The 132,507-nt window shown below is 43.5% G+C and overlaps 3 protein-coding genes across 3 annotated transcripts in view; 1 reads left to right on the top strand and 2 right to left on the bottom strand.

The window, feature by feature from the left end:
* Positions 1–39,078: 39,078 nt before the first annotated feature.
* Positions 39,079–58,973, bottom strand: LOC133379009 (vomeronasal type-2 receptor 26-like). The gene is made up of 7 exons (XM_061613621.1): positions 58,789–58,973; positions 49,687–49,978; positions 49,285–49,581; positions 48,772–49,134; positions 42,156–42,383; positions 41,399–41,525; positions 39,079–39,989 (listed from the first exon to the last, which is right to left on the bottom strand). The coding sequence occupies exons 1-7, from the start codon at positions 58,971–58,973 to the stop codon at positions 39,079–39,081; spliced, it is 2,403 nt and encodes an 800-aa protein (XP_061469605.1).
* A 13,394-nt stretch (positions 58,974–72,367) lies between these two features.
* On the top strand, positions 72,368–116,661 carry LOC133381676 (zinc finger protein 883-like). The gene is made up of 7 exons (XM_061621047.1): positions 72,368–72,492; positions 73,836–73,970; positions 87,473–87,565; positions 88,587–88,667; positions 90,772–90,852; positions 97,626–97,772; positions 112,786–116,661. The coding sequence occupies exons 2-7, from the start codon at positions 73,937–73,939 to the stop codon at positions 113,940–113,942; spliced, it is 1,593 nt and encodes a 530-aa protein (XP_061477031.1). The 5' UTR covers positions 72,368–72,492; positions 73,836–73,936; the 3' UTR covers positions 113,943–116,661.
* A 10,301-nt stretch (positions 116,662–126,962) lies between these two features.
* LOC133379008 (vomeronasal type-2 receptor 26-like) overlaps positions 126,963–132,507 on the bottom strand; it is a 13,807-nt gene continuing 8,262 nt past the window's right edge. Inside the window, exons 3-4 of the mRNA XM_061613620.1 lie at positions 129,362–129,488; positions 126,963–127,873 (exon numbers count right to left, since the gene is read on the bottom strand). Coding sequence (XP_061469604.1) covers positions 126,963–127,873; positions 129,362–129,488 — 1,038 coding nt within the window. The remainder of the gene's footprint in view (positions 127,874–129,361; positions 129,489–132,507) is intronic.

Below are 132,507 nucleotides of genomic sequence, written 5' to 3'. Positions count from 1 at the left end.
GTTTAACTATACGCTGAGTAAAGAAGTACTTCCTTTTGTCTGTCCTGAATCTTCCAACATTCAGCTTCTTTGAATGTCCACGAGTTCTAGTATTATGAGAGAGGGAGAAGAACTTTTCTCTATCCACTTTCTCAATGCCATGCATAATTTTATACACTTCTATCATGTCTCCTCTGACCCGCCTTTTCTCTAAACTAAAAAGCCCCAAATGCTGCAACCTTTCCTCGTAAGGGAGTCGCTCCATCCCCTTGATCATTCTGGTTGCCCTCTTCTGAACCTTTTCCAACTCTATAATATCCTTTTTGAGATGAGGCGACCAGAACTGTACACAGTATTCCAAATGCGGCCGCACCATAGACTTATACAACGGCATTATGATATCGGCTGTTTTATTATCAGTACCTTTCCTAATTATCGCTAGCATGGAATTTGCCTTTTTCACAGCTGCTGCACACTGGGTTGACATTTTCATCGTGCTGTCCACTACAACCCCGAGGTCTCTCTCCTGGTCGGTCACCGCCAGTTCAGACCCCATGAGCGTATATGTGAAATTAAGATTTAACATTTCCACTCCCTCTGGTTACCTGGCAGCTGAGCGTGCTCAGTTTGTTCTACCAGTAAATTTCATTTTAAGAAAACAAAACCGGAAGTGCAATTATTTTTATTTTCACTGATACAATACAAATGAAATACAACTCTTTGTCTGAGCACTATTATACTTTTGTGCACAAGTTAGGGGGAAAAGAAACAGAAGACACCGTTTGCTGTAACATAAAAAAGGCTTGTAGAATGGGAGAGAGCAGCAGAGGTTTCGCTTCAGCCCGCAGGAAATGAAATGAAAGAAGGGGGGAGGAGGGAGTGGGCATGGAGAGGGGAACGATTGACACACCCACCTAAAAGTATCGGAGCAAAGTGTCTGCAAGTTGTAGCGAAACTGAGTGAAGACTTTTTTCCTTCCCTTTTTGGATGATCAGAGGATTGGGTTAGTACAGATTTACAGGGGGGAAACCATGTGATCGCTTCTGTTTGCCAGTAGCGTCATGTGAACCATGCGAATTGAAAGGGGATGCAAATAGCACCAGACACACAGTAAATCCCCGTGTAGATGAGCCCGAAGTGGCACTTCTACAGGCGCCTTCTGATGTTTGTTCCGCTCTTCCAATTAATCACTCTTTTAGCGTGGCAGCACCTCTTCCTCTGGAACGCCCTCCCTATTAATATCAGGCCAGGCGCCTTTGCTGTACTGTTTTCCCTGTTGTGTTCAGGCAAGCCTACTTAGACATGGACTTCCATTATGTATGCTTGTTCTTAAACTCTGTGATTTGATCTGTGTTTGTTAATTTTATTATGTCGGTTTTGTAGACAACTGTAGGTTGGTTAACCTCAAGCATGGATTGCTGCAATGCACTCTAGGTGTGGCTACCCCTGAGGCTGGTCTGGAGGTTACAGTTGGTGCAGAACATGGTAGCTACTGCCAGCATCTAACACCATGTTCAAGGTTTTGCTACTAACATATATGGGCCTATATTGCCAGGGGTGCAGTCATGCAGGGTCTGGGGGAGTCTTAAACCCTTTACTGGTTAGGGAGCAGAGCACCAGCAGGGTCCCTATGTCTCCAGCAACTACAAGCCAAACAGCATGAAAGGGGAGTATGTTAGCCATTGAGAAGAGTCTTCTAACATGCTTCCTTGTCCTTTCCTGCAGATTGGAGTCAGAGTAAATGAAGGTGACTCAAACACTGAGAAGACTCTTCTCATAAGCTAACACTCCTATTTCATGCTTATTGATTCCTAGGCATTATCAAGGATCTCATTCTCAACCCCACAGCAAAAAAAATGGGGAGGGGCATGACTGTGATTAACATGAAGGGACCCTGCACTTCTGAATTTGCCACTACACTACTGTATATTGCTCAGGACCAGGTTACTTGAGAGATGGCTGTCTTATCCCTTATATTCTCAGTAGATCATCACGGTCTGCAGGAGAGCTTCTCCTGCATGTTCCAAAGATCTCAGAAGCCCCCTCCACAGTGACAGCATCAGTTCAGAGCGCTTCATGAATCAGCTTACAGGTTGTACAGGATTCAGCATCATTGCAAGGAATGACAAGGCACAACTATACTGCACTAAGACATTGTTGCAGCGACTAGACATGCCTCCTTACCATCCTTAAGCAAGGATGGGCGGGCACCTGACTTTCATGGACTGAGTATCACTGGGGAGAGCACGAGGCAGATGAGCTCTCCTCCTCAGAGGGACAGTGAAGGCTCATTGAGATTGCCAGCGCCACAGCCTACGTGTCCGAGGTGAGGGCGGCTGGACCCCCTCCTCAACATCCTCCTGAGGAGGGGGCCTGCCCTTTAGCAGTGGTAGGGTGAGTGAGGAAGGGGTGAAGTGAAGGGGGACAGACAACCTCTTGATCGGGCAGTGCCTCCCCGGTAGAAACCGGAGCTTTAGGGGTGGAGCATCTGCGGGCTCGTCACTGGTGCCTTCCCATTGGTCCAAGTCTATCTCCTCCTCATCATCATCATTGCTCCATTGCCAACCCACGGGACTCATAACAAGGGTTGGCAATTGTGCATACTACGTGCATACCAATCAACTTCTGTGACAATAGTTAAAAGTAGTGTAGAGGAGAGCTCACTGCCAGCTCAGAGGCCACAGAACTCTTCATCTGGTCCCCTTTAATCTTGTGGCTAACTGCTACTTTGGGCTCTTTTCACAGACTTTGGGACTTAACAACCCACAACTGCTCACCATCATGACCTGAACATGACCTTCGCTGTTTCCCCTTTTTTTTGCTATGTACCTTTATTGTTTTATTATCATCTTGAACCCCTGCTCCTATACATCCTAATACTATGTATTTTATTTATGCAAAGCCCCTATATTAAATGTAGTTTACATTTTAAGTTTACATACTGCATACACCAGTCACAAATGTAAAACCTGCTATGGGTTTTCAGGTATTGCTTATATAATACCTGAACCCCTTAAAACCTTCCAAAAGGGGGTCAGGTGCTCTCATTCCTTCCCACACTCACTTCCTTGTATTATTAAGAGGGCATCTGAGTGCCAGGTTCTCCATCAGATCCCCCAAAACCAGATTCCCCCCCGTTAGAATTTCTATGTAAAACATTGCAAATACTTCAGGGCGTCCATAGCATCGTTGTGACAGTAGGTCCGAGTGAAGTTCCATATTTCTCTTGACCTTTGTTTATTGCAAATGCCAACCGAGTGCTTGACACCATAGGAAAAGAGCTAAAAAAATTTTTAGGGCGAGCTACAAAAAGCCACAGTGAGTTTGCAAGTTTCCAAATGCTATTTATTTATTTTATTTATTATTTGATTTACATCCCGCTCTTCCTCCCAGCAGAAGCCCAGGTCGGCAAACAAAAGCACCAAAAACACTTTAAAACACCATAAAAACAGACTTTAAAATACATTAAAACATCTTTAAAAGCTCTTTTTGAAAGTTTTCAAAACGTCTTCTAAAAAAAGTTTTAAAAACATTAAAAAAAGGTTTAAGAACATATTAAAAAGCAATTCCAACACAGACGCAGACTGAGATAGGTCTCAACTTAAAAGGCTTCTTGAAAGAGGAAGGTCTTCAACAGGAGCCAAAAAGATAACAGAGATGGTGCCAGTCTAATATCCAAGGGGAGGGAATTCCAAAGGGTAGGTGCCACCACACTAAAGGTCTGTTTCCTATGTTGTGCAGAATAGACCTCCTGATAAGATGGTATCTGCAGGAGGCCCTCGCCTGCAGAGCGCAGTGATCAACTGGGTATAGAAGGGGTAAGACGGTCTTTCAGGTATCCTGGTCCTGAGCTGCGTAGGGTTTTGTACGCTAAAACCAGAACCTTAAACTTGGCCCGATAGCATGGATTTCTTACAAATCTCACTGTGGGGTGAATTTTAGTACTGTACTCATGTCAATCAGGCCTCTCGAAAGCCTTCATTATAGCCCTTATATATATATTAATTAAGTTTTCATGAGCTCCAGCCAGCGCAGTCATGTTGGTCGGAGCTAAAAAGCATTGCAGTCCAAAAAGTCTGAAGGGCTCCAGGGGCAGGAAGACTGTGATAAGATAAGGAGGCTGTATGAAGGGCTGGTGTTTGTGGTTTGAAACATCATGAAATTCCTGTGGAAAGAGCCTGATGGATGAAATGCGTGGACTGTTGGGCTCACATTGAGCAGATGAAAGTTCAAATCTCTGCTTAGGAACAAGGGGGCTTACTGCCTTGGGCCATTTGCCACCCAGCCTAATGTTCCTCACATGGATGGTAGCCTGAGTTCCTTTGAGAAAGAATACGATTTACCTGTAACATATAGATTATTTTCTGTCCTAGACTTATTTTCTCTTAATTAATGGTGGGTTTACCTGTCTTTCTACCAAGTCAAGCAATAGATCTATCTCACCCTGGGTGGTCTACTATGAAAAGTCTCCCAGAGACAATTTTGCTGGCCCCACCACCTAAAATCCTTTTTCGACTGGTGAGGACACATCCTGTGTTCAAAGCAGGTCCTCTGTCAGAGAGTTGGACCTGGGTCCAAATTCGTATTCAGCCATGCAACTCATTGGGTAACGTTGGACCAGTCACACTCACTCAGGCTTATCCTATAACACAATGAAATTTTGAGGATAAAAATCATGAAGAACCTCGTGCCCCACTTTAGGTCATTGGAGGAAAAGTAAGATTAAGTGTAGACACTAAATAAATAAATATTTCCCCCCTTCTCCTCCTTATTATTATTTTATAACTTCTCCCACATCAGTATTTTTTCTGTGTCTAAAAAATCATAGTTGATTATGGATGTAAGCAATGTTGAAGCCACTCCTTTTCTCCTCCTCAGATGCAGACCACTGCACCAAATGTCCAGAAGATCAATATCCAAACAAGGGCAGAGATCAGTGTATCCCCAAGATTATCACATTCCTGGATTATGAAGAACATTTGGAGATCATCTTAGTTTCAATTTCCTTATTCTTTGCTTTAACCACAGAGATTGTGTTAGGAATCTTCACTAAATTCAAGGAAACACCCATAGTCAAAACAAACAATTGGGATCTCTCCTTCATCCTCCTCATCTCCTTCCTGCTTTCCTTTTGGTCCTCCTTCCTCTTCATTGGCCAGCCAAGAAGAGTGACCTGCCTTCTCTGACAAACAGCCTTCAGCATAATCTTCCTGGCCACAAAGCCAGGGAACAGGCTGAGGAGATGGCTGGGGAAGAGTCTGGCCAACTCCATTGTCATTTCCTGCACCAGTGTCCAAATTGTCATCTGCACCATCTGGCTGTGGATTTCTCAACCCTTCCCAGACTCCGACATGCACTCCCAGCCTGGAGAGATCATCCTGCAATGCAACGAAGGGTCTGTCACCATGTTTTATGGTGCCCTCAGTTACATGGGCTTCCTGGCTGCCGTCTGCTTCACAGTGGCTTTCCGTGCCAGGAAGTTTCCTGGGGCCTTCAATGAAGCCAAGCTGATCACCTTCAGCATGCTGGTCTTCTGCAGTGTTTGGGTCTCCTTTGTGCCCACCTACCTGAGCACGAAGGGGAAATACATAGTAGCCGTGCAGGTCTTCTCCATCTTGGCCTCCAGCGCTGGGCTTCTGGGCTGCATCTTCATTCCCAAATGCTATATTATTGTACTGAGGCCTGATCTCAATACAAAGGAGCACCTGACGACAAAAACTAAAGATGGCATCTGATTGTTGCCATATTTATTTTTGCCTATTTCCAGCAGAACAGAAATGAAATCCACATACTTGTCTTGGGAATACGGCTCCTTTTATATAAATCTGTCTTCATTCTGTACAAATCATGAATGATGAAAATGAATGCATAATTATTGCAATGGCCACAGACCCTTTGGGCTTTATGTTTGACATGTTTTGCTTCATCACAGCCTGATTCCCACTTGATCAGCCACAATATATTTGTGCTGGTAATGCTCATCCGGTGTCACCCTGAGTCGTTTTTCAGGATTATTTTCTAGCAAATATTGTTCAGTGGCAACATTGTGTTAAATCATCATTATCTTCTGTTTATTTTTATGGTAACCTTTCCACAAAATTATGCTCAAAGTAGATCACAATAATCCAAATGAAGAATAAATATAACAGATCTTAGAAACTATTAAAAATAGTATCAATGAGTAAGTAAAAGATCAATCCAATATTCAATAAAAATACAGAAAAGCTAACCTAACTTTAATAGCTTAAAATAAACTAAATGATAGTTCCAACACAAAGATAGTTCACTAGCATCCAAATGATCACCACATTCCAGATAATGTACTTGTATCCAATAATTTGGACCTGAGACTCAGTCTTCAAACACCCACGGTCCTCATCCCATCTTTCACCAGGTGCAGTGCAGACACTTCCACCCTGCTTCTCACCCAGAGGGGCCTTTTGCCCACCATTATTGTGTGCTCACCCCATATAGCAGCCAATAATTTTCTTTCTACACTCTTCCACTATGCAATATAGAATCATCCAGGCTGGGGCCACAAACAACATTTCAAGGGGTTACACCCCTATGGAGCCCCCTGTAGATGCTAAAAGTGTATCCCCTGCCCAGAGCTTGGAAGTAACTCGTTATTTTTAACGAGTTACTTGTAATTCGTTACAATTTTAAATAACGAGTGGGTAATTCCATTACATTTGGCAAGTAACGGAACGACTAGTAATTTCCCTACTTTTCAGCTGCAACTTTAACGTTTCCACGTTAGGTTGCACGTTACTTGGGGGCAGGAACAAGGGGAAGTCAGCTCCTGGCTGTGATTGGTTAACACAAGACATGTGCCTCACACTGATTGGACCTCTGCGCAGACTCTCTCTTCCCTCGTGATCTGTGTTAGGAGGCACGAGGGAAGAGGTGAATAGGCAGGGCCTGCTAGCATCTGAGAGGAAAAAATGGACGCCGGAGGAAAAAGCCAGGGCAAGGACAACGGAGGAGAAGGCAGCAGCAGAATGGCGAAGAGCTGTGGAGGTGAGTGACAATGATTTGTGTGTGTGTGTGCCCCCCGCGGCACCGTTCTGCCCCCCCACCCCCGTGGCACCGTTCTGCCCCCCCGCCCCCCCACGGCCCCCTCCATCAATCACAAGGCACTTCTGAAACTTCGGCCTTCTCTTCCTTCCCCCCCTTTTTGAACTTTCCCCCTTGTTCCCATGCATACCTGTGTGCTGTATTTATCCAGACAGAGCACTCCTGCCTTTTAAAATGCCGGCTAGCTTTTTATTATATATTTATTTCAACTCCATCTTTGTTTTTGTTGGTATTTTTGTCCTGTTTAATCACAAGACTGAATTGTATGTGGAATTGTATGTGGGACAAAAACTGTTTCAGTAATAATAATAATAATAATAATAATAATAATAATAAATCATTAGGCGTATAATAAATGCCTTAAGGCTGATTTTTTTGTTCTTGGCAGAGATGAGGTGAGAAATAGGGTCCTTGCAGCTCCTCCTCTCAGTCCCCCAGCTCTCAAACTCATGTTCTGTGAGAAAGAGAGAGATTCCCAGTCCCAGAGAGAGACAACTCCTGTAAACCCCATTCTCTCACCTCTTGTAGGAAAAAAATCCATTTATTGCAGCTGAATAACTGGGCAATGTAAAATTAAAATGTTTAACTGATTAATCCTCTCCCTTTCAATAAACTGATGAATTACATTTCAATTGATTTGCTTATCACCAAGACTTCAAATCTATGAGAATTTCCAGAATATAATAATTAAAAGGAGTGCAAGACAATGAAGAATTCAATACAGAAGCTCTAGGGCACACAGTTAAAAAAAATCAAGGCTGATCTTTGTTATTGTTTCATGCATTCCCCAGTACAGTAACACACAAAATTACTCTAAAAACAATAAACAAGTGTCTCATATTAAAACTCATTCTTACCAATAAAAATAGGCCCCACATACCATATACCATCGTTCTACTGTGTACAGTTCTGGTGACTGCAGGTATAAATGAGTCTACTGTAGAATTTACATTTCTTGTTTTGTCACATCAGAAATCCTCCAAAATATCAGAAGATAATGCTAGCAATTAACACCTGATTCTCAAGTCTGAGCACTCACTCTCCCCTCCCCTCTCTCCAAATGCTCAATTGCACAATGGATTTGCTCCTGCTTATAGAATAGATTTACATAAATCAAACACTTTCGACCACACTTGCAACCTTTATATTAGACAGTTAGGCAGGGGCAGAAGGGGGAGCTGTGCTATGGCATCTGTGTTGAGACTACTAAGACCAAGCCAACTTAGCTACAGCCTGCGCCTGGATAATGAGTTGCTTTAATTTACACTTATACATTTGCTGCGGGGGCTGCAAGTATAGTTTAACTTTGCAAAGGTTGACAAATAGGATTCAGGAAACTCTTTCATGGACCCAAGGGCTCATTCCCTCCCCTTCCCAATGTACATTCTGTTCAATGAAAGCTCAAAATACATTTAAGAGACCAGGTTTTGGGGGAGTCACTAGCACCTCCCTCCCAACATGCAGCTTGGGACACCAGGCAAGGAAAAGCATCAGAATGATATGTTTGTCCATGTGGCAGGTTGCAAGAAAAAGAAAGAGAGAGAGAGACTGACTCTGACCAAGCATATAACTTGGGAGGGATTGAACAGGTTGTATAGACCTCTTAATTGTGGTGTGCCACAGGGCTCTATCCTCTCTCCCATGCTATTTAACATCTATATGAAGCCGCTGGGGGCAATCATCAGGAGATTTGGGCTGCAGTGTCATCAATATGTGGATGACACTCAGCTCTATCTCTCGTTTAAATCTTCACCAGAGTTGGCTGTGGAGACCTTGTCCAAGTGCCTGGAATCTGTGAGTGGATGGATGGGTAGGAACAAGCTGAAGTTGAACCCTGATAAGACCGAGGTACTACTTGTGTGGGACAAGAGAAGGTTGGGCGACTTTGACCTGAAGTTCAATGGGGTGAGTCTACCCCTAAAGGACCAGGTCCGCAGCCTTGGGGTTGTGCTTGATTCCAGGCTGTCCATGGAGGCTCAAATTTCGGCAGTGAGCCGGGCAGCCTGGTACCAACTACACCTCATACAAAGGCTGCAACCCTACCTTCCTGTTCACCAGCTCCCACTAGTGGTACACGCCCTGGTCACCTCTCGTTTGGACTACTGTAATGCGCTCTACGTGGGGTTACCCTTGAAAACGGTCCAGAAATTACAACTGATACAAAATGCGGCGGCTCGACTACTTACGAATAGTCGCCGCCGAGATCACATCACACCAGTGTTGTTCGACCTACACTGGCTTCCAGTTGTTTTCCGAGCCCAATTCAAGGTGTTGGTACTGACCTTTAAATCCCTACACGGTTTCGGCCCAGTTTATCTCACGGAGCGCCTTCAACGCCACCAATTATGCCGCCTGACAAGATCGGCCACACAGGGCCTTCTCTCAATCCCGCCAACAAAAACAGCCAGATTGGCGGGTACAAGAGAGAGGGCATTCTCAGTGGCGGCCCCCACTCTTTGGAACTCCCTCCCACAAGATCTCCGGCACGCCTCTTCCCTAAATGTATTTCGGAAAGCCTTAAAGACCTGGCTCTTTCAGCAGGCCTTCAGGGTATCCGGGGAGGGTTAATTGTTATAACTGTAATGCCTCCTGCCCAGTTTTAATATTGTTGTTGCAGATGTATTGTTTTTATTGTATTACTGTATTTTATTAATTGTATTTTAACAATGTTGTAAGTCGCCTAGAGTGGCCATTGGCCAGATAGGCGACAAAGAAATTAAATTTATTATTATTATTATTATTAGATCTTCATTGAATTTTTCTAATGAGGTAATGCCCTGGCCTCCATTATTTTACTTACTCATTTTATTTCAAGTATTTTATCCTGCTCTTTAGGGAAAAAAAATCTCCCAGAGCAGCATATGAACATCATCCTTAAGACATTCCCAATCCTCAGACATGTAATTTAAAGAAATAACACAAAAGAAAATGGGGAGGAATAAGAAAAGGTTCAATTTTGCTAAGAGGGATTTTCTCATGAGCTGCTGGGTTAGGAAGGAAGTCCATTCCTCCAATGCGAAGCCTGGCATCTACTTGCCTGTAGGAAGCTGTGTGACTTCGGTTAAATCAGTGCATGGTTTTGATAACTGATCAGATTTAGTTAGATTCTTGTGTCACATTCTTCAAAAGGCAACTCAGTAGAATAGCTGGGAGAGTGTTTTACCAGGGATGAATAAGGAACACAGAAAATAGGACAGGAGTGTGGCCAGAGATATGGAAGAACTGAAGAGAACTGGAGGCATTCAAGAGGCAGCTGGACAGCCATCTGTCAGGAATGCTTTGACTTGGATTCCTGCATTGTGCAGGGGGTTAGACTTGATGGCCTTGTATGCCCCTTCCAACTCAACTATTCTATGATTCTATGATTCTAAGTTCACTTTCACAGGAGGACATTGAGGCTATAGTGTAGCTCATGGTTGAAGATGTTTATGCAAACTTATTTCCTGTATCTGCATGCAGGGATAGCCAACATGGTGCCCAAGGATGTTCTTGGGCTATAACTCCCATTGGCCTCAGCCAGCATAGCCAAAAATCAGGGATGATGGTTGATGTAGTCCACCAACATCTGGAGGGCTACATGCTGCTGAGCCCTGAAGCAAGGTCTCCTTCCCTGGTAAAGTGGAACAATTGGATTCTAGGGGAAATATAAAGCCCATCTGCAAATAATCACTTACTATGCAAAACTGATGAAAGGGGGCTGGGAAAAGCTGTATGGATGTTGCCGAACAAAATCTTTTGGAGAGATAATAATAATAATAATAATAATAAATTTAATTTCTTTGTCGCCTATCTGGCCAATGGCCACTCTAGGCGACTTACAAAATTATTAAAATACAATTAATAAAATACAGTAATACAATAAAAACAATAGATCTACAACAACAACAACAAGATGACCGCGCTGATGAGGAAGTCTCCAGACCTGAAGAAATTGAGTTCTCCAGTTTGTTCCCTAATCAGATTCAAGGGGCATTTTGCCTTCAGGTTCCCACACATTCCATGGGGCATGAGCAGCTGAAGTAGCAACAGAAGCAGCAGGGAGATCATTCTGGCTCTGCCTCCTGCGCCTGTCTTGAGAGTCTTCCTCTCTTCTCCAGAGTCAGCTAAGCAGAAGAAGCCACATGCTTGCAAGACGCAAGTAGCTTTACAAATATGGGTGGCTTCAGAGCCATTAAACTCTGGAACATCCCCCATCCCCCTTTCATCTGCTCTAAATCTTGACTCACTTTCTCTGACACAGGACAGGAGATATTCTGTGCACCAGCTGTTTTCCCCCCAAGCACAGTGTAATAAATAACCTCATTCTGCCCTTGATTCTGATATTTGTGTACTCTCTTGAAATATCTCTTGAGCTTTGGAATGAGCAAAGATAAATCACCATGATTGTGATCATTATATGGGAAAGAAAGTTCATCTCCCCTGTATCCTGGACTCTCTGAGTGACTCTAGGGGCAGGGGCAGAGCTGGAGATAAACATGTTTGTGAGAAATTGAAGATGTGGCTCCAAAGTTTGACATAAGACAACTTGTGTGCATGTGTGTACTTTGGTATGAACTTTCCTGATAAGGGCATTGATGATGCATCATCCTAAAGGCCCATCTAATCCAACATCCTGTTTGCCACAGTGGCCAATAAAACATCCCTGGAAAACTCACAGGCAGGGCATGAGGGAAACTGGTGTTATTCCCAGCAACTGGCATTCAGGGACTTGCAGCCTCTGATCCTGGCAGGTGGGTAATCCACTTTCAAAACCCTCTAAGTTGGTGGCCATCACCACATCCTGGGCCTAACAGTATCTCATTTTGACTTTACGCTCTGTGAAGAAGTGCTCGGGTTCTAGTACTATGAGAAAAACCTCCCCTCCTCACTTTCTCCACACCATGAAAAATCATATGCACCTGTACTGTGACTCTCCCTTTCTTGCTTTTCCCCCCTAAGCCAGAGTTTGCCAACCTTTTTAGGCCCATGGGCACATTTAGGTTTTTGAGCAAGTGCTGTGGGTGCCACCCCTTCTGGTCACTCCTCTCCTCCCTCTTTAAGACCTCCACCATCTCAGAGACAGAAAGAGAGAAGGTCTGTGCACACTTCCTGGTAAAACTCTGATCCAGGAAATTAGTCTGAACCTTGATAAGCACATAGAGCTGAAATAGGAAGTGGGAATGAGTGTCATTTTTGATGCTTCCTCCTTCAGCTCCAGGTACATTTCAACCACTGTCTTCACCTCATGACCCAAGTGGGCAATGTATGTATGGCCTCAGAGGATTCACAGACAGCAAAGGAAGACCTCCAGGCCAGACTTGTTCCCATGGGCACCACATTGATGACCCTTGTTCCAAGTGTAAAAGCTCCAGCCATTCAACCTTTCTTCATAAGGGATGATTATCCCCTAAATAATTTTGGAAACCCTTTTCTGCATTGTGTGGAATGGGATGGGCCCCATGCTGCCACAAATAAACAATATTAAGTAATGTTATTGTTTCCTTTCTCATCCCAAATGCATTCTCTCCTTCTCTCCCCCTTTAGAACAAAAAAATGAACTCCACATATTAAGGATGAGCTGGGTGAAGTCCTTTCTTTTGTCTGCCCTCAATCTTCCAGCATTCAGTTTCGTTGGATGTCTAGTATTATAAGATTTGCAGAGAACAAATTTGACCTTCTCCAGCCTCAGAGTGCAGATGGGAGAGAAGGGGGGAGTGGAGGCCGATCCCAGAAGACGAATGGGACACTGCCCCACCAATCTCAGGCTGCCTCCCTCACCCAACCCCCAACTGCCTCACAGCCTGTTGGGCCTCAGATTCTGCCCATCACTGGCTCTGACTGCGCCTCCTGTGGGTCTCCCTGCCTCTGGGTCCCATTGAGCACCAACCACCACTGGTGGGGATGCAGTTTCTCTTTCCCCATGTTTGTGGGGAAGTGTTGAGAGTGGGAGAGTGCTGTGTCCTCATGCCCCATAAGAACGACATGCTGGACTAGATAGGCCTTTGGTCTGGTTCACCATGCTCTTCTATGCACTCTTTCCAAATGAAGGTTTTGATGAGTCAGCCTGTAGCATACATAATATTCGTCTGGATTGTTCGATGTTCCCACATCCCCATGGCTATATTTCCCTGTACCCATGATCACTAAAATTGGGGTGGCATCACCCATGTTCATCCGTACTAAGACTCCTCCTAAACAGCTGATATGGACCCAACACAAGCCCACCAACAAAGCCTGCCGGAGCCAATTATCCCAGAACGCCTCTGCAAGAATTGGGAACAGTCATACCCATTCAAATTTTTCACAAAGGGCCCATCTACTCCCCCTCCTGTCTCACTCCCAGGGAGGGCCAACCTTCTGCCAGTTACAGACACTCACTCTGAAGGCATCTGGCGACTTGTCCTACCATTCAGTTCAATGCACAGGCTCTCACCCTTGCAGGAACTACAGATGCACCACATGCCCTCCCCACCACCAATCTCCTCTAGATTGGTTTAACAGAAAATTAAAACAACCAGAAAGGGAAGGTAATAGAAGGGGGTAGTGCCCTCGCCCTCAGGACTCCCTAAGGGGCTCCCCAAGGGACAATCCCCTTTGGAGTTGCCCCTTCGGTGGCGACCCCACTGGCAGCAGACCTGTCACCCAACGTCAGCTGGGCTTTTATGCCTCCTGACCTAGCCAGCAGCTGATGCAAGAGGCTGCAAGATTAACTGCAGCCTCTCTCTGGAGCCAGGGTCAGGCACGGGGTCCCAGTCCTTGCAGCACTTACCAGGGACTTCAGCTGTCTCGAGAGACAGCACCCCAAAGGAGCAAGCAGCAAGCACCCAGATGCTCAGATACTCACTCCCAGGGCAGGTCTTCAACAGTCCCCTAGTGCTGCAGCTGGAATGACTTCATATACTTCATATATAAAATTGGGATGGCTTCATATACTCCAATTGACTCATATTCTTAAAGACCCTGAAATCAAAAGGTATGCCACTCATCCACTTACTGGATTCGAACACACAATGTTATCATTGGGGTTTAAAGGTAAAGGTATTGTGTCTGCGTTTTATAAAATATTATTAGATTTACAAATGGGACAACTTACAGGGCTCAACTTTCAATGGGTACAGGATTTAGGTTTTGAATTAAATAATATGGAATGGAAAAATATTTGTTCATCTAAATATATTAAATCTATACCTGCTACTCATAAAGAAATTAACCTTAACGCTTGTTCTAGTATGAGCCCACTTGGTTGGCGTGGATGTTCTAATAAAGGTACATATTTTCATTCCTGCTGGACATGTCTTAAAATTGCCCCATTTTGGAATTTAGTGCATAAAGAACTTATAAATATTACAAAAGAGAATATTATGTTTACTCCGGAATTATTTCTTTTATTAGTGCTTAGAGATGAAAATGCTAAATTGAAATCTAAATGATTGATCTCTAAATTATTAAAGGCAGCTTGTCAAACGGTGGTGCAAAATTGGAAACCACTAGAAAATCTGGAAAAAATGACATCATACAGAAATATATGGGATTTGGCCTTATTAGACAAAATTACCCATAATCTACACTTTTTACAAGAGAACACTAAATCCAATTTATATACTGCTACATGGTGGTCATTTATTGAATATGCAAATAAATATGGTTTACATGAAATTCTGTCATCTACAGCTAGATCCACATGGTTCTCTTAATTTTTTGTAATTTAACTTTTGTTAATTAATTTACAAATATGGAACTATTTTATATGGTATATCCATACGTTAATTACATCTCTCTTCCAATGTATTGAAAATGATGACTTTTTTTTTTTTGGTTCAATCTATGTTATGCATATATATTCATCCTCAGTGACCTGGGCTTGGGATTGTTGTTTTTGTTCATGATGTTGTTTCATTGTTTCGTTATTGTATATTCAATAAAAATGTTTTTTTTAAGTGTGGTGTAGTGGTTAGAGTGATTGACTAAGACCTGGGAGACCAGGATTTGAATCCCCACACAGGCATGAAGGTCACTGGGTGACTTTGGGCCAGTCACTGCCTCTCAGCCCCAGAGGAAGGCAATGGTAAACCCCCTCTGAATACCGCTTACCATGAAAACCCTATTCATAGGGTCGCCATAAGTCTGGTCGACTTGAAGGCAGTTGATAAAGCTTAATCAAACATTGCATAATAAGAATTAATCAGCATAAAATCAAAATAAAAGCAGGTTAAGGCATTACGTATCTTAAAGCATAACAGATCTAAAGTCCTGATATTGAGAGTACATATAACACATTGATGCAAGCAGTAGTGAGAATCCCATAGGAGAAGACTGGCTTGATATTAAAAAGCAGGAATATTTGTTTGAATTTCCCTTTGAAAATTATAAATCTATAAAAAAATTGCTATTTTAATTGCTGCCTGTTGCAATTGTCACACAAAAGTTATTCCATTTATTTATTTATTGAATTTATATTCCGCCCTCTAAAACATAATGTGATGATACATTCTTCAATATATCTGAATACGTGAAAGAAATACAATACATTTCAGCTACAGAATAATATATTAAATCTCTTAGACATGGAAAGATTTCTGGTATGCATTTAAACATACTAACAAATTGTCATTTCATGAAAGTTTTTCAATGTTTAAAAAAACAATTGTCCATCTCAGTGGAGTCACATAACAATTTACGATGTAAGTAATTTATTGCATTTTTATCTGTGTGATTTAATTGATTCTAATTGATGGTAGTCACTGAGATTTTTTGTCTTGGAGATAAGCTAGAATTTTATGGATTTTTGGCTAGAGAGGTTGGGAATGGACTACCCAAATCTTGCATTGTAGGTGTGCTCTCATTCATAATGATGAGGCCCCCAAGAATAGACAAGGGATGCTTCATTCCCAGTGTATTAAGTTTAGTTGTGCCCCATTTGGTTGAGGGGAATTGTTAACATTAGCTCTGAATCATTTCTGGGTCCAGCTGGGTTAGAACTGGGAATATTTGCCACAATGGAGAACATAAGAACATAAGAAGAGCAGGGGCATCACTAGGGGGGTGCAGGGGGTGCAGACCGCACCAGGTGACACCATCAGAGGGGGTGACTCTCAGCTTTAATTTTAAAAAAATTAAGTTTCTAGGTGGTCCGGTTCTCGAGATATACATAAAAATGTCAGCCGCCCCCAGTGGCGTCACTAAGGGGGTGCGGGGGGTGCAGACCACACCAGGTGACACCATCAGAGGGAGGTGATTCTCAGCTTTAATTTTAAAAAAATTAAGTTTCTAGGTGGTCTGGTTCTCGAGATATACATAAAAACGTCAGCCGCCCCGTTAAATCTTTTTTAAAACTACTGTATAGCACTTCATAGCTTTAACCCCGCCCGTTCAGGATTGCAGCCAATCAGTGAAGTGCTTGTTTGACCCGTGGCAGTGTCTAGTAAACATCATTGCAAGGCCAGAAAATGGTGGTTCCCCCCCCCGTTTATCTGAAAATCTCATAAATTGGGTAAGTATATATATTTCAGTTTTTTTCCCCTCTTGTGTGCAGGAGTCAGATCCTGGGCAGTGTTTTGAAAACCTTCCCAATACTTGCTTTTGTTGGGGTAAAAGCATTGCTAATCCCATATCTCCAGAGTAAATCCCATTGAATTCAATAGGATTTACTTTTGAGTAGACATGGTTATGAATGTGCTGAAAATCAATGGGACTTTGGAGTGAATGTAAAAAAGAATTGTGTTTGTGTTGTCTTTCTGTCCCCCCCTCCTCCAGTCCTATTTTAAAGCAAGTAGGCAGGGCTTACTTAGGTATTACAGTTTTTATTATGTAGGAAACTAATACTGATTTTTTTAAAACTAATACTGATTTTTCTGCAATGACCAACTGGTTTGACAATAAACTATTATATGGGCTGTATGTATTTATACATCTGCAGTGTGTGTGTGTGCAGTCTTTCCAACAACCCTGTGAGGAAGGGTTGGAAACCAAGGCAGCTCACAACAAGAAATAAAGCCATTTAAAATCCAATAACCATAAAGCAAGAATAAACAGTTGGAAAACAGCCTAAAGAGGCATGATTCTGAATTTTGGGTTGGGTGAATGAAGTTTATTTATTTATTATTTGATTTATATCCCGCCCTTCCTCCCAGTAGGAGCCCAGGGTGGCAAACAAAAGCACTAAAAGCACTTTAAAACATCATAAAAACAGACTTTAAAATGTATTAAACCGTCTTTGAAAATATTTTTTAAAAGCTTTAAAAAAACATCTTTTTTTTAAAAAAAGAAAAGGCTTAAAAACAAATTAAAAAGCAATTCCAACACAGACTCAGACTGGGATAAGGTCTCAACTTAAAAGAACAAGTTGAAAGAACAAGTTCCTTAGCACTTGAGGCTGTAGTTCTCTGCACACTTCCCAGTTTGAGTAAGCCCCATTGAATACATTGGGACTTGCTTCTGAGTAAACAAACATCGGATTGCACTATAAATATATTTACAGATTGTGTAATTCATAAACATATTTGAGAGTCATGTTTATACAAATATTTCTTCACACTGTGTCCCAATAAGTATTTGATTTCACACTATGGTTGTAGATGATTTTTCCCTCTACATTTTAAGTGTGCCCTTCTTCCTGGGGGTGGTCGTGGTTCTCCATTGTTTTCATCCTGAGGGGAGGATAGGCTGAGAGATAGTGGGTAGCACATTTAAGGTCTCTTCACCTCCCCCCCTTTTTTATTTGTATTTATTTTATATTTGTCCAATATCTTCCCCTGGCTGTTTTTATGTATTTTAAATATTTTTAGATTAAATAAATAGGAAATCGTAATTGTGAACCTCCCTAAAAGCAATTTACCTATCCTTATGTTTTGGCAAAGTGATGGTGTGAAGGCATGCTGGTAGAACAAGATACCATGTTTGAGGCATGTTATAAGGTGTTTGAGGACTTTGTCACACATTACTTTTTGAGACCTGTAGATTCATGTTGGAAAGAACACGTGCACATATTGAATGGTGGCTTGGGTGCTGTTTTTTCAGTCTACGCTGCATGCGTGGGCAAGGTGGTACATCATCTGGCAGCTAGCTTCATAACATGAGAATGAAAAACATTTGGATCACTATTCACTTGTTTACTTTTCTCACTATTGAGACCACTTCGTATATTACTTTTTCATACACAGAAATTTAATCTTTGTATAGGAAAAAGTATTTTGTAAAATATGAAGGACAGTGGCTGCCCAGTCAGTATAACCACTGTACAAGATCTACTCAGCCACTGTAATTACCTTTTTGTTTTGAGTGCCCTTTTGTCTGGGTCTTGGTTCAGGTGTGTATCCAACTTTGATGTGCTTATGGAAGGGGTGTGCAAGTAGTGCCCCCCCAAGTGTGGAGGCTTGGGCAAACATTCTGTTATGGAAAACCAATGTCTGTGTGAAAGTACATATTTGGGAATGCCATCAGTGTAATCCTAAACACATTTAATAAATAATATTGAACTTGCACGTCACAAAATATATTACGGTCATGTCCATAAGCACCAGGAGGGTAGTCGCCCAGGGGATCTTAGTCCCTCTGCTTTTTTGGAGCAGGGTCCTTATGTCTCCAAGCATCCTACAGTCAGCATGAAAAGAGAGTGTGTTAGTCACTGAGAAGAGTCTTCTAATAGGCTTCCTTGCCTTTCCTGCTGATTGGAGCCAATCAGAGTGAAAGGAGGTGAGTCAGCCACTGAGAAGACTATTCTCAGTTGCTAACGCTCTCCACTTACATGCTGATTGGCTCCTAGAGATGTTTGTTGTGAGAGAATGCATTAACAAAGATCTCATTCTTAAAAAAGGGTGTATGTGGCTGCAACTATCATGAAGGGACTCTGCACTTCTGAATTTTCTACTAAACAACTGATAAATACCTATGTAACTTTGTGTCTGGAGACTTATTATTAAGAATCACTTTCCATAATTGTAAGGAGGTATGTCCACACGCATGCATCCGAGGCACCTAAATGAGGGGTGAGAGCAGCATAGGGACATAAGCAGGTGTCTTATTCCAGGGGTTCCCAAACTTTTCTTCTACATAGACCACTTGAAAATTGCTGAGGGTCTGAAAGTATCTGAAAATTTACTATGGGCATATGCAAGATAATTAACTCCCATTAGTGATAAGAGCAAGAATTTGGGCTGTGTGTATGATATTGTAATTTAAAAGTGTAATTTTAATTTTGCTAGTTGTTTATGTCACTACTATTGCCATTACATTCAGTGATATATGGGAATTACGATTTACGAGTAACATTAGTACAAAAAACATTACTAAGGATTCTGTATGGTCTGGTACGGGAGGAGGTCCATGGGGGTGACACCATCAGTTACCGCACCAGGTGACACCAACCCTAGTGACGCCACTGTGCCTGCTGCACCTATCTTGAGAGTCTTCCTCTCTCCTCCAGAGCCAGCTAGGCAGAAGAAGCCAAGCACTTGCAAGACCCAACCAGCAGTGCCTTTACAAATATGGGTGGCTTCAGAGCCATTAAACTCAAGCAGGCAGATCTCCTGGCCCCCTTTCACCGGCTCTGAATCTGGACTCCTCTTTCTCTGACACAGGACAGGAGATATTCTGTGCACCAACATTTTTTTCCCAGGCACAGTGGAATAAATAACTTCATTCTACCCTTGATTCTGATGTTTGTGCACTCTGCAGAAATATCTCTTGAGCTTTGGAAAGAATAAAGACTAATCACCATGATTTTGATCATTATACGGGGAAGAAAGTTCATCTCTCCGACTTCCTGGACTCTCTGAGTGACCCAAGGGGCAGGGGCAGAGTTGGAGATAAACATGTTTGTGAGAAATTGCAGATGTGGTTCCCAAGTTTGACAAGAGACAAAGTGTGTGTGTGTGAGAGAGAGAAAGAGTTTGATCTGAACTTTCCTGATAAAAGATTAAAAGAACCCATTCCAGCATGCTCAGTTGCCAAGCAACCAGAGGGAGTGGAAATGTTAAATTAGAGAGTGTGGCCATAAGGAAACTGTGTGATTGAGTCTTTCCCTCAGTGTGAATAGAAAACACCTTGTCTGCAGCTGGCATTGAGTTCTTACTATGAATGGTGCAAATAGAAAACAGGGGTAAAAACAGTTTCTTTTGTACAAAGTAATGCTTCTGTGTAGATACTTCCTGAGCAGAGTTTGCCAATCTTTTTAGGCACATGGGCATATTGGGATTTTTGAGCAAGCACTGTGGGTGCCACCCCTTCTGGTCACTCCTGTTCCCCTTCCCCAAGACCTCCACCATCTCAGAGACAGAAAGAGAGGTCTGTGCACACTCCCTGGTAAAACTCTGATCCAGGAAATTAATCTGAGCCTTGATAAGCACATAGCGCTGAAATAGGAAATGGGAAAGAGTGTCACTTTTGCAGCTTCCTCCTTCAGCTCCAGGTACATTTCAACCACTCTTTCCACCTCACGACCCAAGTGGGCAATGAGTGTGTGGCCTCAGACAATTCGCACACAGCTGAGGAAGACCTCAAGGGAAGCACTGTGTCCATGGGCACCACATGGGTGACTCCTGTTCCAAGTACAAAAGCTGCAGACATTCTTAGCTTCCTTCATAAGTGATTATTATCCCCTTGATAAGTTTGGGAACCCTTTTTTGCATTGTGTGGGACGGCATGTGCCCATGCTAACACACACACACACACACAAACACACAAATGATTCCTTGGATCCTAGTCTGGCTTCAGACCTTGCCTGATGACATTTGCTGGGAGAGAGATAATGGGAATGTGACCCTGCTCATTCTCCTTGATCTCCCAGCAGCTTCTGATACTGTTGACCATGGTATCCAAAAGTTTAGAAAATTGCAGCCCATGTGATCAGAGAGCTTATACAACTCCCATATCAGGAATTAACACAACATTTCAGCCTTATAAGCTTAGAGAAAAGGCAGCTAAGGGAGAGGGGGACATAGTAAGACATGCAAATAGTGGTTAGAAAGAATATACGCCATCTTGGTTGGCTTTAGAGAGGTAATGGGCAATGAGTGGGAGAGTGGTGTTGCCCTTAAGTCCTTTGAAGAATAACATGCTAGACTAGACAGGCCTTTTGTCTGATGCTACAGGGCTCTTTTTTTGTTTTCTTTCCAAGCGAAGATTTTGATAAGCCAACCAGTAGGGCTATTCACTAATAGGCAACAATCCTTGCGGTTTAAGAATGTACCTATAGCCCATAGCTATTCTATCAAACTTTAAAAAGCAGGGAACTTGGGCAGCTATAGTGAATGCACCAGGGGAGCAGCAGACCTGACCTCCTCTCTGAGATATTGGACTGCCCTACAAACTGTTCAAAATGCAAACAACATTTGGGTTGCTCTTTCACAGTCCAATCCACTTCCTGTGTAGCTGGGAAGAATTTGGTAACATGCGCCTCTGAGCATATTCCCTGCTTTTCAATCCGGGAGGTAAAAAATGGGATCCTGTGCAAGTTTGCTGATAATGGATTGATCATTTGCATGCTTATTGAGTTCAATGGGATTTACTCCGCTGTAATCATGCTTAGGATAGGTGAAACTGACCACAGAGGATGGGGAGGGGAGGAGGAGGAGGAGGGAGGGGAGGAAACACAGAGGGGACAACTGGGATGGGAGCAGGCAGGAGGGGGAGGGGTGCAGAAGGGCAGGTTTGTTCATTTGCATGATTATTGAATTCAGTGTGATTTACTCCTGTGCAATCATGCTTAGGATAGGTAAAACTGACTGGGAGGAGGGAGGGCTGGAGTGGACAGGGGAGGAGGAAGAAGGAAGAGGGGAGGGGAGGAGAATGGGAGAGGAAAGGGGAAGGAGGGGAAAAGCAGGTCTGATCATTTGCATGCTTATTGAGTTCAATGGGATTTACTCCTATGCAATCTGGGTTAGGATAGGAAAAACTGACCATGGGGAGGAGGGGGAGGAGGAAGGGTAAGAACCATATTGGAAGGGGGCAAAGGAAGGGGGAAGGCAGGTTTGATAATTTGTATGCTTATAGAGCTCAATGGTATTTACTTCCACGCAATCATGCTTAAGATAGGTAAAACTGACCATGAGGAGGAGGAAAGGGAGGGTGAGGAAGGGGAAGGAGGGATTGGAAGAGGATGGGGAGGGAGAGACAAAGGAAGGGGGAGGGAAGGGGCAAGAGCAAGGGGATAGGAGGAGAAGGGAGGGTGGGTTTTATCATTTGCATACTTTTTGAGTTCAATGGGACTTATTTCTGTGCAATCATGTTTGAAAATGGAAATGGACTGCCTTCAAGTCGATCCCCACCTATGGCGACCCTTTGAATACGCTTTTCATGGTAAATGGTATTCAGAGGTGATTTCACCATTGCCTTCCTCTGAGGCTGAGAGGCAGTGACTGGCCCAAGGTCACCCATCAGCTTCATGGCTGTGTGGGGATTCGAACCCTGGTCTCCCAGGTTGTAGTCCAACACTGACCTGGGGGAGGGGCAGAGAGGGGAAGAGGGGGAGGAGATTGGTTGGGTGGGCAGTGGGCAGAAGGGAAGCCCCTTCCCAACAGGAAAACAATGTGAACAGTATCATTCTTTTTCAGGCTTTCCCCCACCTTTTTATTCTACAGTAGGCACATGTAGCCTGCCATCCAAATTTAAACTAAAGCTGTCCCTGGCCACATCCACAGCAGGCCTTTATTTCACTTTGGACAGTCATGGCTTCTATCAAAGAATCGTGGGAAGTGTAGTCAGTGAAAGGTGCTGAGAGTTCCTAGGAGACGCCTTGTTCCCCTCACAGACCTTCAAGCACAGTGGCTAACTGTTCAACCAGTCTGGCTGCTTGAGCTCTCTCAATGGAACAGGAGTCTCCTCTCAGCACCCTTCACAAACTACACTTCCCAGGATTCTCTGAGGGAAGCCATGACTGTCTCAAGTGAAATCAAAGTCTGGTGTGGGCATGGCCCCCTGATTAGCCAAACCCAACAGCTGTGAGTCTGGCTTTTAGAATTCTGACAGTTGGTTCTTACTGAACATGCCCAGGGTTATCATAGGCTGCCAGCCAAAATTATTAAATCAATTCAAAATCAGCCAGGCATTTTTTTTAACTTTTAAACTGCAGAAGATGAAGGTCAGAGTATGGGGCAAGGTCAGTATCAGGATTACAAGTACTCTGTGAATATGGCTGATTTTTAATGAATTTCAGCAGATTATGAGAACTCAGAGAAAAAAGTCCAGAAGGGCTCTGGGTTTTCTCTCTCGCTTTTTACACTTTGAACTCTCTATTCTCTCTGACTGTTTTGTGTATCACCATGAAAATTGAGATTCAGATCTAGAGGAGATTGGTGGTGAGGAGGGCGTGTGGTGCATGTGTAGTTCCTGCACAGGGTGGGAGCCTGTGCATTGAACTGAATGGTAGGAGAAAGTCGCTAGATGCCTTCGGAGTGAGAGTCTGTAACTGGCAGAAGGCTGGCCCTCCCTGGGTGTGAGACAGGAGGGAGAGTAGATGGGCTCTGTGTGAAAAAGTTTGAATGAGTATGACTATTCCCAATTCTCGCAGTGGCCTTCTGGGATAATTGGCTCTGGCAGGCTTTGTTGGTGGGCTCGTGTTGGGCCCATATCAGCTGTTTAGGAGGAGTCTTAGTATGGAGGAATATGGGTGATGCCACCCCAATTTCAGTGATCATGGATAGAGGGAAATATAGCCATGGGGATGTGGTGAATTACCGCAGAAGACTAGGGCAAGGCTATCTGTGCCTTGTTCCTTGCTGCCACTCCTCTCATGGATGGGTTCCTTGTTGCTCATCTGCTGTGCCTACTGGCCTGTGTGTGTTGTTGTTTAACACCAGATCAGTACACAATAAGACCACTCTCATCCATGATTTGATTGTGGATGAGGTGCCAATTTGGTGTGCATTACTGAGACCTGGGTGGGTGAGCTGGGAGGAATTGATCTGACCCAGCTTTGCCCACCTGGATGCTATCTGTGCAACACCAGCACAGGCTGCAGGGACGGGGGGGAGGAGTTCCTGTGGTCTACAGAACTGCCATCTCTGTCCCCAGGAAACCATTCTGTCTTGGAGCTGGCTGTGAGGGCGTGCACCTGGTGTCGGGCTGAGGAGACAGTAAACTAGGGTTGCTGCTGGTGTACCATCCACACTGCTGCCCAGCAGCTTCTCTGACTGAGCTGGTGGAGGTCATCTCGGCTGTGGTGTTGAAGGAGCCCAGAATGATAGTGCTGGGTGGTTTCAATGTCCATGATGAGGCTGCCTCTAGTGTTCTGGCTTGGGACTTCATGGCCTGTATGATAACCATGGGGTTGTCTCAAGTTGTCACTGGCCCAATGCAAAGGGCAGGGCACACCCTCGACTTGGTTTTTGGTTCACATACTAAGGTGTGGAAATAGTGGTTAGAAAGAATAGCCAACATCTTGGATGGCTTTAAAGAGGGAATGGACAAATTTACTGATAAGACTTATCAGAGGCTGGCTACTAGCCATGAGAGTGCCTCTGAATCACACCAGTCACTGCAGAAGATGAGTGGGAGAGTGGTGTTCCTTTGAGAACAACATGCTGGACTACATAGAAATATGGAAAACTAAACAATGGCCCACAGACTGGAAGTGTTCAATACACATCCCAATTCCAAATAAATGGGTCCAAAGAAAGCAGATCCCAGGAAATGCAGTAATTATCGAACTATTGCCTTAATATCCCATGCAAGTAAAGTAATGCTCAAGATTATATACTAAAGGCTCTTACCATATATGGAGAGAGAAATGCCAGATGTCCAACCTGGATTTAGAAAGGGAAGAGGCACCAGAGATCATATGACAAACATATGTTGGATAATGGAACGGAGCAAGGCATTTCAGAAGAAAATCACCCTGTGCTTTATAGATTACAGCAAAGCGTTTGACTGTGTAGATCATGAAAAACGATGGGATGCTTTAAAAGAAATGGGGGTGCCACAGCATCTGATTGTCCTGATGCTCAACCTATACTCTGGACAAGAGGCTACTGTAAGGACAATGTATGGAGAAATCGATTGGTTCCCTATCGGAAAGGGTGTGAGACAGGGGTGTATTTTATCACCCTGTTTATTTAATCTGTACACAGAACATATCATACGGAAAGCAGGATTGGACCAAGATGAAGAAGGTGTGAAAATTGGAGGGAGAAATATCAGTAATTTAAGATATGCAGACAATACCATATTACTAGCAGAAATCAGTAATGATTTAAAACGAATGCTGATGAAAGTTAAAGAGGAAAGCACAAAAGCAGGACTACAGCTGAACGTCAAAAAGACTAAAGTAATGACAACAGAAGAGTTATGCAACTTTAAAGTTGACAATGAGGACACTGAACTTGTCAAGGATTATCAATATCTCGGCACAGATTAACCAAAATGGAGACAATAGTCAAGAAATCAGAAGAAGGCTAGGACTGGGGAGGGCAGCTGTGAGAGAACTAGAAAAGGTCCTCAAATGCAAAGATGCATCACTGAACACTAAAGTCAGGATAGTTCAGACCATGGCATTTCCAATCCCTATGTATGGATGTGAAAGTTGGACAGTGAAAAAAGCTGATAAGAGAAAAATCAACTAATTTGAAATGTGGTGTTGGAGGAGAGCTTTGCACATACCATGGACTGTGAAAAAGACAAATAATTGGGTGTTAGAACAAATTAAATTGTTTTAAATTTTTAAATCGTGTTTTAAATTGTTTTTGAAAGATGTGTTTTTAAATTTGTATATTTGCTTTTAATGTCTTTAATTACTGTGAACTGCCCAGTGAGCTTCGGCTACTGGGCAGTATATAAATACAATAAATAAATAAATACATAAAACCAGAAGTACCATTAGAAGCTAAAATGATGAAAGTGAGGTTACCATACTTTGGGCAGATAATAAGAAGACATGATTCAGTAGAAAAAATAATAATGCTGGGAAAAAGAGAAGGGAGTAGAAAAAGAGGAAGGCCAAACAAGAGATGGATTGATTCCTTTAAGGAAGCCACAGACTTGAACTTACAAGATCTGAACATGGTGGTTCACAACAGATGTTGCTGGAGATCGCTGATTCATAGAGTCATTGGAACATTGGGGTGAAAACAATAGAATGAAATTCAACAGGGATAAATGCAAACTTCTACACTTAGGAAAAAGAAACTAAATGCAAAGTTATAAGATGGGGGATACTTGGCTCTGCAATACAACATGTGTGAAGGATCTTGGAATTGTTGTTGATCACAAGCTGAATATGAGCCAACAGTGTGATGTGGCTGCAAAAAAGGCAAATCCTATATTAGGCTGCTTTAACAGAAGTATAGTTTCCAAATTGCGTGAAGTATTAATTCCCCTCTATTCAGCACTGGTTAAGCCCAGTTCTGGTCTCCGCACTTCAAGAAGGGTGCAAACAAACTGGAACAGGTTCAGAAGAGGGCAACAAGGATGATCAGGGGACTGGAAACAAAGCCCTATGAGGAGAGACTGAAAGAACTGGGCATGTTTTGCCTGGAGAAGAGAAGACAGAGGGGAGATATGATAGCACTCTTCAAGTACATGAAAGGCTGCCACACAGAGTAGGGCCGAGATCTCTTCTCAATCATCCCAGAGTGCAGGACATGGAATAATGGGCTCAAGTTGCAGGAAGCCAGATTTCGACTGGACATCAGGAAAATCTTCCTAACTGTTAGAGCCATACAACAATGGAACCAATTACCTAGGGAGATAGTGGGCTCTTCAACACTGGAGGTATTCAAGAGGCAGCTGGACAGCCGTCTGTTGGGAATGCTTTGATTTGGATTCCTGCATTGAGCAGGGGGTTGGACTTGATGGCCTTATAGGCCCCTTCCAACTCTACTATTCTATGATCTATGATTCTATGAAAGGTGGGGTATAAATGTTATAAATAAATAAATAAATAAAAACTACCATTAGAAGCTAAAATAATGAAACTGAGATTATCATACTTTGGACACATTATGAGAAGACATGATTCACTAGAAAAGACAATAATGTTGGGGAAAACAGAAGGGAGTAGAAAAAGAGGAAGGTCAAACAAGCGATGGATTAATTCCATAGAGGAAGCCACAGACCTGAACTTACAAGATCTGAACAGAGTGGTTCACAACATATGCTATTGGAGGTCGCTGATCCATAGGTTCGCCATAAGTTGTAGTTGACTTGAAGGCACATAACAACAACATCAAATTGATGGTAGTCACTCTGAGATTTTATGTCTTTGAAATAAGCTTGAGGTTTATGGGTTTATGGCTAGAGACATTGGGACTGGGCTAACCCAACTTTGGATTCTGGGTGTGCTGCCTGTCATAATGGTGAGGCCCTCATGAATAGACAAAGGATTGCATCATTCCCAGTATATTAAGTTTAATTGTGACCAATTTGGTTGAGGGGCATTATTAACATTAGCTCTGAATCCTCTCTGGATCCAGCTGGGTTAAACTTGGAATATTTGCCACAATGCAGAATAGACGGGTGTGTGACTATGTGTAGGAAGGAACCTACTGTACAACACCAACATTTATAGTCATTGTTCTGCTCACTTTTGCCCACCACTGGCATCTGGCTCCTTGGAGATTGTGCAGAACAGGATTCTGAAAAAGGTCAGAAAAAGGTTGCCAACCTCCACAGTAATTTGAACAGGTGCTGATGCTCAGAAGTAACTATGATGGGGAATTTTGGGACATGTTGGACTGGAAGTCCCTGAGGAAATTTAAGACACAGGCTTGAAGCAAATGTAGGCCTTTATTGGTGATGAGCATACATACAGTCAGCCTCCCTTCGAGTGGGTGGAGAACAGCCATGTGGCATTGTTCACCTAGGTTTTTATACATTCCCGGACAAGACACATATTAGCATTTCCCAATCAGGAAACTATACATAAGCATTACATAGAGGTTACACTGTCTACATTATTTTCTAGTTAATCAGGTAATATTCAGCAGTTCTCATACCAGCACATTTCTACTATGAGCAAATGCATTCCAGTACTTATCCTTCTCAGTCCTTGGAGATACTGAGATGTCCAGTACCAGTGTTCTGTTCCCCTTATCTTATCATCTTGAGCCAGGTTGTACCTAGCACATTATGCATACCAGTTACCATGAATACATTTGCATTAGAGACAGAGATGTCAGTACCAAGGAGAGAATCACTTATCTGGCCTGCTGCTTCTTTATAAAATCAAGTTCCTTATAATTTCTAAAATAATATGTTTTCCCTACATTTTGTATATAAAATTCCCCATTAACTACTCCATGCCGTGCATGTATATTCCCATACATCCAAAAAGTATTTCTTAGTACTGACTTTTACGAAGGTGCTTTGTCAGTAAAGGCCAGGCCAAGCTGACCTTTTTCCCCACGTTGCCCCATGTCAAGACCAGGAAGCCACTTCTGTGAGTTCCCACAAACATGTTTTCCTCCAGCTCTGCACCTGTGTCACACAGAGACTCTCAAATGTTGCCATCGAAATGCTTCTCCCACTTATAATTATTCTTCTTTTTGCCAAAGCTCCAGGGATTTACCCAGAGAGTGCCCGTGAGACCTGTCACCTAAACCTTAGAATGAAGGGTGAGGTGAGGTAATGTCTTGCAATGTGCCTGAAACGTTTGATGCATAAAATAGCCCTTGTGCTCCTGAGAACCTGTCTTGTCCATTCCCCAGTGTCCTGACAGACCATGAGACTGTTTGGACCCCTGAGTTCCAGCCTCTGAAGGGACACCTGTTTGGCACACCTTTTCAGCTGTTTCGGATGTGCAATGACTCTGAGTAAGCATCCTTATGTCAGCATCACCAACTTCTTCTCAATAGATCTCTTTCCCTTTTGTTTCATGGACATTTGGAAATTCCTCTTCTGATTCCCCTCATGCCTAAGCATTTTTTTAAAACGAGGCAGAATCTTCATTCTGCTTTAGCAGGTCTATCCAGCCTTTCCCTACAACCCCTGCTTCCAGGCGCTGTGGCATAAGATTCATGGCTTTTCCCACACAATCCTTCTTCCAACCTGCCCCACAACTTCAGTGGGGCAGAAGAACAGAGTACACATCCTACATCACAAATCAACAGTAATCACCCCATTTTCACCGGCTATGCCCGAGAAGGCTTCCACTCCTAACAATTAAGCTGAAAAGCACCGAAAAACTACTTAAATGTCGTTCCTATTAGGGGCGTATTTGCCGCCGCCATCATTAGAGAGAGGACTCGTGAATGCCCGCGATAATTAAGTTATGAGCCACGTGAGATCGTTCATCCAATTGTGAAGGGTGTTGGAGCAGCGTATAAAAGGCTGCTCTTTCTTTCCCGCTCTTGCCTTTTTCGCCTCACGGCATATGCGGTTGGATCGCGCTTCCCGTGGCTCCGTTGGCGTATTGAAGTGATCGTTTCTATTTACTCTAATTCTAACAGCTCGGTTTCCTCGTTTTTTCTTGCCTTACTCCTTTTATTGCTTTTCCCCGAACCCCGCCGATCATTTGGGCGGCGGGCGTTAGCCCGCGTGCCCCGCGGCTTCTTGCTGGCTGTTTAATTCCCGTTTGTTTCCCCCGTTGTGTTTTAAGTTTTAGTTTACTTCCTTGTTTTTTAGGTTAGATCTTGGGAGTTTTTTTGCAACTAAATTGTACGTCGCCTAGAGTGGCCATCAGCCAGATAGGCGGCATATAAATTAAATTATTATTATTATTATTATTAATTATTAGTTGCAGCTGGTGGATTATTTGTTCTGTGTTTAATTGAATTTATTTCTTTCCTCGTGCCTTAGCTTTCCTTATTGTTGGTAATCCCTCCTCCTTCCCCCCCTTCTCTTTCTTTTCCCTCCGCGTAATCGTAGCTTATTTGTTAGTTTGTTGGTTGTTCTTTATTTCATTGTTGAGCATTCCCTATATAAATTCATAGTTAAATTATTATAGTTCATTGTTCTGTGTTGAATTTGTTGTAGAATACTTTTAATTGTTGGCTTTAATTAATTTATTTGACTATAATTCTACCCCCCTTTTTATTTTCCCCGCCTTTGTCCTCAACCCCATACTGTACATAGCATTAATTGTAACATTGCAATAATAATAAATATATTAAAAATATATAAATAAATACTTCAATAAATACAAATTTATTAAAATAAATAAATAAATAAAAATTATAATAATAGAGTAAATATATTTCAATTGGCAATCTCATTTTTGTCATTGGTATTTTATGCGTTTTGCTTAATTTTGAGAATTTTAGCGTATCAGAATAGTGGTTGTAAGCATAAATTTTGTTAATTGTGTACTTGTTTTTTCTTGGTTTTTTCGACAATGCCGCCTAAGAAGGTGCAACAGAAGAAAGGGTTTCGGGTGGTGAAGCAGACCACGAAGCGCTCTCCGTCATTGCAGACTCAATCTTCTGATGAAGATGAGGATTTGGGGACTATTCGTGCCTTGGTGGCTAGAGTTGAGGCGTTGGAAAAGGAACGCAGGCAGCCTACAGATGTCAAAGCGGGTCCCAGTTCTGGACCTGCAGGTAAGAAATCTGCTAGGTTGGCTTCTAGGATGCCTAAATCTCGTATGCTTGCTGATTTAGTTTCTAGGATCGGTGTGCTTGAAGCTGCCACGCCCGTTGAGGAGTCTTCTGGGTATACGCCTCATGCTGGTTTGCCTGCAGTTCCGTCTACGACTCTCGCCTCGCCTGCGGCAGAGCAGCAGCAAGTTCAGCTGCCCATTCCTTCAGCATTGGCCACATTCACTCCTGGGGCTCCAGGGTTCACCATGTCGCAGGTGGTTGTTCAGGTGAGCAGCAATCACATCTTCATGATACACAAGTATATGCCTCATGTGCCCTTAACCGGGATTCCTCAGTTGCAAATTCTCATGTGCTTGGCGATCCCATGCAACCTGCTGTGTTCATGGTGGGGGTGTTGGTGCCTCAGCACCCACAGCTCCCCTGGCCGGCTGCTGCAGTGTCTCCTTGGCAGCCGTCTTCAGCTTCTTCTCTGGCGCCTGCTCATTTGCCCCTGCCTCAGGGAGTTTACCCACAGGGCGATACATCGCTTCCTCTGGGGGATCATTTGTTGTTAGGAACTAAAGAAAAAAATTGGTGCGGAGAATATATAGATTTGTTTTCTCTCCTGTTTCATGAAAACGAAACAAAGCCTAAGGAAGGTCAAGAGGGTAAGTAGCTTGACTTCCCGGAAGTGAATGCTCAGCTGGTGATTGTCTCTGAGAGATCTCTGCCTCAGAGGAAGCTTTTTTCAGTTAAAAGCCAGCCAAGAGGAAACTTTGACTGGCTTAAATGTTCTCCAAGGTATTGGAGAACCGATCAGATTTTCCACAGGACTTCGTTGAGCTGTCGGCGGCTGGAATTGATCAGGAAATCCCTGAGATAAGAAGGCATGCCGATCGGCTGAAGACGGAGTCAGGACTTCCATGCAAGCTGTACTGGAAAAAAGCGAAGCTTTTTTTTTCTTCTTAAAAACGTTCTTAACCAGCGAGCCTACTTCTGTCTAAATCTTATCATTTGGCTTAAATTACTACAATAAAAGGGATTTGTTTACGAATCAGCAATTGAGAAATCTGGGTGAGTCATACTTTTTCTATTTTAAATATAATTAAGGAAGAAAGAAAATGTAAACAATTTATATTTTTTTTACGACAAAAAGCTGGCCTGAATTTGGAGTTTTAAAGTTTAAAAACGGATGAGAGGTATTTATTATTTGATGGAAATATATTTTGGACTATTTTTCTCCTTGGACTATTTCTTTTTGGACGAATCTGCTGTTCGTATATGTTACTAATCGCTTGGTGTTGTGAACCAGAATTGTTTTGCATTCCTGGACGTAGATAAGAACTGTGCTGGCCGGACCATAATAACAGGCCTGGAATATTAACTCTTCTGTTGGTGGAGGAAAAAAAAAAAGAAATAGACTGCATCTAGGTTTTGGAACAGTGGTTAATATCAGAAATTAAAGGCTTCTTATGAGAATGATAACTAGAAAAACAGCTAAGGCTCAGGAGCGAAGAGGTTCAATTGATCCACAGGAAGGGGCTATACCCCCAGATATGTTTCAAAAAATAATGGAAGGAGTTAGTGATCTAAAACAGGAAATGAAAACTGAATTGATAAATATAAAAGACTATATTAAAACACAAGTGGATGAGATTAAAGGGACAATTGGGCAAATAAAGGAGGATGCAAAAAATACTAAAGAAAAGGTACAAATCTTGAAGAATAGAACAGATATATTAAAAGCCTCTCTTAGACTTTTTATTGAAAGATCAAAATAAAATGATGATATTGGGATTTGACGATTAACTAAGACAGCCTATGGAGAAAAGTGATTCTGTATGTATACATTAAGGGACAGGTTTGATGTATATTATATACTTATAGCTGATCTGCGACAAATCGGAAGTCAACTATTTTTTTATTTTTTTGTTGTATTGTTATGTTTTTTGACTTTGTTTTGTTTGTCTTTTAAAAAAATTGAATAAAAAAAATTATTTAAAAAAAGAGGGTAAGGAGCTTGAGGCTGCTATCAAACATAGGGTTGATCGAGTCTGGCCTAATTGGTTGAACGCCTATACTATCTACATGGGCGTTATGACTCAAGCTTATCCTACTAGGGCTTTGTCCATGATAAAATATCAGGTCATCGTACATCGTGCCTTCAGAGAATTCTCTGGCACCGCTTGGTTGCGGTATGACGAGAATTTCAGGCAAAGAGCTGTATTGGATCCCACCCTTCATTGGGATGTTGAGCATGCTGATCTTTGGCTGCGATCTATGACCCCCGCCAGACCTACTTTGGGCGATAGAGCTGATAGTGGGCATTTACTAGCACGTGCACAGACTTCCGCCTCTGGCTCCAGCCAAGGCGGGCATTGGGTTCAATCCCAGCAAGTCTGCTGGACATTTAATAGCTCTGGTAGATGCCTTAGATGTCCCTGTAGGTTCAGGCATGCCTGCACACTGTGCGGGGGCACCCACCCCAGTTCCTCATGCCAAAAGGCATGTATGGCTCGACAAGGCACAGGGGAGCATCAACAGCCCAAACGCAGTTCTGGCAACAGCGGCGGTACATCGCAAGGTCAGTAGCCCGGTCAAGCTGGCTCCTTTAGCTATGCTGTTGGAGTGTTATCCTAATAGGCAAGCCACTAGTTTTATACTTCAGGGTTTCATGGTTGATTTTCGCATCCCCTTTGAGGGTCCTAAGATTGCTACATCAGTAGTCAATTAGCCATCTCTTAGTAATTTGGCACCTGTTGTGTTGGCTAAGCTCAATAAGGAGATAATTGCCAACCGTATCTCAGGCCCCTTTCCCTATCCGCCTTTGGAAAATTTGTGGATTTCCCCGTTAGGTATCGTGCCTAAGAAGCAGGCCGGTGAATACCGGCTTATTCATAATTTATCATACCCAAAAGGCGCCTCTGTTAATGATGGCATTTCATCGTTACATGCCTCAGTTAAATATACTTCTTTTGATGAGGCAGTGAGAGTAGTTAGAAGGGCCGGGAAGGGTGCTCTAATGGCGAAATGTGATATAAAATCAGCTTTTCACCTCTTACCAGTACATCCTGATGATGTCGATTTACTTGGTTTTAAATTTCAAGGACAGTTTTACGTAGATAGGGCTATGCCAATGGGTTGTTCCGTGTCTTGTGCCGCTTTCAAAGCATTCAGCACGTTTCTTGAATGGGCAATGCAGAGGAAAGCCTCGTCCTTCTCTGCTCATTATCTTGATGATTTTTTTATTTGTAGGGCCGGCCGGCTCTTCTCATTGCCTCCATTTGATGCAATCTTTTACCTCATTAACTGAGGAACTTGGAGTCCTGTTAGCTCCTGAAAAGTCAGAGGGCCCATCTACTTCCCTTATTTTCTTAGGGATACAGCTAGACACGGTAGCTCAGTCTTCCCCTTTGCCGCTGGATAAGTTGGTTGTCTTGCGCCAACTGCTTCGATCCATTCTTGGGTTGAAAAAACTCACATTGGCTCGTTTACAGGAACTTGTGGGTCATTTAGTTTTTGCTTCCAAAGTCATTTCCCCTGGTCGTGCATTCCTCAGGCGTTTATGCGACGCCATGAAGGGTGTTCACTCTCGTTTTCATTTCATTAGGATTACAGCAGGAATGAGAGCGGATATGCACATGTGGTTTGACTTCCTGACGGATTTCAATGGCCTTTCCTTTTGGCAGGAGGAATTGTTATTGGAAGCTGAATTGCAGGTGCATTCTGATGCTGCTGGCGGCATTGGTTTCGGAGTAATATTTAGATCCCAGTGGTGCGCTGAGCAGTGGCCTGCCAGTTGGCGGGCTAACGGAATTACTTCCGATTTGACATTTTTGGAATTTTTTCCAATAGTAGTTGCAGTTTATATCTGGCCATTGGAATTTAAGAATCGCACTGTGTGCTTCTGGTGTGATAATTGGTCCACTGTTTGCGTTATTAATGCCCAAACTTCTAGGTCTCATTGTGTTATGCGCTTAGTGCGGGCCTTTGTCTTGCAATGTTTATGCTTTAATATTTTATTCCTGGCAAGGCACATTCCAGGTTTATTAAATTCTGTTGCTGATGCCCTTTCCCGCTTACAGATGGCGCGTTTTTGGGAGCTTGCACCTGGAGCGGTACTGGATCCTGTACCAATCCCACCTTTCCTGTGGAACCTTGGCAACTAGAAGTTGGGGTTGCGATTGCCGCTGCTCTTGCTCCCAGTACTCAAAATGCGTATGAGCGTTCATTCGCTAAGTTCCAGACTTTCCGCATCAGCAAGGAGTTGCCTTTGGCATGGCCTATTCCAGCGGATCATCTGTTGCAGTTTATGATATTTCTAAAAGGGCTACATAATTCTGTTTCCACTATTGCCGGTCACCTCTCGGCACTGGCCTTTATATCTAAGGCACGGGGGCTGCCGGATCATTCTGTAGATTTTAGGGTCAGAAAGGTCCTTGAGGGTTGGTCGCGTTCCGCTCCCAGGGCCGCTGACCGGAGGAGGCCAATCACGCCTGATGTTCTCCTCCAGATCCTGGCATTGTTTCGCACTTTATGCTCATCCCGGTATGAGTTGCACCTTTTCACCGCAGTAACTCTGACGATGTTTTATGGTGCTTTTCGCCCTAGCGAAGTATTGGCCCCCTCTAAGCGTGATGTGACCTATCGAGCCTTATGCTTTGGCGATTGCACATTAGGTGCTGATATAGTTAGGTTTTCCCTGCATGTCTCTAAGACGATCAAAAAGGCCGTGGCAGTATTTTGTTTTTACGCAGTTGCCGGGTCTCAGAATTGTGCCCTGTGGCTGCAATGCAGCAATTCCTGTCTCTACGGCCAGCGGGCCAGCATTATCTTTTCATACATGCTGATGGTTCTGCCCTGACTCAATTTCAATTTTGGGCTGTTGTTTGGCGGGCCTTGTTGGCCAGTGGTTGCGATGCTGGAGTCTATGGGCTGCATTCCTTCCGTATTGGAGTGACTACGGCCACGGCCCTTGTGGGCTGAGCGTTAGCGATATACAGGCGATTGGAAGATGGCGTCCTGATGGATTTAAATCTTATGTCAGGTTTTAATATTTGGATCTTGTTTTTGTTTTTCTTAGGTTTGCTAAGCCTCCCAATTCCTGTGAGGATCGTCTTGTTTGGCCATTCAATTTTGTTTTGGGCTCATCGGCGGGCATCTTCGTCAGCTCCTGGGACTCAACTGCAGCTTTCTGCCACAGCTACAGTTCATTGGGTAGCCCGCAGGGGCATGTTATGGGATGAGTTTTTGCCTTCTGCGTGCCAGATTATGTCTTCGGCTGACTGGCCACATATATTGTTGATTCATTTGGAGGAAAATGATCTTGTGCAGCGTCAGATTGTGTGGTCAGATATGTTAGTTAGAAGGGTGTGGAGGGGTGCTTTTCATCCCAATAGATTGATAGATCCAGGAAATGGGTTAATAGAAAGATCAGGGCTCTTGTCCTGTCGCTTGGTGGGGCATTTATTCCCCACGATAGGATTAGGTTCCATGCCCCACATTTGTTTCTTAGGGATGGGGTTCATCTTTCAGTGCAGGGTTGTGATTTGTTTTTGGAGGATCTTATGAGGGGTTTGGGGGGCTTGTTATCCTCATTGGGTTGAGGGGACCAAGCTTCAGCTGATCCCCTCTTGCGGCACAGAATTCGGGCAGGTGAGGTATATGGGGATTATATTTAGGCGGTTAAGGTATCCTGAAAAATGGGCACTGCCCAGGGAACCATCAGGGCTTTACATCTGGTGGGGATCTGGGTAGTGTCCTTGTGGGACTGGCTTGCGCATCATGGTGAACGCCTGTACGGCGGGGCCATGGTGTGGAGGTTGGAACCATGCACCTGGCTCCAAGAGCAAGGAGGGAGGAGTCCACCCACATCCTTGACTCTGGAGTTATGTAATTTTGAGAATTGATGCCTTTAGAAGGTGGGAGGGGAGTCCCACGTAGTTAGGTTTTGCCTCACCTGCCTGAAGTTATTATATTTGAATAATTGGCTGTCTTGCTTTGGATTTAGTATGTTATATTTAATAAATATAACATTATTCCAATCTTGTGTCATGAGTCTTCCTTGTGTGGTGGCAAAGGGTCCTCAGATTGAAAACAGTCGTCACCCCATACACAATTTAATTGCTTAGAAATCCACCTCTCAAGGGCTGAAATTTCTCTTTTTTCAAGAATTGTTTCACTCCACTCACTGGTGAACTTATGCCCTCTGCCATATCTTCTGGTGTTTTATGCAATGATTTTACTGCCATACAAATAGAATGGGTACACCTTAGGTAATGAAAAGTTTACCAATTGATCTCTTCCAGGGGTCAAGGGGAACAGCAGTTTCTTTAGGGAAAAAACTTTTTAATTGCTAACCTTTTGCTTTAACCATAACCCACCTCCCACCTTAAACATTCAAGGAGAGAGTGAGAAGATGCAGGAACATTCATGCAAGAACATTACACACCCCCAGAGCTGACTGTATGGTACTCCAGATGTCTGGACTCTTTCACACTTTACAAAGCCATGTGTCAATACTTACTTACAGGTCACAGAACAACCTCACTGCCCCCCATTCTCCACCAAGCTGTCCCATGTGGACATAAGCCCAAATGGGTGTATCCATGCTGAAAACTCAAATGCCACCCCTGAGAGTGTAGCGGAACCTTTTGCTGGAATTAAACCCGCACATCACTCTTAGGCATGTATAACCTTACCCTTAACCGTCATAAAGCACACAGAAAGTAAAATAAAGATTCGTTTATTAAAAGAGGAAACAGGAAGAATATTGCCTTTACTAATACAGTAAACGCGAGCAGTGTCTAACTTTACCTCTGTCGTTCATCCCCTAATGCTATCGATAGAATAAGACAGAGACCCTCAACCTCTGAGGGTACATTCTGAGTTGTGAGAAGTCATACAGAAGTCAGAAGGGAACTTCCATATCTGGCCTGTAAGCCACAGCTCTGCCATTACAGAAATGTTATGTATGTTTGGTTAAAGTAAATCAATCTTTATTTTACTTTCTTTATGATGGTTACGGGTAAGGTTATACACACATAAGAGTGATGTGGGGGGTTAATTCGAGCGAAAGATTCTACTACTCTCTCAGGGGTGGCATTTGAGTTTTCAGCAGACCAGATATGTTTCCTGAAAAGACTCCTATCTCCTGAGGAATGTGATTGTACGTTCCTGATTTTGGGTGATTGATCTCTTACCCCCTGAAAGTCAAAAAATATTGTCACGTTTATCCAGATGACTCCATTGTTAGAAGTGTCTGTTCTCTAATGACACAGAAAGTCATGATTTTTAGGTCTCTTCATCTCTTTTTGCTCTTTGGCTCCTGGCACGTACACGTAGCTCATGATTCCATAGAAGGGCATTTTCCCAGGATTCTTTGCAACTCTTAGACTTCTAAACTTTGGTTCATTGAGATGAATCAAAGAATGAGAAATCGCCCCAAATGATAGATATCCTTTGCAACAGTCTATTTATGATATATGGTTTATTTACAGATATATACAACATATATAAGATGGAACAATTCTAGCTATTAGCAGTGCAACGTATCTGTTTCCCCTTTTGGTTTCTAGGGGAGTTCTCAAATCCTTGGCTTAGGATTCAGAACAGAGAGTAAATCTCTCTGTGTCTTTCCAGCTTCCATCTCCACATCAGACTAACCCAAAATCTGTCCCCTGTCCCAACCAGGAGTGTGAGAAGGGATAGCCTCATTCCTAGGGCAGTACTTTGCTACTTCTGTTATTTCTTATATTCAGTTTTACTGTGTTACAATTTGAACATCCATATAATAATAAAATGTAAGAAGATATTTGAGAATCCTTGGTCTGGAAGATGGCAATGTTTTACACAAGGGCATTCCCTTTTGTTGTTGTTGTTGTTATCTGCCTTCAACTCAACTATGACTTATGGCAACCCTATGAATCAGTGACCTCCAAGAGCATCTGTCGTGAACCACCCTGTTCAGATCTTGTAAGTTCAGGTCTGTGGCTTCCTTTATGGAATCAATCCATCTCTTGTTTGGCCTTCCTCTTTTCCCCTTTCCTTCTGTTTTTCCAAGCATTATTATCTTTTCTAATGAATCTTGTCTTCTCATTATGTGTCCAAAGTATGATAACCTCAGTTTCATCATTTTAGCTTCTAGTGATAGTTAAGGTTCATGAATGTATTTACTTATTGATTCTATGATTATTTCTAATTGTTTCCATTCTTTAATGTTTTTAATACATTTTTTACTTGACATATTGTCCTCTTTTTGGAAAAGTTACAATGCAGTTAAAAAGATGGTGGTGGTGATGAAGATGTTAACAGACCACACGTGTGTGGAGTGTGTGTGTGTGCATTTGCTAGGAAATAAAACTGTGAAAGCCAGTCAGGGTGACCCCAGATGGCTAACATCTGCATTCAGACAAGTGTGGTTGATCATGTTGTGATAAAGCACTGCACGTAAAACATTAAGCTCACTGCAGTCCTTATTTTGTGATTCATTCATGATTTCTGCAAAATGAAGAGAGATTTAGGTCTAAATTCCCAAGATAAATATGTGACTATCATTACTATGGTAGTGAACATCAATTCTCGAAACTGATTTTAAAAATCAGATGCCATCTTTCGTTTTTGTGGTCAGGTACTCCTTTGTATTCAGATCAGGCCTGAGTACAATAATGTAACACTTGGGCATGAAGATGCAGCCCAGAAGCCCAGTGCTGGAGGCCAAGATAGAGAAGACCTGCACGGCTACCATGTATTTCCCCTTCATACTCAGATAGGTGGGCACAAAGGACACCCAAGCACTGCAGAAGACCAGCATGCTGAAGGTGATCAGCTTGGCTTCATTGAAAGCCCCAGGCAGCTTCCTGGCTAGGAAAGCCACCGTGAAGCAGATGGCAGCCAGGAAGCCCATGTAGCCAAGGGCAACATAAAACATGGCAACAGACCCTTCGTTGCATTGCAGGATGATCTCTCTAGCCTGGGAGTGCATATCAGATTCAGGGAATGGGGGAGAGATCCCCAGCCAGATACTGCAGATGACAACCTGGACACTGGAACAGGAAATGACAATGGAGTTGGCCAGACTCTTCCCCAGCCATCTTCTCACCTTGTTCCCTGGTTTTGTGGCCAGGAAGGCCAGCACCACAGTGATGGTTTTTGCCAGCACAGAAGAGACAGCAACTGAGAAGATGATACTGAAGGCTGTTTGTCGGAGAAGGCAGGTAGCTTTCCTTGGCCGGCCCATGAACAGGAAGGAGGACAGAAAGGAAAGCAGGAGGGAGATGAGGAGGATGAAGGAGAGGTCCCGGTTGTTGGCTTTGACTATGGGAGTTTCTAGGAATTTGATGAAGATTCCTAAAACAAGGCCTGTGGTTAAAGACAAGAATAGGGAAATGGAAGCTAAGATGATCCCCAAAGGTTCTTCATAAGCCAGGAAGGTGGTAGTCTTTGGGATACATTGATCTTGCTCTGTGTTTGGATGTTGATCATCTGGACATTTCATGCAATGGTCTGCATCTGCAAAGGAGAAACAGAATGGCTTCAGCATGACTTACATCCATAATTATCTGTGTTCTTCTAGATTTGGGGAAAAGATGCTGATGTGGGAGAAGTCAAGAAATAAGAATGTGTGTTAGGGAAGGGCAAATTATTCATTTTAGTAATGGGAAGATCTGTCAGTCTCAGTTCTCTCCGTTTCTCATTTTTCCAATCTTAAATTTAGTTCACATTTTTGCAGCAATTTGTGATTTTATTTTTTTTAAAAAAACGTGAGATTTCTCCAGTGATTTGGGGGAATTTCTCCTAAGAAATACATCTTTAAAGACATTTTTAGTACTGCATACATTTTTGCAAGCCATTGCTTCTCATATATTGCATTTTCGCAATTTATTTTTCACTCATATATTCATTTCCATGCACACTTTTTCCTAATAGAAGCATTTTTGTAAACACGGGTTGGCGAACTGCAACACAAATTTTGAACAAGGGCAAATTTCAAAACATGGTTGTGTTTCGGTTATTATAATGTTTTGGAAATTGAGAATCTGATTCGGAATTGAAAAAATTCTCACCCATCCCTTGTTCATTTACTTATTTAATCTTTACCCTTCTATGCTGCCACTCCTCTAAGTACATAGAGGAGGCACTCAAGGTATTTAAAGCAACCTTGTGAGATAGATTAGGATGAGAGTGTGTTACCCAATGAGCTTCATGGCAGAGTGGGGATTTGAACCCTGGTCTCCCAGGTCCTATTGCAACACTCTAGAAACCACACTGGCTTTCTCCAGCAGAGGAGACACTTCAGTCCATGGCCTCATCACACAAGAAATGCATTCAGAAAACAGGGGCAGGAAATATGCCTCTGTGAGACATTCCAGAGGAAACCACACAGGGCAAGATGAAGCAGTTTCTTAGCTTGGTGCACAGAAAGGAAACTGTGTTGTTCAAATCTGGAAGTGGAAGGTGGGTTAAGCTCACCATTACTTAGGAGAAAATGAGACAAGGATAGAAAAAACACATGTGTGGGTTACAGTTGAATTGCACTCTTACTTCAAGGAGTTCAGCTTACCATGCATGTGGTTATCTTACTTTTTATTCACAACTTTTAGGTATGTCAGGCTGAATAGTAGTGAATGGCCTGAGTCAGGACTCTCCCTTGTCCCTGAGCAGAGATGTGAACTTGGTACTCCTCAGTCCAAAGCCAAAACTCCAACTACTTCATCAGTCTGGCCACAACTTACTATGCTCCCCAGTGAGGTATTCCTGGTGTCTTCATTGTAATTTTAATGAAGGTGATTAAAAGCAGAGGCCAAGACAGGAACTATATTCAGAAATGTCTCTCAGATCACCACAGAAAGTGTCTCTGAGTGAATCTTTGCCCAGCATATTTGGTCCCAAGGAATTCCCTCTCCCTAGGACTCACCCACCTTCCTGAGTGGAGATGGTCCCTTTTGCACAAGGAGCACAAGCGTAACAGCAAACCGGCTCTCCTTCTTGAACCACCTTCTTGTATCCAGGGCGACAGATTTCAGTACACCTGGAGTGAGGCACGGTCTAGCCAGAATGAGAGAAGAAGGTGCATCAAGGGGAAAGCGTTAGGAGTATTTGTGTCTTCTTGTCCCACTGACCGTAAGTGACCTCCACACCTTTGTACTGGGGAAAATCTCACTGAAATGGACATTGGTGAATTAAGGTTTGATGAATGGATTATCATGTATTTATGCCTCATTTTAATGGTTTTATTTCATAGGTCTGTGAGGCAGGTGATGACATTTTGGATAAACTAAAATGGAGGACATTCACTGCATTTGGAAACCAAAATCTGTCCAACATCCTGTGGTAACAAGGGCAGTAAGCAGTACAGCTGCGTCGGGCTCGTTAGGTGGTCCTTCTGAACTGCTAGAGCCAATAGCCACCCCTCGTGGCTGGCTCTGCTGTGACCTCTGGATTTCCAAGCTTGAAAAAATGCATGGGGACCATCTGCAGATACAAGAAGCTCCTCAATTCCCATCATCTCTATACGAGGGTGAATTTCTGGGCTGCCACCTCGCATCCCTGCCCTATATTCAGTGGGACTTACTCCCTGGTAAGCATGCCAAGGATTTCAGTTGAAGTTGGCTGTGATTTATCCAACAAATCATTAATCCTTAACAAATGTAACATGTGCAATAAAATGCCCCCTACCTTGTTAAATAACATGGGCCACGCAATGGCTTCTGAGTTAATGGTGAACTTTATGTCAGTAGATGCCTCTCTCTCCACACTCCCAATTTTCACTCTGTCATGAGACTTATTTGGAAACATCACCCAATTCTCAATATCATAGTGGCCTGTCAGATCCCCATTCTCATCAAATTGGAGTCCACCTATGGAAGCATTTGAAAACTGGATTTCTCTCAAGAAAGAGTGAAGCTGGAATGACATGGAAAACAGCATTAACAAACCATGTTGGATAGCTCTACCTTGCTCCCTTTCAGCTCTTATGAATTGGAGCCAATTCACATATCATTCAGATTATAAAACCTATTCAGACATTCAATTTTATTGATTAAAACTTTTATACACCACCTCTCTTAGAAGATAGCGCGGTGGTTTAGAATAAGATCAGAAGTAGTAGAAAATATAATAAACTATAGGGCTGTGCACAGACCACCCAACCCAATCTGTGGCTTCAATTTTGAAATACATATAATTCCTGATTTGGTCCAGACATATTTGTACCCTTTCCAGTTCAGATCCAGTGTACTAGCCCCAGCTGTGGGCCACTGCAAACTTTAAGGATCGATGCCATGGAATCAAGGAGGCAGATTCAAAGGTTTACTCACAAAGAGCCAAGATGTAAGCACAGCCGATATCAAGGCAGAGTGGACAAAAGCCAGATGGTAAGACGGCAGCAACTGCAGGGGTGCTTCCCAGCTCTCGGAAGACGTCGAAAGATCTTCACAGCAAAAATGGCATCTTCCAAGGACAGGCCAAAGCATCAGGTCTGCCAAGAAGCCACAGTCCCTATCTGGCTCCAGCCCAGCTCGGCACCCTCCACTGCGAGAGGCAGCGGCGGCAGTGGCGGCAGCCTAGCGTAGATGGAATATCAAATCGTGTCCCTGGGTCATACCAATAGCTAGCTTCCGAGTCCAGGTCAAATAACGAGGGAGGCAGCATAGAAGGAAGGGATGAGGGCTCCCCCGTATTTTACGAGCATTCTCGTGCATTATAGTCCCTGGAATCACCACATAAAAGCCAACAGTGGTGAGGCTCTATCACCCATAGCTTTTGCTTCTACCGTCATCTTAGCAGCAATCTATACACCCAGGTATTACAAATATCAAGAAATCCCATTCACTTTCATTACAAAACAAAACCAGCCATGAGCTTCTTGGTTTTTGACATAGGGACACAAAATGTTGGGACTTGGTAGTCCCGAGAGAGAATTAATCCTGTGAAATATTGGGTGGATAGCTATAGGCGTTTTCATGTTACCCTCCTCTACATTTTTAAAGGTTTAAAAGTAAAATGGAAATAAAGTTCTTTTTTTACACAGTGACATGAAATGTGGGGAGATAGTAGTCTCGATGGAGGGGATTAATCCTGCCAAATTTCATCTGGGTAGCTCCAGTAGATTTCATGCTAGCCCCCTTTAAATTTTCCTTTTTCCATTTTTTTAAAAAAACTGTTTGACTGCTCAGTCATGCCAGATCTCCTATGTTTTTTAATTAAATTAGGTTTGTGAATCACTATGAGAACCAGTGTGGTGTGGTGGTTAAGGTGTTGGACTATGACCTGGGAGACCAGGGTTTGAATCCCCAGACAGCCCTGAAGCTCATTGGGTGACCTTGGGCTGGTCACTGCCTCTCAGCCTCAGAGAAAGGCAATGGGAAACCACCTCTGAATACTGCTTACCATGAAAACCCTATTTATAGGGTCACCATAAGTCAGAATCGACTTGAAGGCAGACCATCCATGTGAATCACTAGGCACTGGTTGGCAGCATCAAGCAGGTACAGGTGGGCAGCACCATGGAAATAATATATGCATGTAGAGCCATCCAATCTGGTGACATGGTGGTCCTTAAAGAGGCAATTACCCCTTCCAAATATCAGGTGGGTAGCCACAGGAGTTTACACGTTAGCCACCTTTGAAGTTTCTTTTTTTGAAAACAGATTAAAGACTTTGAGTGCTCATTCAGTCTTGCCAATGCTAAGGTAAGAAATGCCTAAAAGGTTTAGCTGGTTTGGTAATAGTAATACTATGTATCCTCCAAGGATATATCACACAAGCTGAATGCTTCATATGGCTTATGGAGAGCATAAACTCTGAGACAAGTAATCAACAAAAGAAAAATTTTATGGATGAATTTTATGAACTGTAGTGCTAATTAGGGTGCCAGGTTCCACCTGGAGACTCCAGATTTTTGGGGTCCTCTCTTGGTCTCCAGGTGAGACACCCCAATCTCCAGACAACAAAACGTCAGCCTCCTCCTCCAACATCTGTTAAATGAGCTCTGGCTGGCTGCTCTAAACCGAGCCTTTTAGGTTTGTAGCCAATAAGTGAAGTCAGAGTTGTGATTGACATGGGATTTGTTGACCTTCTGGCAATAGCTAGAACTCATTGCAGGGCCAGAAAACTGTTGTCTTTTCTTGGTTTATAGCTTTCTCTCTGTGTGCAGGTCAGAAGGTATAGAACAAAAAACCACAGGGTAGTTGTTTACTGTAAACAATTTGAGTTATAATAAAAGTGCCAATGCAGGGTTTTTTAAATGATTTGCAAAAATAGTATATTATAAATTTTATCTTTCAAATAATTTTTGAACAGAAATTTAAAAGAAGTGTACATGCAACTTATTTAAATTTTCCTGGGCTGTTGAAGAGGGCAATTGCTTTGTCTAATTCATGGCTTGTTTTTAAAACCTTCTGAATATGAAATTTTAATCCTGTACTCGCTTTTCTGGGAGTAAAGCTGCAATGCTAATCCCAGATACAGGATTAAACCCCATTGAATTCAGTGAGATTTATTCTTTTAGTAGATATTGTGAGAATTGTGCTGTAAATTAATGGGAATTTGAGTGAACATTGCAAAGGATTGTGTTTATGTTGTAAATCTTTCTCTTGCCCTCCAATCCTATTTTTAAAAGCAATTTACTTAGCAAACCTAAAGCAAACTTACCTAGGTGTCACTGCTTTTTTGTAGGAAACTAGTACCGATTTTATATTGACCAACAGATTTGGGAAAAAATCCTGTTATGTGGGTTGTAAGTATATTGTATTTTTTCATCTCCAGTGTATATGCATATGGAATTTTCCCAATAACCCTGTGAAGTAGTGTTGGAAACCAAGGCAGCTCACAAGAAGAAATAAATCCATTTAAAATTCAATAATCATAAAACAATTATGAAAAAATTGCGAAACAACTGAAAGTGGAATGATTCTGAATATTGGGTTGGGTGAGTGCTGTTTCTTATCACTTGAGGGTGCAGTCCTGTGTATACTTCCTTGTTTGAGTAAGTCCCATGGAAGACATTGGGACTTGCTTCTAAGTAGACATGCATAGGATTGCACTAAAATATATTTACAGGTTGTGCAAATAATAAACATTTCTGGCAGTCATGCTTATATAAATGTTTCTTCATGCTATGCCCCAATAAGTATCTGATTTCACACTATGGTTGTACATTATTATTTCCTCTACATTTTAAGGTGGCCCTTCTTCTTTGGGGTGGACATGGTCCCCCTCTGTGGTTTTTACTCTGAGGGGCAGATTAGGCTGAGAGATGGTGAGCAGTCCATGGTCACCCAGTAAACTTCGTAGCCGATTTCTGTGTTTTTTTTTAAGAAACAGCAAATTAAAATGATTTACATGCAGGCCAAGTTTATTAACTAGATCCACGCAATATGTGTAAAGTCATCCAACTCACATTTAAAGTACATTACTTCCTTCAAAGAATCCTGGGAAGTGTAGTTTCCCAGCACAATTATAGTTCCCACCACCCTCAACAAACTACAGTTCCCAGGATTCTGTGGTGGGATTCATATGCTTCAAATGTGTGTGTTGAATGTGCTTTATATGAATGGTGTGGATCTACCCTAGGTGTGCTGTGCATTCATTAGTGAATTGAAAACAACAATTTTAAAAGATAGTTTTTAAACAGGTGAAGGGCTATAGCTCAGTGGTAGGCCATACTCTTTGCACTGAAAGGTCCAAAATTCAAGTTCTGGAAAAGACTATTGCCTTGTATCCTGGAGAGCCAATGCTAGTCTATGTCACCAGTACTGAGTGAAAAGGTACCAAATGGCCTGAGTCGATATAAGGCAGATTCCTTTGTTCCTAAAGGGCCACAGTGACTCCAAAATTTATTTATGTATTTTATTTACAACATTTATATACTGATTTATTGTATAAAAAAACCTCAAAGCAGTTTACAGAAGAAATAAAAACAATGAAATTATTGGAAAAACAGTTAAAGTCAGTATTTAAAAACATTCAAAATAATAAAACCAACAATGATTTAAAAACAGATTAAAAATATAATAGCTTCTACATGCCTGGATAGGCTTGCTTGAACAAAAATGTTTTTAGCAGGTGCCATAAAGAGTACAATGAAGGTATCTGTCCAATGTCAATAGGCAGGGAGTTCCAAAGGATAGGTGCTGCCACACTAAAGGACTGATTTCTTACAAGAGCAGAAGAAGTACTATGTGGAACCCATAACATCAAGAAAACCACACCTTGAACTTGGCCTGGGAGCAAACTGTCAACCAGTGCAGATTTCAGAGAAGAGGTATGATGTGCCGATAAGTCTCATTTATGTTAGCAGTCATGCCACAGCATTCTGCACAGTCAGGTTGTGCTGCATGGGGATTTCTGTGACCTTGGCTGCCTGGCTGCCAGGTTGTTGTTTTTAGTTTTGGTTAGGAACCTTGATTTCTTGTGGGATGCTGAGTTTTCTGTCTTACTCATAGGAATCTTGTTGTAGTTGGTATGATATTACATTTAGGAAATCATCACTGTCTTTCCCTTTTTCTATTTGCATTTCATTTACCTCTGACCTCACACCCTTATATCCATAGAAGCAACAACAGTGGTTCTCTGTGCTCTGCTCAAGCCCCTTAAGCCCACTGATGGCGCACCTTGTTGGGTGCATGAAGGTTTGTTTCTTGCCTAATAGTGGTAAAGGGGAATTCACATATTGGGAAGTGTGGCTTCAACTGCTGTTATTCACAGTCTGCTGCCTGTGAACAGAGCTTGGAAAAGTTACTTTTTTGAACTACAACTCCCATCAGCCCCAGCCAGCATGGCCACTGGATTGGGCTGATGGGAGTTGTAGTTCAAAAAAGTAACTTTTCCAAGCTCTGCCTGTGAAGGTAGACCAAACCACGTATGTTTTCTCTCCGTCAGTTATTACTCACTAGAATTGGACTGGCTGTCAAAGTGAGTTTAGAGCAGCTCACAGGGTAGGCAGAAAAGGGTAGAGAATCTTTTAAACTCTTACTCATTGCTCAAACCTCTCTCTGCAGTGAAGCGTCAAATGTGTAAAGAAGTTCGGAGCACCCATATTAAAAGGCAGGGGCAGGACGTTCCAGGCAGGGGGTTGCCAACCCTACTTTGGTATGGATATCTTTGCAGTGGATCCCTAGTCAAGACTTACGAGGGGCACAATCTAACCATATCTACTCAGTTAATCCTGTTGAGTTCTATGGCTCTTAGTCCCTTAATAAGTGTGCTTAGAATTGCAGCTTTCTGAGGCATGCATCTTTACTCCTGAGTCCTCCCATCTAACATCCTGAGAACACTAGGCTCCCTTTTTCCTACAATGGCCTTATGGTGACTGGCCTAGTCTGAGGCACTTAAATCCTTCTTGCCAGAAGCAAGTAGGCTAGATTTAATGTTCCCTACTCAGTCTCCCTAAGCAGGTGTGAACACCCTCATGTAGCTAAGACTGCTAGCATAATTTCCAACCTGAGAATTTTTTTTCTGGACTGGTATGCTCCAAGCAACTGTGGCTGATGCTTATCATGCTTAATGGCATCACGAGGGCCCATCCCATGACATCACGAGGGCCTGCCTCTGAACTCTCAGGGTTTGGAAATCTTCTGACCTGGAAACCCTAGTGCTAAAACAGCAGTGACAGAAAATTAACAATAATTAGAATATTGGGCTGTTTGGAAAATAAAAATCATTTTTAAAAGGCTGAAATGGCTGCTAGTAAATGAAATCTGAAATTCAAGGTAATATAAATGTAGCATAAACACAACTAGTTATAGGGTAGCTCTGTTGCTTCCTTAAAAAAAAAAAAAAAGAATTCTGCTGCAAGCAGATTGCCAAATCTGCAGAGCAGTAAATTGGGGGAAGTAAGTATAACCGAACAGCAAATGAGGGTTTGTGGAAAGAAAATGTAAGCTTGGCAACTTTCAAAAAACTACAGTAACACACACACACACACACACACACACACACACAGAGTTATGAACAATTATAGAGAAATGGAAGAGAAGCAGATAAGGCTTAAGAGGCAAGATTTGCTACAGCTGCTAGTCTTAAGAGCATTCTGCTTGGAGAATTACAAGACTGAGAGAGCTAAGCAGCCTCAGCGTTTTCCTTTCATGGTGTGTGATCCCACCCCAAGCACTATGATGGGAGAAGCAAGGCTGTCTCCAGAGCAGGGCTTCTGTGCTGATGGGCAGGAAGAATGGTAGTGCGGTGTAAATAAAAGACAGCATTCCCTCGCCCTTCATGTTTTGTCTCATTGCTAAATTCGATGCCACAGGTAGGACAATGGGCAGCAGTTTGAAAAAAGGACAAGGAATACCTGCCATGGCTGCAGCCTTGGAGATTCCACCCTGTCTCCTCCACCCACCATCAACATCCACTTGGATTTGGGTGAATATGCAGCATTTAAGGCCTGCGCTATGGTTTGGACACTGAAGTAGGTTCTGTAGCTGTCTTGAGACAGGACTCTCTCCAGCTCCTCTTGGGGCAGAGATTCCAAGTTCTCCTTCTCTGTGCACCTTTGCCAACCTCTGACAGACAACACGTGCTTTAAATATGAACAGTAAAATGCTTTCTTCCAAAACTGTTCAAGAGCAGGTGAATCTGACCTATAGTAGTTCTGTTTTGTTCTTATTTGGGACTTCATGACAAAGGACAGAGAACCATGGATGTACTTGAATTTCTGAGGAAGAAAATTCAAATTCATGTTGATGTCCTGAAAATTTATTGTAATAAGGACTGTTGCCTGATTTTTATGCTCAAGTATTCTTTGTAGTGACCTAAGTACAACCATTGCAGAATGAGGGTATTCATAATAAATAATTACACTGACTTGTCTCCATATTTCAACTGCTTCATTCAGGCCGGGAGTTTCAAAAAAATTCTTTTCATGCAATCTTTGTGAAAAGGCAACACAGATTCCACTGCTAAGCATCAGAGGTGTCAGAGTACTGAAGAACTTTTCTCCATTGTCATTGTCTGGAGCTAAGAGGCCAATCCACGTCCATCCAAAATGCAGGAGCAACTTGACAATCCCTAAGTACTGGATTTTTTCTTTAGGGACCGTCCGGTAGACAAAAGGGAACTGGGTTTTATCATCAAGAACCTGAGCATTAAAGCCATAACTGATCTAGTGAGGAAAGAGAGAGATTTTGGTTTCAGGCCCCCAGAACAGAAACAGGAATTTTATGCAGCTGAAATTCTCCTCAGTCCCTCCATGGCTCCCCCTTCACACCTGTGGGATTTTGTACAAGCCTGACATGGTTGAAATCTCTTTCGAGATTATGGAATTGGCCCCTTCAAGAACAGCCAGCAACTTGTTCTGCTTTCCACAGTTATAGTTTGGAATATTGCTTCCCCCGCCTGCAAGCAGGTCTATCATGGCATCATAGGTCATCCTTGCTTCAAAAAAAGTCTCATAAAGGTTGTAGCCCAGGGAGATGTTGGGTAAGAGCCTGGGATCCTGGTTGATCTCCTGGATGCTGAATAGGAAGGACAAGATGTGCCAGATCTTTGGATGTAGTACACTGCAAAAAATAAACCAGTTAAAATGTGTGAAATTACTATTCACTATTCAAAAAAATAAAAATGTCAATTCAATTAACACATTATTTCTTTTATCAGTCTAAGGATCTTTCCAGGCAATATAAATCTAACAGTAGCTGATCCCCAAATAATGGTCTGTATGCTTGTGCTGGGGGCAGGGTGAATAGAGACATATCCTTGTTGCCAGGTAAAAATCCATTTCCCCTTCAGAATAAAAATGGGGAGATGGACACTCCATTGCAGAAGAGAAGCACACAACCTCTTGTATATAAATAATGTATTTGTTTGTTTGTTTATTACATTTATATACCGGCCCATAGCCGAACCTCTCTGGGTGGTTTACAGCAATTAAAAACAATAAAAACAAATTTACAAATTTTAAAACACAAAACACAATTTAAAAAATATTAAAAACAATTTAAAACACATGCTAAAATGCCTGGGAGAAGAGGAAAGTCTTGCCCTGGAGCTGGAAAGATAACAGTGTTGGCACCAGGCGCACCTTGTCAGGAAGATCATTCCATAATTTGGGGGCCACCACTGAGAAGGCCCTCTGCCTTGTTGCGAGACTCCGAGCTTCCCTCACAGTAGGCACCCTGGAGGAGGGCCTTTGATGTTGATCTTAGTGTATGTTGGGAGTATAAGGAAATTTCTGCATAGGCTGCAGTTGCTTCAGTGGTCTTGGCTGCTTCAAAGGAGGTGCATAAATGCTCCTTTGATGAAACTCAGAGCTCAAGCTATTCTCAAAAAAGGGGGGGAAAGCTGCAATTGCAATTCCACATACACACATCAGTAGGGCTTACTTTCCAGCAGACATGATTAGGATTGCACTGTAGGTCAACAAAGACCACTTCAAGCCTGGCTAGCTACAAACAGTCTTGCCCTTCAGTGAAGCAAAGCCAAAGGGACTTCAAGCCTGAAAGAAGGAACTGTTCTCTCCTCAGTCTGATTGCAATAGCAGTGCCATAAATCTGATGCCCTCCAAAATATCAGCAGAAAATACTTGAAACTAACACCCTGATTTTTCTGCCAAACAGGCACTGCCTGAGCACTCACTCTCCCCTCCACTCTCTCCAAACACTCAATTGTGAGATGGATTTGGTTCTACATACTATAGAATAAATGCCATTCAAACATACTTGCTACCTTTATATTAGGCATTTATGCTGGGGACAGAGGGGGAAGCTGTGCACTGCCATTTCTGTTTAGACCACTAAGGAAGACCCATCTGAGCTGCAGCCTGTGCCTAAGCAAAGAGGCTGTTCTTTGGGTGGAAATGATGCTGGAATCCCCTAATTATCCAGTCATCAGTGAATCAGATGCTGTCTCCATGTTCATGAAGTCCCCAACACTTCTTCAAAAGGTAACAGAGGGGTCAAGCAGGGGAAATGTTTTGCATGAAGTGACCACTAATGGGGATTAGAAAATTGGGGATGTTCTAGGAGCAATTTCAGTGCAGGCAGGTGTGGAAACACTAAACATATCAATCCATCTTTTCTTATGAATGAATCCTGCTGGAATGAAGGGTTTGTATGAAAAACGTTGTCCATCAAATTTTCGAACTCTGACTCTGCTAATGAGGAAGTCCACTGGCCTGTATTTTATTTAAAGCATTTTTCATCCCACCCAACAACCAAAAAAGTCTCCCAGAGCATCTCACATTGTTAAGACAGTCCCTGTCCTCAGTCTTAAGATTTAAAAAGACGTGACCTAAAAGGAAAGGTTTGATCCCTGAACAGATTCCTTTACATTCTTCAAAAGGTAACACAGCAGCATAGTATGGGTGTTATTTCACCAGGGATGCCCAGGGAAGCAGAAGAGAGGACAGGGGTGGGATCCTGCGGCCCTTCAGTTGTTGCTAGATTCCTACTCCCATAAGCCCCAGCCAACATGGCCAATGGTCAGGGATGACAGGAGATGTAGTCCAGCAACATCTGGATGGCCACCAGACGCTACTACTGCTACTATTACCCATCCTTCACCCAATGGTCCCAAGATGGGTTACAACAATATTAAAATACATTAAAAACCATTTCAAAATAGTCTAAAATGCATAACTAGGATGGGTCCTAAAAATAAGCATCTCAGGTGTCAAATGCCATGGCAAAGAGGTATGTCTTCAGCATTCACCTAAAACTGTACAGCGAAATTACCAGACACACTTTGGTGGGGGAGGGATTTCCACAACTTAGGGGCCTCCACAGAGAGTGCCACTCCCCTGAGCTACTGAGGGTGGCAAAGCTTCCAAAATGGCCTCCTCTCCTGATCTCATAACCTGAGAAGGTGTGTAGGGAAGGAGGTGGTATAAGAGAAGATGAAGAGTTCTTACATAGAATGCTGAACAGCGTGTTGAAGCAGTAGAGGAGACTGTTGTGGAGAACAATGACGAAGTGGAGGAAACTCCATGGAAAAGGGTGACAGGAGTGGAAGAGCTAGAAGACACTCTTCACTAGTGGAACTACTGAACCACTTCCAGGCCCCTGAGGATGAGACTAGAAAACAGCCTGCCGGGGAAGAGTTACAGGAGACCCCACATGATAGCAAGTGAGAGGCTGAAGCTCAGTCAAGCTGAGGCAATGAAACCACACCCCACAACAACAACATCAAGAGAAGAGTAGTAGTGATAGGAGACTCCCTACTGCACAGGATTGAAACCCAAGTATGCAGAGAAGATCCATGGACTCGCCAGGTATGCTGCCTCCCTGGAGGATGGATTAGAGATGTGGCAGAATGGTTGCCATTGATCATAAAGCCCATTGACAGATATCCCTTTCTTCTCATCCATGTGGGAACGAATGATACTGCCAAGCTGAGCTACGGAGAAATTGCATCTGACTTTGAAGGTCTGGGAAGGAAACTCGAGGATTTTGGGGCCAAGATAGTTTTCTCGTCCATCCTTCTGCTACTTAGCGCTTATCCAAACGGAGCGGGATAATCCACGGTTTCCATATTTGGTTTGTCATCTGATAGTCCTCACTTTGCCTTTTAGTTCGCTCTTTCCCAATTAAAAAAAAATGCTTTTTTGCACCCGCGCACGCGGCAGTAAGACCCCTACATTCTTTTCACTTTTTCCAAGCTCTGCCTCTAAAACCTCCCCCTATCAACCAATCGGTCAGCAAAAAAATGACGTATGCTACTCTCCCCCTTTGCAACGAAGCAGAATATGGCTGTAAAGGAGTTCTCGCTGTGGAAGGAAAGGGAGAAGGAGGGGGGGCCTCTGGAAAGCTTTGTCAATTTCATTCTACTCGCTGGTTTTTTTGTTTCAAATCATTTCGCTGTGGGAAGGAAAGGGAGAGGGAGGGGGGTGACACGTTTCTTGCTGTATGGTTCTCCAGTCTCTATAGTTCCAGGTGGCAGAGATGCTGTAGCAAACCAGTCATATGCAGGGCAGGGAATGCCCATTACTTTCAACGGGTAGAACTGGGGGCAGAAAAGCCCATGCGTCTCAATGGGTAGACCGGGCGTCACAACAGCCAATGCATTTCAATGAGTAGATCTGGCATTTCAATGGGTAGACCTGGCGTCTGGAAAGTCTATGCATCTCAATGGGTAGACCAGGCCACCAGGTCTACCCATTTGAAACCTGTTTTCTTTCTTGTTTGTGTTTGCGATATTACGCTTATGTATGCTCTTCTGCCTTTATGGATATTTAAGGACATGCACACGCTAGCAATTGCACTTATTTCTCCAAAAAAGCAAGAAATGTGTCACACACCCCTCCTTCTCCCTTTCCTTCTGGCGGCGAAATGATTTGAAACAAAAAACCCAGCAAGTAGAATGAAATTGACAAAACTTTCCAGAGGCTGGCATGAAACCGACCAGCAGCCCCTTTCTCGCTTGCTGTGCATTGCAGATCTCACCCAGAGCGGCCGCCCAGTTTGCAGGCTGGCAAAAAATAAAATGCATCTGCGCAGTAGTTGCAGGGGCCCCCCCAACACCCCACCATTGCGATGATTGGTTCAATTTTCCCGGGCTTATTCTCACACATGTGCAAAAGTGCAGACATGGGATTGTCTGGAACGAGGAGAAGGGGCAAGGGGAAACACCCAAGAACCACCCATCAGCTGTAAAGTCTGCGGTATTGCATCCTACCTCCTGAAGGCACAGCGGATTATTCCCGATTTTAAACAGCAAATCGCATTTTTGCCAGTATTGCAAGGAGCAGATTTAACCCGTGAAAATGTGTAACAGCGTGAGACGTCATTTGGACGACCGAAAAATAATGAACACACATAGCGGGCGTGTCACACCTTTTGCAGTCGTCTGTATGAGCCCTTAGATGAGGAGTGGAAAGGGAAAGGAAAATACTCTGGGTGAATGACTGTCTATAAAAGTGGTGCCGACACAAGAAATTTGGATTCTGGGATCATGGGCTATGCTTCCTGGAAGATGAACTGCTCGCAAGTGATGGGTTGCACCTCGTAAGGATTGGGAAGAATGTGTTTGGCCACTGTCATTAAGAGAGCTTTAAACTGAATCCTAAGAAGGAGGGAGACATAAACTTGGAGGTAACGACTAACAAAGGCTTGTGCACAGTAAGAGGAAACGAGGACACGGCTCTAATGGGGCCCAGTAATAGTGTTCATAAAATTGTAGGGAGGAAGCCAGACCATAAATCAAATGGTATCTGATGTCTGTATAATAATGCCCAGAGTATGGGAAACAAACAGGACAAACTTGAACTCTTAATACAGGAGACGAAATACAACCTGATAGGTGTCACTGAAACTTGGTGGGATGACTCCCATGAGTGGAATACAGCAACTGAAGGATATAACTTGTTCAAAAAGAACAGAAGGAATAAAAAGGGAGGCAGTCACACTATATGTTAAAAATAGATATCCCTGTACAGAAATATAGGAGGATGAGCTTTTTAGCTCCACCGAAAGTAAAATAAATGGGGCAAGGAATAAAAGGAACATGGTAGTTGGAGTCTAATGCCAACCACCCAATCAAGGAGAAGATGAGGATGAAACTTTTGCAAAGCAAATTGTCAATATTTCAAGGAAGCATGATGTAGTAGTAATGGGGGACTTCAATTGCCCCAATATCTGTTGGGAGAGAAATTCTGTCCAACATGCTCCCTCTAAGAAATTCCTGATTTGTGTTGGAGATAACTTTCTCCTACAGAAAGTGGAGGAAGCAACTAGAGGATCAGCTATCTTTGACATGATTCTAACCAATAAAGAATACTTGGTGGATGAAATGGCAGTTACAGGAATTCTGGGGGAAAGTGACCACACTATACTAGAGTTCATTATTTTAAAGGAGACAAAAGCTGAGAGTAGTCGAAAGCACACCTCAGACATCAGGAAACCCGATTTTATTAAACTCAGAACAATGATCAGTAGGGTTCCATGGCAAGCTACCCTGATGAGAAAAGGAATCCAAGATGGATGGGAGTTTCTAAAAAAAGAAGATTGTAAAGGATAATGGCAATCCGATTAAGGAATAAAGGGGAAAGAAAGGACAAGCCAATGTGGCTTCACAGAAAACTTAGAGATGACCTTAAAGCAAAGATGGACACATACAGGAAATGGAAGGAAGGCCAGGCCACAAAGGAAGAGTACAGACAGGTATCACGGAATTGCAGGGATGGTATCAGGAGGGCTAAAGCTGAGAATGAGCTGAAGTTAGCAAAAGATGCCAAAAGCAACAAAAAAGCTTTCTTCAGTACATCCATAGTAAAGATAAAGAAAAGAAATGGTGGTACAGCTACTCAATGGGGTGGCAAAATGATAACAGATGAGAAAGAAAAGGCAGAAGTGCTCAATTCCTACATCAGCTCACTCTTTTCCCAAAAGAGGGTCTATGACCCTTCTGAGAAATGTGAAGTAGAAGGGGCAGGATTGCAGCTTGAAACTGATAGACAAATGGTCAAAGAATACCTAATCACTTTGAACCAGTTCAAATCTGCAGGACCCGATGAACTGCATTCTAGAGTATTGAAGGAAGTGGTTGAAAAACTCTCGGAACCACTGTCTATCATCTTTGCAAAATCATGGAAGATGGATGTAGTGCCAAATGACTGGAGGAGAGCTAATGTTGTTCCTATCTTCAAAAAGGAGGAACTTGGAAACTACAGACCAGTCAGCCTGACATTGATCCCTGGGAAAATTCTGGAACAGATTATAAAGTGGTCAGTCTATAAGCACCCTGAAAACAATGCAGTGTTTACTAGAAACCAACATGCATTTATCAAAAACAAATCCTTCCAGACTAATCTTATCTCCTTGTTTATTGGGCAAACTCCCTCGACTGTGGGAATGCTGTGGACATAATATATCTTGACTTCAGGAAAGCTTTTGACAAAGTGCCCCATGATATTCAGATTGGCAAGCTAGCTAAATGTGGATGGAACAACGATCAAGTGGATCCACAGTTGGCTACAGAATCATATGCAAAGAATGCTTATCAATGGTTCCTCCTCCAACTGGGGGGAGGTAATAAGCCGGTTAGCACATGGCTCGATCCTGGGCCAAGAGCTCTTCAACATTTTTATTAATAACTTGGATGAGGAGGTGCAAGGAATGCTTATCAAACTTGCAAATGATATAAAATTGGGAGGGATAGCTAATATCTTGGAAGACAGAAAAACAGTTCAAACGGATCCTGACAGGCTGGAGCATTGGGCTGAAAACAACACGATGAAATATCACAGGGATAATTGCAAAGTTATACACCAAGGAAAAAGAAATGAAATGCACAGTTATAATATGAGGGATACTTGGCTCAGCAATACTACATGAGAGAAGGATCTTGGAGGTGTTGTTGATCAAAAGCTGAATATGAGCCAACAGTGTGATATGGCTGCAAAAAAGGCAAATGTTATTTTAGGATGCATTAACAGAAGTATAATTTCCAAATCGTATGAAACATTGGTTCCCCTCTATTCAGCACTGGTTAGACTGCAACTTGAGTACTGTGCCCAGTTCTGGTCACCACACTTTAAGAAGGATGCAGACAAACTGAAACAAGTTCGGAGAAGGGCAAAGAGAATGATCAGACAACTAGAAACAGAGCCCTATGAGGAGAGATTGAAAGAACTGGGGAGATATGAGAGCACCTTTCAAGTATTTGATAGATTGCTACACAGAGGAGGGCCAGGATGTCATTTTGATCTTCCCAGAGTGCAGGACATGGAATAAAGGATAGGTGGTTGGCTCTTCAACACTGGAGGCATTCAAGAGGCAGCTGAACAGCCACCTGTTGGGTATGGTTTAATTGGGATTCCTACATTGAGCAGGGGGTTGGGCTTGATGGCCTTATAGGCCCCTTCCAATTGACACCTGATTCTCAAGTCTGAGCACTCACTCTCTCCTCCCCTCTCTCCAAATGTTTGACTGCCCAGTGGATTTGCTCCTGCTGACTATAGAATAGATTTAACATAAGCACTTTCAACCACACTTGCAACCTTTATATTAGACAGTTAGGCTGGGGAACAGAAGGGGAAGCTGTGCGATAGCATCTGTGTTAAGACCACAAAGACCAAGCCAACTTAGCTACAGCCTGTGCCTACACAAAGGGACAGTTTTTTTGGTGGTAACTGCAAGGAGGAACACATAAAATGGGGTTTTCATTCTATGGTTTATATTAATGGATCATGGCATGAGAACCTGAAAAGCACAGACTTCTGCGATGCAGCCATCACCTTGGGCCCAAGTTACAGGATGGTCAGGACTGGCTTGCTGAACTCAGGAATGAAGGTATTAACTAGCGTAACAAGTAATAAGGAAGGTTCCAAATTTCAAGTTTGCTCAGGAATAATCCTTTCAGCTGTTCGTGTCTGAGGTAAATTTTAGGTCTATGAAACCTAATGAGTTGCTCTAATTTACTCTTATACATTTGCATGTACATAGGATGCAGGAAACTCTTTCATGTGCCCAAGAGCTCATCCCCACCCCGTCCCAATTCACATGCAGGTCAATGCAAGCTCAAAATACATTTAAGAGGTCAGGTTTTGGTGGAGTCACTGGGATCTCTTGGGGCTCCAGGTACTTCCACATTCTATGCATTGCTCCCTAAGATCATCTTGACATGCAGCTTGGGAGACCAGGTAAGAAAAGGGATCAGAATATCTTTGTGGGTGTGGCAGTATGCAAGAAAAAAGAGAGAGAGAGACTGACTCTCACCAAGCATATAACTTGGGAAGGACTGAGAAGGTTAAATAGGTTTTCATCATTTTTTTCTAATAAGGTAGTGCCCTGGCCTCTATTATTTTACTTATTTGTTTTATTTCAAGTATTTTATCCCGCTCTTCAGGGAAAAAAAGTATCTCAGAGCAGCATATAAATGTCATCTTTAAGACAGTCCCTGTCCTCAGACTTACAATTTAAAGACAGAACACAAAAGGAAAGAGGATTAGGAGGGAGGAAGGTTTAATTTGGCTAAGAGGGATTTTCCCCTGAGCCTCTGGGTAATGAAGGAAGCCCATTCCCCCCTCTAATCCAATGGGAAGCCTGGCATCTACTTGCCTGTAGGAAGCCGTGTGACTTGAGTTAATTCAGTGCATGGCTTTGATCCCTGATCAAATTTATTTGTATTCTGGTGTCACATTCTGCAAAAGGCAACTCAGTAGAATAGGAGGGATAGTGTTTTACCGGGGATGAATAAGGAAAACAGAAAATAGGACAGGAGTGTGGTCAGTGGCCAGAGACGATGGGGACTATCATCTGGCAACATCTGCAGGACTACAGGGTGCCAAGCCCTGACACAAGGGCTCCTTCCCTGGTAAAGTGGAACCACCGGAGTGCAGGGGGAATGTAACGTCCATCTGCAAATAAGTACTTACTCCAGAAACATGGTTAGTGGGGTCTGGGAAAAGTTGTACAGAAGTTGCTGAAGAAAATACTTTGGAGATATGATCCCGCTGATGAGAAAATCTCCAGGTCGGTAGTAATTTTGTGCTCCGTTGTCTTCTCTGATCAGATTCAAGGGGCATTTTGCCTTCAGGTTCCCACAGACTCCATGGGGCATGAGCAGCAGAAGTAGCAACAGAAGCAGCAGGGAGATCATTCTGGTTCTGCCTCCTGCACCTGTCTTGAGAGTCCTCCTCCAGAGCCAGCTAACAGAAGAAGCCAAACACTTGCAAGACCCAACCTGCAGCAGCTTTACAAGTATGGGTGGCTTCAGAGCCATTCAACTCATGCAGGAATATCTCCTGGCCCCCTTTCACCTGCTCTGAATCTGGAGTCACTCTTTTTCTGACACAAAGCAGGAGATATTCTGAGTGCCAACATTTTCCCCCCAGGCACAGTGGGATAAATAACCTCATTTTATGCTTGATTCTGATGTTTACACACTCTCCAGAAATATCTCTTGAGGTTTGGAAAGAATGAAGATAAATCACCATGACTGTGATCATTATACAGGGAAGAAAGTTCATCTCTCCAGCATCCTGGACTCTCTGAGTGACTCTCTAGGGGCAGGGGCAGATCTGGAGATAAACATGTTTGTGTGAAATTGCAGATGCGGCTCCAAAGTTTGACATGAGAAAAAGTGGGGGGGGGGCAGTTTGGTCCGAACTTTCCTGACAAGAGCATTAAAAGGACCCTACAGCTGAATAATTCTGAAGGTCCATCTAGTCCAACATCCTGGTAAAAATCTGATCCAGGGAAATTAATCTGAGACTTGATAGGCACATAGAGCTGAAACAGGAAGTGGGAAAGAGTGTCATGCTTGTAACCTCCTCCTTCAGCTCCAGGTGCATTTCAAACACTCTCTCCACCTCATGACCCAAGTGGGCAATGTATGTGTGATCTCAGGGGATTCACAGCCAGCAGAAGAAGACCTCAAATGAAGCATTGTGCCCATAGGCATCACATAGGTGACCCTTGTTCCAAGTGTGAAAGCTCCACACATTCAACTTTTCTTCTTAAGGGATAATTATTCCCTAAATAGTTTTGGGAACCCTCCTCTGCATTATGTGGGATGGGCTGTGCCCCATTCTGCAACACACAGAGAGAGAGAGAGAGAGAGGGAGAGGGAGGGAGAGAGAGAGAGAGAGATTATTTGGATGTGTTCCAGTTTGGCTTCAGGCCTGGCCATGGCACTGCCTTGGTCTCCCTGGTTGATGACATTTGTCAGGAGAGAGATAAGGGGAATGAGATCCTGCTCGTTCTGCTTGATCTGTCACTGGTTTCTGATACTGTTGACCAAGGTATCTTTCTGCAATGTCTTGAGGAGCTGGGGGCTGGGGGCACTGTGCTTCAGTGGTTCCACTCATATCTCCAGATCCACTTCCAAAAAGTAGTTATGGGAGGCTACTGTTCAGCACCATGGGAATTACCCTGTGGTGTTAGGCAGGGCTCCATCTTGTTCCCCATGTTATTTAACACCCATATGAAGCCACCGGAAGCTGTCATCAGGAGATTTGGAGTGAGGTGCCATCATAGAATAGTAGAGTTGGAAAGGGCCTATAAGGCCATCAGGTCTAACCCCCTGCTCAATGCAGGAATCCAAATCAAAGCATTCTCGACAGATGGCTGTCCAGCTGCCTCTTTAAGGCCTCCAGTGTTGGAGAGCCCACTACCTCTCTAGATAATTAGCTCCATCGTCGTATGGCTCTAACAGTTAGGAAGTTTTTCCTGATGTTCAGCTGAAATTTGGCTTCCTGCAACTTGAGCCCATTATTCCATGTCCTGCACTCTGGGACGATAGAGAAGAGATCCCGGCCCTCCTCTGTGTGACAACCTTTCAAGTGCTATCATACAGTATCTCCCCTAAGTCTTCTCTTCTCAAGGCTAAACATGCCCAATTCTTTCAGCCTCTCCTCATAGGGCTTTGTTTCAGCTTCGTTGGATGTCTCGGACTCCTAGTGTTATAAGATTTGGAGAAAAGGAGGACACACCCTGGCCTTCTCCATCTTCACAGTACAAATGAGAAAGAAGGGGGAAAGTAGATGTAGGCCCCATCGGCAAATGGGGCACTGCCATACCAAGCTCAGCCTGTCTCCCTCACCCAACCCCCACCTGCTTCAGATGGTGGTTCTCACAGAATCGTATCACAGAATTGTAGAGTTGGAAGGGGCCTATAAGGGCATCAAGCCCAGCCCCCTGCTCAATGCAGGAATCCAAGGTAAAGCATCCCTACAGGTAGGTGTCCAGCTGCCTCTTGAAGGCTTCCAATGTTGGAGAGCCCACCACTTCCAACCATCACTGGCTCTGACTGCACCTCCTCTGGGTCTCTCTGCCTCTAGGTCCCATTGGGCACCAACCACCACTTTGGGGGGGGATGCAGTTTCTCCCTCCCCATCCTCACAAATTAAATAGAGGCACTTGTGGGATTTCTCATCCCGGGTGTCAAAATAATTTGACCAGCCAGGTTCTGTGCACAGTGCCTTGTGTTTGTAGGGGTGGGGTTCCAATTTGATGCACCACTTCTGTCAACCCTGCTTGTCAACCTCCACCTGCAAAGGTCTTACCCCAAAATCAAAACCATTCCAAAGCTGGGTAACACAAACATGTGTTATCTCATCCCGGTGAAGGGTCTGCACATAGAAAATAGGTACTGGGGCTGTTTCTGTGAACCAGGATGGCTTCAACAGAAAGCTGCAATCATTCTTCTTGCTTAAACATTTTGGGGCAATGTATATCACATGCGTGGATATCACTTCACAGCTGAGGGTGTGAACTAACTGACACACTGGAAACTTTGAGGTAATGTGAAGTGATATAAAAGTTCTCTCACTGAATATGCATATGCTTGACCTGTGAGGATGGCTTATTCACAGGCACACCACTCTTTAATGAGGCATCCATCCAATGTGAACCAGCCTTAGGTTAGGAGTGGTTAACAAGACGTTCTCTGTATGTTGCTGGACTATTCCTGATTATTGGCCACGCTTGCTGGGGCTGATGGGAGTTGGAGTCCAAGGACATTTGGAGGGCACCACAGTGGCTACCCTTCCCTTGAGTGGAAAATTAAAATGGTGTCTCATGGGGGGGATTGAAGGGGCTGGATTAGGGCAGGCATCTCTAATGAGACCTGATCGCATCTACCTGAGAGACCCTTCTACTTCACATTTCTCAGGAGGGTCATAGACCCTCTTTTGGGAAAAGAGTGAGCTGACGTAGGAATTGAGCACTTCTGCCTTTTCTTTCTCATCTGTTATCATTTTGCCACCCTCATTGAGTAGCTGTGCCACCATTTCTTTTCTCTGTCTTTTACTGTGGACATACCTGAAGAAAGCTTTTTTGTTCCTTTTAGCATCCCTCGCTACCCTCAGCTCATTCTCAGCTTTAGCCTTCCTGATACCATCCCTGCAATTCCATAATACCTGTCTCTACTCTTCCTTTGTGGCCTGGCCTTCCTTCCATTTCCTGTATGTGTCCATCTTTGCTTTAAGGTCATCTCTAAGTTTTCTGTGAAGCCACATTGGCTTCTCCTTTCTTTCCCCTTTATTCCTTAATAGGATTGCCATTATCCTTTACAATTTTCTTTTTTAGAAACTCGCATCCATCTTGGATTCCTTTTCTCATCAGGGTAGCTTGCCATGGAACCCTACTGATCATTGTTCTGAGTTTAATAAAATCGGGTTTCCTGAAGTCTGAGGTGTGCTTTCGACTACTCTCAACTTTTGTTTCCTTTAAAATAATGAAAAGGCTCTCTCCTGTGTGCTAGTAGCACCTTTGGGTGCCTCCTTTGAGGGAAGCTGGGAGTCTGGCAACAAGGGAGAGGGCCTTCTCAGTGGTGGTCCCCAAATTATGGAATGATCCCATTGACGAGGTGCGCCTGGAACGAACACTGTTAACTTTTCGGTGCCAGGTCAAGACTTTCCTCTTCTCCCAGGCATTTTAGCATGCCATTTTAAATTGTTTTAAAATTTCAAATTGTGTTTTAAATTGTTTTTAGATTATGTGTTTTTAAATTTGTATATTTGTTTTAATGTTTTTAGTTACTGTAAACCGCCCAGAGAGCTTTGGCTATGGGACGGTATATAAATATAATAAATAAATAAATGAATAATTCCCTTGCTCGCTGTGGAGACTCAGCACTCACCCGCCTTCATCCATCCCTCTCCTTGGCCAGGAAGAACTGCTGCTGCAATGGGCACAAGAGGAGCCCTTTGCCTCTGTTGGTGCCCATGGGCCGGAGCTCTGACAGGTCAGGGGGAACCCAGAGGGGGGCAGAATGGATGTTATAGGGGGTCAAGGGGGAGGAGGGGAATGGGAGGGGTCCTGGTCCTGGGCACTGTGCTGTGGTGGGAAGAGCGTGGAGGGAGTTGCACCACAGCATCCTACACTTGTCCAGCCTCCTGGTCTCCCCGTGGCCAGCCAGATGCCCCCAGAGGAAGCCCACCAGCAGGCAGAACTGGAGCCAAGAGCTGCCTCTTGTGGGAGCGATTGTCAGCTCTACACTGCATCAGCAGTGTCGGGGGGGCTGGAAATTCCTGGGTCTTTGGCAGGGAAGGAAAGTCCTTAGCCAGCAGTCGGGTTGTAAATCTGCCAGGCCTATCCGAAGCTTACTTGCCGAGTCAGAAGTCCAGAAGCGAGGTCAGTGGAGGTCCGGGATCAATTGCCAAGGAGGTCAGTCAAAGAGATGCTGCAGGGAAACTAGGTCTACACAAAGCCACGCCTGACGTTGCAGTCAGCCACAAGCTGCAGCCAAGGTGTGCCTTATAAAGAGCAGGATGGACAGCAGGTGTGAGCCCTCAGCGTTTGGGCCTTAAGGAGACAGGCCTGCCTCTCTTCTGCCTGACCTTCTGCTGTCTACATTCTGCAGGTGAGGGGGGAGTATCCTGTTCACTGTCTGTGTCTGGCTGCAGGGCCTCTGCTGTCCCTGGGGTGCTCTGCAGCTGAGGGGCAGAAGGAGCTGGATTCTCAGGAGGCTCCTCCGTGTCTCCTGCTGCTCCTGGGTCTGCTGCTGTTACTCCCGAGTCATCCTCATCTGAGGAGTCCTCTGAAGGGGCCATGACAGCGATTTCCTCGGGTTCACTCTGAGCTGCGGGAAGAAGGACTTTCTTGTCTGTTCTGAATCTTCTAATACACAAAAATAGGGATCCACCTCATGTGGTCTCAGGCTGCTGGCCCATCTAGCCTCCTATTGTTTCAGGCAGGACTACCCCCCAGCCCCACCCGGAGATTCCGGGGACTGTCCTGGGACTGTGGCTTGCAAAGCGGATGCTCTGTCACTCAGCAACATGGAAAGGCAAAGCTGGATTCAGACTGTCTGGCTGAAAGACCAGGATTTATGTTGCCTGTTGTAAAAATATATAATGTGATTCTGGTCCCAACGCAGGCCTCCCATTAGATCCATCACACACACACACAGACGGGACCACCAGGCACAGGCGGATTCTGTATGCAGACCTCTCTTCAGTCATTTCCCCCACAATATCTCCATAGTCTGCATTCACTCCCATTTTTAAAAGTTCTCTCTGTCTGCAAGTTCTAGTTAAAGTATTATATTAGTCAACAGCTAAAGCTTTAGACAACCCACTTGTGTGGGCAAATGAATTTCATTATTTTACTGTCAGACCTCCATCCTCCCTCCCTCCCTCCCTTCTGTCCTCCCTCCCTCCCTATCTTCCTTCCTCCCTTGCTCCTTCCTTCCTTCCTTCCTCCCTCCCTCCCTCCCTCCCTCCTGTCCTCCCTCCCTATCTTCCTCCCTCCCTCCCTTCAGTCCTCCCTCCCTCCCTATCTTCCTCCCTTCCCCCTTCCTTCCTCCCTCCCTTCTTCCTTCATTTTTTCCATCCTTCCTCCTCCCTCCCCCTCCCTCCCTCCCTATCTTCCTCCCTCCCTCCCTATCTTCCTCCCTCCCTTCCTCCCTCCCTTCTTCCTTCATTTTTTCCATCCTCCCTCCCTCCCTTCCTCCCTTCCATCCTTCCTCCTCCCTCCCCCTCCCTTCCTCCCTTCCATCCTTCCTTCCTCCGTCCCTCCCTCCCTTCCCTCCCTTCCTTTCTCCTTCCACTCTTCCTCCCTTCCTTTCTCCACCCTCCCTCCCTCCCTTCTTTCCTTCCTCCTTCCCTCCCTCCCATCCTCCCTCCCTCCTTTCCTCCCTCCCTCCCTCCCTCCCTCCCTCTTTTCTTCCCTCCCTTCCTTCAATCCTTCTTCCTCCCTCCCTCCCTCCCTCCCTCCCTCCCTCCCTTCCTCCTTCCCTCCCTTTTCTCCTTCCACTCTTCCTCCCTTTCTCCTCCCTCCCTCCCTCCCTCCCTCCCTCCCTTCCTTCCTTCCTCCTTCCCTCCCTCTCTTCTTCCCTCCCTTCAATCCTTCTTCCTCCCTCCCTCCCTCCCTTCCATCCTTCCAGGGATTCATGGCTTTTCGCCCCGGCATGTCCCTGTTAAGGCAGAGAGTAAATGAAGAGACAGTTTAGGGGGCTTAGAAGGACCCTGCCCCTCTCCTGGGGACCTTGTCCTTGGGGCAGCCTCCTTCTTCCTTGGGACAACAAGCCCATCTGCCCTCCTTCCAAGCCAATTCTCCCTCTTTCTCTTCCCCCCATGTCCCCCACCCCATTGTTTCTCCTTCAGTGGAGGACACGGAGGTGGAGCTGGACTTCTTCCAGGACAGCTTCACTTTGGAGATGTCTGGGGAGTTCCTGCAGGACTTTGACGAGGAAGAGCTCCGGCACATGGACTGGGCCCAGAAGCAGAACGTCTGGAGTGTGCCGGACTATGCCAGCTGGGTCAGTGCCAACACGCAGGGTGCCCTGGCCAACATGGCGGTCATGAAGGGGAACATGGAGATCCTGATCCAGCGCAGCAACCGGATGCAGGCCCCGGAGGGGCTGGAATCTCCCTCTTCCCCTTCCCCTCCTCACATGCCCAGTTTAGTTGGCTTCCCCCTGACACACACATGCCATGTCACCTGATGGTCCAAATAAGGGGACCTACCTGCCTTCTTGATCTCCCCTCACCGATTAAATTAGCATTCATTATTAGTGGCCAAGCTAAAAGCAGGAGCTGCAGGGAGATTCCTTGTCTCCACTCTCTTGCAAAGAAGGCTCACCCTTGTCCCTTCCCAGCCTTCACACGTTCTGCTTGGTGCTGATGCTGGAGGCCAGGGCGGGTGGGGGCTCCTTCTCGGGTGGTGGTGAGCCTCAGCTAACCCAGAAAGGACAGGAAGGGGGGAGGCATGAGTTTCAGGTGCCTCTGCTGCCAGAAGAAGCAGAGTTGGGGATTGTTGTGTCTGAGCAGGACCGTGCGGGAGGGGGGCAGCCTGCACTCCAACCAGTTCCCATGGGTAGTGCACTCTCCGAGGAACAGAGCACGTCGCCCCCAGCTGATGCAGAGGACTTGTTGGGGGAAGCTCCAGAGACAGCGCCAGCTCCAGCTCCTCCCTTGCCAAGCAGTTCCCAGGGGGATACCAGTGTGGCACCGCCCCCTGACCTCGAACCATCCCGACCAATCAAAATTGCTACACCGGTCAACATAAGCTAGTTCTGCTATTTGCTCAGCGTGATCTGTTATGGAGTCAGCATAGGATTCAGTCTCTCCAGCTGAACTGTTTATGTGAGCAACATTTGCTCCCAATGATGGCGCAAGTCCCTCCATCCGTAGCAAGCAAATAGTCCAGCGCCATTCTGTTTTGGAGAACCGTTTTCCTTACTTGGGTTTGGGTTGCCAGAGGGGTCTTTATAGCCTTAGAGGCCACAGGAACAGCTTCTTTGATCTCATCTGCAAGAATTTCCACTACAGATTGAAGTCTCAATACTTCAGAACCTACGGAGGCCGTGCCAGGCAAGGGCAGGAAAGACCACCCTGTTACTGAGCCCATCGTTCAGGACCTGCAGTTTTCTATTTCCCATTGTGCAGAGTGGCGAGCAGGTTCTTATTTCTGTCTTTTTTCTCTGATTGGTGAGGCTCTCTTGTTCCTGATTCTACCAACTGGGAATACCTGAGTGACCCTGACAGCTGGTATAAGCCAGGCAACATAGCAGGAGCGAATTCAATATTTTGGCAATACTTTATTGGCTGTATCTCCACAGACCCAATCATGTCCTACTAGAGCTTCCCATGGGCCTTTGTGGAAGGGGGAAAGACCATGTTTTCCATGGTTGAACTTATGGAACCTTTGGAAGTAGGGGCCAGCTATTCCCCACCAAGGGACACCACCACCTGGATCATGAGAGTTCCTAGTCCCATTCCGAAAACATGCTCCCCAATTGTTCAGATATTTATAATCCCATGCCTGATGACTACCAGAATTGGTAAAGACAGAACAATGGATTATGTTATCAATAGAATAGTTACAGGAAGAATGAAAATCATGATAATGTTGGCAGAAAGTGGGATTCTGCGTGTGGTTATTTCTCCCGTCCCCTCCAAGGGTGAAATAATGTTTGCATTTACTTACACCAACCTCTATGCCTTTCCTTTGGTCTGGTTTCCCAAAAAACAGAACTCACTCAATTTTGGCAGGACCTACCAAATCCCATTTTGTTGGGCTACAGGGGCAATGTCCCAGGTAGAATTTGCACTTAACCATTTCCATTCCATAGGCATAAAAATGGGGGCCATGTCAGTGATGTTCTCTTCAGTGAAAGGGATGGGTACAGGGGCAATGCCTCCTTCTGCATGGACAGGGAGTAGGGGGCATAGCCAACAGTTACTCACACTAGAGTGAAAGAGACCAACATGTATACAAACACCCCATTTTCCAATATTATTTTGGCTTGTCTCTGCAGGCAACTCTTCAAGATTGTCACTTATCTTCCTCAATCCAGCAGGAATTTTAGGACGAGAAACACCAGCCAAATTCCACTGTAGCACCAGAACACCTCTTCCATTCAGTGTCTAAGGTGCCTGGGAATCCAGGTGCCACAATGAGTGTGGAAGATACAAGGTCAACAGGGAAATTGTTTCATGGGTCAAAGTCACAGCTGCCTGTCAGCGCTAAGGCTCACAAGAGGACTTTTCTTAAGGCTTTATTCTGGCCTGTAGCTACTGTCTCCACCAGTCTGCCAATATGCACGCCAGGTGCTGGTAATTGGGCTGTTAGGACTCAGGACCAGCTGCCGCTCTTCTAGGTCCTGGATCATGGGAAAACTGTCTCACTTGCATCAGGTACAGAATCAGTTGGTAGAGGTTAAGAAGGTAGGCTTCTGGCTTCAGCTCAGCTCCAATGTTCTTGTGCTGTGACACGTGCCCAGTTTTTTGCACCTTGATGGCAGAACGGGCCATCAGCGTCGCTAGATATGGACCTTGCCGCCTATCCCCAGGGAGAGTGGGGTGACCAGGCTCTGTGAGGGGCTCTGGAAAGGCCTCTTTGACCTATCAATGCAATGTTCTAACAGCATCAATTAATACACAACAGTACTTCAAAAAGGCTCCATCCTCTAACTTTAACGTGGAAGGATGAGAGAGAAAAGGTGTTGAATAGGGCATGCACTTGGACCATGCCATCGAAATCTTGTATGTAGACAAACCATGCTCACGGTTAGCAGTGTTGGAAGTGGGGCAAGAGCCACTCCTCTTTTTGTTCTTATGCTGATGTTAATGTAAGGGAGATAGAGTGAGGGTCCAGCTGGCTAGGCTTGGCTGCCTTTACCGGTGCTGTGCTCTGACTGACTTCCTTCCGTTGCAGACTGATTTGTCTTAGGGAAGCTTATCTGCTCCTCCTCCTGTTGGTGTGTGTGCGGTGTTGCGTGAACAGCATACGTTACGTTGGAGTTAAGTTGAGCAAGAAACGTCTTCAGAAGCATTAGAATCTGTTAAGAGTCTTTATTAAAAGATACTATGGCCAAAAGGCTTAAGAGTAAATATAGGTAGAGATTCAACCCCCCTTCTTGTCTCTCCAAAAGCACAAGTTAGACAGCCTCTCAGTTCAGAGGCATGATGCAGAAGAACACAACTCATAGACTCTGTTAGAACTTTCCCAGTTGCTATCTCACGTTACCATGGCAACGACTGTCTGGCCTTGGAAGTTTGCGCTTTCCCAAGCCAGGAAATAACAGTTACTTCTCCAACCTTGCAGGCTTCATGGAAAACAACTAGAGACAGTAATGCCTATTGGTCACCAGCCCAACCAGCCATTGAAATCTTGTATGTAGACAAACCATGCTCACGGTTAGCAGTGTTGGAAGTGGGGCAAGAGCCACTCCTCTTTTTGTTCTTATGCTGATGTTAATGTAAGGGAGATAGAGTGAGGGTCCAGCTGGCTAGGCTTGGCTGCCTTTACCGGTGCTGTGCTCTGACTGACTTCCTTCCGTTGCAGACTGATTTGTCTTAGGGAAGCTAATCTGCCCCTCCTCCTTCCGCCCTTTCCTCTCTGACTGTCCAAGAAAGAGGAAACACCTTTGTGTCTGCTGTCTCCCTCCTGAGCCAGGAGGGCAACTCCCATGTCTGGGCATTACACCTCCAACTGAGTTAGTTAGAAGTAGGTATGCCTTTCCTATCTACTATGTATTTCTGTAAATAAATTAGCTTTTCTTATTTTACTAAGTCTCAAGCTTCAATGATCTCAATGCAGGGTAAAAGCCTGCTTCTAAGGTAAACGCACACACACCGGCGCACAAGAGCATTTCAGATGTTAAACCCTGCTTTATTATTTAGGTACAAAGTTATAGTACATAACAACAAGCAGTACTTCTGATCTGCAGAAGGGCAAGTGGTAGAGCGTCTAACCACTCCTTTTAAACACCTGTCCAGTAAAATGAGATCCACAGTTGCTGTCCCGGGGGAGGGAGAGGCCAGACCATGGGATGAAGTCTCTGTCCTATTTCTTTGCCAAAGGATTTTTTATGGAGTTGAGGGACTAGATTTTCCTGCTTTACCTACATTGCTGTAAATAAACTAAACACCAAAAGCAAAAATTGTGTGCCACAGAAGGGAATCTAGCTTTTTAAAATTTTTACTAAGTCTTAAGTCTCAGTGATGTAAATGCAGGGTAAAAGCTTGCTACTTAGGTAAATACACGTCTTTCATTCATTGGCGTTCACTCCTGGCCAAGTAAGATTATCTTCCAAGACAAGGCAGACAATCACTCCAGCTGAATTGTTTATGTAGGAACAACATCTGCTCCCAATGATGGCGCAAGTCCCTCCATCTGTAGCAAGCAGAGGTTTGGGTTGCCGGTAGGGTCTTTATAGCTATAGAGGCCATAGGAAGAGCTGCCTAGATCTCATTTGTAAGAATTTCCACTAAAGATTGAATCTCAATACTCCAGAATGTATGGCAGCTGTGCCAGCCAAGGGTAGGAAAGACCACCCTATTACTGAGTCCACCGTTAAGGGCCTGCAGTTTTCTATGTACCATTATGCAGAGTGGCAAGCAGGTTCTTATTTCTGTCTTTTTTCTCTGATTGGTGAGGCTCTCTTGTTCCTGATTCTACCACCTGGGAGTACCTGAGTGACCCTGACAGCTGGTATAAGCCAGGCAACATAGCAGGAGCCAATCCAATATTTTGGCAATACTTTATTGGCTGTATCTCCACAGACCCAATAATGTCCTACTAGAGCTTCCCATGGGCCTTTGTGAAAGGGGGAAAGACCAGGTTTTCCCTGGTTGAACTTTTTGGTAGTAGGGGCTCGCTATTCCCCAGCAAGGGACACCACCACCTGGATCATGAGGGTTGCTAGCCCCTTTCTGAGAACACGCTCCCTAGTTGTTCAGGTATTTACAATCCCATGCCTGATGACCACCAGAACTGATAAAGGCAGAACAATGGATCATATTATCAATAGAATAGTTAGAGGAAGCATGAAAATCATGATAATGTTGGCAGAAAGTGGGATTCTGGGTGTGGTTATTTCTCCAGTTCCCTTCAAGGGTGAAATAATGTTTGCATTACTTACACCATCCTCTATGCCTTTCCTTTGGTCTTGTTTCCCAAAAAACAGAACTCGTCCAATTTTGGCAGGACATACCAAACCCCATTTTGTTGGGCCACAGGGGCTAAGTCCCAGGTAGAATTTGCGCTAAACCGTTTCCATTCCATAGGCATAAAATTGGAATTGCTTTTTAATATGTTCTTAAACTTTTTCAAAAATGTTTTTAATCTTATTTTTTTTAAAAGCTTTTTTTAAGAAACATTTAAAAATATGTTTTGTTTTAGTGTATTTTAGGGTTTGTTTTTATGATGTTTTAGAGTTTTTGGTCCTTTTGTTTGCTGCCCTGGGCTCCTGCTGGGAGGAAGGGTGGAATATAAATCAAATAAATGAATATTTAAATAAAAATGGGGGTCATGTCAGTGATGTTCTCTTCAGTCAAAGGGATTGTTACAAGGGGAATGCCTCCCTCCCCATGGACAGGGCGTAGGGAGTATATCCAACAGTTACTCACATTATAGATGGAAGCAATTCTTGTTGGGTTTAAGCAAGCTTGCATGCACTCCCTTTGATAGGGAGACGTTCCCTTTAACCAGTATTGGGGATATCTCTATCTGTTTGTTTAGCATGATGTAAGTTCCTCAAAGGGTGGGGTTATTTACTTCCTCCTTTGTTAGGGGATATTGATCCTTTTTCATATTCTCCATTACCCTCTAGCAGAGGGCATAGGCAGTTTCTTCCAGGAGCATGCTCACCAGTGACTGAAAATGGACTGAGACTACAGATTTTTTTCTATCTAAGCTAGAGCCTATGTTGTCTTCAACATGAAGGTCATGAGTAAAGACCCTTTATTCTTTTTACCTAAGAAGATTGTCTCTGTGACTTATTTGATTAACTCGTGCGCATGGGAGGAAGGTGTGGGACTGGTTTATTTTCATTCCACTGTTGCATACATACTTTGCTAAGAAATAGGACTACATATTGTTCCTATTTCATTTAAACGAAGCAGGTTCTGTGGCTCAGAGTAAACTGCGAATTTAACCTTTTCTGCCAGGCATTTTAGCATCTGTTTTTTTAAATAGTTGTAAACCACCCAGAGAGCTTCAGCTATGAGGTGGTACACATATGTAATAAATAAATAAGTAAAGCAGATTTTTTGGGATTTTATTTTTTTTAGTGTTTTTACCATGTTTGCTCTGTATCAGACACTCGTTTTAAAAGCGGTTTCCGTACTTACTGCTCTGTCTTCTGAGATGTTTTTTGCAAACCAAGGGCCTGTTCACCCGGGAGCTTTTCAAAGTAAATACGTAACTTTTGCCATCGCAATAGATTTGCTAGGTTCACACTCCCCAGTTTTCAATACGGTTTGTGTGTGTGTGTGTTTACAGATATAAGTAATCCTGTTTAAAGTGTGGAAAGAGCTTAAGTCGCATCTCCCTGCTACGGTCACATCAAAGGATGCATGCAGGGGAGAAACCATTGAAATGCTGTTTGCAAAAAGCGCTTTGATGACAGGGCGCAGTAGGAAGCTCCGCGCCTGCGCCCTGGATTTGCACAAGGGGCAAAGCCTGCAAGACGGTTGCCCAGAGCGCAGCTGGCATTCAGTCCTCCAGCGGTGGAAGGAACTGAGCTCTGTTTCCTAGAGAGGCAGGATGTTGTCATGAAAATGGGAGCGAGGGAGACAAGAGTGAAGCAGGAAAGCAAACAGGCTTGATTAATTTCCGAGGAGGAGGAGGAAGGAGGCTAGATCGTGGTGAGGACGCAAGAGAAAGAAAGAGGTGCAGCAGTGGGGGTGAGAAAGGGTCAGGAGTTTGCTTTAGGGGGTGGAAGAAGGGGGAGATCCTCCCCCCACATCTCCCCCGGGAATTCATGGGGGGCAGTCGCATGCATGCAACCCAGCTGCAACATTGGGGGCCGAACAGCTGCAGCGCTTCCATTGCACGATCCTCTTTGAAGCGCCCTCTCCCCCAGGAGTGGGGGTGGGAAGAGACGCCCTGGTGCAGAGGAGACCCCCGGGTGTTGGGGCTAGGAAAGCCGGCCTACCTCTCTGGGCTGCTGTGTGAGGACAAAAGGGGAGCAGGTGTCCCCCACCAAACACCTTGGACAAGAAAGCAGATCCCCCAAAAGAGAGTAAGCAAGCAAATAAGTGAGCAATATTTTCTCCAGGTACAAACGGGGCTCTTTTATTGTTCATTCTGTCCACAGTGTGTTTCTGTGAGCCCATTTCTGCACTGCGGTAGCTCCTGGGAGGAAACACGCTTTTTGTAGAATCATAGAGTTGGAAGGGGCCTATAAGACCATCCAGTCGAACCCCCAGCTCAGTGCTTACCCTCTCCCCCAAATGCCCTTTGCCTCTTATTGGGATCTCCTCAATCCCCCCCAATTCTAGTCTGTCTGTCTGCCTCTCTCTCTCTCTCTCTCTCTCTCTCTCTCTCACACACACACACACACACACACACACACACTCTCTCTCTCACACACACAGAGAGAGAGAGAGAGAGAGAGGTTAGGACAATCATCTCCTTGCCTTCCTGACCGTACAACCTCGTTGCTGCTGCTGAAGGATGGGGAGGGGGAGATCAGCCTCCGTTTCCCACTCTGGGGCCCTTGGAGGAAGGTCTGAATAAACGTGTGGCCAGCAAATAAGCTCATCTCAGTCATCCAAACTGTAGCCCTGCAAGGTAGGCAAGAGTGGTGTCAGCCTCCCGCTTTGCACCCCAGCTGCTCACTTTAGGGAAGAGGCCATTTTTATTTCTTTCATTATAGATTAAGTAAATGATCAGGAAGTCATTTACTTTGTGGTAACAGAGGAAGGTGCCTTATATTGACTTGGTCCACCTAGCTCAGTGATGTCCTTCACCTAAATGGCCATATTGAGAAGTTCTGGATTTGATCCTAAAGTTTTGCTCTTTTGGGGAATGGCTCAAGGTAAATGCCCTTTCTGCTTACGGCGTTCACAGCCCTCTAGTTTCAAAACCAGCCGTGGGAACCCTTTCTGGCTCTGCGGGCCAGATCCTTACTGGACCCTCGCCTCAGGATCCAACTTTGCCACGTTGGCAGAGCCCTTTCAAGGTGGATGCAATGGTCTGTGCAGAAGAGACTGTCTCTTGAGCAGAGGGCATTTTCTTCTTGCAGGGTCCAGTGACCTTTGAGGAGGAGGAGGCAGCAGCTGTGCACTTCACGGAGGAGGAGTGGGTCTGCTGGATCTGGGCCAAAGAGCTCCGTGCAGGGAAGTCATGGAGAAGATTTATGAGATTGGAGCCTCTTTTAGTAAGGAGACACATTTTCTTAACTGATAGATGTTCGAAACCATTTGCACCAATGATGTGTGGAGTGCAAAGTGAGTTTCTCACTAGGGATTCTGGGAGTTGTTGTTCAAACTCCACAGTGGGAATTGCTGCTCCGTTGGCGCTTGGGAGAGCACTCTCTCCCTCTCCCTCCCTCCCTCTGCCCAGTTTATACCTTTGGGGCCTAGGAAGATGCGGAGGTGGCAGCTTGCAGAATCAAGGTGGGCACCCCGTGCTTGCACCAGTCTGTGAGCAGGACTGGTGCCTGCCTGGATCCTGCCCCCACGCATTGGAGTTGAAGTCCTTGCCAGTTCTCAAGACAGCCCTAGTGCAGTTTCTGCAAGAATGTTGCTGTATTCTGCATATTGTTTTTTTTTTTATATAGTTTTTTATTCAAATTTTTCCAAAAAACAAACAAAACAAAGTAAGAAAAAACATAACAATACTACAACAAAAAATAAAAATAAAATGGTTGACTTCCGATTTGTCACAGATCAGCTATAAGTATATAATATACATCAAACCTGTCCCTTAATATGTACATACAGAATCCCTTTTCTCCATAAGCTGTCTTAATTAATCATCAAATCCCAGTATCATCATTTTATTTTGATCTTTCGACAAAAAGTCTAAGAGAGGCTTCCAATCCTTAAGGAATGTATCTGTCGATTTTTCTCTAAGTAAACACGTCAATTTATCCATTTCTACTAAGTCCATTAATTTCAGTAGCCATTCTTCCATTGTTGGTATTGATTCCATTTTCCACTTTTGTGCATATAATAATCTTGCTGCCGTAATCATATATAATAATATTCTTCCATATTTCTTTTCTATTTGTTTATCCATAAAACCCAGTAAAAAAAATTCTGGTTTTGACTGAATATTTATCTTTAAAATTTTTTGCATCTTCCTACCTATCTGTGCCCAGAATAATTTCGCCTTTTTACATGACCACCACATATGATAAAAAGATCCTTCTTGTTGTTTACATTTCCAACAAACATTAGAGACATTACTATACATTTTTGACAGCTTTTCTGGAGTCATGTACCAACGGTACATCATTTTATAAAAATTTTCTTTAAGATTATAACATAATGTAAATTTCAAGCCTTTTTTCCACATATTTTCCCATTGATCCATTTGTATGTTATGACCAAAATTTTTTGCCCACTTTACCATGCACTCTTTTACTTGTTCTTCCTCCATATCCATTTTCAATAAAAGTTTATACATTTTTGCAATTATGTTTTCATCATTTGTATACAAACCTATTTCAAAATCAGATTTACTTATTTCAAACCCATACATTTTCTTGTCCATTTTATATCTTTCTAACAATTGTAAATAGGCAAACCAATGAAAACTATATCCTTCCTTTATCAATTGTTCTCTCTCTTTCATTGTGTATTCTCCATGTACATTTTCTAATAGTTCTTGATAAGTTAACCATTTCTCTTTTCCAGGCATTTCTCTTCTATAAAACGCTTCTTGACTTGAGACACATAATGGTATTTTCGAATAAAACCTTGGTTTGTATCTATTCCATATTTTCAACAGAGAACGTCTTATAAAATGATTGTTAAAGTCTACGTTTACTTTTACTTTGTCATACCATAGATATCCATGCCATCCCCACTTCAGATTGTGGCCCTCCAAATCCAATAGTCTTTTATTCCTCAATAAGATCCATTCCTTTATCCAGACTAAACAGCAGGCAGCAAAATAAAGTCTCAAATTTGGTAATCCCAGTCCTCCTCTTTCTTTAGCGTCCTGAAGTAATTTAAATTTAACTCTTGGTTTTTTTCCTTGCCATACAAATTTAGAAATATCTTTTTGCCATTGTTTAAAAGGTAAATCAGAGGATATTACAGGTATTGTTTGAAACAAAAACATCATTCTCGGTAATACATTCATTTTTATCACAGATATTCTACCCATTAATGACAGTTGTAGTTTATCCCATCTTAGCAAGTCTTTCTTAATCTCTGTCCATAATTTTTCGTAATTATTATGAAACAGCTTTGAGTTTTTATTTGTCATGATGATGCCTAGATATTTCAACTTTTTTTCTATTGTAAAATCTGTCTTGTCCATTAACTCTTTCTGTTCCCTTAAAGTTAAATTTTTCACCAACATCTTTGTTTTTTGATTGTTGATCTTAAATCCTGCTAACGGTCCAAATTCTTTTAATTTGTCCATCAATATATGAATTCCTTCCAAAGGGTTTTCTAATACAATTATCAAATCATCAGCAAATGCTCTCAATTTATATTCTTCTTTTTTTATTTTTAATCCCGAAATCCTTTTATCTTGCCTTATATCTCTAAGCAGCACTTCTAAAACCAGAATAAATAAAAGGGGAGATAATGGACATCCCTGTCTTGTACCCTTTTGTATTTCACATGAATCCGTTAAGTCTCCATTAACAATTATCTGGGCCTTCTGTGATGTATAAATCGATCTGATCCATTTTATAAAGTTGTCTCCAAAATCCATTTGCTCCAAAACCTGGAACATAAATTTCCAATTCAAATTATCAAATGCTTTTTCAGCATCTAAAAAAATCAAAGCTGCTTGTTTATCATTTCGTTGTTCTAAATATTCCAACACATTCAAAACATTCCTGACGTTGTCACGTAATTGTCTTTTAGGTAAAAACCCTGATTGATCTTCCTGAATAAATTGTTGCAATATTATTTTCAATCTTTCAGCCAAAATCATTGTAAAAATTTTATAGTCATTATTCAGTAGAGATATTGGCCGATAATTTTTTGTTTTAGTTAAATCTTGGTCCTCTTTAGGTATTAATGTTATATTAGCATTTTTCCAACTATCCGGTATCTTTCCCTCTTGCAAAATAGAATTCATTGTAGACTGTAAGGGTAGCAAGAGTTCTTCCTCCAAACATTTATAATACATTGCAGATAGCCCATCTGGTCCTGGCGCCTTTCCTAATTTAATTTTATTTATAGCTTCAGATATCTCTCTTGACGTAATAGGGCCATTAATAACTTGTCTCTGAAAATCTGTAATTTTCGGCAAATTCTGTTTAGATAAATACTCTTCTATTTTTTCAGATGGAATTTCTTGACACTTATACAATGTTGAGTAATATTGATGAAAAATCTTTTTGATTTTTACATTATCTGTCAGCGTCTCATCTCCTTCTTGTATCTTTAAAATAATATTTTTTTGACGTTCTTTTCTTAATTTATATGCTAACCATTTCCCAGGTTTATTTGCAAATTCAAAAGTCCTTTGTTTAGCAAAATTTAATTTCCTTTCAATTTCTCTAACTGTCAACATTGATACTTGCTTCTGTAACATTTTAATTTGATTTACAATAGAAACTTTAGCTGGATTCTTTTTCAATTCTTCCTCTTTTTGTTTTATTTCTTCCAAAATTAATTGCATTTTCTGTTGTTTCTTTTTTTTAAATTCAGAATTACATTTAATAAAGTATCCCCTCATAAATGCCTTACTAGTATCCCAAACAATATTTTCACTTGTTCCTTTATATAAATTATATTCAAAGAACTCCTTTAATTTCTTCTTACATTCTTGTACTACTTTATCATTCTGTAATAAAGATTCATTTAGTCTCCATCTAAATCCAAGATTTTTTTTTTTTAAAGTTAATATCACAGGATTGTGGTCCGAAAAAGTTTTTGGTAATATATCCATTTTAAAAATATCCTTCGCTAAAATTTTTGACATCCAAATCATATCAATCCTCGAAAATGTTTTATGTCTTTCTGAAAAATAAGTAAATTCCTTTGCATTATCATTTATATATCTCCAGGTATCCACCAATTCTAAATGTTCCATGAGTTCAAAACAAATCTTCGGTAATTTACCTTGTGTCTCTTTGATATTTTTTTCAGAAAGCCTATCAATTTTTGGTGAGATTACCCCATTCCAGTCACCCATGACACACCAATGCTCATATGAAAACTCTGACAATTTTTCCATAAGTCCTGTATAAAACCTTGTTTTATCTTCATTGGGGGCATAAATACCCACTATCAAAATGTTTGTACCTTGTAAAGTAATTTCAACCCCCACAAATCTACCACTATCGTCCAATAATACCAATTTAGGAAGCAATTGTGGGTTAATATAGAGAACAACTCCATTTTTTTTTTTTGGTCCAGCTGAAATAAATTCTTCACCCAAATTTTTACAAATCAAATATTTGGAATCTTTCTTCTGAATATGAGTTTCTTGTAGACAAATTATATCCAATTTTAATTTTTTCAAATAATGAAACACTTTCTTTCTCTTCTGCGCCGTGTTGGCTCCATTTATATTCCAAGTTAGGTATTTGTAATCCATCATTAAGCGTGTATTTTAAAATTTGCCTGATGCTCCTTTTGATCCATCATCTTCCTTCCCCTCCTCTGCATATCCTTGTTGACTTTGTTTCCCAGGAACTATATCCATATCTTTGAGTTTATCTTCTTCCATATCTTTTGAAGCTTTTCTCAAGAAGTCCCTTGCTTTTTGAACAGTATTCAGTCTGTATTTCTGTTGTCTGAATGTAAAAATCACTCCTTCTGGAACGTCCCACCTAAATTGAATTTTGCATTGCTTAAGTTTTTCTGTAAGGAAAGCATATTCTTTTCTCTTACGTAAAAGTCTAATAGGAATTTCCTTCATCACCAGTATTTCCTTACCATCAATTTTAAAGGTATATTTAAAGTGTTGCTGTAAAACCATATCTCTGGTCGTCTTCTTTACGAAATGAACAAGCACATCTCTTGGAATTTTTTTCATTGTTGCATATCTGGAGTTAATTCTATAAACTTTGTCTATTTCAAATTCCATCCTATCTTCATTCAAGTCCAGAAATTTTACTAAAGCATTAACAATTTTATCTCTAATGTCTTCACCTGTTTCCTCAGGGATTGCACGGAATCTCAAACAATGCTCTTTATTTCTCATTTCAGTCACAGCTAAATAGTCCAAATTTTTTTCTAGTTCCAGATTTAGTATATCTGTTCTATTCTCCAAGGTTTGTACCTTTTCTTTAGTATTTTTTGCATCTTCCTTTATTTGCCCAATTGTCCCTTTAATCTCATCCACTTGTGTTTTAATATAGTCTTTTATATCTGTCAATTCAGTTTTCATTTCCTGTTTCATTTCCTGTTTTATAGCATTAATCCCTTCCATTATTTTTTGAAACATTTCTGAGGGTATATCCTCTTCCTGTGTATCAATAGAACCTCTTCGCCCCTGGGCCTTGGTTGTTTTTTTAGTTGTCATTTTCAAAAAGAGGCCTTTAATTTCTAATATTAATCACTGTTTCAGAACCTAAGGGCAGTCTATTTCTTTTCTTTTTTTCCCTCCACCAAAAAGAAGAGTTAATATTCCAGGCCTATTATTGAAATCCAGCCAGCACAACACAGTCCTTATCTGCTTCCAAGAATGCAAAACAATTCTGGTTGCCAAGACTAAACAATTAGTAGCATATACGAGCAGCGGATTCATCCAACAAGAAATAGTCCAAAGAGAAAAATAGTCCAAAATATAATAATTACCTCTCATCCGTTTTTAAACTTTAAAAGTCCAAATTCAAGCCAGCTTTTTGTCGTAAAAAAAGTATATAAGTTGCTTATATTTTCTTTCTTCCTTAATTATATTTAAAAGAGAAAAAGTATGACTCACCCAGGTTTCTCAATTGCTGATTCATAAACAAATCCCTTTTATTGCAGTAATTTAAGCCGAATGATAAGGTTTAGGCAGAAGTGGGCTCGCTGGTTAAGAACGTTTTTTTTTGAGAGAAGAAAAAACGCTTCGCTTTATTCCAGTTCAGCTTGCGTGGAATTCCTGACTCCGTCTTCAGCCGATCGGCTTGCCTTCTTATCTCAGGAATTTCCTGATCAATTCCAGCCGCCGACAGCTCAACGAAGTCTTGTGGAAGATCTGATCGGTTCTCCTATACCTTGGAGAACATTTAAGCCAGTCCAAGATTCCTCTTGGCTGGCTTTTAACCTGAAAAAAGCTTCCTCTGAGGCAGAGCTCCCTCAGAGACAACCACCAGCCAGCACCACTTCCCGGAAGTCCCCTGTATTCTGCATATTGTTGTGTGTTTCGGTTGAGGAAGATTCTCTGGAGAAGCTGTCCAAATAGATGCCACTGAAGAAGACTTGCTTCAAGTCGAAACACATTTGGCAAATTATTTGAGATATGTTTGTGCTCCACGAGCTGGAGGGAGCCCCAGCTGACGAAGCATCAAGGCGAGTTAAGCAGCAGAGCGAATTCGGCAGCAGGGTGAGGAGGCCAGGGCCCCCCACTCTGCCCGTCTGTTCCCTGACCTCAACTAAACCGCAGTCTCCAACCCATTGACGTAATAAACCTTAATCAAAACTATGCAGGTAAGAAGCCAGCAGGGGTGTGGGAGCTTTCCAGTGTTTTGCACCGCCTGCAGCATGTACGACTATCTGCCTGTTGGACAGAAGTCGTGGGTATGCTCTCGGTGCAATGAGCTCCTGGCTCTCCGGGAACAACTTCATTGTCTTGAGGCCAAGGTGGCGGACCTGGAAAAGCTGAGAGAGGCAGAGAGGTGTGTGGAGGAGGCCTTCAGGGACGTTATAGCTGTGTCCCACTCCAACGATGATAGCTCTCCTGCTATCATGGACAACGATGGTCTCGGGGAAGGAGAGCATCCAGCTGAGGAAGAGGGAAACGATCCCTTAGAAGGGACCCATTCCTTGGGGGATGAGCAGCTATCCTCTCGTGCCGAGGATATATCTCCAGGGGGTGGAGGGATCCTTGTAGTGGGTGATTCGATCATTAGGAACATAGACAGTGGGGTGTGTGATGGGCGTGTAGACCGCAAGGTGTTTTGCCTGCCTGGTGCGAAGGTTGTGGATAACGCCCGTCGTTTAGATAGTTTGGTAGACAGTGCTGGGAAGGAGTCAGTGGTCGTGGTGCACGTTGGCACCAACGACATGGGGAAATGCAGCCGCGAGGTCCTGGAAGCAAAATTTAGGTTGCTAGGTAGGATGCTGAAAGCCAGGACCTCCAAGGTGGCTTTCTCTGAAATGCTACCGGTTCCACGCGCAGGACCAGCCAGACAGGCCCAGCTTCGCAGTCTCAATGCGTGGATGAGACGATGGTGTCTGGTGGAAGGGTTTGGATTTGTTAGGCACTGGGGAACATTTTGGGACAAGCCGGGCCTGTACAAAAGGGACGGGCTCCACTTGAACCAGAATGGAACCAGACTGCTGGCACTTAAAATTAAAAAGGTGGCAGAGCAGCTTTTAAACTGACTGAGGGGGGAAACCCGACAGGAGCTGAGAAAGGTCCGGTTCGGAATAAACCTCCCCCCTGGGATAAAAACCAAAGAAATGATGAAATTTTAAAAGGGGTAGGCCTAGAAGTAGGCATTGTGAGAGCAGGGGCACAGGATATAAGTTCAGAAGAGCAAAATTACCACAGGCCTAACCACAAGTGCCAAAGACACTTGAAGAGAGACACTGCTTACAAGTGCCTGTACGCTAATGCTAGGAGCCTGCGAACCAAGATGGGAGAACTGGAGTGCTTGGTCTTAGAGGAGAGCATTGATATAGTGAGCATAACAGAGACCTGGTGGAATGGAGAAAACCAGTGGGATACGGTTATCCCTGGATATAAACTATATCGGAAGGACAGGGAAGGACGTATTGGTGGCGGAGTCGCTCTATACGTGAAAGAAGGCATTGAATCCAGCAAGCTCGAAACCCCAAAAGAGGCAGACTCCTCCACAGAATCGTTGTGGGTGGTGATACCATGTCCCAGGAGGGACTTAATACTGGGAACGATCTATTGTCCCCCTGATCAAAATGCTCAGGGAGACCTTGAGATGAGATATGAAATTGAGGAAGCATCCAAACTAGGAAAGGTGGTAGTAATGGGTGACTTCAACTACCCGGACATAGACTGGCTGCATATGTGTTCCAGTCATGACAAAGAAGCAAAGTTTCTAGATATTCTAAATGACTATTCCCTAGACCAGTTGGTCATGGAACCGACCAGAGGGACGGCAACCCTGGACTTAATCCTCAGTGGGGACCGGGACCTGGTGCAAGATGTAAGTGTTGTTGAACCGATTGGGAGCAGTGACCACAGCGCTATTAAATTAAACATACATGTAACTGGCCAATTGCCAAGAAAATCCAACACGGTCACATTTGACTTCAAAAGAGGAAACTTCACAAAAATGAGGGGATTGGTAAAAAGAAAGCTGAAAAACAAAGTCCAGAGGGTCACATCACTCGAAAATGCTTGGAAGTTGTTTAAAAACACTCTATTAGAAGCTCACCTGGAGTGCATACCGCATATCAGATAAGGTACCGCCAGGGCCAAGAAGATGCCAGCATGGTTAACGAGCAAAGTCAAGGAAGCTCTTAGAGGCAAAAAGTCTTCCTTCAAAAAATGGAAGTCTTGTCCAAATGAAGAAAATAAAAAAGAACACAAACTCTGGCAAAAGAAATGTAAGAAGACAATAAGGGATGCTAAAAAAGAATTTGAGGAGCACATTGCTAAGAACATAAAAACCAACAACAAAAAATTCTATAAATACATTCAAAGCAGGAGACCATCTAGGGAGACAATTGGACCCTTGGATGATAAGGGAGTCAAAGGTGTACTAAAGAACGATAAGGAGATTGCAGAGAACCTAAATGAATTCTTTGCATCTGTCTTCACAGTGGAAGATATAGGGCAGATCCCTGAACCTGAACTAACATTTGCAGGAAGGGATTCTGAGGAACTGAGACAAATAGTGGTAACGAGAGAGGAAGTTCTAAGCTTAATGGACAATATAAAAACTGACAAATCACCGGGCCCGGATGGCATCCACCCGAGAGTTCTCAAAGAACTCAAAGGTGAAATTGCTGATCTGCTAACTAAAATATGTAACTTGTCCCTTGGGTCCTCCTCCGTGCCTGAGGACTGGAAAGTGGCGAATGTAACGCCAATCTTCAAAAAGGGATCCAGAGGGGATCCCGGAAATTACAGGCCAGTTAGCTTAACTTCTGTCCCTGGAAAACTGGTAGAAAGTATGATTAAAGCTAGATTAACTAAGCACATAGAAGAACAAGCCTTGCTGAAGCAGAGCCAGCATGGCTTCTGCAAGGGAAAGTCCTGTCTCAGTAACCTATTAGAATTCTTTGGGAGTGTCAACAAGCATATAGATAGAGGTGATCCAGTTGGACATAGTGTACTTAGACTTTCAAAAAGCATTTGACAAGGTACCTCACCAAAGGCTTCTGAGGAAGCTTAGCAGTCATGGAATAAGAGGAGAGGTCCTCTTGTGGATAAGAAATTGGTTAAGAAGCAGAAAGCAGAGAGTAGGAATAAACGGACAGTTCTCCCAATGGAGGGCTGTAGAAAGTGGAGTCCCTCAAGGATCGGTATTGGGACCTGTACTTTTCAACTTGTTCATTAATGACCTAGAATTAGGAGTGAGCAGTGAAGTGGCCAAGTTTGCTGATGACACTAAATTGTTCAGGGTTGTTAAAACAAAAAGGGATTGCGAAGAGCTCCAAAAAGACCTCTCCAAACTGAGTGAATGGGCAGAAAAATGGCAAATGCAATTCAATATAAACAAGTGTAAAATTATGCATATTGGAGCAAAAAATCTGAATTTCACATATATGCTCATGGGGTCTGAACTGGCGGTGACCGACCAGGAGAGAGACCTCGGGGTTGTAGTGGACAGCACGATGAAAATGTCGACCCAGTGTGCGGCAGCTGTGAAAAAGGCAAATTCCATGCTAGGGATAATTAGGAAAGGTATTGAAAATAAAACAGCCGATATCATAATGCCATTGTATAAATCTATGGTGCGGCCGCATTTGGCATACTGTGTACAGTTCTGGTCGCCTCATCTCAAAAAGGATATTATAGAGTTGGAAAAGGTTCAGAAGAGGGCAACCAGAATGATCAAGGGGATGGAGCGACTCCCTTACGAGGAAAGGTTGCAGCATTTGGGGCTTTTTAGTTTAGAGAAAAGGCGGGTCAGAGGAGACAAGATAGAAGTGTATAAAATTATGCATGGCATTGAGAAAGTGGATAGAGAAAAGTTCTTCTCCCTCTCTCATAATACTAGAACTCGTGGACATTCAAAGAAGCTGAATGTTGGAAGATTCAGGACAGACAAAAGGAAGTACTTCTTTACTCAGCGCATAGTTAAACTATGGAATTTGCTCCCACAAGATGCAGTAATGGCCACCAGCTTGGACGGCTTTAAAAGGAGATTAGACAAATTCATGGAGGACAGGGCTATCAATGGCTACTAGCCATGATGGCTGTGCTCTGCCACCCTAGTCAGAGGCAGCATGCTTCTGAAAACCAGTTGCCGGAAGCCTCAGGAGGGGAGAGTGTTCTTGCACTCGGGTCCTGCTTGTGGGCTTCTCCCAGGCAGCTGTTTGGCCACTGTGAGAACAGGATGCTGGACTAGATGGGCCACTGGCCTGATCCAGCAGGCTCTTCTTATGTTCTTATGTTGTGCATTTTATCTTTGCATTTTATATTTCTGTATTAGCACACCTCTGCCTTTTATTGCTGTGTTGTCATTGGGAGTGTATGCACATCTTGTCTGCAAAGCTAGTAGTTCACATCACACTCTGTGCGGTGAATTGCATGTGCATTGGAAATTGGACATTATTCTGTACTCAGCCATAGACTATATTTTCCATCATTCATTGCTACATATATTTTTCAGAATGATACCATGACTTAGAACTTAACTTGATGTGCTTTTGCCTATTTTGTCTAATTCAGCATTTGCATGGTTGGTACCAGAGATGGATTATGGGGAGAAGGGGGTGGGGGGAGAAACACTCTTTCTGACAAATTTCCCACTCCCCCACCCACCACCCCCATTGCTAGAGCCCTTTCGATATGCAAATTATAACTGAATCATAAACTGGAAGTTAAAATTAAACTGCAATCCCAAACATGCTTGCGTCAAAGTTGACTCCATCAAAATCGATAGGACGTTTTTCAGAGAAAATGCATTTAGGAAGGGAGCATTTATTTATATGCAACACACCATCATTTCCATTTCAGAGATCCAAACCATATACTCTGGCCCTTTTCTGTCTCTTCCCGATGCTAGCATTGATATCTGCATGTACCTTCTCTTTTTTTTTTTACAATAATTTTTATTCAAATTTTCATAAAACATACAAAACAAAATCATAAAACATTCAAAGACAAAAAACAAAACAAAACAAAAATGATTAAACAAAAAAATAAAATGTTGACTTCCCATTTGTCACAGATCAAATCAGTTATAGGTCTACAATATATAACAATCCTGTCTCTTAAATTATATTATAAAATCACTTTCCTCCAGTAGTTATCTTAATTAATCATCAAATCTCATAAACATTACTTTATTCTTTCCACAAAAAGTCAAAGAGAGGTTTCAATTCTTTAAGAAATATATCTATCAATTTTTCTCCAAATAAACATGTCGATTAATCCATCTCGTTAATAATAATAATAATCTTATTGTCATAACCATAGTCCAAATAAACATATCGATTAATCCATCTCATCAAAATCTGTTAGGTCCAGTAATTTCAATAGCCATTATTCCATTATCCATATTAATTCCATCTTCCATCTTCAATAGTCCTGTTAAGTCCAGTAATTTCAGTGTCCAATCTTCCATTATCAGTATTCCATAATAATCTTGCTGTCATAGCCATAGTCATATAATAAGAGTCTGATGGGAATTTCCTCTATCCCAAATATTTTCTTGCCATCAATTCTGAATAAGTTGCTGAAATATTGTTGTAAAGTCATATCTCTGTTCTTCTTTTTTACAGAATGCACTGGCTCATCTCTTGAGAGTTTTTCCATTGTCACATGGCTGCAGTTAATTCCATAGATTTTCTCTATATCAAGCTCCATCACATCATTCCAGTCCAGAAGATTATCCAAGCCATTGATAACTTTATCTCTAATATCTTCATTAATTTCTTCAGAGATAACGTTAAATTCCAAACAGTAGATTTTATTTCTAATATCCATAAACTCCAGATCTTTTTCCAATTCCACATTTGTTCCAATCTCCAGGGCTTGTATCTTCCCTTCCCGCTCCTGCGTCATTTTGCCCAATTCAATTTTATCTCCTTTCTACCCTGTCTCAGGGTTTGTTTCGTTATCTCAATCTCATCCATTATTTTCTGAAACATAATTACTTCCAGATTCTCAGCCACTTTCTTGATTGCCATTTTTAAAACCACGAAAACAAAACAAAAATAAAGAAGAACCACTTCTTATTTCAGCAACAATTGGGTTAATATTCCAGGCTTGATGACATCACAGTATAAACAGAGCAGCCTGCCTTATCTCTCTATGTTCAAGAACACAAAACAAATTTAGTTCCCAGCATCAAAACAGTTAGTGGCGTCGTGAAGAAGCAGATTCGTCAAAATAAAATAGACCAAAAAGAGAATAGTCCCAGACAATATAATGTTCCTCGGAATAGAAATCCCTCTTCTGTTTATATCTTTAGAATGCACTTCCAGGACAGCTTTTTGCAATAGAAACAGAGATAAGCTGTTAATTTCGTGAATAACAGAGAAGAGTTATAGCTCACCCAGAAGTTCTTTAAAGCTGATTCATTTGACAAATCTCTTTTTGCTGCAACAATTTAAACCAAGTAAAAAAAATAATAGAAAGAAGGGTGCTTGCCTGTTAGTCCGTTTTCTCTTTGAAGAAAAGATAAACGTATCGCATTAATCAGATAGAGCTTGTTCGGAAGTCCGTCCGGCATTGCTGGCTGGACCTTTTCTCATAAATTAATGAAATCCAGTCCTCCCAACAAAAACAGGCTTTTGAGGTTGATCTCTACGTTTCTCCCTGCCCGGGAGAAATTTCATCAGTCAAAAATAAAATGTTCTGACTGATTTATATCTGAATAAGCTTCTTCTGCGGCAGGAGCCCGTCTCAAAAGCAGGCACAAGCGAAGTCACCCTTCCCGGAAGTCACCTCTGCATGTACATTCTCAACCTGCAACATTGAAAAATTTATGGGAGCATTTCTGGCTACACAAATATCTTGCGGTGGCTTCACTCTTAATCTCCATGGAAAAAGGATTCCTCAAGAAGTGTAAATGTGAAGCGCAGCCCTGACTCCCTTTGGGGGGAGGAGGAGGAGGAGGAGGAGGAGGAGGAGGGCAAAGCTGTCAAGGCTGGTTTTCACTCCCTTTGTGATGAGATGATGTTGTCCAAATGAAAACAGCTGGGCTGGCTGAGTTCCACCGTGCCCTCCCCATCAGGCAGTTCAGGTTGGGCATCATATCCAGTGAGCGCATGTTCCCAAGTGCCAGGCTGACCCTGCTGGGACCACACGGCCCTCTCCTCTTCAAGGGGTGCAGGAGTTAACAAACAATCCCTCCTCTTAGCTACAAATGGCTTGACTTGGAATGGCTGAATATCTTGTGGTCAAAAGTAATAGTCCTGTCTGTTTTCTTGGAAGAATCGGAGCTCAATTCCTGTTCGGAAGACGGAGAGGAAGAAGGAGAAAGTCTGTTTATCCAGGTCGCCAAAGAAGAGGAGGAGACCTCAGCAGGTCTGTGCTTACCTGTGCTGCGGAGCCTCTTTTGGTCTGGGAATGGAAGCGTTTTTCCATTCCTGAGTAATATCATCCAGGGGAGAGTCACCCATCAGGCTGTGAATTCTCCTGGTGGATTTCTGGGATGGTTTTAAAAGGGGCTAAGAAAAATGGCTTCATGCCCAATCTGTGTATGTTGGAATTACTTTTTAAGATGTTTTTGTTTTAATATATTTTAAACCCTGTTTTTAATGATGTGTTTCAGAATGTTTTGAGTGTTTTGTTTGCCACTGTGGGCTCCTACTGGGAAGAAGGGTGGGATATAAATCTAAATAAATAAATGGAAAAGAAGGCTGTCAAGGGCCACCAGTCCTGATGTTTATGGGCCACCTCCGGAGTCGGGGACAGCAGCAGGAGATGCGCTCTTGCCTTTCTCTCTGGCTTGTGGGCCTCCCTTGTGTATCTAGTTGGTGCCTGTGGACCAGGCTGGCTCCAGGCTTTTTTGGAGGTGGGTGTTGAGGACAGGGTATCAATGAGGCCCTTATTCCCTCCCTTTCCTCCTCAGACCGCACCCCTCCTCCCCCTTGGCCCCAGCCCTTTAATATAAAATAATTTGGTTACCCCCTAAAAAGAGGAGGGGAACCTTTGGCCCTCCAGATGTTGGTGAACTGCAATTTCCATCAGCTCCTGCAAGGATGGCCATTGATTAGGGGTGATGGGAGTTCAGCAACATCTGGCGGGCCACAGGATCCCCACACCTGGTATAATTTAATCTGCATTTACCAGGGAGGGTGTCCCATTGGACTCATTGGGGCTTACTTCTGAATGGGTGCAACATTTATTGGGGTAATTTACATCCACAGTGGCAAGGGTTTTCACCCTTTTACCTTGATTCTAAAAGGGGTTCTTCCACTCCCAGAATTAAAAATAAAAATTCTTCCTCCTCTTAGCTTCGAGGTTGTAGAAATGGTTTGATATGGAATCCCTGGCTTTTTATGTTGTGGTTAAAAATAAGTTCTCATGTCTGTTTCCTTGAAAGAACGAGACCTCGCTTCCTGTAAGGAAGAAGGAGAAAGTCTGTTTATCCAGGTCGTCAAAGAAGAGGAGGAGACCTCAGCAGGTTGGTGCTTAGCTGTGCTGTGGAGCCTCTTTTGGTCTGGGAATGGAAGCATTTTTCTGTTCTTGAGTAATGTCATCCAGGCAAGAGTTGCCCATCAGGCAGTGAGTTCTCCTGGTGGACATGTCGGATGGCTGGAAAAAGGAAGCTGGATAGATGCATGGAAGAGAAGGCTCTCAAGGGCTTCAAGTCATGATGGCTGTAGCCTTCTGTCCTTGTTTTCTTAAGAAGATGATTTGTTTTAAAGGTGATTTTGGTGCTTCATCATTTGTTTGTGCCCCTGGATTCCCTTTGGAAGGAAGGACAGGATACAAATTTTATTAGTATTATTAGGACTGATTGTGGGATTCCCATACACATCGATTCAGGCCCTGTGGAAATGCTGGACTAGATAGGCCTTTGGTTTGATCAAGCTCATCTCATGCTATAAAGAGGAAGGTTGGCCATCAGGTTGAAATTCTCCTTCCATCCACTGAGAGATTCCCCAAATTAAAATATCTGGCTTGGATCCATATCCTGACAGTCTGAAGGAGACCCAGCTAGTTTTGTAGCAGAAAGTAACTTGTGTGTTTCCTTGAAAGAGCTAGGCCTCATTTCCTTTTTGGAAGGAGGAGAAGAAGAAGATCCACTTATCCAGGGTCTCAAAGAAGAGGAGGCGGAGACATCAGCAGGTAGTGGTGTGGGGCCCTTTGTGGAACTGAAGATTCCCCACCCACCCCTCTTGTTCCTGAATAATGTCATCCAGGGCAGACTGACCCATTAGGCTACAAATTCTTCTCATGATTTTGCCCTCTCCATTCCTCTGCACCTAAAAATCTCACAACATCTCGTTCCTCGGAGTTTTTCTTCCTCCACAGACCTTGGGTTGCGAAGGATGAAATGGTCCCATCCCACCCAGGATTCTGGGCAGGACTGTGGACCATTGATCTTAAGAAGAGGCGCAGTGGTAAATTTTGGAATGCAGGAGCCCCAAACATTCAAACCTAAAGCTTCTGTCCCAAACATGTATATCCGGCACTTAATTTCCAAGTTAAAGACTATTAAAATTTGAATAGCTAATAGTTGCAGAGGCACCGGATTCTTCTTCCCATTCTCTGTGGTGTGTGTACTTTGGGTTACTCGCTTTCGTTGTCAGGGACTATTTGAACCACAGACTCCTTTTTCTGGTTGTGGATCTTGCAGACTACTTGATGGCTGGTCCTTCCTTTAAGAAAGGGGGCAGACAGTCGAAGAGGGCTTCTTCATACCTCCTTTTCCAGCGCTTGGATTTTATTTCCTTGAAGCCCAACGTAAAAGCGAGGCCATGCATGCTCTGCAAGAGGGTCCCCGTCTCGCAGTCATGCAGCTGAGATCTTGCAAGGCTGCACCTGCCTGAAGCCAAATTCATCATTAGTTGTAAAAATGAGCCCCTCTGAACAAAAGTGGGTCTTGCTTCTCATTAAGCCCTTCATCAAATGGAGCTAGAAGCTTATCAGCACAGATATTATCTGGCAAAGCCACACAGCTCAGGTTTTGCACAAGTTTTTACATGAACCCTTTTAAAACCCAAGACACATTCTACAGCATATTTACTGGTTTATTTAAAAATTTATACCTCACTTTTCGAGGAAGGCAATGGTAAACCACCTCTGAATACCGCTTAACATGAAAACCCTATTCATAGGGTCGCCATAAGTCAGGATCGACTTGAAGGCAGTCCATTACCATTTTCTTTTCGAGGAACTTCTTCCACACTGCAGCTTACCATTTCCAATAAACGCCAAACTTCACTGGAAAAATAATGTATATATAAAAAACAGGATATAAGGCGTAATAAGGATAATAAAAACTAATTAAGAATTATTTGGGGGGGACAAAAAGCTTTAATCAAACTTGGAAAGTGTAACAACGTCTGGGCTTGTTTCACTTGAAAGGGGAGAGAAGTCCAAAGAACTGGCTCCACAGCGCTCAAAGCACATGGCCCGAGTCACATGCTGTTGGCAAGGCTTCACCCCTTTGCTCTCGTTCAAAATGTTTTGAGCGTTCAGATTTGATTTGGAATGCCCAAATACGTTGTGGTGAAAAATAACTAATCTTGCCTGATTTCCTTCTTTCTTTTTTTTTAAAGAACCAGACCTCATTTCCTGTTGGAAAGAAGGAGAAGATCCAGTGATGCAGGAACCCAAAGAAGAGGAGGAGACCTCAGCAGGTAGATTTACTTATTTATTATTTAATTTATATCCCGCCCTTTCTCCCAGCAGAAGCCCACATGCTTAGCTGTGTGGTGGGGCCCTTTAAGAAACTGAAGATTCTCCCCCCTCGTCCGCCCCATTCCTGTGTAATATCATCCGGAACAGACTGACCCATCAGGGTACAATTTCTGCTGGCCGCTTAGCCCTCCCTTCTCCTCTTCATCCAACATTTCACAATATTCCCTCCTTGGATTTTCTCGACAGCAGCAGACCTTTGGTTGTGAAGGCTGAAATGGTCCCCACCCCCACAGGATGTGGGGCAGGAGGGTGGACTTGAGGCACTTTTATGGGTCAGATCACTCTAGCTGTCTGTCCTTGGGGTTCAGAAAAGCAAAAGGGGACTTTGTTTTATTTTTATTGTCTTTAAAATCTGGAACATATAGACAGTTTTTCAGTTCTATCTTTCTTTCCTCATGTGCCATTTTGCATAATAATTCAACTGTCCCAATTCCTTCACAGAAAATTTCTTGTCCATTCGCTGTAAGTATCTTTTGTCTGTGACTTTCAAAACTTTTAAACAGGTGTCTATCAATTATAATATGTAAGGTGGATCTTGAGTCAATTAAAAATCTGCTTCTTCTTTATCTGGTGTTTACCTGGGGGCTCCCCTTTTGAAGTCAGGCGTTGCTCTCATCTGCCTTCTATGGCAATTCCTTTGAAAATGTTTTGGAGAGCCACATTCAAAACACACATCCCATCTGTCTTGGCTCTTGTGTGGATTGGGGTGATGACTCATTCCTTTGTCGCTTTCATTTCTGCCTCTAGTGAGGTTTGCCTGTTGCTCTGACACAGCCTGCATTTCCCGCTTTCCCCTAAAGTCCTGATCTCTTCAAGATGATATAAACTGATTTAGGTCTTGTTCAGAATTCTCTAATAAGCAGGAAATTAATTTATGATCCTGATTAAGAGAGCTTAAAAGCAATCCTTTCTTTAATTCTTGATCCAAAAATCTGCCACATCTTTCCAATCTAGCTATAAGTTCTGAAAACTTTTCTATATATTTATTCAGACTACCTCTTTCAGTAGTCTCTTTCAGGGAAAATAACTCTTTGTAAAGATATAAGATATGACTCTTTGTTTTCTTGTTATAGACTCCCTGCAGCTTTTCATAAATCTCCTTTACAGTGTTGCAACCTGTACAGATACTCAATGCTTCATCTGATAGAGCAGAAATAAGCAGAGATTTTACTTTTGTATGCTTACGTCTCCATGAAGCAGTTGTGTCTTCATCATCAGCCAAGGGTTCTCTCTCAGTCAGGATTCCTTCCAACTCTTCTCCTTCCAGGAGGGTGTATCCCCCCTTCCTGGGCATTCAGGTTTTCAAGGCACCAGAGAGATGAAGAAGGCAGACTGAGTCGCAGGTTTACTTAAAAGGAGACAACATGTTTATTGAGTAGCTTTCAACCCACAGGTATACCCAATACACAATGGGACAGGCTGCCAGGCTCTGCACAAACATGGACCAGGCTGAACACTGAACCAAGCAGCCCAGACCCCTTTTTATAGCATACATGTTTACCAGCTCAATAATGAGGTTACATAAGCATTAATTAATATGACGCATTTACTAGGAAAGGCTACATCATACAACATAACAACAACTGATAAGCAAAGCCTCTAATTGCCTAACGGGGCATTAACTGCTTCAAAATCTATGTTATCTTGGTTAACAAGGCACCTTCCCAGCATCCCAGAATCACTCTTGGCAGAGCATCACACCGAATGCTTATTAGGAACCCCAGATTAGACTCCAGGTGGCTCTGAGCTAATTCATTGACCGTTCCTTGAACCATCTTCCTCATGCTTAGATACTGAATGCTAAACTAGAGAACTAAGGCTGGGGGGGGAATACAAGCCCCCCTTTGCCTACAGGCAGCTATTCTGCTAATGTAGCTGCTGAACTTGCCCACGGGCCGATACAGAGGGCTTTACATTTTAAATCCCATAGTCTGAAGTTATCGTTTTCAAGCCTTGGAACATGTTTCTTGAGCGAAGATACTTCAGCCATCCTTTCTATCTCTGTTCTGCTTTTCTTTCTAACTTAATGTCTTCCTTGTAAGTTACACACAAGCACTTTTAGCTTCAGCTACAACTTGCATTGATTGATTGATTGATTGGATTTCTTAGTTGCCCATCTGGCTGGCCATCCAGCCACTCTGGGCGATGTACAAAATGAACAAAATAACACAAAATGACACACCAATACAATTAACATTAAAATCTAAAAGCAATAATGGTAAGATCTAGCCCACCCCAAGTGCGCTGGCGGGGGCTGATGGGAGTTGTAGTCCAAAGGCACCAAAGCTAAGGAAGACTGTCATAAACACCAGGGCTCCGTTTCCTCCTTTGCAATGCCTGGATTTGGCCTGATCACAGCACCTTACTTGCATCGAATGGGAAGGAGGGGGGCACCGAGACTGCACAGCAACCTCCCCCACTGGCCAACTCTTCCTGCATTCAACTTAGTTTGCTGGGCCCATAACCCTAGTTGCACTGTGCATTTGTGAGTGCTTAATTTCATTTAAAGCAACGCAACAGCAGAAGAGTAACAGCAGATGTTGAAATGCGAGTGTGCCAGCGTGTGCGTGCGTTTGCCTAAGAAAGCAGGCTTTTACCCTGCATGAGCATCACTGAGACTTGAGACTTAGTAAGATAAGAAAAACTACTTTATTTAGAGAAATACATTGTAGATAGAAAAGCAAACCTAGTTCTAACTAACTAAGTTGGAGGCATAATGCCCAGGTGTGGGAATCAGCCTCATGGCTTGGGGAGAGCAGAGACAAAGGGATGTCTCCTCTCTCCCGGACAGTCGGAGGACAAAGGAGTGGAAAGGGCAGAAGGAGGAGGGGCAGGTAAGCTTCCCTAAAGGCGTCACAGTCTAGTGACAGAAGGAAGTCAGTCAGAGCATCACAGGTGAAGGTAAACAAGCCTCTCCATCTGGAGGACCCTCACTCTATCTCCCCTCTGGAACACGAACAAAAGAACAAAACAGGAGTTGCTCTTGCCCCACTTCCAGCACTGCAAGCCCTCCCCACTTTCCTTTTCTGTTAGAATTAAGGTCGCCGTTTAATTTAGGAAAGCCGAAACGTGGCCCTGCCCTCCTTGTTTTAGGGTAGCCTGGCAGACAAACTGTTTAGCGAGTGACATTTTTCCCGAAACAGGTGCAATTTAGTGGGAGCTACTTCCCACTCCCTCTTCCTACACGCCAGGTGTAAATTCCTACTAAATCAAAGGGTATTACCCAGTTTCTCCTCACCACACACCTTTATGGCACATCCACAGTGTACATTGAAAGCATGTGGCTTCCTCCCAAGAGTCCTGGGAGTTGTAGTTTAAAGGGTGCTGGGAATGTAGCGCAGTGAGGAAAAACTATTCTCCAGGATTTGTTGCAGGAAGCCATGTGCTTTACATTTGTGCTGAGTGTGCTTTAAAGGTCTGGTGTGATCACACACTTCTATCATGTCTCCTCTAAGCTTTTTTTCTATAGCAAAAATCCCCAAATATTGTGACCCTTGAACATTTTGGTTTCCCATTTCTCTACCTCTTCCGCCTCTAGAATGCTATTTTTGCAGTCAGGCAACCAGAACTGAAGACAGCATTCCAAGTGGGATCACATCTTAGATGTGCATAATGGCGTTATGATATTGGCAGTTTTATTTTCAATGTGTCTTAATAATCCATATGGAATTCACCAATTTCAGAGCTATAACATCAGCATCTTAAGTGGGGCATCTGACATGTCCTCAGTGTCTCCTTTCAGTCACCACCAGTTCAGTTTGGATTTTTTCACTTCTGTGCATCACTTGACGCTTGCTTACATTTAATTGCATTTGCTCTTTAATAGCCAAGCCTGCTTGGAGAGTTCCTGTTGGAGTTCCTCACAGTCCTTCTTTATTTTAATCACCCTGAACATGATATCAACAGTAAAGTTGTTTACCTCACTTCTCACCCCAAATCCATGTCATTTAGAAACAAGTTTAAAAGCACAGGTCCTAATCCTGATGATTGATGGGGGGGGACTTCTTACATCCCTCCATTGGGAGAACCATTTATTCCTGCTTTGTCCTTCCTGATCTTTAAACACTTCCTGATGCATGAGAGCATATTTCCCCATATCCCATGATTGCTCTGTTCCACTCCATGTTTGGTAATTTTGTCTTTAATAATAATAGGCCTCTGATTTCCTGGTTACTTTCTGTGTCCTTTTGGCTTTCAAACTGTAATATATTTGCCAGTCCATTGGTAGCAAGTCTTTGGGAGAAGGTACATATTTTTGTTAGAAGATCAGCCATGTCACATTTGGGTTGTTTTCAGACCTCTCCGGTAGATGCCATCTAGACCTGAGATGATTTGTGAACACTAAAGGAAAAGATCCCTCTTGCCCCATCTCTCTTCAGAGTGCGAGTGGAGGGCAGATGATGTCCACGCCTTGCCTGGGAGTATTAATGTGGAAGGCAATGGTTTACTTCTTCCAGGGACTGGTGACCTTTGGGAAAGTGTCCTTGCACTTCACCCAGGAGGACAGGCTCAGCTGGATCCAGACTAGAGAGCTCTTAACAAGGAGATCATGTGGGAGATTCATGAGATGGCAACCTATTCTGTTGGAATTAGGATAGCCTTCTTACTCCCTTCCTGGCACCCGTGCTTTGCCAATATGACCCACTATGCATTTCAGGTTATCCAGTACAGCTGCCGTCATTTCCTATACCCCTTTTTCCCAGACAGGAGGACTCTGGGGGCCAATTTAGTGCTTACAATTTCTGGATCCTAGGGACAGCACCCCCTGCGCTTATGTTATGTGCCTTCAAGTCGATCACAACTTATGGTGACCCTATGAATCAGTGACCTCCAATAGCATCTGTCCTGAACTGTCCTGTTCAGATCTTGTAAGTTCAGGTTTGTGGCTTCCTTTATGGGATGAATCCATCTCTTGTTTGGCCTTCCTCTTTTTGTACTCCCTTCTGTTTTTCCCAGCATTATTATCTTTTCTAGTGAATCATGTCTTCTCATGATGTGTCCAAAGTATGACAACATCTGTTTCATCATTTTAGCTTCTAGTGATAGTTCTGGTTTAATTTGTTCTTGTTGTTCTTGTTATATGCCTTCGAGTTGATTATGATTTATTTATCTAAAATATTTCTATCCCTCCCTTTTACCCTATGATAATAGCACTCAGGGCAGCTTAAAAAATAAAAGCAAACATGTACATAATAGAATTGTAAACAGTAAAATCACAAAAACATTAAAATAAATTAAAATACATAATATATAATTAAAATACATAAAATACAATACACACACACACACACGGGTTGTTACTGAAGGGACTACAAAGGTAAAATTTAATGTGGAAGGCATAAAATCAGTGTCAGGCTCTACCTTCAGTCCCTCCCAAAGGCTCTCTGGAACAAGATCATTTTCAGAAGTCTCTGGAAAACCAACAGGGAGAGAGCAGAGCAAACATCTTGGAGTAGAATATTCCAAAGCTTGGGGGCCACAGCTGATAAAGCTGTCTCCTGCATGCCTGTGAGTCTAACATTTTTCACTCCAGGCACCCAGAGACTACAGACATTGGTCAGAAAATGGAAGTCTTGTCTGAATGAAGAAAATAAAAAAGAACACAAACTCTGGCAAAAGAAATGCAAGATTGCTACTGTATCCAGGAGCACATTTGCCCAATTAAAACTGGTGTGCCAGCTGCGCCCGTTCCTGGAGCTACCTGATCTGACTAGGGTGATGCATGCCTTGGTTACATCCCGCTTAGACTACTGTAACGCTCTCTACGTGGGGCTGCCTTTGAAGACTGTTCGGAAACTTAAATTGGTACAAAGAGCTGCAGCCAGAGTGCTAAGCTGGGAAACAAACTCTGTGAAGCACAAAGCCTCCAACAAATTCCTGATGGGCCTTGCTGATAATTTCCTCTTTCAAAAAGTAGAAGAAGGAACAAGGGGATCGGCAATCCTGGACCTGATCTTAACTAACAGGGATGAATTGGTCACGGGAATTAAAGCAGTCGGTACCTTGGGGGAAAGTGACCACGTAATGCTGGAATTCAGGATTCTGGGGAAAGCCAAAGAAGAATATAGTCAAACATGGACCTTGGATTTCAGGAAAGCCGATTTTAGCAAGCTCAGGGATATGATGGGTAGGATCCCGTGGCTAGATAGACTAAAGAAAAAGGAGCCCAAGAAGCGTGGGAGTTCATGAAGAACGTATTACAAAAAGCGCAATCACAAACAATTCCAAAGAGGAAGAAAAATGGAAGACATCAGAAAAAGCCAATGTGGCTACATGGAAGACTGGTGGAGGAGGTAAAAGTAAAAAGAGCATGTATAAAGAATGGAAGGAAGGACGCATCACCAAGGAAGAGTACCGATGAGCGGCTCGGGCTTGCAGGAATAGCGTAAGGAAAGCTAAAACCCAGAATGAGCTGAGGCTGGCGAGGGAAGCGAGGAACAACAAAATGGGGTTTTTCAGATATGTTTGAATCAAGAGAAAGACCAAGGAAATGGTGGGACTGCTGCTCAATGAGGATGGCAAAATGTTGACAGATAACGAGGAAAAAGCAGAACTGCTCAACGCATATTTTGCCTCCGTTTTCTCCCAAAAAGGGAACAGTGTGCAACCTTGCATCAGTAGCAATCTCAGTAAGGGGTCGGGATTGCAGTTCAAGATTGATAAGGAGCTAGTCAGGAAATACCTAGTTAACCTAATGTTTTCAAATCTCCAGGGCCTGATGAACTGCATCCCAGAGTATTGAAGGAACTTGCGGATGTACTCTCGGAACCTCTTGCCATCATCTTTGAGAAATCCTGGACAACAAGAGAGGTGCTGGAGGATTGGAGACGGGCAAACGTCATCCCGCTCTTTAAAAAGGGTAAAAGAGAAGATCCGGGGAATTACAGGCCGGTCAGTCTGACTTCAATACCGGAAAAGGCATTAGAACGGATAATAAAAGAGTCCATTGGCAACTATCTAGATGACAATGCTGTGATTAGAAGGAGCCAGCATGGGTTTGTCAAGAAAAAATCCTGTCAAGCTAATCTCACCTCTTTTTTCGATCGGGTCACTAGCTTAGTAGATGGTGGAAATGCTGTAGATGTCATCTATCTAGATTTCAGCAAAGCGTTTGACAAAGTCCCCCATGACCTTTTGATTAGCAAACTCGTCAAATGCGGACTACATGGAAATACTGTCAGGTGGATTCACAACTGGTTGGAAAACCGTACTCAGAGTGGTCGTCGGTGGCTCTGCTTCGGACTGGAAGGAGGTCTCGAGTGGAGTGCCACAGGGTTCTGTCCTGGGGCCGATACTCTTCAACATTTTTATCAATGACTTAGATGACGGGGTGGAGGGAAGCCTTATGAAGTTTGTGGATGATACAAATCTGGGAGGGATAGCTAACACAATGGAAGACAGGAATAAAATCCAAAGGGACCTGGATAGACTAGAAAATTGGGCTGAAATTAATAAAATGAAATTCAATAAAGACAAATGCAAGATTCTGCATTTAGGCCACAAAAACAAAATGCACGGGTACAGGATGGGAAATACCCGGCTTAGCAGTAGTGCACGTGAGAAGGACCTTGGAATTGTAGTGGATCGCAAGTTGAACATGACCCAGCAGTGTGATGCTGTGGCAAAAAAGGCAAACGCGGTTTTGGGATGCATAAACAGAGCTATAGTTTCCAGGTCGAGGGAAGTAATAGTCCCACTATATTCTGCATTAGTCAGGCCTCATCTGGAACACTGCGTTCAGTTCGGGCCCCTCATTTTAAGAAAGATATAGACATGTTAGAGCGGGTTCAGAAGAGGGCGACGAGGATGACAACGGGTATGGAGAACAAGTCTTATGAGGAAAGGTTGAAGGAACTTGGCATGTTCAGTCTGGTGAAGAGAAGGCTGAGGGGTGACATGATTGCACTCTTTAAGTTCCTGAAGGGCTGTCACATAGAGGAGGGTACAGATTTGTTCTCTGCTGCCCCAGAGGGTGGGACTAGGTCTAATGGTTTTAAGTTGCAAGAGCGTAGATTCAGACTGGACATTAGAAGGAACTTCTTGACAGTAAGGGCAGTTCGGCAATGGAACCGACTGCCTAGGGAGGTGGTGGGATCCCCTTCGCTGGATGTCTTCAAGCAGAGGCTGGACAGCTATCTGCGGGAGATGCTGTAGCTGTGGATTTCCTGCTGTGAGCAGGGGGTTGGACTCGATGGCCTACAAGGCCCCTTCCAACTCTATGATTCTATGTTTCTAACCGGGGCTGGTTACAGGGACCATACAACTCCCCTGTTACAACAGCTCCACTGGCTGCCAATTTGTTTCCGGTCACAATTCAAAGTGCTGGTTTTGACCTACAAAGCTCTATATGGCTCAGGTCCAGACTATTTGACAGATCGTATCTCCCTACATGAACCTGTCCGGGATTTGAGATCTTCAGGTGAGGCCCTTCTTGTGTTCCCCATACCTTCGCAAGCACATATGATGCGGACACGAGATAGGGCCTTTTCGGTGGCCGCCCCTAGGCTGTGGAACTCCCTTCCAAGTGAGGTGCAATCAGCTCCCTCCTTGCCATCTTTCCGGCGACAAGTAAAGACTGTTTTATTTCAACGGGCATTTGGGATAGAGAACGACCAGAATTAAGTGTCATAGGTTTGGTGATTACATTATATGATTTTATTATTTTAAATTGTCTGCTGTTTTTAACCTATATTTTATGGTTTTAATTTTTCTCATAGTTTAATTCTTTTTTAGTAATATACTCTTTATGTTTTAATGGTGTTGTTTTTAGTTGTAAGCCACTCTGAGTCCTATTGGAGAAAGGGCGGGGTAGAAATAAAGTTTATTATTATTAAGAAGACAATAAGGGATGCTAAAAAAGAATTTGAGGAGCACATTGCTAAGAACATAAAAACCAACAACAAAAAATTATATAAATACCTTCAAAGCAGGAGACCATTTAGGGAGGTGATTGGACCCTTGGATGATAAGGGAGTCAAAGGTGTACTAAAGAACGATAAGGAGATTGCAGAGAAGCTAAATGAATTCTTTGCATCTGTCTTCACAGTGGAAGATATAGGGCAGATCCCTGAACCTGAACTAACATTTGCAGGAAGGGATTCTGAGGAACTGAGGCAAATAGTGGTAACAAGAGAAGTTTAGGCTTAATGGACAATATAAAAACTGACAAATCACCGGGCCCAGATGGCATCTACCCAAGAGTTCTCAAAAAACTCAAATGTGAAATTGCTGATCTGCTAACTAAAATATGTAACATGTCCCTCGGGTCCTCCTCCATGCCTGAGGCCTGGAAAGTGGCCAATGTAACGCCAATCTTCAAAAAGGGATCTGGGGGTTTCCTGGAAATTACAGGCCAGTTAGCTTAACTTCTGTCCCTGGAAAACTGGTAGAAAGTATGATTAAAGCTAGATTAACTAAGCACATAGAAGAACAAGCCTTGCTGAAGCAGAGCCAGCATGGCTTCTGCAAGGGAAAGTCCTGTCTCAGTAACCTATTAGAATTCTTTGAGAGTGTCAACAAGCATATAGATAGAGGTGATCCAGTGGACATAGTGTACTTAGAATTTCAAAAAGCATTTGACAAGGTACCTCACCAAAGACTTCTGAGGAAGCTTAGCAGTCATGGAATAAGAGGAGAGGTCTGTGACGCCCTTCCCTGGCTCTCCTTGTCAGGTTCCTACCTGCACGTGGCTACTGCCTGTCACTAGGCACCACCAGGGACTCCACCAGTCCGGACTGTCCTTTTTTATTGTTTCTCTCCCCGCTCTAGCACAGATCTCAACAGATCCCCCTGCTAGGCAACCACCAGTCACGTCCTAATACTAGTATTCCCAGAGACTCTGAATACTGGTATTGTTATTCTCTTCACCGCTGCCACCATTTGTTACAGTTCCCCTTCAGCCTTGGTCATTACTTTACCCTCCCTTCTGGTCTGTGAAACCCCAGCCAAGGATCAGGCCTTTGGTAAACCAAATTAAGTATTTATTAAAGATAACAAAGCTAACAAGATTAACAAGATTTCTTCTTAAGGCACATAAGCATATGGTTTTACTCAATACTAATCCGAACTCCACCCCCCTCCTTCTCCACTCTCTCCTGGTAAACCACTCTCTCAAACCCACCAAACAACCCACTCTTTCTCTTCTTCCCCCAGATTCCACTCTCACTCTTCCTTTTTTTACATTCAGCCATTTTAAACACTCAGCCAATCATCTAGCATTCTATTGCCCATTCACTCCCCCTCCTCTTTCACTCCACTTACCATGTATCTTCTAAACAACAACACTTACCATATATACATTAATATAGGAACATCACAAGGTCCTCTTGTGGATAAGGAATTGGTTAAGAAGCAGAAAGCAGAGAGTAGGAATAAACGGACAGTTCTCCCAATGGAGGGCTGTAGAAAGTGAAGTCCCTCAAGGATCAGTCTTGAGACCTGTACTTTTCAACTTATTTATTTATTTTATTTATTTATTTTATTCGATTTATTAGTCGCTCATCTGGCTGGAAACCCAGCCACTCTGAGCGACGTACAAAATAAAGGCATATAAACACCAGACATAAAAGTATATAAACATCAAAAAAGAAGCAATAAAACTAAACAACAAAGTAGAAGCTATCCCCCAACCCACACAGCCCAACCCAAAGATCAGAAAGTCCTCCTAAAGAAGCTCCCTTTTGAAGGCTGGAGGGTAACTTGTTCATTAATGACCTAGAATTAGGACTGAGCAGTGAAGTGGCCAAGTTTGCTGATGACACTAAATTGTTCAGGGTTGTTAAAACAAAAAGGGATTGCGAAGAGCTCCAAAACGACCTCTCCAAACTGCGTGAATGGGCGGAAAAATGGCAGATGCAATTCAATATAAACAAGTGTAAAATTATGCATATTGGAGCAAAAAATCTTAATTTCACATATACGCTCACGGGGTCTGCGTTGACCGACCAGGAGAGGGACCTCAGGGTTGTAGTGGACAGCATGATGAAAATGTCGACCCAGTGTGCGGCAGCTGTGAAAAAGGCAAATTCCATGCTAGCGATCATTAGGAAAGGTATTGAAAATAAAACAACTGAGATCATAATGCCGTTGTATAAATCTATGGCGCGGCCGCATTTGGAATACTGCGTACAGTTGTGGTCGCCTCATCTCAAAAAGGATATTATAGAGTTGGAAAAGGTTCAGAAGAGGGCAACCAGAATGATCAAGGGGATGGAGCAACTCCCTTATGAGGAAAGGTTGCAGCATTTGGGGCTTTTTAGTTTAGAGAAAAGGCGGGTCAGAGGAGACATGATAGAAGTGTATAAAATTATGCATGGCATTGAGAAAGTGGATAGAGAAAAGTTCTTCTCCCTCTCTCATAATACTAGAACTCATGGTGGACATTCAAAGAAGCTGAATGTTGGAAGATTCAGGACAGATGAAAGGAAGTACTTCTTTACTCAGCGCATAGTTAAGCTATGGAATTTGCTCCCACAAGATGCAGTAATGGCCACCAGCTTGGATGGCTTTAAAAGATTAGACAAATTCATGGAGGACAGGGCTAAATGGCTACTAGCTATGATGGCTGTGCTCTGCCACCCTAGTCAGAGGCAGCATGCTTCTGAAAACCAGTTGCCGGAAGCCTCAGGAGGGGAGAGTGTTCTTGCACTCGGGTCCTGCTTGCGGGCTTCCCCCAGGCACCTGGTTGGCCACTGTGAGAACAGGATGCTGGACTAGATGGGCCACTGGCCTGATGCAGCAGGCTCTTCTTATGTTCTTATGGTCTGTTGGCACTTTTGCATACTGAAGGAACTGTAATGGGCAGCGCTTATGCGGAGCAACTGTGCATGCACCACAACCACACACAAGCAACTGTGCATGCATCCACCCTAAAAGGCTTCTTTCAAGTCTAATTTTAGTAATAATAATAAATAATAATAAATTTTATTTTTCAGCCGTCTATCTGTCCGGGTTAGGGACACTCTAGGCGACGAACAACAAGAATCAAAACAATACATATAGATCAACATAATCAAATTTTAAGCTAAAATACCATTCATTAATTCCGAACATAAATTAATCTGTCCCAATCTTGTAGGCCTGCCTGAACAGCCAGGTCTTCAAGGCTCGGCGATAGCTGGACAGGGAGGGAGCATGTCTGAGATCGAAAGGGAGAGAGTTCCAGTAGGGGAGGGGCTGGAGGAAACGAGATCATGTGGGCACCATGAAAGGCCTCTGTGGGCACATGTGTGCCTCTGGGTTCCGCACTGGCAACACATGGTATAGAGCAAGATAAGATAAAGAACATTACAGATGCAGGTACAACTAGTGTATAGGAATTGAGAATATAAATGCAATGCAATAGTGAGCAGTCACAGCAACACATTAAAAAACCACCCCAAGAACAATTTCTGGGACAATAAAAGTGGATGATTGTTTCGCCAGCTACTTCATGGACTCTGCAATTTTGCCACCAGTAGGGAAACTCTGAGCATTTAAGATAATTTACTGGCCTACCTGGCTAAGGGCCAGTTAGTTGTTCATGTACTGCAGAAGAAAATTGGGGCAGGGGGGAGAAGAAAGAGAGTTGCTATGCCCTTGATAGGACTTTTTTTGTAGTGTTTTCAACTCGAATATTGGAAACCCTCTATTGGAAAACCTATATAATAGACCAAAATTTACATTGCAGCTCTGGATCCTGGAACGTTAGTTCAATGCTGCCTCTTTGTCCATGAGAGGACAGGCATTTGCAGAAAACTCCTTTTCTTAGGTCCAAGGCTACCCCCAATGTGGATTGGATTTCAGTTAAGAGTTCAATCTTGGAACTTATTCCTCCTCCTAGTTTTCTCACTGGCCAATTATGAATGACCACTTGGAGTTCATCTGGAGGTGTCTCCCTGGATAAGCTCCTTTTTTAAAAATAGGGATTGAAATTGCTCTTTTTTCTTCTATTTTCTTTGTTTTTGGGGAGATTTGATAACCCTCCATACTCCACAGTTCCCCCCGGACTATCGCTGTACCAGGCAGGTGGACAGTCGATGTATCCAAACCTTCTGCGGAAAACATTTTCAGGCTTTGTGTGATGACACTAGGCGAAATGCTCTCGTGTTTGTCTTGTATTGGAGAAGAGGCCTTGTCTGAGTATTTATCTACTATTAACAGCCTTGGATCAGAAGGTGTAAGGTTTAAAATGAAAGAAGCATTATCGGTGCTAAGTGCTTGCTTGTTACTGCGGGCATGAGGGAAAATTTCTGAGTTCATTTCCCGATCTTCAAATATGTCATTCAGTTGTCTGAGAAGCTATAGTCAGGATTCCCAAGTCTACGAGACCAACTAATGTTCCAATAGTGGCTTTCAAACCAGATACTTCCTGCTGCAACTTATCCATTTTGTAAAAAATTCTTTCTGCAGTCTGCTTAGATAAAAAACATTGATCTCGTAAAAGCCCCCACAAAGAGGGAGCTTCTTCCTGTTCCTCCTAAATCGGGCTTACCTATGCTTTTCTTGAGAATGTTTAATATTTCTTTATATGCAGAATACTGGATTTGCCTAGGTGATGAGGAATTGCCTTCTCTCAGGTCTGGGTCAATAGACCAATTTGTTGGGCCTTCACTAAAGGAGTGCATGTCTGAGTTTCTTCTATGTTATCTCCTGCCCCAGTTGTTACACAGACACTATCTAGAAAGCCCAAGCTCTCCGTAGATGGCAATCCTGGATTTCTTGGTCCGTCCACTGCTCTTTTGCTCTTGACTCATTTCCTTTACCTTATTTTTGCTCACAGTAGTCTAAAATTGATTTTTGAACTAAGTTAGATGGTGAACTATTAAATGTGGCAATGCGATACTGAGCACGTGTAGTAACCCTATTAAAACTGGAGACCAATCTAGTCTTCAGTGAGTAAAACTACGGTCAAACAACTCTGTTTTCAATAACTGAAATTAATAAAATGACACAAATACAATAAAATGCATTAATACCAAAGCGCTTAAACCCCCTTTTCCAAGCTACTTGTCAGAAGGGGTGAGGAAAAGTTCAGACCAAATCCCACCTTTGTAGGAGGGGTATCTGTGTAGCTGTTACCTTTAAGGACAGGCTTTTAAGCAACCTTATCCTTTTATTTTGCCTAATTCGAAAGATAACCTGCAGTTGAGCTGGCCAAGCTGCGCGCTCTATCTGTAAGCAGCTATTCACAGCAGAACCTCCAGCAGCAGGCTCTCTTCACCACACTCTTCCTCCTCCTAGTATACTGTTTATGATGTCACGCTTGACGTTCTTTTCTCTGCTCTCTGTTGCCACAAATTCAAAGGGGAAGAGCGTCACGGCTGCCTTCATGGGGGGGGGGGGAAGGCAGTGTTGGATGTTGTATCTGGCGCAAGCAGATGCCCAGGATGCAGAACAGTATATTGACAGGCTAGATGCCAGTTGAAGCAATGAGCCGGACAAGCAATAAGTTTTAAAGAGTCACTTTACTGACAATATATCACAAGCTCTCTCTGTACAAACTCCTCGACCCCCACACTCACAAGTGTCTGCTGGCCCTCTATATAGATAAGGCCAGCTGCCCGAGCCTAGGTTGCTTAGCAACGTGTCCTTGAAGATGGCTCGAGCTCTGCCAACTTTCGCTTCTAAGTCACGTAGCTCACTTGTGGAAATTTAACCTCTGCTTTCTCGGTTTAATAGCCAACAGGCAGGAAAGGTACGTAAAGTACAAAAAGTGCAACAATGCCAGGCTTCCTGGTGTAGCTGTTTGGCAGTCAGTGTAGATTATTCCCCCCTCCTTATTCTCTTTCACATTTCAACACCCTTAAGTGGCAGGGGAGGAGAGCTCGGGTTTATCTCGGATTTCTTGCTCTTCCTCCTATGTTAATTCAATACTTCAAAGCCTCTCCGTGTTTGCTGCTACTATATGAGTATTTAGGCTAGCTAGACAGACTACCAGGCAGCATAGTGGTAAATAATAATCAATACCTGTCTATGTGGGCTGGGTTTTAGTCTGTTCAGCTGTGAGAAGATCTTTTAGGGAAACAAGAGTCTTTCCAACTCCAAGAAGTTTAAACAAACATAGATGTTTCCTGCTCCAAGGGTTTTGCTCCTCCAGACGCCAGCGTGAACCGGTTCATAACTTATCTCTTCGGTTCCCCTCCTCTTTTCAAGATAAATCCCATAAAATGTAATGCTACGGTTCAAGGTTCAGAGAATTCCGGAGCCCAGCAAAGGTAGAGGAGTCACCCAGCTCCTGTGAGAATTGCCCTCATATTAGACAGCTCACAACCGCAGAAATGTAAAATTGATATAGGAGCAAAACAAATACTTCACTGGCTCTGCCGCCATCTTGTCCTGCACCCTCAACCAAAGTGTATTATGGGCCTTCCCTGGTGGGAGAGGGAGCTTTGGAGCAATAGTGTCCACTGCCGAGGTCACCTCTGTATTCCGGAGATTGACCAGGGCTTCAGCAGTGTCGCCAACCATGCTGGGAATATCCCCCAGAACATTCCAGAAACCTTCTGGATCCATGAGTCTCCGGGGGCAGACCATCTTAATCAGCTTTCACCCCTGCGAAGGTTACCAGGGGACAAAGTCTAAACCTTGTCAGGTGGTGATGTGTCCATGACAATGGAGTCACTAAGAACCCCTCCAGCCTGAGATCACCTTCTTCCTGTCCCGAACAGAACACATGACCAATTGTGTGTTATGCCACAGGCATTGGTCCAGATGATGTATTTATTTATTTATTTAATTAATTAATTTGAATGCCACCTTTCCTCCCAGCAGGAGCCCAGGGCGGCAAACAAAGCACTAAAACACTTTAAAACATCATAAAAACAGATCTTAAAATACATTAACAAATCAGCATTAAAAACATTTTAAAAAACGATGTTAGAGACAGCCCCATGGTTGTCATGGCAGCCATGAAGCCCTGAGCTGCACCTGTGAGTCTAACCTCAGCATGTATGTTGAAGTCACCCAGGACCATCAACTTGGGGAACTGCAACACCGATGCCGACACCAGCTCCACGAGGGAGACTTTTGGGCAGTGGGGTGGCCGGTCCTCCAACAGAATCCCCAATCTTGTCTCCCTGACCCAACGCCAGGCACACACACTCAAAGCTGGAGATGTTAGGGACAGGATTCCCTGCAGGCAATTATGACCCCACCTCCCCATCCCCTGGATCTAGACTGCTGGAGTGCCACAAAACCTGGTGGGCAGAGCTGGGAGAGACCTACTCCACCTTGGTCATTTAGGCAGGTTTTGATAATGCAAGCAAGGTCGGTGCATTCATCCAGGATTAAGTCCTGAATGAAAGTGGTTTCCTTAGTCACTGACTTTGCCTTCATCAGCAGGACAGTAAGATCCAGGGAGTTCCCAGCATAGCTACCAGTGTCCTGAGGGTTGGAAGGGGGACCGGAAGGGACGCAAGCATGAACATGTCTTATATCCCTTCCCCTGGCACAGCCAGTCTGCCTCCCACCGTACGTCCCCTGCCCAATAATGGCAGGCCCCTGACTACTCCCATTCGCCCTGTATTTGTGCTTCTTCAAAGTCCAGAGCACCTTTGATACCCTGCCCAATATTACCTCAGTGGCAGGCCTCTGAATACTCCTACCCTGGCACAGGTTAAAAGAAGCCAGACTCGGAGGGGGGGGGAGCCTTGGCTAGACATGGCTCTTATGAGGGGGAGCTCTCTTCCCCACCCTCTGGCAGTTGTCTTCTCCCTTGAGAGCCCCAACTGGCTTAAGCTGGCACCCGGGCCTTGCAGGGAGTAGCAATTGAAACCCGAGGAAGCCTGCAGATACAGTTGTGCAGGAGGCCACAGCAGCAACAGGTGTAGGTTCTGCTGGGTTTCTCTCAACTTATGTTGACCGTACGAATCAGTGACCTCCAAGAGGATCTGTCATGAACCACTCTGTTCAGATCTTGTAAGTTCAGGTCTGTGGCTTCCTTTATGGAATCAATCCATCTCTTGTTTGGCCTTCCTCTTTTTCTACTCCCTGCTGTTTTTCCCAGCATTATTGTCTTTTCTAGTGAGTGATGTCTTCTCATTATGTGTCCAAATTGTCATGGAAACCTGAATTCAAGATGGTTGCATAGAAAAGAATTGTGGGGTTTCATTTCTTAATGTGGGATCTTAACAGGTTAACATTTGGTTTCTGTATTAGAGCTATGAGTTGGCAGTTTTATTTCCCAGCTGTGGGTAATCAGAGGCCCACCCTAACACCCCCTTATCAGTAGAAGCCGGGCAAGGTCATAAAGTCTGGGAAGCTTTAGGGAGGATGTTCCACTTGGCCAGTGATTGATGGGCTCTTAATCCATGAAGAAATTTCCTGATTGGTTAATTGGATCCGGCCTGTTGCTGGGCAGTTTGCCCTAAGTATGGGGCTCAAATGTTAGCTTTCGTTCATCTCCTGGATCCCATCATGCCTACTTGATGTTGCCTGCTGAGCTTCCATTTTGCATCAACTATCCTGACTGTTCCTCTCTCTGAGGAGAGGGGGGCTGTGCAACTGTCTACCTGTGTGTAAGTATTAGAATAGTAGAGTTGGAAGGGGCCTATAAGGCCATCAAGTCCACCCCCCTGCGCAGTGCAGAAATCCACATAAAATCATTCCCAGTAGATGGCTGTCCAGTTGTCTCTTGAATGCCTCCAGTGTCGGAGAGCCCACCACCTCTCTAGTTCATTGGTTCCATTGTCGTATGGCTCTAATAGTTAGGAAGTTTTTCCTGATGTCCAGTCAAAATCTAGCTTCCTGCAACTTGAGCCCATTATTCTGTGTCCTGCACTCTGGGACGATCGAGAAGAGATCCTGGCCTTCCTCTGTGTGACAACCTTTCAAGTACTTGAAGAGTGCTATCATATCTCCCCTCAGTCTTCTCTTCTCCGGGCTAAACATGCTCAATTCTTTCAGTCTCTCCTCATAGGGCTTTGTTTCCAGTCCCCTGATCATCCTTGTTGCCCTCCTCTGAACCTGTTCCAGCTTGTCTGCATCCTTCTTGAAGTGCGGAGACCAGAACTGGACGCAGTAAAGATGAGACCTAACCAGTACTGAATAGTGGGGAACTAATACTTCACACGATTTGAAAACTATATGTCTGTTAATGCAGCCTAATATAGCATTTGCCTTTTTTGCAGCCACATCACACTGTTGGCTCATATTCAGCTTGTGATCGACAACAATTCCAAGATCCTTCTCACATGTTGTATTGCTGAGCCAAGTATCCCCCATCTTATAACTGTGCATTTGGTTTCTTTTTCCTAAGTGTAGAACTTTGCATTTATCCCTGTTGAATTTCATTCTGTTGTTTTCAGCCCAATGCTCCAGCCTATCAAGGTCCCTTGGAATTTTGTTTCTGTCTTCCACAGTGTTAGCTATACCCCCCAAGTTTGTATCATCTGCAAATTGGATAAGCATGCGCTGTACCTCCTCATCCAAGTCGTTAATAAAAAGGTTGAAGAGTGCTGGACCCAGGACCGAGCCCTGTGATACCCCACTTGTTACTTCTGTCCAGTTTGAAAAGGAACCATTGATAAGCACTCTTTGAGAACAATTCTGGAGCCAACTATGTTTTACCTTGCCCCTTTTGAGTGTTGATATTAAGCAACTCTTTTGCTGCTGTAACTGTGCACCTCTTTTATTCTTTAAGAAAGTTATTTCTATTTACCTGTGTGCATTCATTCAGGAGAGGGTTGGCTCTGAATCGGTACCTTGGCCACTGACCACGACTACTGTGTGAACTGGGTATTTTGTTTAAAGGCTTCAGAGCAAGGAGTTCCTGTTTGGCTCTTGCTGTCTGTAATCCTTGGCAAGTTTTCTGGGCTCCGAGTTTCCCCTTGGCTCAGGGTAGTTAAACAGTGTAAAGGCTGGTGGCAGTCTACTACCCTGCAGGACTGTTATGAGCGGGCACAGCCTTGGAAGAGAAGGATATTTTGCCAGAGTCAGTTTGCTTGAGTGGGGAATTGGCTTCTGGGATGGTGGAGGGTGTTCTGGGAGAGCTCCCCTCCCTCACACAAAAAGTATTATAACCTCAGTTTCATCATTTTAGCTTCTAGTGATAGTTCTGGTTTAAATTGTTCTAACACCCAATTATTTGTCTTTTTTGCGGTCCATGGCACCCGCAAAGCTCTACTCCAACACCACATTTCAAATGAGTTGATTTTTCTTTTCTCTGTCCAACTTTCACATCCATACATAGAGATCGGGAATACCATGGTCTGAAAGATCTTGACTTTGGTGTTCCGTGATGCATCTTTGCATTTGGGATCTATTCTCATAGCTACCCTCCCCAGTCCAAGGCTTCTTCTGATTTCTTGACAATTGTCTCCATTTTGGTTAAAAACTGTGGCAAGGTATTAATAATACCTTGACAACTTCAGTGTCCTCATTGCCAAGTTTAAAGTTGCATAAATCTTCTGTTGTCAGTACTTTAGTCTTCATGACGTTCAGCTGTAGTCCTGCTTTTGTGCTTTCCCCTTTAACTTTCATCAGCATTCATTTCAAATCATTACTGTTTTCTGCTAGTAGTATGGTATCACCTGCATATCTTAAATTATTGATGTTTCTCCTTCCAATTTTCACACCTCCTTCATCTTGGTCCAGTCCCGCTTTCCGTATGATAGGTTCTGCATATAGATTAAATAAATAGGGTGATAAAATACACCCGTCTCACACCCTTTCCGATGGGGAACCAATCGGTTTCTCCATATTCTGTCCTTACAGTAGCCTCTTGTCCAGAGTATAGGTTGCGCATCAGGACAATCAGATGCTGTGGCACCCCCATTTCTTTTAAAGCATTCCATAGTTTTTCATGATCTACAGTCAAAGGCTTTGCTGTAATCTATAAAGCACAGGGTGATCTTCTTCTGATGTTCAATGGTCCGTTCCATTATCCAACTAATCTTTGCGATACGACCTGTGGTACCTCTTCCCTTTCTAAATCCAGCTTCGACATCTGGCACTTCTCGCTCCATATATGGTAAGAGCCTTTACTTTACTTGCATGGCATATTAAGGCAATAGTTTCAAAATTACTGCATTCCCTGGGATCCCCTTTCTTTGGAGTTGGGATGTATATTGAACGCTTCCAGTCTGTGGGCCATTGTTTTCTTTTCCATATTTCTTGACAGATTTTTGTCAAAATTTGCACAGATTCAGTCTCAGTAGCTTGTAGCAACTCTGTTGGTATGCCATCTGTTCCTGGTGATTTGTTTCTTCCATGTATTTTAAGAGCAGCTTTCACCTCACATTCTAAATTTTCTGGTTCTTCATCATATGGTTCCTCCGTGAATGAATCTGTCATCCTGGCATCTCATTTATAGAGTTCTTCAGTGTACTGCTTCCATCTTCCTTTTATTTTATTTCAGTCACTCAGTGTGTTCCCTGTTGATTATTCTACATCCCTACTCTTGGTCTAAATTTCCCTTTAATTTCTTCCTGTACTTCTGCATAAAAATCTCAATTTCCTCTTCTTCTGTCTTTGCCATTGGAACATAGATTGAGATGATGGTTATGTTGATAGTTGTTATGTGCCTTCAAGTCGATCACAAGTTATGTCAACCCTATGAATCAGTGACCTCCAGAAGCATCTGTCATGAACCACCCTGTTCAGTTCCTTCTCAAAGAGTTGTCCCCCTACGGTCACTTGCCCTCAGTACCCCAAGGGGGGTTCTTTGCTTCCAAGAACAGTCCCAACTCCTTTGGGTCTCTGCTTCCCAGGCAAAACTCACTCTCCTCCAGGAGTAATGTTACAGTAGTACTGCCACCCCCCCTTCTCTTCCTGATTCCTTTCTCTGAGGAAGGGGATCTGTGAGTTCTAAAAGGATTAACCCTTGTTAATCAACAGTAAGTAGCATCCAGAGGTCAAAAACTAGATTTAGAATCATTAGTTTCAAGTCAATACACACCATCTATAAAATATTAGTTTATTTAAAAGAAAATAGAAGTATATACAAAAGAGAGCAGCAATGGTTTCCTTAAAGCCAATCACCCTCAGCTGGGCTACATGAGATACATTCGCATAACAAAGGCGAGAGGTTCAATACGGACAAAAGAAAATAAACAAGAGCTTGACTGAACATGCATCTTTCATTTTTATGGAGTTTATGTGTCAACAAGGGGGGAGTGATCCATGCCTTTGAAGATAAGGGGGCTAGACAGCATCTGTCTCGTGTTGCAGGTAACAGGGGACTAACATATTTGGAGGGAGGAAGGGGATGCAAGCTGTCCTCTGGGCATCTATTTTAATTCACTCACACCAACTATTGCAATGTTGATGCATTCTATTTCTTGCTTGAAAATTTCTAACTTTCCCTGGTTCATGCTTCTCACATTCTGTATTCCTATTGTGTGCGTCATACAACTCTGGACTCTCCTTTCGCATCTGTCCGCATCAGCCTCTGGGCTTCCTTTTGGCTTTGACCCAGCTGCGTCATTAGTCACAGCGCTACTCGTACTTGTCCTTTGTTCTTCCCCAGTAGCTCGGTGAGTTCCTTCTGACCTGGGGTCTCATCTTCCAGCACTGTCTTGTGTTGCAGGTAACAGGGGCTAACCTTTTGGGAGGGAAGGACGGGATGCCAGCTGCCCTCTGGCAGTGGAAAGGGCCATGTTCCTGTCAGACAGGATCCATCCTAGGTTTGTAAATTCCAGCTGTACATAAGTACTGGGCTGTCCACCTTAAATGGAGGAACAAGAGAGCAGAGTTTTGTTAAAATTGTCTCTATCTGTGTCTCTTTTCACAACCTGTTACCTACCGCTAAAATAACTCCGTACAAGACCTCGAGCTTTGATAGTTAAACTCTGATACCAACAGAGCTCCCAGAAATATATTTCAAAGTACAAATCATAATATATTCACAGGATTTCTCCACAGCATTTTATCACCTTTTCTTTTCATTCCCTCAGGATACATCTGGGGGGTCAAGGCTGAGGATGAACCATCTGAAGTATCACTGGAAAAAGCTGAGGAGCAGGTTCAGGAGCAGAAACTGAGGAGTGAAGATGGAGCAAAGGGACAAGAAGAGAGACAGACTCGCACAGGGGACAAACCTTATAAATGCTTGGAGTGTGGAAAGAGCTTCAGTCGGAGTAACACCCTTACTTCACATCAAAGAATTCACACAGGAGACAAACCTTATAAATGCTTTGTGTGTGGAAAAAGCTTCTGTCAGAGTGGCCAGCTTACTTCGCATGAAAGAACTCACACAGGGGACAAACCTTATAAATGCTTGGAGTGTGGAAAAAGCTTCAGTCACAGTAGCACCCTTACGGTGCATCAAAGATCTCACACAGGGGACAAACCTTACCAATGCTTGGAGTGTGGAAAGAGCTTCAGTCAGAGCAGCACCCTTACGGTGCATCAAAGATCTCACACAGGGGACAAACCTTACCTATGCTTGGAGTGTGGAAAGAGCTTCTGTCACAGTGGCCACCTTACTTCGCATCACAGAACTCACACAGAGGACAAACCTTATAAATGTTTGGAGTGTGGAAAGAGCTTCAGTGTCAGTGGCAACCTTACTTTGCATCAAAGAACTCACACAGGGGACAAACCTTATAAATGCTTGGTGTGTGGAAAGAGCTTCAGTCGGAGTGGCACCCTTACTTCACATCAAAGATATCACACAGGAGACAAACCTTACCAATGCTTTGAGTGTGGAAAGAGCTTCATCTGGAGTAGCGCCCTTACTTCGCATCAAAGAATTCACACAGGGGAGAAACCTTATACATGCTTGGAGTGTGGAAAGAGCTTCATCTGGAGTAGCGCCCTTACTTCGCATCAAAGAATTCACACAGGGGAGAAACCTTATAAATGCTTGGAGTGTGGAAAGAGCTTTAGACGGAGTAGCTCCCTTATGATGCATCAAAGAAGTCACACAGTGGACAAACCTTATCAATGCTTGGAGTGTGGAAAGAGCTTCAGTGACAGTAGCACCCTTAGAGTGCATAAAAGAATTCACACAGGGGACAAACCTTATCAATGCTTCGAGTGTGGAAAGAGCTTCAGTCAGAGTGGCCACCTTACTTTGCATCACAAAACTCACAGGAGACAAACCTCATAAATGCTTGGAGTGTTGAAAGACCTTTCGTCAGAATGGCTACCTTCAGGCACATCAAAGTATCTGTACAAGGGAAGAGATTTATCAGTGCTTTGAAAAGTTTGTTTTTATTTATTTATTAGATTTATTAGTGGCCCATCTGGCTGGTTGTCCAGCCACTCACCACTGAGAAGGCCCTCTCCCTTGTTGCCAGACTCCCAGCTTCCCTCGGAGGAGGCACCCAGAGGTGCTACTAGCACACAGGAGAGAGCCTTTTCAGCTGTGGCCCCCAAGCTTTGGAATTCCCTGCCCCACTGCCCCAAGAAGTTTGCTCTGCATATAACTTGGGAGGGACTGAGAAGGTTAAATAGGTTTTCATCAATTTTTTCTAATAAGGTAATGCCCTGGCCTCTATTATTTTACTTATTTGTTTTATTTCAAGTATTTTATCCTGCTCTTCAGGGAAAAAAAGTATCTCAGAGCAGCATATAAATGTCATCTTTAAGACAGTCCCTGTCCTCAGACTTACAATTTAAAGACAGAACACAAAAGGAAAGAGGATTAGGAGGGAGGAAGGAAGGTTTAATTTGGCTAAGAGGGATTTTCCCCTGAGCCTCTGGGTAATGAAGGAAGCCCATTCCCCCCTCTAATCCAATGGGAAGCCTGGCATCTACTTGCCTGTAGGAAGCCGTGTGACTTGAGTTAATTCAGTGCATGGCTTTGATCCCTGATCAAATTTATTTGTATTCTGGTGTCACATTCTGCAAAAGGCAACTCAGTAGAATAGGAGGGATAGTGTTTTACCGGGGATGAATAAGGAAAACAGAAAATAGGACAGGAGTGTGGTCAGTGGCCAGAGACGATGGGGACTATCATCTGGCAACATCTGCAGGACTACAGGGTGCCAAGCCCTGACACAAGGGCTCCTTCCCTGGTAAAGTGGAACCACCGGAGTGCAGGGGGAATGTAACGTCCATCTGCAAATAAGTACTTACTCCAGAAACATGGTTAGTGGGGTCTGGGAAAAGTTGTACAGAAGTTGCTGAAGAAAATACTTTGGAGATATGATCCCACTGATGAGAAAATCTCCAGGTCGGTAGTAATTTTGTGCGTTGTCTTCTCTGATCAGATTCAAGGGGCATTTTGCCTTCAGGTTCCCACAGACTCCATGTGGCATGAGCAGCAGAAGTAGCAACGGAAGTACCAGGGAGACCATTCTGGCTCTTCCTCCTGCACCTGTCTTGAGAGTCCTCCTCTCTCCTCCAGAGCCAGCTAACAGAAGAAGCCAAACACTTGCAAGACCCAACCTGCAGCAGCTTTACAAGTATGGGTAGCTTCAGAGCCATTCAACTCATGCAGGAATATCTCCTGGCCCCCTTTCACCTGCTCTGAATCTGGAGTCACTCTTTTTCTGATGCAAAACAGGAGATATTCTGTGTGCCAACATTTTCCCCCCAGGCACAGTGGAATAAATAACCTCATTTTATGCTTGATTCTGATGTTTACAAACTCTCCAGAAATATCTCTTGAGTTTGGAAAGAATGGAGATAAATCACCATGACTGTGATCATTATACAGCGAAGAAAGTTTATTTATTTATTTATTTATTTAGTTTCATTTATAGACTGCCCATAACCAATGGCTCCCTGGGCGGTGTACAACATATAAAAGTACAATATAAAATACAAGTGCATTAAACAATATCAAAAACAACTAAAGCAATTAACACATCAAAATACTTAAAAATATATTAAATATATTTAAAATGTATTTAAAATGCATTTAAAATGCCTGGGAGAATAGGAAGGTTTTAGCCTGGCGCCGAAAAGATAACAACGTAGTTCATCTCTCCAGCATCCTGGACTCTCTGAGTGACTTTCTAGGGGCAGGGGCAGATCTGGAGATAAACATGTTTGTGTGAAATTGCAGATGCGGCTCCAAAGTTTGACATGAGAAAAAGTGGGGGGCATATTAAATCTCTTAGACATGGGAAGATATCTGGTATGCATCTAAACATACTAAGGAATTGTCAGTTCATGAAAGATTTTCAATGTTTATACATACAATTGTCCACCTAAGTGGAGTCACTTAACAGTTTTCGATATAAGTAATTTATTGCAATTTTATCAGTGTGATTTAATAGATTCTAACTGATGGTAATCACTCTGAGATGTTTTTGACTTGGAGATAAGCTAGAAGTTTATGCTTTTATGGCTGGAGTTGTTAGGAATGAGCTACCGAAACAATGGATTCTGGGTGTGTCACAGTGGTGAGACTCATGAATAGACTAGGAATGCTTCATTCCCAGTGAATTAAGCTTAGTTGTACCGCAATTGGTTGGCGGGAATCAATATTACATCTGAATCCTCTATCATCTCTTAGTCCAGCTAAACTAAAAGTGGGAATATTTGCCACAATGGAGGATAGACAGGAGTGTGTGACTGTGTGTAGGAAGGAGCCTACCATACAAAGCCAACATTTATAGTCTTTGTTCTGCTCACTTCTGCCTGCCCACTACTGGCTTGTGGCTCCTTGGAGGTTACCCAGAAGGGGATTCAGAAAAAGGTTTCCAACCTCCACAGTAATGTGAACAGGTCATTATGTTCAGAAGTAACTACTCCATATGGTGCATGAATATTTGTGTACAGTGCCGTGAAAAAGTATTTGCCCCGTCTGATTTTCTGCACTGTTGCATATTTTTGGCAATGAATGTTGTCAGATCTTGAACCAAAACCTCTATTAAAGAAAAGGGAACCTTAGTGAACAAACAACACAAAGTGTTTATACTTATTTCATTTATTTATTAAAGAAAATTAAGCAACACCCAATGCCCCCATGTGAAAAAGTAATTGCTCCCTTGGACTCAAATCCTGGTTAGGCCACCTTCAGCAGCAATGACTGCAACCAAACACTTCCTGTAGTTCCTGATCAGTCTCTCACAGTGCTGTGGTGGAATTTTGGCCCACTCCTCCATGCAGAACTACCAGAGCTTGGAAAGTTTACTTTTTTTGAACTATAACTCCCATCAGCCCAATCCAGTGGCCATGCTGGCTGGGGCTGATGGGAGCTGTAGTTTAAAAAAGTAACTTTTCCAAGCTCTGAGAACTACTTTAACTCAGTGACATTTGTGGGTTTTCAAGCATGAACTTCTCCTTTCAGGTCCTGCCACAACATCTCAATGGGGTTTAGGTCTGGACTTTGACTAGGCCATTCCAAAACCTTAAATTTCCTGTTCCTCAAACATTTCTATGTAGACTTGCTTGTGTGTTTCGGATCATTGTCTTGCTGTATGACCCAGCTGCGCTTCAGCTGATGGACTGATGGCCTGACATTCGCCTGTAGAATTCTCTGAGACAAAGCAGAATTCATGGTTTCTAAAATGATGGCAAGTCCTGATGCAGCAAAGCATCCCCAAACCATGACTCTGCCACCACCATGCTTGACTGTTGGTATGAGGTACTTCATGTGGAATGCAGTGTTTGGTTTTTGCCAGACATAATGGGGCCCATGTTGCCCAAAAAGTCCCATCTTTGACTCATCTGCCCATAGAAAATTGTCCCAGAACTCGTGAGGATCATCCAGGTGCTTTTGGGCAAACTCTAGATGTGCATTCATGTTCTTCTTAGTGAGCAATAGTTTCTGCCTTCCTACTCTGCCATGAATCCCATCTTTGCACAGTGTCTTTCTAATGGTGGAGTCATGAACACTGACCTCGGTTGAGGCGAGAGAGGCCTGCAGATCCCTGGATGTTGTTCTGGGGTCCTTCGTGACTTCCTGGATGATTTTACACCTTGCTCTTGGAGGGATTTTGGCAGGACAGCCACTCCTGGGAAGTTTCACTACTGTCCCAAACCTTCTCCATTTTGTCAATATGGCTCTGACTGTGGTTCGGTGGGGCCCCAGAGCTTTAAAAATGGCATTGTAGAGCTTTGCCAACCATGAAAAGACAAATGATTGGGTGTTAGAACAAATTAAACCAGAACTATCACTAGAAGCTAAAATGATGAAACTGACATTATCATACTTTGGACACATAATGAGAAGACAATAACGCTGGGAAAAACAGAAGGGAATAGAAAAAGAGGAAGGCCAAACAAGAGATGGATTAATTCCATAAAGGAAGCCACGGACCTGAAGTTACAAGATCCGAACAGGGTGGTTCATGACAGATGCTATTGGAGGTTGCTGATTCATAGGGTCACCATAAGTCGAAATTGACTTGAAGGCACATAACAACAACAAATGCATCAGCAACTGTTTTCTGGATGTGTTCAGGAATTTCTTTCGATCATGGTATGATGTGTCTTTGGAATCTGTGTGCTGGCAACTTCAATCTGATGGCAAGGGCCAAAATTAGTCAGATTTACATTGGGCGGCGCTGGCCCAAAGCAGGCCTGATTGTTTACCAAGGTCTTCAAACACCTGGCCCTAATAATCTCTTTCATTGGGTTGAGAATAGGGGGGCAATTACTTTTTCACACAGGGGCACTTGGTTTTGCTTAACTTTCTTTAATGAATAAATAAAATAAGTATCAAATTTTTGTGTTATTTATTCACTCAGGTTCCCCTTTCTCTCACATTAGGCTTTGGGTCAAGTTCTGACAACATTCAGTACCAAAAATAAGCAACAATGCAGAAAATCAGACAGGGGGCAAATACCTTTTCAAGGCACTGCACATCCTAAAAGTATTTCTTGGTCCTGACTTTTATGAAGGTGCTTTGTCAGTAAAGCCCAGGCCAAGCTGATCTTTTCCCCCATGCTGACCCACATCAAGACCAGGAACCACTTCTGTGGGTTCTCACAAAGATGCTTTCCTCCAGCTCTGCACCTGTGTCACACAGAGACTCCCAAATGTTGCCCAGGTGATGCTTCTCCTCATTATAATTATTCTTCTTGCCAAAGCTCCAGGGATTTACCCAAAGATTGCCCATGAGACCAGTCGCCTAAATCTCAGAATAAAGGGCAGGGTGAGGTAATGTCCTACAATATGCTTGAAATGTTTGGTGCATAAAATATCCCTTGTGCTCCTGAGAGCCTGTCTTGTCCATTCCCCAGTGCCCTGACAGACCTGAGCCCCTGATGTCCAGCCTCTGAAGGGACACCTGTTTGGTACACAAACTTCAGCTCTTTCAGGATGTGCAAAAACTTTGAGCAAGCATCCTTACCTCAGAAGCACCAACTCCTGCTCTTTCTTCAACAGATCTCTTTCCCTTTTATTTCATGGACCTTTGCAAATTCCCCTTCTGATTCCCCTCATCCCTAAGCATTATTTTTAACCCAGGCAATATCTTCATTCTCCTTTAGCAGGTCTCTCCAGCCATTCCCTACAACCCCTGCTTACAGGCCCTGTGGGATAGGAGTCATGGCTTTTCCCTCACAATCCTTCCTCCAACCTTTACACATCCTACATCACAAATCGATAGTGACTGCCCCCTTTTCACTGGCTAGGCCTGAGAAGGTTTCCTCTCCTGACAACAAAGCTCAGAAGCATCTAAAAACTACAAAGGGTCCTCAGTTGGAAAATAGTCATGGCCCCAAACACAGTTTCATTGGTTAGAAATCCACCTCTTAAGAGCTGAAATTTCTCCCTCTTCTTTCATGAATCATTTAATCCCACTCACTGGTGAACTTAAGGCCTCTGCCATATCTTCCATTTTTTTAATGGAATGATTTTACTGCCATACAGCACAATGGGTACAGACTTCATTTTAGGTAATGCAAAGTTCCTTCCTAATTTCCCCAACTTGATCACCTGTTAGCACTGCCATTAGCTGACAGCTTCACCAAAAAGCAAGGAAGTGAAAGGATTTTAACCAACTTAAAGAGACAGGTACAGAAAACTAGGGAACTTTTCAGGATGGATCCTTGCCCTCAGAGTTTTTAATTTTTCCTATGCAAATTCTAGTGTTCACAGATTGGCCCTAGTCAGGGCTAGGGATGGGTGAGAATTTCAATTCAGTTGGCATTTCAAGCAGAATTTATGAAATTTGAACTTTCCGAAACTATATGAGAACTGATGCACAGCCATCCTTCAAAATTCTCATTTATTAGAAGTTTGGGATGTAGTTCGCCAACGAAACAACATTTACAAAAATGCATATATTAGGGGAAAGTGCATAAAACTGAATACTGCTGAAAATACTATGCAAAAAGGCATGAAATGATGAGAAATGGCTTGCAAAAATGTGTACCTTTGTCAAAGCTGCTTAAAAAGGGGGTTTATTTGGAGAAATTTGCACAAAAATGGTGGAGAATTTTCATGAGGATTTTTTAAAAAAAAATTCGCAGATTGCTGTAGCAATGTAGAGAACTGAATTTAACATTGGCAAAATGAGAAACTGAGAGAAGTGAAACATCCCTAGTCAGGGCCTATTCATAAAGGTACTCTGATCCCAGTTGTAAAAACCCCAAAATTGCAGAGAAGGAGGGAAGAAAAAACACTGCCTTTGGAAACCACAACTCCAATTTCCAAAGAGGATAGGGTTAATCCTGGACAAATCAGCATCCTAGGATCCTAACTCAGCCTTGCCAACATAGCTCCAAGGTGAATGTTTGCCCTCAATCATTCACCAATTGATCACTTCCAGGGGGCAGGGAACAGCGTTTGTTAAAAAAAAAACACCCCTTTTTAATTTCTAATCTTTTGCATTCACCATAACCTACCACCCATTTTAAACATTCCAGGAGAGAGGGAGAACATGCAGGAACATTTATGGAAGAACATTACACACCCCCAGAGCTGACGGCATGGTACTCCAGGTGTCTGGACTCTTTCACACATTACAAAGCCATGTGTCAACACTTACTTACAGGTCACAGAGCACCCTCACTGCCCCCCATTCTCCACCAAGCTGTTCCATGTGGACATAAGCCCAAATAGGTGTATTCATGCTGAAAACTCAAACGCCACCCCTGAGAGTGTAGCAGAACCTTTTGCTGGAATTAAACCCGCATGTCATGCGTGTACAACCTTACCCATAATCATCATAAAGCACACAGAAAGTAAACTAAAGGTTGGTTTGTTAAAAGAGGAAACAGGAAGATTATTGCCTTTACAAATACAGTAAATGAGAGCAGTGTCTAACTTTAACCCTGTCATTCATTCCCTAATGCTATTGATAGAATAAGACAAAGACCCTCACCCTCTGGGGGTACATTCACAGTTGTGTGAAGTCATACAGAAGTCAGAAGGGGACTTCCGTATCTGGTCTGTAAGCCAAAGCTCTGCCCTTACTGTAACCTTTATGAGACCCAAAATATCTCACTCTTCCTTAGTGCTCATGATTCTGCAGCCCCAGTGTTGTTCCTAGAGTGCAATGTGTAAAGCTGCAGTTGAGTCCCCAAGAGAGCTGCTACCGACCCCTCAAATATGTTAGGTATAAATACACTTTGTGCCCACCGTTGGGCTGAATGTAAATTGGGAGGGGGAATGCGGACGTGACAAATGGGAATAATGGAAAAAATTGGAATTGCTGATAGGGGTTCTGGCATTACTAGACATGTTTCCTGATAAGACTCCTGTCTCCTAGGGAATGTGACTGTAAATTCCTGGTTTTGGGTGATTGATCTCTTAAACCCTAAAAGACAAAGAATGTTGTGATCTTTATTGAGATGGCTCTATTGTTAGAAGCGTTTGTTCAAAAAGATGGTGGCATAGAAGGAAGCTGTGCTTAGAGCTCCGTTTAGAGCTCCGCCGTTTATCTTATTTTAACATTTTATTTTAATACTTTTGATACTTTTTCCATCCTTATTATTCCTTGTGACCTGTGTGGAATTGTAGGTATGTGGGCACCTCTAATTGGATGTATTTGGCTGCCCACCCTCTCCTATCCCTTTGTAAACTGTTGTGAGGCAAGAAGAACGCCGCTGCAATTTGGAGCCGGGGGATGAGCGTGGACTACTCACCCCTTTGGTTGTGAGGTCGGTGCTGTGGGGACCGGCGTCGGTGGGAAGAGCGGGGGGTCGAGTGGTGGCCTCCTTCAGCCCGTGTTCCCCCAGCGGCTTCTTTGCCGCCTCTGTCCCGCCATTGCGGCTTGCTCCATGCTGCCCGGTGGCCTTTTGGTGCGGCGTTGTTTTAGCCGGCCTCGGGTTGCTTCCTGTTCAGACTGGAGTAGGACTGCGGCCTGAGTGGCGGCCCGAGTGACGGCGTTGTCTGCTTTGTTCTCGGGCTACTCAGGAGGAGATCTCTGGGGAGCGGATTGGGGCGCAGCGCGGCATCTTCTGCTGGCCGCGATATCGGCGATACGCCCCCCATCAGCCCGAGCGGTGGCGGTGCTGCTCACTTCATTTTTTTCTGGGCATCCCAGGAAGAGATCTCTGGGGTGCGGTGCTGGGGCGCGAAGTGGCATCCTTTGCTGGCTGCAACATCGGCGATACGCCCTCCATTGGCCTACAAGATCGGCGGCGCAGCGCAGTGTAGTACCTCCGCTAGCCGCGACATCGGTGACACGCCCTCCATCGACCTATAGGTTCGGGCAGACGTTCTTTATCGGCCAAGAGGGGAGGAAAGAAGAAGACGATGGGACGCTTTGGCCACGACGCTTTGCCACGACGGAGACGATCGCCGCAGTGGAGGCCTAGGAGCGGGAGGAGGCAGAAGGTTCATCATCAGCTGCAAGCGAACTAAGCCCACGTTGTGGACAGGAGAGATGTGGACTACTTTTTATTATTATTGTTAGTTAGGGACGGAAGGCCTGCCTGTTGGCGAATAGGAGGGAGCTATGTGCAGACTGGAGGGGGACAATGTGGGGAGAGTGGGGAGCCACAATATTCAAAGGCTAGATGGCAGATTCTGGAGACGCACGGGTAGTAGGCCAAGCCGGCGTCGGGGAACTAGGGATAGATGCTTAATATCCGTCCCTTGTTCCGGGCCTATTTACCACCAGAAGATAACTGGGGGAGGCAGAACTCCATCCAATCTTCGACTGCTGCTGTGTAATGCCAGGTCTGTGGTACAGAAAACACTCATCCATGATATGATCCTGGATGAGAACGCAGACCTGGTGTGTATTACGGAGACCTGGCTGGATGAGGCCTCAGCTCCTATACTTGAGGCCATGTGTCCGGCCGGTTTCCGATATGCACAGCAGCCAAGGATTGGTAGGCGGGGAGGGGGTGTGGCAGTCATCTATCGGGAATCCTTGTGTTTTGCCAGACCCCCTCTCCACGAGACCAAGTTTGTCGATTGCATGTACTGGAGGTTGGGCCCAAAGGGCAGTTTAGGGATTCTGCTTGTGTACCGCCCACCCCGCTGCACGGCAGATTCCCTGACTGAGGTGCTCGAGGTGGTCTCGGGCGTGTGGTTGCTCTCCCCCAATCTTGTGGTGATGGGGGATTTCAACATACACACCGAGGCTGTCCTCACAGGAGCCCCTCGGGATTTCATGGAAACCATGACTTCTTGGGATCTGCACCTTAGTAATATAGGGCCTACCCATGTAGCCGGTCATGCTCTCGACCTTGTGTTTGTCTCGGGAGGGGAGGGAAGTGTTCTGAAAATGGGGGCAATTTCTTCTAACCCCGTGTCATGGTCAGATCACTATCTAGTGAATATAGAGTTCTTGATGCCGCACGCCCTCCGCAGGTGACAAGGACCTATTAGGATGGTCCGCCCCAGATGCCTGATGGAGCCCAAAGGATTCCTGAATGCGCTGGGTGATATGGAGCTGACTGATGGACACCCGGTCGAATCCCTGGTGATGGAGTGGAATAAGGAGATCACTAGGGCAGTGGACCAGGTGGCTCCGAAACGTCCTCTCCCCCTGAATAGAATTCAGACAGCACCCTGATATACGCCACGGTTGCGGGGTCTGAGACAGGAGGTGAGATGACTTGAGCGCTGGTGGCAAAAATCTCGCACTGAAGACGATCGGTCACGGGTTAGAGCAGCAATAGCTGCCTACCAGGTGGCAACAAAGGCAGCAAAGAGAGATTTCTTTGCTGCCTCTATTGCGTTGGCAGAGTGCTGTCTCAGGAGATTGTTCCAAGTGGTCTGAAGCCTGGTCCAGTTGCTCAGGAACCCATGGAACATTTTAAAACCTCCTGTGATACTTTTGCTAAACACTTTGCCAATAAAATGGAGCGTCTGAAGAGCATGCTTCTGCTCGCCGTGGAGACAGGAAGTGGGCCAGAGTCGGCCAGTTGCATTCCGGTCTGTTGGGATCAGTTCCAGCCTCTTCTCTCTGAGGAAGTGGACAAGGTGCTCGGTACCGTGAAGCCAACCACCTGTCTGGTTGATCCTTGCCCTTCGTGGCTCATTATGAGCTGCAAAGAGAGACTGGGCGAAGGGATCAAGGCGGTGGTGAATGCATCCTTGCAAGAGGGTGCAATGCCGTCAACCCTCAAGGAAGCGGTAATAAAGCCCATCCTAAAAAAACCGTCCTTGGATCCTCAAGAGTTAAACAACTTTCACCCAGTCTCTAACTTACCATTCTTGGGCAAGGTGATTGAGAGGGTGGTGGCTGCGCAGTTACAGACACACTTGGAGGAAACGGATTACCTAGATCCATTCCAATCGGGTTTCAGGACTGGTCATGGAACGGAAACAGCCTTGGTCGCTCTGGTAGATGATATGAGGAGGGCATTGGATAGGGGTGCATGCACCTTCCTTGTCCTCCTGGATCACTCAGCGGCTTTCGATACTGTTGACCATGGTATCCTTTTAAATCGCCTAGAGGGATTAGGAATAGGAGGCACTGTTTTGCATTGGTTCCGTTCCTATCTCTTGGATAGGCAGCAACGGGTGGCATTGGGAGATGAGGTTTCAGACCCTTGCCCCCTTCATTGTGGAGTGCCACAGGGTTTTATCCTCTCTCCCATGCTATTCAATGTCTATGTGAAACCGCTGGGAGCCATCATCAGGAGTTTTGGGTTGCAGTGTCATCAGTATGCAGATGACACTCAGCTCTATCTCTCATTTAAGTCCTCACCGGAGTTGATTGTGACCACCATGTCCAAGTGCCTGGAATCCGTAAGTGGATGGATGGGAGAGAATAGGCTGAAGCTGAACCCCGATAAGACTGAGGTGTTGCTCGTGGGAGACAAAAGAAGGTTAGGAACTACTGACCTGGTGCTTAATGGGGTGAGTTTACCCCTGAAGAACCAGGTCCACAGTCTTGGGGTCATTCTTGACTCCCAGCTGTCCATGGAGGCTCAGATTACAGCAGTGAGCCGGGCAGCTTGGTATCAATTACATTTGATACAGAGACTGCGACTCTACCTTCCTGTTCATTTGCTCCCACGAGTGATACATGCCCTGGTCTACTCTCGCTTAGACTACTGCAATTCACTCTATGTGGGGTTACCCTTGAAAATGTTCTGGAAATTGCAGCTGGTACAGAATGCGGCGGCACGCTTGATTAAGCAGAGCCGTCGCTGGGATCATATCACCCCAGTGTTATTAGATCTTCACTAGCTACCAGTTGTTTACCGGGCCCAATTCAAGGTGTTGGTGTTGACCTTTAAAACCCTATATGGTTTCGGCCCAGTATATCTGAAGGAACGCCTCCAGAATCACCAATTATGCTGCCTGACAAGATCAGCCTCGCAAGACCTTCTCTCGGTCCCACCGGTAAGAACAGCTAGGCTGGTACGGACCAGAGAGAGGGCGTTCTCTGTTGTGGCCCCCACCTTCTGGAACTCCCTCCCTTTCGATCTCCGACGTGCTCCCTCCTTGTCAAGCTTTCGCCAAGCCTTAAAGACCTGGCTATTCAGGCAGGCATACAAGATTGAGATAGATTAATTCTACGTTATATGAACTGAAGGATGGTTTTAGCTTATATTTGATTGTTGTTGATATATATATATATATACTGCTTTTATTTTGTTGTACGTCGCCTAGAGTGTCCCTAACCCGGACAGATAGGCGACTGAAAAATAAAATTTATTATTATTATTATTATTATTATTGTTGTTGTTGTTGTTCTCTAAAGATACAGAAACTCATGATTTTAGGTTTCTTCCTATCTCTGTGCTCTTTGGCTCCTGGCAGTTACAGGTAGCTCATGCTTCCACAGAAGGGCTGTTTCCCAGGATTCTTTGCAACTCTTAGACTTCCAAACTTTAGTTCACTGAGATGAATCAAAGAATGAAAAATTGCCCAAAATATTATTATTATTATTATTTATTATACTTGTATACCGCCCCATAGCCGAAGCTCTCTGGGCGGTTTACAGTAACATCCTTTGTAACAGTGTCTTTATGATATATGGTTTATTTACATATATATACAACCTGAGCTTAAGATGGAAAAATTCTCACTGTTAACACTCCAACGGATCTTGCTTCCCCTTTTGGTTTCTAGGGGAGTTCCCAAATCCTTGGCTTAGGATTCAGAACAGAGAGTAAATCTCTCTGTGTCTTTCCAGCTTCCAGCTCCACATCAGACTAACCCAAAATCTATCCCCTGTCCCAACCAGGAATGTGGGAAGGGATAGCCACATTCCTATGGCAATACATTGCTACTGCTGTTATTTCTTACATTCAGTTTTACGGTATTACAGTTTGAACATCCATATAATAATAAAATGTAAGAAGATATTTGAGAATCCTTGGTCTGGAAATATTTCATACATGGCTATTCCATTTTTGTGTTCATATCGTTCTTTATTTTTTGTTTAATCTAGTAAAATTACCTTCTCTTGAATGGATTTACTTATTGATATTATGATTATTTCTAATTCTTTCCCTTTTTCATTTATTTTATGTATTTCTAATTTGACATGTTACTCATTTTTGGAAAAGGTATCATGCAATTAAAAAGATGATGATGGTGATGATGATGTGTGTGCATATTTGCTAGAAAATAAGACTGTGCAAAACCAGTCAGGGTGACTCCAGATGTCCTTTAACTGCATAAAGACGAGTGTGGTTGATCATGTTGTGATAAAGCAATGCATGTAAAACTCATGGCAGTCCTTATTTTGTGATTCATTCATGATTTCTGCAAAATGAAGAGAGATTTAGGTCTAAATTTCCAAGGTAAGTATTTGAGTTTCATTACTGCTGTAATGGACATTAATTCTCAAAACTGAACATTTTAAGAATCAGAGGTCATCTTTCATTTTTGTGGTTAAGTGCTCCTTTGTATTCAGATCAGGCCTGAGGACAATAATGTAGCACTTGGGCATGAAGATGCACCCCAGAAGCCCAGCACTGGAGGCCAAGATGGAGAAGACCTGCACGGCTACCATGTATTTCCCCTTTGTGCTCAGGTAGGTGGGCACAAAGGAGACCCAAACACTGCAGAAGACCAGCATGCTGAAGGTGATCAGCTTGGCTTCATTGAAAGCCCCAGGCAGCTTCCTGGCAAGGAAAGCCACCGTGAAGCAGATGGCAGCCAGGAAGCCCATGTAGCCGAGGCCACTATAAAACATGGTCACGGACCCTTCGTTGCATTGCAGGATGATCTCTCTAGTTTGGGAATGCATATCAGACTCAGGGAATGGGGGAGAGATCCCCAACCAGATGGTGCAGATGACAACTTGGACACAGGTGCAGGAAATGACTATGGAGTTGGCCAGACTCTTCCCCAGCCATCTTCTCACTTTGTTCCCAGGCTTTGTGGCTAGGAAGGCCAGCACCACAGTGATGGTTTTTGCCAAGACAGAAGACATGGCAACTGAAAAGATGATGCTGAAGGCTGTTTGTCGGAGAAGGCAGGTCTCTTTCCTTGGCTGGCCGATGAACAGGAAGGATAACAGAAAGGAGAGCAGGAGGGAGATGAGGAGGATGAAGGAGAGGTCCCTGTTGTTGGCTTTGACTATGGGAGTTTCTAAGAATTTAATGAAGATTCCTAAAACAAAGCCAGTGATTAAGGACAAGAATAGGGAAATGGAAGCTAAGATGATCCCCAAATGTTCTTGATAAGCCAGGAAGTTGGTAGTTTTGTGAATACATTGATCTTGTTCTGTGTTTGGATGCTGATCATCTGGACATTTGATGCAGTCATCTGCATCTATGTAGGAGAAAGAGAATTGATTCAGGAACACTTACATCCATAACCATCTATGTTCTGTTAGATAATATATAGATAGTTAATAGGGTTATTAGGTAATAGATAATAGAGGAAGATGTTGATGTGGGAGAGATCAGGAAAGAAGAATGTGTGTTAGGGAAGGGGAGGCAAAATGCTTGCTCATTTTAGGAATAGAAAGATCTTTTCATTTCACTTCCCTCAGTTCCTCATTTTTTTCCATTCTTAAATTCAGTTCTCCACATTTCTGCAGCAATGTGTGATTTTTTTTAAAAAAAAATACCCTCATGAAATTTCTCCAGTATTTTAGAGTGAATTTCTCCCAATCAATACATTTTAAAGGGTTTTACTATTGCACTCATTTTTGCAAGCCACTTTTGTCATATAATGAATTTTTGCATTTTATTTTCATTTATGTATTTATTTTTATGCACATTTGCCCCTAACAGAAGGACTTTTATAAATATTGTTTGGTTGGCGAACTGCATCACTAAATTCAAATAAGTGCAAATTTTGAAAGATGGCTGTGTTTTGATTCTCATATTTCAGAAAGTGAGAATTTGATAGTTTTGGAACTGAAAAAAAGTCTCACCAATTCCTGGCTCATTTACTTGTTTAAAGTTACCCTTCTATGCTGCCCTTCCTCCAAGTATATGGAGTTGGCACTCAAAGTTTTTAAAGCAACGTTGTGAGGTAGGATAGGACGAGAAGTAGTTACCCAAGGAGTTTCAAGGCAGAGTGGGGATTTGTCCATGGTCCTAATGCAAAAATCCAGCAACAATACCACACTGGCTTTCTCCATCAGAGAGCATGCTTCAGTCCATGCCTCATCACCCAAGAAAGGTTTTTAGATAGCAAGGGCAGGAAATCTGCCTCTGTGAGACATTCCAGAGGAGACCACATAGGGTAAGATGGAGCAGTTCCTTAGCTTGGCGTATAGACAGGGAACTGTGTTGTTTAAATCTGGAAGTGGAAGGTGGGTTAACCCCAATATTACTTAGGAGAAAATGAGACTAGGACAGAAAAAAATACATTGGTGGGTTACAGTTGAATTGTACCCTTCCGTCAAGGAGTTCAGGTTACCATGCATGTGGTTATCTTATTTTTATATTCGCAACAAGTTAGGTATGTCAGCCTGAATAGTAGTGAATGGGCTGAGGCAGCAAGCTCCCTTGTGCCTGAGCAGAGATGTGAACTTGGAACTCCTCAGTCCAAAGCCCAAACTCCAGCTACTTCATCAGTCTAGTCACAACTGGTTTCAGTTGTGGCTGCCCATCTGTGGAATATGCTCCCTAGGGAGGTCTGCCTGGTGCCTTCATTGTCATGTTAATGAAGGTGATTAAAAGTAGAGGCCAAGACAGGATCCTTGTTCAGAAATGTCTCTCAGATCTCCACAGAAAGTGTCTCTGAGTGAATCTTTGCCCCATTTATTTGCTCCCAAGGAATGCCCTCTCCCTAGGACTCACCCACCTTCCTGAGTGGAGATGGTCCCTTCTGCACACGGAGCACAAGCATAGCAGCAAACTGGCTCCCCTTGTTGAACAACCTTCTTGTATCCAGGGCGACAGCTTTCAGTACACCTGGAGTGAGGCACAGTCTAGCCATAAAGAGAAGAAGGTGCATCAAGGGTAAAGTGTTAGGAGAATTTGTGTCTATGGAATTCATGCATAGAGTTTGGGAAGGACCCATCACAATATCCATTCCCACTGACCATAAGTGACCCACACACCTTTCAAAAGGGAAAATCTCACTGAAATTGTCATTGGTGGATTAAGGTTTCATGAATGTATTATGTATTTATGCCTCATTTTAATGGTGGGGTACAAATTCATTAGTTCTGTGAGCCAGGAGATGAAATTTTGGGTAAACTGAAATGGAGGGCATTCACTGCAGAAGGAAACCAAAATCTTTCCAACATCCTGTGGTAACAAGGGCAGTAAGCAGGACAGCTGAGTTGGGCTGGTTAGGGGTCCTTTTGAACTGCTAGGGCCAATAACCAACCCCCGTGGCTGGCCTTGCTGTGAGCAATGGATTTCTAAGATTGAAAAATGCATGGGGAATTTCTACAGATACAAGAGCCTTTTCAATTAACGTCATTAGATTACTGCAATGCACTCTATGTGGGGCTGCCTTTGAAGATGGTTTGGAAACTGCAGCTTGTGCAAAATGCAGCGGCCAGATTGGTAACAGAGACCAGATGGTCCGAACATATAAAATCGATTCTGGCCTGCTTGCACTGGCTGCCAGTATGGTTCTGAGCTCGATTGAAGGTGCTGGTTTTGACCTATAAAGCCTTACATGGCTTGGGACCACGATACCTGATGGAACGCCTCTCCCGATATGAACCTACCCATACACTACGTTCAAGATCAAAGGCCCTCCTCCGGGTGCCTACTCCAAGGGAAGCTCAGAGGATGGCAACAAGGGAGAGGGCCTTCTCAGTGGTGGCCCCCAAATTATGGAACGATGACGTTGACAAGGTGCGCCTGGCGCCAACACTGTTATCTTTTCGGCACCAGGTCAAGACTTTCCTCTTCTCCCAGGCATTTTAGCATGTGTTTTATATTGTTTTAAATTTTTAAACTGTCTTTTAAATTGTCTTTTTAAAAGATGTATTTTAAATTGTATTTGTTTTTAGTTACTGTAAACTGCCCAGAGAGTATAATAAATAAATAAATCATCACTATATGAACATAAGAACATAAGAACATAAGAAGAGCCTGCTGGATCAGGCCAGTGGCCCATCTAGTCCAGCATCCTGTTCTCACAGTGGCCAACCAGGTGCCTGGGGGAAGCCCGCAAGCAGGACCCAAGTGCAAGAACACTCTCCCCTCCTGAGGCTTCCGGCAACTGGTTTTCAGAAGCATGCTGCCTCTGACTAGGGTGGCAGAGCACAGCCATCATGGCTAGTAGCCATTGATAGCCCTGTCCTCCATGAATTTGTCTAATCTTCTTTTAAAGCCATCCAAGCTGGTGGCCATTACTGCATCTTGTGGGAGTAAATTCCATAGTTTAACTATGCGCTGAGTAAAGAAGTACTTCCTTTTGTCTGTCCTGAACCTTCCAACATTCAGCTTCTTTGAATGTCCATGAGTTCTAGTATTATGAGAGAGGGAGAAGAACTTTTCTCTCTCCACTTTCTCAATGCCATGCATAATTTTATACACTTCTATCATGTCTCCTCTGACCCGCCTTTTCTCTAAACTAAAAAGCCCCAAATGCTGCAACCTTTCCTCGTAAGGGAGTCGCTCCATCCCCTTGATCATTCTGGTTGCCCTCTTCTGAACCTTTTCCAACTCTATAATATCCTTTTTGAGATGAGGCGACCAGAACTGTACACAGTATTCCAATTGCGGCCGCACCATAGATTTATACAATGGCATTATGATATCGGCTGTTTTATTTTCAATACCTTTCCTAATTATCGCTAGCATGGAATTTGCCTTTTTCACAGCTGCCGCACACTGGGTCGACATTTTCATCGTGCTGTCCACTACAACCCCGAGGTCTCTCTCCTGGTCAGTCGCCGCCAGTTCAGACCCCATGAGCGTATATGTGAAATTTAGATTTTTTGCTCCAATATGCATAATTTTACATTTGTTTATATTGAATTGCATTTGCCATTTTTCCGCCCATTCACTCAGTTTGGAGAGGTCTTTTTGGAGCTCTTCGCAATCCCTTTTTGTTTTAACAACCCTGAACAATTTAGTGTCGTCAGCAAACTTGGCCACTTCACTGCTCACTCCTAATTCTAGGTCATTAATGAACAAGTTGAAAAGTACAGGTCCCAATACCGATCCTTGAGGGACTCCACTTTCTACAGCCCTCCATTAGGAGAACTGTCCGTTGATTCCTACTCTCTGCTTTCTGCTTCTTAACCAATTCCTTATCCACAAGAGGACCTCTCCTCTTATTGCATGACTGCTAAGCTTCCTCAGAAGCCTTTGGTGAGGTACCTTGTCAAACGCTTTTTGAAAGTCTAAGTACACTATGTCCACTGGATCACCTCTATCTATATGCTTGTTGACACTCTCAAAGAATTCTAATAGGTTACTGAGACAGGACTTTCCCTTGCAGAAGCCATGCTGGCTCTGCTTCAGCAAGGCTTGTTCTTCTATGTGCTTAGTTAATCTAGCTTTAATAATACTTTCTACCAGTTTTCCAGGGACAGAAGTTAAGCTAACTGGTCTGTAATTTCCGGGATCCCCTCTGGATCCCTTTTTGAAGATTGGCGTTACATTTGCCACTTTCCAGTTCTCAGGCACGGAGGAGGACCCGAGGGACAAGTTACATATTTTAGTTAGCAGATCAGCAATTTCACCTTTGAGTTCTTTGAGAACTCTTGGGTGGATGCCATCCGGGCCCGGTGATTTGTCAGTTTTTATATTGTCCATTAAGCTTAGAACTTCCTCTCTCATTACCACTATTTCTCTTAGTTCCTCAGAATCTCTTCCTGCAAATGTTAGTTCAGGTTCAGGGATCTGCCCTATATCTTCCACTGTGAAGACAGATGCAAAGAATTCATTTAGCTTCTCTGCAATATTCTTATCGTTCTTTAGTACACCTTTGACTCCCTTATCATCCAAGGGTCCAATTGTCTCCCTAGTGAATCCCTG

The sequence above is a fragment of the Rhineura floridana genome, chromosome 3 (assembly GCF_030035675.1).
Source record: "Rhineura floridana isolate rRhiFlo1 chromosome 3, rRhiFlo1.hap2, whole genome shotgun sequence".
Lineage (NCBI taxonomy): Eukaryota > Metazoa > Chordata > Lepidosauria > Squamata > Rhineuridae > Rhineura > Rhineura floridana.
Note: the sequence above shows the minus strand (reverse complement) of the source record. Positions and strands in the feature narration are given on the sequence as shown.

Coding starts and splice junctions, on each gene's coding strand:
- LOC133379009 (XM_061613621.1), bottom strand. CDS start 58,973: ATGCCCCATGGAGTCTGTGGGAACCTGAAGGCAAAATGCCCCTTGAAT. Junction 49,979..58,788: donor CCACTAACCATGTTTCTGGA/GTAAGTACTTAT, acceptor TATTTTTTGCAG/TGTACTACATCCAAAGATCT. Junction 41,526..42,155: donor GGCCCATGTTATTTAACAAG/GTAGGGGGCATT, acceptor CATTCTGGCTAG/ACCGTGCCTCACTCCAGGTG.
- LOC133381676 (XM_061621047.1), top strand. CDS start 73,937: ATGGAGAAGATTTATGAGATTGGAGCCTCTTTTA. Junction 73,971..87,472: donor TGAGATTGGAGCCTCTTTTA/GTAAGGAGACAC, acceptor TTTTCTTGGAAG/AATCGGAGCTCAATTCCTGT. Junction 87,566..88,586: donor AGAGGAGGAGACCTCAGCAG/GTCTGTGCTTAC, acceptor TTTCCTTGAAAG/AACGAGACCTCGCTTCCTGT.